The sequence below is a fragment of the Protomyctophum bolini genome (assembly GCF_963924005.1).
Source record: "Protomyctophum bolini genome assembly, chromosome: 24".
In the NCBI taxonomy this organism is placed as follows: Eukaryota; Metazoa; Chordata; class Actinopteri; order Myctophiformes; family Myctophidae; genus Protomyctophum; species Protomyctophum bolini.
Window position 1 is genome coordinate 24,638,720 of NC_137885.1, and position 144,179 is coordinate 24,782,898.

The 144,179-nt window shown below is 44.2% G+C and overlaps 4 protein-coding genes across 5 annotated transcripts in view; 2 read left to right on the forward strand and 2 right to left on the reverse strand.

Moving 5' to 3' along the window:
• arhgap1 (Rho GTPase activating protein 1) overlaps positions 1 to 7 on the reverse strand; it is a 23,714-nt gene extending 23,707 nt beyond the window's left edge. The window contains exon 1 of the mRNA XM_080758070.1: positions 1 to 7. This exon is cut by the window's left edge and continues 87 nt beyond it. The gene's annotated coding sequence lies outside the window, so the exon portion shown is untranslated.
• Positions 8 to 9,302: 9,295 nt separating this feature from the next.
• ptgfrnb (prostaglandin F2 receptor inhibitor b) lies at positions 9,303 to 86,604 on the forward strand. Of its 2 annotated transcripts, none has more exons than XM_080758787.1 (17): positions 9,303 to 9,627; positions 22,983 to 23,095; positions 23,986 to 24,241; positions 41,265 to 41,419; positions 41,788 to 42,058; positions 45,182 to 45,413; positions 46,263 to 46,477; positions 63,976 to 64,122; positions 64,351 to 64,511; positions 64,716 to 64,836; positions 65,750 to 65,972; positions 66,111 to 66,307; positions 67,620 to 67,727; positions 82,484 to 82,670; positions 82,856 to 82,974; positions 83,170 to 83,220; positions 83,378 to 86,604. In XM_080758787.1, exons 1-17 carry the CDS (start codon positions 9,558 to 9,560, stop codon positions 83,488 to 83,490), a joined length of 2,739 nt encoding a protein of 912 aa, XP_080614913.1. In that variant the 5' UTR covers positions 9,303 to 9,557; the 3' UTR covers positions 83,491 to 86,604. The 2 variants fall into 2 exon arrangements, with proteins under 2 accessions (XP_080614913.1, XP_080614914.1); XM_080758788.1 differs by having other exon boundaries at positions 9,304 to 9,627; positions 66,117 to 66,307.
• A 9,063-nt stretch (positions 86,605 to 95,667) lies between these two features.
• Positions 95,668 to 97,338, reverse strand: LOC308311448 (E3 ubiquitin-protein ligase TRIM21-like; the record flags this gene model as incomplete). The annotated part of the gene is made up of 1 exon (XM_080758136.1): positions 95,668 to 97,338. One exon carries the CDS (start codon positions 97,336 to 97,338, stop codon positions 95,668 to 95,670), a length of 1,671 nt encoding a protein of 556 aa, XP_080614262.1.
• Positions 97,339 to 101,925: 4,587 nt separating this feature from the next.
• On the forward strand, positions 101,926 to 118,614 carry retreg2 (reticulophagy regulator family member 2). The gene is made up of 9 exons (XM_080758069.1): positions 101,926 to 102,424; positions 105,475 to 105,578; positions 108,172 to 108,208; positions 108,489 to 108,615; positions 109,549 to 109,633; positions 112,091 to 112,228; positions 114,602 to 114,714; positions 116,002 to 116,128; positions 116,500 to 118,614. The coding sequence occupies exons 1-9, from the start codon at positions 101,967 to 101,969 to the stop codon at positions 117,636 to 117,638; spliced, it is 2,328 nt and encodes a 775-aa protein (XP_080614195.1). The 5' UTR covers positions 101,926 to 101,966; the 3' UTR covers positions 117,639 to 118,614.
• Positions 118,615 to 144,179: the final 25,565 nt, after the last annotated feature.

Here is a 144,179-nt window from a genome sequence, read left to right on the forward strand (position 1 = left end):
AGCGGGTTGCCAGATTGCGTGACGGAAACAAGCAAACGAAAACAATGCTCAAAAGAATTAAAGCCACTCCACAAGATTTTTGCATGTAAATCAAATCTAATGTTCATATTTGAAAATAGCAGCTCTACAAGCAGATCTACGATCTGCTATTTTCCAAAACATATTTGGAAAAACATTTTTCCCGTCTTCACTTTTCGAAAAGCGTGGATATCTCGCCCCACAGCGTACATTAAGCGTTCTGTACTGTCCGAAAAAACAAGCCTAGAGTCGCTTATAATAAGCCGACATGGCAACACTGCTGTTGACAGGAGGGGCAGTGTTGCCAGATTGTGTGAAAACAAGCCCCAAAAAAGAGAGAGTACCCGGAACCTGGTGTTGCCATGTCCGCTTCTTATAAGCAATTTTGGTTTGTTTTTCTTTCAAATTGCTTATTTGTTCATTTGTTCAAAGAGAACACAGACCTGTTTATATATCTTCTAAATGTCTGTAAACATTGTGACAACTGTTCTCATTCAGTTGTCTATATGTGCCCAAAGTGGAAAGGGGTCCTTGAGGGTGTTCCAGGGGGTCCCCAGCTAAATGATAGTTTGGAACCAAATGGACCCTTATGGGTCTGAAACTCACATACACACATGGGTCTGTCACATACACACGAATGGAACCATTCGTACACTCTCAGAGTTAAATTAGCATTGATTTTACAATATAAATTGGGGGTCCCAGAGATAGAAATGCCATTAAATGGGGGTCCGTAGACTAATGCATGTCATACTGGGGGTCCTTGAAATTCAACTGGTTGAGAATCACTGAGCCCTAAAAATCTTCTCTCTGTGTATTATGTGTGTGTGTGTGTGTGTGTGTGTGTGTGTGTGTGTGTGTGTGTGTGTGTGTGTGTGTGTGTGCGTGTGCGTGTGCGTGTGCGTGTGCGTGTGCGTGTGCGTGTGCGTGTGTGTGTGTGTGTGTGTGTGTGTGTGTGTGTGTGTGTGTGTGTGTGTGTGTGTGTGTGTGTGTGTGTGTGTGTGTGTGTGTGTGTGTGTGTGTGTGTGTGTGTATGTGACATTGAGTATGATGAGTTCGCAGCATACGTAGCTGTTCCACTGTCACTGCAGTCACACCATAGCCTAAAGAAATCGTAGGTAGCAGACGTCTCCGCTCTACTCTGCGGAAAGTGGGCGGTCCCGAGAGGGGACGCACCCGGAAGCCTATTCAATGGCATGTAGTCTTCTATTTCTTGGTTGGTGAAGTGGGCGTGAGAGTGACAAGTGAGTGAGTGACAAGATGTTGACAGACAAAGGCGCATTCTAGTGTAGGCTATATGCTGCTGCGTTGCTACAAGGCTGTGAAGTTATGACTCTCTAGTAGACTGGTTAACGTACGTGCCTTTGGAATTGGCAACCCGGGTTCGCCTCCCTGCCGAGGCTCGAGGCTACAATGGTTTTGTTTTCCGACGACTTGCGCGACGGCCAGTTTACATCTGATGCTCTCCGGAGTCAGATGTAAGCTGCCGACAAGCATAAAAATGAAGTGTGTCACCCGGCGGTGAGAAGGAGAAGGATATTTTTTATTTATTGATTTAAATATTTATTAACAGTTTGCAGAATTACAATACATTTCAAGCACAAACTCAATACAAATACTGTTAACTGTGAGTGAACGACCCAATTAAGCATTACACTTGTTTACAACAGGGTCCACATGGTTCAATTCATCAAAACATTTATAAATAGACACTTCTATATAGTTAAAGAACAGAACAGGAATTCATCATAAAACAGTGTTCCCTGACCGGGGATCGAACCCGGGCCGCCGCGGTGAGAGCGCAGAATCCTAACCACTACACCACGAAGAATAAGTTTATTGATGATGAGAAGGGCTGTGGAGGGTGAAGTGAACACGCTATTTTATAAATATAAAGTTATTTTCAATGTCATCATGGATCAGGGTTACAGTAAATGACAATGTAATTCAGCCAGGGGTGCCATGGATGAAAAGATTACAGGGGTGATCTGAAGCAAACATGAGAACCACTGCTTTACATTTCTTCAGACGATTTTTCAATGTTTTGTTAACAATTTGGAGTGGACAGAATGTTACTTCGAGGTGCCCACTGCCCAGGGGGCGTTTGACTCCGTGAAAGAAGAAAACTACAAGTGAATACCCGCCCAGTGGATGGGCTGCGGCTGCATCTGTTCCATTGGCTAGTGCCTATCTCACTGCCGGGTGACACGCGCTTGTCGGCAGCTGTCTCTGCCGCAGAGGAGAGCGTCAGCTGTCGGCTGGCCGTTGCGCGCAAGTCGTCGGCGGACTGGAGCTTTTTCTCCATCCACCAGCTGTCTAAAAACCGCCGAGACGTCTGCGCCTACGATTTCTTTAGGCTCATGTCTGGCTGCAGCCTGTGTCACGCTATACCATGGCTCTCCCTAGTGGCCGTTTATGGTACGTGCACCGTGCATGGAACTTAGTGTAAATCAGGCATAACTGATTGTTGGTATTTAACTGTTTACACAATGTTTAAATAAAGGTAATTTGCTTCGTGGCGTGTTGTGAGCTTGTAGGTATTTTCACTACTTCTTAAACGTTTTCATTGATTTGTTCATTATTGTTTTGCACCACTGCTTCTCAAAGTGCGGTCCAGGGACCCCCAGGGGTCCTTGGGGGGGTTCCAGGGGTCCCCAAATGCAGCATATCACAATCGTTTGAAGCACACGACTAGACACCAGCGCGCAACAGGCTGTTTTCATGTTTAAAATGTCGTTCATGTGTAGCAGAGCCAGAGTGGCTCAGGGCCTCTGCCTGATGGCCTCAGAATTCTAATATCTCCCTTTGGTCTAGTGGTTAAGATGTTGGGCTTTCACGTGGGACACCCCAGTTCAAATCCCAGGTGTTACATTGGTGCTGTGAACCTGATTGTGTTTCCCCGTGGGAGGAGGTCAAAAGGGCATGAGTGTAGCAGAGTGGATCAGAGCCTCTGCCTCAGTGTTTTTCTTTTTTTGGTCGACCAAAACTAACACGATAAATGTTCGTCGACTACCTTTTTTCACTGACGAAAACTTACATTCACAAAACTAAATGGAAACTAAATGAAAACTAAGCCATGATGACTAAAACTAAGACTAAATATATTGACAATTTCGCCAACAAATTAACAACTATAGACTAAAATGTTAGAAAGGGACTAGTGGACAAGAGATCCAGCTAGTATAAGTCAATTTACAATTGGTTGAATGCTGAAAATAACAGATCTACAAGCTCACAATGCGCTGCGACGCGTTGTGAGCTTGTAGATCGGCTATTTTCAGCAGGTGTAAAACCAGTCATTACGACGGCATCAAGGCCCGCCAAAATACATTTTAGTCGACTAAATCTACAGTTGAATTAGTCGACTAAAATCGCATGACACAGACGAAAACTAAAATTGCTGCCAAAAACAACACTGCTCAGCCTGATAGCCTCAGAAGTTTAATGTTTCCCTCATCTGCATGGTATATCCCTTTGGTCTAATGGTTAAGATGTTGGACTTTCATGTGGGTGGTCAGAGTTCGAGACCTGGGTGTTACACACATGGATTCAGAATCATGAAAACCCCCTAGTTTGACATGTCACATAATTTTATAGAAACCCCTATAAAAAAATAGTGACAGCCGGTCAGCAAGTGGATTCATGAATGTGTGTATAGAGACAACATTTTAGGCCAATAAAGAAGACAGATTCATAGACTATAAGAAGAGTCTGTTCCTCGACTGATGAATATATTAATAAAGCTTCAGAGATTAAATCTAAATGTACCCAAAGAGGTGGTTATGATTTGTAGTGTGTGGAGAAGGCCTTTACATTGGCCCCAAACAAACCCCGCTCTGAAAATGGTGCATTTATATATAGCACCTTTATCCAAGGCGCTTTACATAGATTGAAAATTATACATTCACGGATTCACACACCGATGCCGGAGGAAACCATGCAAGGCACCAACCTGCACATTGGGAGCAATTAGTCTTTCTCAAGGACACTTCAACACTAACTCTGGGGGAGCTTTAATGCGTGTTTCAATCCGTCCCTTGTATTTTCGATATTTGTGATATGTTGGTAATCAAAGACATTCTATTTTTATATTTAGCATTTTCCAATAAAGATTATATATAAAAAAAAATTGTCTCCAAATGTACCAAATGATCACTCAAATTTGTACCTCTTTTAAAAGAAAAGAGAGGAAGGTATTTAGACTTGAGAATGTGCCAATGTTTCTTGAAGATAGATTGGATCTTATGCGAGTTGGCAGAATAAGTGGTGACACATGTAACAGAGAATTTCTTCTCTTTTTTTGTTTGTTGCTTTTGTTTGTAATAGTTCAACTGGGGCGGCAGTGGCTCAGGGATAGAGTGACCAGATGGCAACCGCAAGGTTTCCAGTTCAAACCCTGCTCCCCCAGAGTTAGTGTTGAAGTGTCCTTGAGAAAGACTAATTGCTCCCAATGTGCAGGTTGGTGCCTTGCATGGTTTCCTCCGGCATCGGTGTGTGAATCTGTGAATGTATAATTTTCAATCTATGTAAAGCGCCTTGGATAAAGGTGCTATATATAAATGCACCATTTGGCATTTTCAGAGCGGGGTTTGTTTGGGGCCAATGTAAAGGCCTTCTCCACACACTACAAATCATAACCACCTCTTTGGGTACATTTAGATTTAATCTCTGAAGCTTTATTAATATATTCATCAGTCGAGGAACAGACTCTTCTTATAGTCTATGAATCTGTCTTCTTTATTGGCCTAAAATGTTGTCTCTATACACACATTCATGAATCCACTTGCTGACCGGCTGTCACAATTTTTTTATAGGGGTTTCTATAAAAGTATGTGACATGTCAAACTAGGGGGTTTTCATGATTCTGAATCCATGTGTGTAACACCCAGGTCTCGAACTCTGATCACCCACATGAAAGTCCAACATCTTAACCACTAGACCAAAGGGATATACCATGCAGATGAGGGAAACATTAAACTTCTGAGGCTATCAGGCTGAGCAGTGTTGTTTTTGGCAGCAATTTTAGTTTTCGTCATATAGTCTGTGTCATGCGATTTTAGTCGACTAATTCAACTGTAGATTTAGTCGACTAAAATGTATTTTGGCAGGCCTTGATGCCGTCGTAATGACTGGTTTTAAACTTGCTGAAAATAGCCGATCTACAAGCTCACAACGCGTCGCAGCGCATTGTGAGCTTGTAGATCTGTTGTTTTCAGCATTCAACCAATTGTAAATTGACTTATACTAGCTGGATCTCTTGTCCACTAGTCCCTTCCTAACATTTTAGTCTATAGTTGTTAATTTGTTGGCGAAATTGTCAATATATTTAGTCTTAGTTTTAGTCATCATGGCTTAGTTTTAATTTAGTTTCCATTTAGTTTTGTGAATGTAAGTTTTCGTCAGTGAAAAAAGGTAGTCGACGAACATTTATCGTGTTAGTTTTAGTCAACAAAAAAAAAACACTGAGGCGGAGGCTCTGATCCACTCTGCTACACTCATGCCCTTTTGACCTCCTCCCACGGGGAAACACAATCAGGTTCACGGCACCAATGTAACACCCGGGATTCGAACTGGGGTGTCCCACGTGAAAGCCCAACATCTTAACCACTAGACCAAAGGGAGATATTAGACTTCTGAGGCCATCAGGCAGAGGCCCTGAGCCACTCTGGCTTGCTACACATGAACGACATTTTAAACATGAAAACAGCCTGTTGCGCGCTGGTGTCTAGTCGTGTGCTTCAAACGATTGTGATATGCTGCATTTGGGGACCCCTGGAACCCCCCCAAGGACCCCTGGGGGTCCCTGGACCGCACTTTGAGAAGCAGTGGTGCAAAACAATAATGAACAAATCAATGAAACGTTTAAGAAGTAGTGAAAATAGTAGACCTACAAGCTCACAACACGCCACGAAGCAAATTACCTTTATTTAAACAATGTAAATACCAACAATCAGTTATGCCTGATTTACACTAAATTCCATGCACGGTGCACGTACCATAAACGGCCACTAGGGAGAGCCATGGTATAGCGTGACACAGTGGAACAGCTATGCTGCTATCTCATCATACTCAATATCACATACACACACGCACACGTGTGTGTGCGTGTGTGTGTGTGTGTGTGTGTGTGTGTGTGTGTGTGTGTGTGTGTGTGTGTGTGTGTGTGTGTGTGTGTGTGTGTGTGTGTGTGTGTGTGTGAACTCCGGGCACAAACACAAACAGAGCCACGAGATAGAAAACCCATTGGACTAAACCAAATTATAAAACAGCAAAGGGAAAACTATCTGACACATTGGAAAGAAGCAACACAAAAGCAGAGTAAACTAGAATGCTATCTGGCCCTAAACAGAGAATACACAGTGGCAGAATACCTGAGCACCGTATCCCGAGAGAAGACAGACTATGCACCCACTGCACACTAAACGAAGTGGAAACCGAGCTACACTTCCTAACCATCTGTCCATTGTACCAAGACATCAGAGACACATACTTCCCACAGATTACAACCACACACGGAGATTTTGAAAACATGACCAATGACAAAAAACTCCCATATCTGCTGGGCGAAGTACAACAATGTGCAAACACAGCAGCAAGATTTGTGAGTTGCTGTGATAGGAGAAGGATATCAAATGGAACACAACCACCCTAAAGACTAATCATTGTGTATATTCCTGCACTATACCTGCATCGAGTTATCTTGGTACACAGAAGTTGATCTACTGAAGATTCTGACCTTCAAAGTACATAATTTTTGTTTTGAGTGTATTGCTGTATTGTTGTTTTGTTCTTTCTGCTTTGGCAATGTAAACGTATGTTTTCTCATGCCAATAAAGCCCTTTGAATTGAATTGAATTGAATTGTGTGTGTATATATATATTTTTTCCCTTTCTCTTCTTTTCCCTCTGTGTGTTAAGCGCATGTGCAGCAGCTTGGTTGGACCATGTAATGTATAACCTTATTCTGACCAGTGTTTGGGTCTATTCTGTATACGCCACTTGTGCAGATCCAAATAAAAGAATTAAAATGTGTGTGTGTGAGACAGTGTGTGTGTGTGTGTGTGTGTGTGTGTGTGTGTGTGTGTGTGTGTGTGTGTGTGTGTGTGTGTGTGTGTGTGTGTGTGTGTGTGTGGCAACTCAAGGCCTGTGGAGTCACAAGGGTCACAAACCCTGACCTTCTGGCTTCTGCCAATCATTCTTCAGTCCTTCTGACTCCTCCCCATTCTGGACGAGAGGGAGAGAGGGAGAGAGGCTGGGCAACTTTGACAACAGAGAGGGCCACTATAGTTCCACACTCACTCCAGAGAGCCACATATTGCATACTATATTTGATTTGAAATCCTGAATTATTATAATTTTTTACTACCGGTATATTTTTTTAATTGAAATCTTGAAAAGTAACATTCATTTTAATTTCAAATGCATTTAGTTATAGTTATGTTAACTTTATGAACTAAATACAAATACATTGGACATAAAAAAGACAATAACAAAATAATACTAGTCATTAAGTTACATATAAAGACTATTTATTATATATAGAGTTATAGACTGATGTTTGCATGTTTGGAATTGTAACAGCTGAAATCAATACTATATCAGTATTCTGATATTAACCTGAGGGCCGCACTATAAGTGAAGGTGGGGGCCCCCGGGCTGCATGGGGGCTGTATGGGGGCTGCATGTGGCCCCCGGGCTGCATGGGGGCCGCATGTGGCCCCCGGGCCACCATAGTTGCCCATATATGAAACTGACTGACTGACTGACCAGGGACGAGTTAAGGCTCATACATAGTCTGGATTTTCGGTGGTGGGGTGACCACCGAACTACAACATGACGTCACGAGCCGCGGTGGAGAGCAAACCACCGCCACCGCTCCAGCCCTTCTCTCTGTTTTTACTCACCACCGCTCAACGTTATTTCAGCTCCGGTGGTCAGCTCACCACCGGAGCGGTGGTCAGCTCACCACCGGAGCGGTGGTCACCTCACCACCGGAGCGGTGGTCACCTCACCACCGAAAATCCAGACTATGAATAGGCCTTTAGGGTCACTATAGGTCACATTTCGGGTGAATAACTCCCAACGGCCCATGATGTGCACCACCTGTTTTGAATGTGCACATCATGCAGGAGGCAGCAGGAGGTTGCTTTACTGAAAACGAGCGCTTCCAAACTCTGATACTAATAGGAAATAATCATCTGCAAGGAATTTCTTGACAGGAAGTAGGCCTATAGCTCATAAAATGTCTACGGTGGATTTTTATGAAACAAACACTTTACAGATTGAAAGAGGATAATTCAAGCTTTCCGTATACAGCTGCAATGTTGGTGAGTTCGACGTTGTTTAATATAATTAGAGAGGACTTTTCTGTTTGGGTGAATTAAATGGGCTGTCTATGGGAAGTGTCACCTTGCTGGCTTAGATGGCTGCGGTCTGAATATGGAGAATGGCCCACATTAATCAACGCCTGTGTACACCCACATTTGGCGTTGATAAATTAGGTCCTAATTGTGTGTGTTGTTTTAACTGGCCGTCCGTAAATAAGCCAACCTTAGATCTTGACTCAGCCCACCTCAAATTCTTGGAGACTGACTTTCGAGTGAACTTTGGACCCTGCCCAGGGGCTGTGTAAATGGAACACACACACACACACACGCACGCACGCACACACACACACACACACACACACACACACACACACACACACACACACACACACTCTACAACAGTGGTGACCCCCCCAAATCGTATTTGAACTGGGACCCCCCCCCCCCCCCCCAGCAAATAAAATAAATACATTTGAATTTGAACTATATTGGTGACTGGTTCTCAATACCATGGGGGGGGGGGGGTAGAGAATCGACTCCCTGCTTGAAGGGGAACACCCCCCCCCCCACCACACACACACACACACACACACACACACACACACCTTCTCCAAACCTTAAACTAACTTCCGGGCAGGCAGCAGGCTGGCATTCCTCTCTCTCTCTCTCTCTCTCAGTGTCTCTCTCTCTCTCTCTCTCTCTCTCTCTCAGTGTCTCTCTCTCTCTCTCAGTGTCTCTCTCTCTCTCTCTCTCTCTCTCTCTCTCTCTGTCTCAGTAACCTCGCCTCACCAGGCTTTCCACCACGGCACTCTCTCAGTGTAAACGGATCGAGGCTCACACCAGATCTAAGCCACCTCGGTTAATTTTCTTCACAGAAGAACCACGTAGTGGGCTACTACACGCACACACGTGCACGCCACATAGGCTACACACACGTCGATTAACGCCGGGTCGCCGGCCGGGTGCACGCCACGCACGGATTGAAGGGGGGACACCGTGTGTGTGTGTGTGGAAAAGATTGTCCGACACACACACCACACCACGGAGACTGTGAGAGAAAGAGAGAGAGAGAGAGAGAGGACTTCAGTGACTCTACACACACCTCTCTCTATCATAAAAACGGGGTGCTGCCGGTGGAGCAGACGGAGAGGGTTTGCTCTCAGGGAGGATTGGGTTTATTCTACAGAATAAAGAGTGTTTTCTCTTGGATGTAATGAAGCTAAACATCAACATGGATCACATCCTGAACACCAACACACTGCTGCTGCTCCTCGCCACCGTCGGTAAGTCTTTCTCTCAACGCTGTTTGTTGGACTCATTCATGGTGTTTTAGGCGGAATGAATGTCGCGCCGAAAAGCAGCCAGATGTGATCAGATATCTGTGTGTTTAGATTTAGACTCTCGTTTAGGTGTATTTGTTATGGCAGAATCGATAAATAAATGATTACATTTACACGAGAGTCTAAATATAATATAGGCTGTATTAGTGGATAGTGTAAGCATTTGAGGTTGTGTGTCTGTGTCTGTATGACTGACTGACTGGCGTTACATACATTTGACTTGATCAAATCAATCTAATAATAATGGCAGCTGTCTGTCTGTCTGTCTGTCTGTCTGTCTGTGATCCAATCAAGACAGGTCTGCTGCCGATATGATCACTGTGTATCCACCTATCTGGATACTATGTATCATTCCACCTAGTACATCATGGATACTATGTATCATTCCACCTAGTACATCATGGATACTATGTATCATCCCACCTAGTACATCATGGATACTATGTATCATTCCACCTAGTACATCATGGATACTATGTATCATTCCACCTAGTACATCATGGATACTATGTATCATCCCACCTAGTACATCATGGATACTATGTATCATTCCACCTAGTACATCATGGATACTATGTATCATTCCACCTAGTACATCATGGATACTATGTATCATTCCACCTAGTACATCATGGATACTATGTATCATTCCACCTAGTACATCATGGATACTATGTATCATTCCACCTAGTACATCATGGATACTATGTATCATTCCACCTAGTACATCATGGATACTATGTAGCATTCATTCCACACATGTAGCCTGTGTGCGCCAGACAGTACAGTGTCTCCCTGGCTCTGCCATACTGTAGACACTGTGTCAGACAGTGGATAGATTATCGATATAATGTAGGCTACAGTATTCTGTGAGTGAGTATGTGTCCACATAGAATGTGGCTACTATGTAGCCCATGATGTGAGAGACACTCTAGCCGGCGTGTGTGTATACTATGTAGGTCTATATATATGAGAGAGAGAGTGTTGGTTCTGGTCTGTTAGGTATTCTACTGAACTGGTTTCTGGGTTTTTTTTTCACACGGGGATCAATGAGTGTATAGGACACTGCATGGTTTCATGTCTAGGACCCCCACAATGATACTCATTAGCCCTGTGGACCCCCATTTGAAAAGATATGCCAGGGACCCCCACAAGAGAAGATCTGTGCGGCTCTAGCAGTGACCTGCATTAGGCTACGGGCCCCCCATGTAATGGCATTTCTATCTCTGGGACCCCATTTGGTTCCATTTGTACACTCTCTGAGTTACAAACCCATAAGGGTCCATTTGGTTCCTAACTATCATTTAGCTGGGTACCCTCCTGGAACTCCCTCAAGGACCCCCTGGGGGTCCCCGGACCCCACTTTGGGAACCACTGGTTGTAGGAGACGAGGCTGTAACACTGCTTTCTGACCGACGCGGTTCATTTGTTTATTTCCAGAGACAAACTGTTGGTAATAAATAAACTACAGTATGTTGGTACCAGAGCCCTAGATATATAGACAAGAGTTACGCAAACTGCGTTCACTTACATAGACTTCTAAGAATGGGGACAACCAACTGGGACAAGTCCTGGACCGGAGGTAGGCATAAATGCACTGGACTCAGGGCAACAGCCCAGCTTTAATGATCTTAAATCCCTTTATTTTACATTGTTTTGTAGTAATAGTACAACACGAACATTAAAGAGACTTTAGTTGTTACTGTACAAAAACAGTTGTCGTGTTGCACACATGCCTAAAATGGCTCTTATTTGTGTCGCCCCTGGTTGAAAACAATTTATTTCCAACTCCAGCTTGTTTCTCTCCATCCAGGCTGCATGAACAGCGCTCGAGCTCTCGGTTTCTTCCCCCTCAATGTCCTAACTCTTCTGTTAGATGGCTCTGGTTGGTTCTAGTGTGCTGTGAGTGACGTAACTCTTCTGTTAGATGGCTCTGGTTGGTTCTAGTGTGCTGTGAGTGACGTAACTCTTCTGTTAGATGGCTCTGGTTGGTTCTAGTGTGCTGTGAGTGACGTAACTCTTCTGTTAGATGGCTCTGGTTGGTTCTAGTGTGCTGTGAGTGACGTAACTCTTCTGTTAGATGGCTCTGGTTGGTTCTAGTGTGCTGTGAGTGACGTAACTCTTCTGTTAGATGGCTCTGGTTGGTTCTAGTGTGCTGTGAGTGACGGAGGCTGACTGAATGAATTTGATGAAAATGAGTTTGTCGTACAGTTAGCTGAGTTTCACAGTGACGCCCAACACTGTAGCTAACTTCCTGTACGCTACCTTGCCCAGGTGACTGTGTGTGTGTGTGTGTGTGTGTGTGTGTGTGTGTGTGTGTGTGTGTGTGTGTGTGTGTGTGTGTGTGTGTGTGTGTGTGTGTGTGTGTGTGTGTGCAGCCGTGCACGCGTGAGAGCGCGAGCACGTGTGTGTCACTGAGTCATAAAGGAAGAAGGGCAGGCTACAACAGATGGACAATCATGAGAGTCATTCAGAGGAAATGCTAAAGAAGTGCGTGATGGTGGGGGTGTGTGTGTGTGTGTGTTGGGGGGGGGGGGAGTTGGGGCGGGGTTGATGGAAGTGATATGATAGTGTCAAACTAGCCAGGGGGTCGTAGATGGGGTCAGAGTTTAATTTGGAGCTATTGTTCTCTCACTGACTAGAACAGAGAATGCATGAGTAGAGCCCTGTGACTGTTCTGCTGTTCACATCACAGCTTTCTCTGTCTCTGGCTTTTATGTAGAACACTGGTTTTCAGCCCCTTTTCACATCAAGGTCCGTTGTTTATGTATTGGGCATTTGAGCCACGGACCACCGTTTGATGACATTTAGCCTCTCAGACCCATTTGAGCCACGGACCACCGTTTGATGACATTTAGCCTCTCAGACCCATTTGAGCCACGGACCACCATTTGATGACATTTAGCCTCTCAGACCCATCTGAGCCACGGACCACCATTTGATGACATTTAGCCTCTCAGACCCATTTGAGCCACGGACCACCATTTGATGACATTTACGAGCTTGTAGGTCTGCTATTTTTGAAAAATCTTTCAGAAAATTGTCATGATTTAAAAGTTGTTTTTTATTCCGACGTCAGGCCTAAATGGGTTAATGACATTTAGCCTCCCAGACCCATTTGAGCCACGGACCACCATTTGATGACATTTAGCCTCTCCCAAAACTAAAGAATATTTAATAGGATTTTCTCCACATCTCCATGCTGTATTGATGTTGGTACCATTAGGAGAGAAAACAGGCAAACGTTGATCAACAATTCTTCTACATTCTCTAATTGTGTAGAGTTCTTGTAAATGAAGTAATATATGTCCTTATTTAAGAAGGGTCCACTAACCAACTCTCCATCGACCACTGGTTGAAAACCACCGCTTGTATAGCTAAATGTGTCCTTGGGGGTCCTCATCATGACAAAATGCTTGGGGACCGCTGCTGAGTTGCCCTGCATTGCTTCTCCATATGGCAGGGGTCCTCGAGGGCCTCCCCTCCCCTCCCCCCCCCCCCCCCCCCCGGCTAAATAAGTTGATAAGCAGTTAACCAAACGGACCCCCCGAGGCCTGCAACAGTTCCATCATTGCAATCTGTTTTGGGTGTCGTTGTTATCATCGTTAGACTTCGAGACATTTTCCTTTTTTATGATGATTTGTATTTATCCTGGTATTTATTGCCAGTTATATGAATTGTATATTGTCTTGGTTATATAATTATTCTATGAGTTAAATTATGGTCAAACATCTGCATTACTTAATTTACAAGAAGTCTACACACAATTAGAGAATGTAGAATAATTGTTATTTTGATCAACGTCTGCCTGTTGTCTCTCCTAATGGTACCAACATCATGTTGTCTCTCCTACTGGTACCAACATCATGTTATCTCTCCTAATGGTACCAACATCATGTTGTCTCTCCTAATGGTACCAACATCATGTTGTCTCTCCTAATGGTACGAACATCATGTTGTCTCTCCTAATGGTACCAACATCATGTTGTCTCTCCTACTGGTACCAACATCATGTTGTCTCTCCTAATGGTACGAACATCATGTTGTCTCTCCTACTGGTACCAACATCATGTTGTCTCTCCTACTGGTACCAACATCATGTTGTCTCTCCTACTGGTACCAACATCATGTTGTCTCTCCTACTGGTACGAACATCATGTTGTCTCTCCTAATGGTACTAACATCATGTTGTCTCTCCTACTGGTACCAACATCATCTTGTCTCTCCTAATGGTACCAACATCATGTTGTCTCTCCTACTGGTACCAACAGCATGTTGTCTCTCCTAATGGTACCAACATCATGTTGTCTCTCCTAATGGTACCAACACCATGTTGTCTCTCCTAATGGTACCAACATCATGTTGTCTCTCCTAATGGTACCAACATCATGTTGTCTCTCCTAATGGTACCAACACCATGTTGTCTCTCCTAATGGTACCAACATCATGTTGTCTCTCCTAATGGTACCAACATCATGTTGTCTCTCCTAATGGTACCAACATCATGTTGTCTCTCCTAATGGTACCAACATCATGTTATCTCTCCTAATGGTACCAACATCATGTTGTCTCTCCTAATGGTACCAACATCATGTTGTCTCTCCTAATGGTACCAACATCATGTTGTCTCTCCTAATGGTACCAACATCATGTTGTCTCTCCTAATGGTACCAACATCATGTTATCTCTCCTAATGGTACCAACATCATGTTGTCTCTCCTACTGGTACCAACATCATGTTGTCTCTCCTACTGGTACCAACATCATGTTGTCTCTCCTACTGGTACCAACATCATGTTGTCTCTCCTACTGGTACCAACATCATGTTATCTCTCCTAATGGTACCAACATCATGTTGTCTCTCCTACTGGTACCAACATCATGTTGTCTCTCCTACTGGTACCAACATCATGTTGTCTCTCCTACTGGTACCAACATCATGTTGTCTCTCCTAATGGTACCAACATCATGTTGTCTCTCCTACTGGTACCAACATCATGTTGTCTCTCCTACTGGTACCAACATCATGTTATCTCTCCTACTGGTACCAACATCATGTTGTCTCTCCTAATGGTACCAACATCATGTTGTCTCTCCTACTGGTACCAACATCATGTTGTCTCTCCTAATGGTACCAACATCATGTTGTCTCTCCTACTGGTACCAACATCATGTTGTCTATCCTACTGGTACCAACATCATGTTGTCTCTCCTACTGGTACCAACATCATGTTGTCTCTCCTAATGGTACCAACATCATGTTGTCTCTCCTACTGGTACCAACATCATGTTGTCTCTCCTAATGGTACCAACATCATGTTATCTCTCCTACTGGTACCAACATCATGTTGTCTCTCCTAATGGTACCAACATCATGTTGTCTCTCCTACTGGTACCAACATCATGTTGTCTCTCCTACTGGTACCAACATCATGTTGTCTCTCCTACTGGTACCAACATCAACACAGCATGGAATTGTTGGACAAAATCTTACCCCCAACAACATATTCTTCAGTTTATATAACATTAACAATTTACACTTTAGGCCTTTGAATTGGCCGTCGTCTCGCGTCCGTGCCGCCACATACTGTTAGCCGCTTGCAGATCGGGCTATTTTCGACAACACGCGACAATCGGGGCATTAGCGCGGAATGGACTAATGAGCGTATAGAGGCGTGGTGTGGAGTGGAGCCACACTTTAGTTCCAACCGGACAAACCCATGATGTAGCATGAGCTGATCTGCGCTGACACACTGACTCCTATTAGCCCATTCTGACCTGAGATCAGATTCTTAGAACTGGCCACCCCGTAAAATCTGAATCACTGGACTCAGGGCAACAGCCCAGCTTTAATGACCTTAAATCCCTTTAATTTTAGATCGTTCTTTTAGTAATAGTACAGCATAAACATTACAGAGACTTTAGTTGTCACTGTGCAATACTTTAAAACAGTTGTCATGTTGCACACATTGCCTAAAATAGCTGATATTTGCACGTTGAAAACGATGCATTTCCAATTCCAGCTTGATCTCCATCCAGGCTGCATGAACAGCGCTCGAGCGCTTGGTTTTCTGCCCCCTCAATGTTGTAACTCTCTCAACTATATGGCTCTGAGCCTGCCTACGCACGCACGCACGCACGCACGCGACAGCTGTGACTTTCCACTTGACTTCCACTCCGGATTTGAACACTGTTTCCTGTGTGGCGTGCTGGCATGTTTTTTTTACACCACTGAGCTAGTAGAGCCACCCTGCTTGCTTCAGTTGCTTGCTTGCTCAGGGGAGAAATGTAATCTTGACCGTGAGGTGAAATTCTGTGTCAGATCATGTGTCTAGCTGATGATGACCTTTGACACCGTCGGAATGTCTCGAGACCCCATACAACCTCCCTGATTGTATAAGCCAGCTGTTCCCAAACTTCATCGTCAAGGACCCCCAAATTGACACTAATTAGACCCACCGTTACAAAATCTACCCCCATTAGGTCCCCAAGGACCCCCATTAGAGAAGATTTTTACGGCTCTAGCAGTGACTCTCAACCATTTAAATTTCAAGGACCCCCAGTTTGACCTGCATTAGGCTACGGTCCCCCATTTCTATCTCTGGGACCCCCAATGTATATATTGTAAAATCAAGGTTAGTTTAACTCTCAGAGTTACAGAACCCTAAGGGATCTCCTGGAACTCCCTCAAGGACCCCTGGGGGTCCACAGACCCCACTTTGGGAACCACTGATATGAGTTATACCAGTAAGACGCCTGAGGGCGAGAAGCGAGCATCCGCCTGGGTGACATCAGACTGCTGGGGCTCAGATCAACATATGGAATGAATTCTGTACTGGCCAAATATGGAGCGTGTCTTGAGTGTACAGGGTTTGATGAGGTCAGATCAACATATGGAATGTTAGAACAGGTCAGCTCAATATGGAGATCTAAGGGTGGCAGCGGGGGCGTTGTGTTGAGTCTACAGGGTTTGATGAGGTCAGATGAGGTACTATAAACATGGAATGAATTCTGTATTGGCCAGGATAGAAGCAAAGATTTGAGTTGAAAACGTTCGCTCTGAAAGAATATGTTTGTGCCGCATTTTCGTGATTTTTCAAAAATAGCAGACCTACAAGCCCGTAGCGTGGCACTCGGTGTGTGAGAGTTTTAGACACAAACACAAAAGTAGACTTAGTTACTGCACACTAACGAAACTAAAACGTTGGCTTTGGACAGATGAATCTGTTCTTTGATGGAGGAGGAGGCATTCTTCTTGTGTGCAGAACACCACACAGCAGTAGCAGTATAGCCTACTGGAGCCATAGCCTACTGCGGTAAGCGTGCATGCTTACCGTATACGTGCAGGTATAAACGGTTAAAGCTGTTGTTATGCAAAGTAGCATTTGAATTGGGCACGGTACTTGACACGGTGTGGGAATGGGGGGAGCGCAAACCGCCAGGAAACCTAGACTGGTGCGTCTTGGAACGTCTGGTGAGTGAGTGGTGATCGAGGTGGGGGTTCGAGCGTGCATGCACACACGTGCACTGTTCCGTACCTGCAGCACGTGCACGTCACAATTGTACCACACCGTGGTACTGTGTTCTACGAGCATGACACCACTGCTCACACGTATCGTGATAAAAGTGTGTGTGTGTGTGTGTGTGTGTGTGTGTGTGTGTGTGTGTGTGTGTGTGGTCTTAAATTAGTATACTATACTGATGATCACATGACCGACGACCATATAGAGTGAACATGTTGTCAACATGTCTTCCTGTTTGAACACTGGAATCTCTCTCTCTCTCTCTGTCTTGGTCTCTGTCTCTGTCTCTGTCTCTGTCTCTGTCTCTCTCTCTCTGTCTCTCTCTCTCTCTCTCTCTCTCTCTCTCTCTCTCTCTCTCTCTCTCTCTCTCTCTCTCTCTGTCTGTTTAAACAACGTGTCTACAGCTCTCCTAAACAACTGTTTTTAGGATTTTAGGATTATTATTATTATTTTTAGCCCATAATCAACGTCTCTCAGGCACGCAGGCACGCACACACGCATGCACGCACACACGCATGCACGCGCACACACACACACACACACACACACACCCACACACTGTCGCTCACAAAGCACCAACATCACACAATTTGGCACGTAGTGAGTTTATTCCTGGGTTATCTTATGTTGTGTAACAAGCACACACACACATGCACGCACGCACACACACACACACACACACACACACACACACACACACACACACACAATAGGCATTTATCAGACGCTCTTAATCCAGAGCGATTTTTACAGTAATCAAGTACAACACATACATCAAATACATCGAAATATTCATCAAGAATCATACGTAAACAGAGAGACTAACATCCGTCTAACAGTAAAATATCTGTACGAAATGCAATTGCTATCTAAATTAAACGCCGATCTACAAGCTCACAATCTCTCGATGCATGACGCTGTCATGTATGTATGGGCTGTCAATCAGATAGGACTTTTCTCCAGTGTTGGCAAAATATTACTTTAACACTAATATACTATTACTTAAACAAAGAAATAAAGTTACACTACTTATTACTCCCTGAGAAAAGTAACTAGTTATTACTTTACTTATTACTTTTTTCTCTCGCCCCCAGTAATTGCATATTATTTTGTCCCCAAAAGTCTTACTTTGCATTTTCAACATTAGCAGTCCCCCCTCCCCTATTCTGCAGTGTTTATTTAACTCTAAAAAGTCTACTGTATAGTGTACACATGATGATGGATCCATTTGTACACATACCGGTAGATTAGAAGTATATTTCTTCGACGTGGAATATAGCTTGCACAACTTGCAGCGGACAATAATGTTCATCTCGTCTTGATCGCGGACATATACTCAAAATAATGCGAATACTTCCAAGTATTGAATGTTATAACTCTTTGTTGTGCCGGTGTTTCTGTCTCCTCCACCTCCTCCATGCTTAGTTTGTTTACGTCTCTTCTCTCTAACAGTGCAGTCTAACGAGTTACACACACTAGTTTAGGTTGTTGTTCCGTGTTCCGGACGGTTTAAGGCCCTCCCTTCTGCATCCGATACTTCACACATACTGTACGCACCGACGAGTGTGCATCGTTTCCGTATCCGCTCTAGAGTCTAGATCTAGAACAACTTGACCCCTATCCAGTCTACCATTATAAATAAACACTCAAACCCACAGTTCCATCAAGGCTCGTGAAAATAGTAATAATATTGCTTTTGGAAAAAAGTAAATGTAATATTATTACTCAAATATGTAACTAGTTAAGTTACATATTACTGGAAAAAAGTAATAATAAGTTACTTGCCAACACTGCTTTTCTGATTGGACGTATGGGGCTGTCAATCAGATAGGACTTTTCTCATTGGACGTAACTATGGACTGTCAATCAAGGACAGGAAGTGGGTTTTTTTTCCTCGGTACTACAGTAGGCGTTCCCGCATAACTTCCGGGTATGATGATGATGTCATGCCCTCTAGACTAGATACAAAGTGTGGGAAAAATGCGTCTACATTGAACGGCCCCTGAAGAACCAACCAATAACACGTCAGCCTTTGTGTGATGTCGACCCTGAAGAACCAATAACACGTCAGCCTTTTGTGTGATGTCGACCCTGAAGAACCAATAACATGTCGGCCTTTGTGCGAGGTTAAATTGTGCGGGTTGCCATGTTGTTGGAATACACACATTACCAGACCGTCAAATATTTGCTGTAGTCAGCCTTGGCTGCGACCGGGCATGCATGGAGTGTCTCCCCTCCTTAGGTATGCAGCCTGCGGCTGTGTGTGTGTGTGTGTGTGTGTGTGTGTGTGTGTAGGGGGGGGGGGGGGGTGTAATGGCTAGCTAGAAGTCTGCAGACGATAGCCCCCATGGTGAGGTGGGGGAGGGGTGGGGGTGGTATGTGCCTCAGTCACACAGGAGGAAAACAGTGTTTTAGTGGAGGCCCTGTATGTAGTCGGGGGGGGGGGGGTTTAATACAGTCTGGGAATACATTTCTTACCAAGAAATGTATTCACCAATGTGTTTGTAAAGGTTTCTACTAACATATCCCACATTTGTTTCTATTCAACCACCCTAGGGGAATGTTTGACAGCTGCTGAAAGTTGGGGTACCATCAACAACCAATATAAGGCTAAATGTTCTAAATTTCATTATGCTTATTATGCATGTGACATGTCAAGCTAGGGGGGTTTTCATCATTCTGAATCCATTCCAAGCATTAGTTTTGCACGAAAAACACTCCTTGGGCTAAAAACGGCCATAGCCGTCATCACAAATGTGATTAAGTCAGTATATTTGGGCAATTGGCTATGGTCAAACTAGTGGTCAAACTAGGGGGATTTCATGATTCTGAATCCATTCCAAACATTAGTTTTGCACGAAAAACACTCCTTGTCCTTGGGCTTAAAAAGGCCATAGCCGTCATCACAAATGTGATGAGGTCGGCACATTTGGGCACATTTGGGCAAGTGTCTATGGCCGTTTTTATAGTCCAAGGAGTGTCTTCCGTGCAAAACTAATGCTTGGAATGGATTCAGAATGATGAAAACCACCTAGTTTGACACGTCACATAAAGCTACTTAAAGCTTAATGAAATTTTGAAATTTTTGCCTTCTATTGGTTGTTGATGGTACCCCAACTTTCAGCAGCTGTCAAAAATTCCCCTAGGGTGGTTGAATAGAAACCAATGTGGGATATGTTAGTAGACACCTTTACAAACACATTGGTGAAGAACATTCTTGGTAAGAAATGTATTCCCAGATTATTATACTGATAATATTCCCTGACGAAAGCCCCAGCGATGCTTTTTAGTAATACTTTTATTATTATTATTATTATTATTACAAGTCATCAGCTCAGCGTTGCATGTCTGATTATTATTATTATAAGCTTCTTTTTTGTTTTGGCCTTGGCTTGTTTGCATGGGTTGTGTTTTTTGGGGGCTTGTTTATGAAGTTTAGTTGCTTACAAAACACAGCAACAGCTAGGCAACTACTATTTTTGACAAGAAAACTACACCATGTTCGCTTAGAATAAGCATAAATGGCAAGTGTGTGTGTGTGTGTGTGTGTGTGTGTGTGGCTGTGAGCCAAAGGACAAAGTTATGGCCCCTAATTTCATTTTTTGAACGAGAATCCCCACATTCTCGCCAAAGCATGCATGCCATGCACACACCGAGACATGTTGCAACGTGCGTGTGTGTGTGTGTGTGTGTGTGTGTGTGTGTCAGCCATTCCTCTCTGCTCGTCGTAACAGGCCCAACAGAGACGTGCTGTCAGAGTGTGTGTGCGTGTGCGTGCGTGTGCAGTAGAGACATGCTGACAGATGTAACTAATTTCTTTACTAGTTACAATAAATTATTAAAAAATCACTAGTTACAGGGGCCGCAGTGGCACAGTCGGTAGTGCTGTCGCCTCACAGCTAGAAGGTCCTGGGTTCGATTCCCGCTGGGGACGCTGTGGGCGCTAGGGGTGTGCTCTCTTCTCCGCGTCATCAGTGCCCTAGGTACCCTCACATGTTCTCCCCGTGTCCCCTAGGGTAGGTACCCTCACATGTTCTCCCCGTGTCAAAAAAACATGCAGTAATCCTAGTCTCTATACTACCTCCCCCTGGCCAGGGGAAAGGAACTGGTCGGAATAATGTGTTCCTTCCACGCGCTACGTCCAACCAGGGAAACTCCCCCCTGTCAGGTGTAAAGGAGCAGCTTGGACTCCTCATGCATAGAAGAAAGCATGAGGTCAGTCCGCTGTCCCCCCAGGTTGGCAGAGGAGGTGTAGCGCCCAGGATTACATTAGATAATTGACACTGGGTGAAAAGATGGGTTGCACAATCGTGGGATAACAACAGAAAAAAAAGAACTATTGTTCTGTGACACAGAAAGAGAAAGTGCTTTGTTAAGCTGCTTTAATAGATTGGCATGGCTCTTTATCGCTGTGGACAATCCTTTCTGTCCTCCAAACACAATTTGCATTTTACCTTTTTAGCCTCCATTATCGACACAACTTCAGAATAATGTTTTGTGTTTCCAAGATGAATGCTGTCGCTGTCATCTGCATTTTGCCATTGTTACCGGTATGCCTGGTGAGCGGGCTGCACACTGTGTGTGTGTGTGTGTGTGTGTGTGTGTGTGTGTGTGTGTGTGTGTGTGTGTGTGTGTGTGTGTGTGTGTGTGTGTGTGTGTGTGTGTGTGTGTGTGTCCAATTGTCTCTTATTATCCTGGAATCTTGCCCTACGACATTAACCAATCATCACTTTTGCTGAAGTTAGTGTGAGAGCAGACCCCCAGGCTGTTAGATGACAGATAGGAGTGAATCTATTCTACGTCCGAGCATGAGTAATCTAGTAAGAGAGTGGTGACACTAGCGTTGACTCCCATTGTAACAATGGAATGTGGAAGTGCTCATTCTATCTCACTGGGATAGTTCCAGCCATAGGAGCAATGTCTGGAACTATAGCCCAATAGGCACCCCGCTTTGCGGCGAGATCAAAGCGTGTCGCTACTCTCCTACTCTACACTCTGGTCCGAGCATGATTCTGATTGGCCTACCGACACCGCCCCGCCTGCCTCTGATTGGCCTACCAACACTGCCCCGCCTGCCTCTGATTGGCCTACCGACACTGCCCCGCCTGCCTCTGATTGGCCTACCGACACTGCCCGTCTTGCCCCCATGGTCTCGCCAGATTGTCCTGAGAATGACAGCTGGTCACGTGTGACAGGCTGCAGCCGAGTTGTAACGAACTTGTAACTTTTATTTTTGTAGAAGAGGCATACTAATATTGTTCATGCCTTTGTTTGCTCTGATTGAATAATTGATTGAACACGACGATTTAGATGACGTTTGTAGACGTCTGACGTCCTCGGGTCTAAATGGGTTAAAGTACGGTAGGTAAGTAAAGTAAATGTACTCGGTTAGTTTCCTACCTGTGGTCACCTCCCTGGACGGTGCTGCTGTGTGCGCTGACCAGAGCTTTATGATGAATGGTGTGGACCACCGGGTCAAAGACACGCCGTCTGAGTCTTTATGTGGGCTAAAGTTAAAAAAAGAACAACTATTCTATTCTCCAAACTGTGGTATGTGAGAGAGAAAGGTGCAACGTGCGCGCGTGCCTGCGTGCGTGTGTGCGTGCGTGCGTGCGTCCGTGCGTGCGTGCGTGTGTGCGTGTGTTTTGTGTCGGCCATTCCTGAGAGAAACGGCCCTTATGGTCCTTGCAGGCTGGACGCGTTTTTTTGGAAAACCGACGGAATTCTTTCAGTTGAGTTTAAACTCTGTCTCTCTCTCTCTCTCTGTGTCTCCAGGTGTCTCTCTCTCCAGGGTGGTCAAGGTGTCTCCTGGTCCTCTGATCAGGGTTCAGGGTCAGTCCGTGTCCATCCGCTGTGACGTCAGCGAGTACGAGGGTCCCCGAGAACAGGTACAGTATGAGTAGTACAGTACAGCAGGGGTAGGCAACCTTAGGCACCAGTGCCAACATTGGCACAAAGGAGGGTGATCACTGGCACACTGGCAAGTGTGTGAGAGTATTTTTGGTTGTAAATAAACTATTTAAAAAAATGAGTCAAATCCCTCACATTTGTGTGTAAATGACATCCTGCATTCCACATTCATTAAAACGGAACTCTGTTATTGCCCCGAGTATAATGATCATTATAACAACGTGAAAGAAAATATTTAAAAAGAAGGAAAAACTGGACAGACCTAATATTAGACCTGAAAGACTTACTGACCCGGTGATATTGTAATTGAGGTGTTGTGGGTTGATTGTTCTGTGAATAGGATGGGGAGGGGGAGGGAGGGGGTTCTCTGTGTGTGTGTGTGTGTGTGTGTGTGTGTGTGTGTGTACGTGCGCGCACACGAGTATGCATGTGAGAGTGAATGTTTTGAGTTCAATTTTTATACACTGTATAATGACTATGCTCTGTGTTTTGTTCAAAAAACTAATAAAAATTGAATGAGAAAAAAAAAATAGAAGGAAAAACTTTATATTTGTGGACAAGCAAAACATGTCGGACTTTTTGACGTGGTGTCATTAAAATTAATTAATGTTGATATGGCACACTGACGATCTAGAAAATACAAACATGGCACTTCATTAAAAAAGGTTGCAGACCCCTGCAGTACAGTACAGACCACTATGTAATGCAGGGGTCGGCAATAGGCGGCCCGCGGCCCGAAACCGGCCCCTCAGAAATGATTTCTAGCCTGTGAGATTATTTTATGAATCATGTTTTTTATATTATATTATATTATCTCTCTCTCTCTCTCTCTCTCTTTCTCTCTCTCTCTCCCTCCCCCGCCACGCAGGACTTTGATTGGACCATGAAGAGGGAGGGCCAGTCGTCGCTGAACGTCATCTCGACGTTCGACAGCCGCTTCGCCGACGCGTCGCTGCGCGGCCGCGTGGACGCCGGCCTCATCGCCTACGAGCGGCTCGCCGACAACGCCGTGGAGCTGAGGATACGAGAGGTCACGACCTCCGACGGGGGCGTGTACCAGTGCAAGACGCCGAGCACCGACTCTGTGATCAGAGGGAACTACGAGGCCGACGCGCTGCTCACCGGTACAACATACTGTTACTATAAGAGGCTAATACTGGTGTAATCTCTAACTGGACCCTCGACTGGTAGTGTGTGGTTCTGAGTCTGACAGACTGGTAGTGTGTGGTTCTGAGTCTGACAGACTGGTAGTGTGTGGTTCTGACAGACTGGTAGTGTGTGGTTCTGAGTCTGACAGACTGGTAGTGTGTGGTTCTGAGTCTGACAGACTGGTAGTGTGTGGTTCTGACAGACTGGTAGTGTGTGGTTCTGAGTCTGACAGACTGGTAGTGTGTGGTTCTGAGTCTGACAGACTGGTAGTGTGTGGTTCTGACAGACTGGTAGTGTGTGGTTCTGACAGACTGGTAGTGTGTGGTTCTGACAGACTGGTAGTGTGTGGTTCTGACAGACTGGTAGTGTGTGGTTCTGACAGACTGGTAGTGTGTGCAGGCTGGGTGTGTGTGTGGTTCTGACAGACTGGTAGTGTGTTGTTCTGACAGACTGGTAGTGTGTGCAGGCTGGGTGGTGTGTGGTTCTGACAGACTGGTAGTGTGTTGTTCTGACAGACTGGTAGTGTGTGCAGGCTGGGTGGTGTGTGGTTCTGACAGACTGGTATAGTGTGTGCAGGCTGGGTGTGTGTGTGTGTGTGTGTGTGTGTGTGTGTGTGGTTCTGACAGACTGGTAGTGTGTGCAGGCTGGGTGGTGTGTGGTTCTGACAGACTGGTAGTGTGTGCAGGCTGGGTGTGTGTGTGGTTCTGACAGACTGGTAGTGTGTTGTTCTGACAGACTGGTAGTGTGTGCAGGCTGGGTGGTGTGTGGTTCTGACAGACTGGTAGTGTGTGCAGGCTGGGTGGTGTGTGGTTCTGACAGACTGGTAGTGTGTGCAGGCTTGGTGGTGTGACACGAGACAGTATCACGCTAAAGGTTCACAAACAAACAGGGGACATACTGTATATAGTGCTGGATCATAATGACGTGACAACAAGATATGAGACGTAGAAACGTAACATGATAATGACTACTGCAGCAAGGCTGACCTTACTAGCGCTGAGATGTCTCTCGTAGCCTATCTATAAAGTATGCTACAGTACAGGCAGTACACAACACACATCAAGTACACTAAATGGTGCATTTAGTGTACTTGCCTTTATCCAAGGCGCTTTACATAGATTGTGCATTACATTCACCCATTCACACACGCATTGTGAAATGAAAGAGAAGAGATGAATAATGTTACACAGCTCTGCCAGTAACAACAAATACAGAACATTGAGGACAGACACATACCATTTGTAAGCACAGTAACCCACTACCTAGTAAGCTACATATTAATATCATGTGACCTGACCTCCCACTCACGCACTCACGCGCACACACACACACACACACACACACACATGGCCATCTAGATGGCAGATGTCATGTAGGTAGGTGTGTTTGGCTCGTGTCAAGTTGGGCCACCGCGTCATAGAGCTATGCATAGTAGATCATCCACCGGATTTCCTCCCATCCACTTGCTGTGTGTGTGTGTGTGTGTGTGTGTGTGTGTGTGTGTGTGTGTGTGTGTGTGTGTGTGTGTGTGTGTGTGTGTGTGTGTGTGTGTGTGTGTGTGTGTGTGTGTGTGTGTGTGTGTGTGTGTGTGTGTGTGTGTGTGTGTGTGTGTGTGTGTGTGTGTGTGTGTGTGTGTGTGTGTGTGTGTGTGTGTGTGTGTGTGTGTGTGTGTGTGTGTGTGTGTGTGTGTGTGTGTGTGTGTGTGTGTGTGTGTGTGTGTGTGTGTGTGTGTGTGTGTGTGTGTGTGTGTGTGTGTGTGTGTGTGTGTGTTTGTGAGAAAATATTTAGCATTTTTTCAGTTCATTTTTCAAATGGAGACAGTACGACACTACAGTGAGTCTCGTATGATTCACAGAGCTTTACGACGCACACAACCAGCGCGCACACACACACACACACACACACACACAGTTGAAACAGGTGACATGTTGTCATTGTGATGACTCATTATGCAGAACTCATGGCTCCTTAATGAGAGATCTCAGAGCCAGCTGTGTGTGATCTGATGTTGACGTGTGTGTGTGTGTGTGTGTGTGTGTGTGTGTGTGTGTGTGTGTGTGCACGCACGCGCACGCACGGATGAGCAAACACACACGAGAGGATTTGTGTACATTTCTGTCAACATTCTTGTAAAAGAGTGTACAAATGGAATCAAATGGTTCCATTTGTACACTCAGAGTTACAGACCCATTAATTAATCGATAATTCATAATTCAATCAATTAATTAATTGCATTAAGAGTCATGTGCACAGAGAGAATGTTTGAGGTTGTGTGTATGCATGTGTTTGAGACAGATTTTACACGCGTGTGAACTAGTGTGAACAACAACACATTGCATTATGCAGCGTGTGTGTGTGTGTGTGTGTGTACATTGTGTGTGTACACACTGTGTGTGTGTTTGATCGAGAAATACATTTCTTTACTGGTGATTTCCAGTTCAGACATGCTGCAGTAGCTTCGATGAGCGCACACACACACACACACACACACACACACACACACACACACAGACAAGCACACACACACACACACACACACACACACAGACACAGACAAGCACACACGCCTTCGTCGCCCCAGATGTTTGGCGCTATGTCGTCACTCGTAAAAGATTTAAAAACTTCACTCACGGCCCGCTTTGCATAATGTATATATTTTCATATTGATTTGCATAATGTATATATTTTCATCTCCTCTGTGACAGAATCTGGAGATAATGATACAGTATGTAAGCTACAGATGCTCAGAGATTCCACAGAGATTCCTCAGTTAAAAATAGCGGATCTACAAGCTCTTAACGTGCCACCGAGTGCCGCTCTATGAGCTTGTAGGTCTGCTATTTTTTTTAAATCGTGAAAATGTGCCTCAAATCTTTGAATATATATTATTACAGTGAGCATTTTAACTAAAATCTTTGCTTCTGGGGGGAAATATTGAGCACCACTGATACATGATTTAGAAGACATTCTTTAAATCTCGATGTCCTAAATGGCTTAATGCTGCTATTAGCAATAAGTACATACAATACAATAACATTTTAATTACTTTTTATTAATTTTTTTGTATTCAGACAGCCAGTAAAACGCTCCCAAAAAACGTAGTCTCTGTGACACCTCTAGGGGCCACAATCTGCATTCAAAGATGTTCCTAGAAGCTTTGTCATTGGTCGGGAAAAAAAAGAACCCGGTCACAATGACTAACCAATCAAGAAGTAGACGTCGACCAATGACGAAGCTTCTAGGAAATCTTTGAATGCAGATTGCGGCCCCTTCTTTTGGGAGTGTTTTACCCATTACTGGCTGTCTGAATACCAGGAATAAATAAAAAGAAAGGTCATTCAAATTTTGACATATTATTGCTTATAGCTGCTTTAATTTTCCCGGCCTTAATTTGGAGGCTGCCTTTTTGTGAGCTTGTAGATCTGCTATTTTCAGAGCACAACCCAGTTCTCCTGGATCTCTTCTCCACTAGTCCCTCCTTGACATTTAGTTCTACTGGATCTCTTCTACCACTAGTCCCTCCCTGACATTTAGTTCTACTGGATCTCTTCTCCACTAGTCCCTCCCTGAACATTTAGTTCTATACTGGATCTCTTCTCCACTAGTCCCTCCCTGAACATTTAGTTCTACTGGATCTCTTCTCCACTAGTCCCTCCCTGACATTTAGTTCTACTGGATCTCTTCTCCACTAGTCCTTCCCCCTGACATTTAGTTCTATACTGGATCTCTTCTCCACTAGTCCCTCCCTGAACATTTAGTTCTACTGGATCTCTTCTCCACTAGTCCCTCCCTGAACATTTAGTTCTACTGGATCTCTTCTCCACTAGTCCCTCCCTGACATATAGTTCTACTGGATCTCTTCTCCACTAGTCCCTCCCTGACATTTAGTTCTACTGGATCTCTTCTCCACTAGTCCCTCCCTGACATTTTATTAGCTCGTTTTTAAATTGCTGACGGATTTTAGTCTTACTTTTAGCCATCATTATGTCAGAAAACGGCAGTCGATAGACATTTTCCGTCATAGTTTTAGTGGATAAAATCAACAGTGTCAGTGGACTGGGACTAATCAGCCATGCTGATGGAAGCCTGTGATTTGTAAATGAAACCTCACGGTACACAATGTTGGTCCTTGTGCGCCGCAAACAGGATTAGAGACGCCATTAATGTCGCTCCTTGTCGTATACAAGATTAGACAAGCCTTTTGGCCAGGCTAATCGGCCCAACCAACCACTCACAGGCAAAGAATTCGATAAGAGACACACATTTAAGATTGTGACGTCGCGAAGCGTAGATGATTAATTATTGATACTCTGAGGAGTGGAATGTGTGTTTTAATGACGTCTCTCTGAGAGAGAGAGAGAGAGAGAGAGAGAGACAGACACACACACACACACACACACACACACACACACACACACACACACACACAGAGAGACACAGAGAGAGAGAGAGATGTTTGTATTCATATCACTGATTAACTACGGTATGGGGTATGAGAGAGAGAGAGAGGCAATGCAGCGTAGTTCCACTTTTGCTTTTCTTTGGCAATGTCAACGTATGTTTTCTCGTGGCCAATAAAGATCCTTTGAATTGAATTTAACGAGGGTGGATTAAATGGCAGATCTACAAGCTCCCAGTGCATGGGGATGAGACCCCGCCGCAAGCTTGTAATTCGGCTGTGGTTTGTACTGTATGTTATGTGAGCAAGTGTGTTTGTGTGTGTACGTGTGGTAGTGTGTTTGGGGACACGCCTCTCTACGTGCGGTAGTGTGTTTGGGGACACGCCTCTTTACGTGAGCCTCGGGACCCCCCGAGGCTACGAGATTTGCTCCTCTCACCAAACGTCAAGTCTTAACCCGTTCTTGACGGGAACCGTTTTTGGTGTGTGTGTGTGTGTGTGTGTGTGTGTGTGTGTGTGTGTGTGCTGGTTGTGTGCGTCGTAAAGCTCTGTGAATCATACGAGACTCACTGTAGTGTCGTACTGTGTGTCTCCATTTGAAAAATGAACTGATGCATTAGGTCATGCTTCAGCTGCTGAAAAAATAGCAGATCTACAAGCTTGTAGCACGGCACTGAGTGCAACGCTATGAGCTTGTAGATCTGCTATATATATATTTTTTTTATCTTGAAAATTTGGCATAAATCTTTGAATATATATTCTTTCAGAGCGAACGTTTTTTAACTCAAATCTTTGCTTCCGGGGTTCCCCGGAACAACGTATTTTCAGATGGGGGTCGGCGGCCAAATACATATCCTTTTTTGGGGTCCTTGACATAAAATAGTTTGAGAACGACTGACACGACTGGTTTTTCAGAAAACTGTCAGGATTTAGGATACTTTTTGTCTCAAACGGGTTAATGACTTTAATCACTACACGTTCCCCGCAACGTCTCGTTGTCACCGCAGACGTCCCGTCGTCGGAGCCAAAACGTAACCGAAGGAGACAGTTGATAGTTCCTCTTGTCGTCTCACCGCAGACGCCATGAGCCCACAGGCCAGGGTTTTTGTTTTCTCAACCAGTCACCAGGCTGTGAAACTATAGCTACAGGTGAGGTCTGCTGGCTGGCAGAGCCTGGAGGACCAGGCGCCTTTTTGTGGCGGTTCTGGACAACCGTGGGTCCGAACGACTCGACACCGGTCGGTCACTGCACTCCCTGTGGGGGTGTGGAACGCATGGGTTGAATTTGAAGTCGGTGGAGCGAACGGTTCTCGAGTTACATGCATTACAGACATACGTACACACAGAGTGGTGCATTTATTGATCTATAGATAGTGGGGGTGGGGCAGCGCTCTAGTTTATATAATAGTGTAAGTGTATACTGTATATATATATACTTGGACTATACTAATTAATAGAATACACTATACTATACTATACTACACTACACAATAAGTCTATGATGAATCTAAAATGTCTGTCTGTCTCTACATAAATGTACGCATTACGTCTTTTTATGTAGCCTATATACAAATGAGACCAAAGGTAGTTTGTGTGTGTGTGTGTGTGTGTGCACGCATGTGTGTGTGCGTGTGTATGTGTGTGTGTGTGTGCGCGAGCCACACATTTCTTTGCCGGCAAGGCTTTGTGAGGCCACTCCTTTGGGGTTTGAGACACACACAAACACGTGGGTACGTGCGTACGTGCACACACACAAACATTACGCATTAGTGTGTTTGTTTTTCATTTATCTTCTCCTCAAAAGGAAATGACCTTGACACGAAAACACTCGTACACACACACACACACACACACACACACGCAAACGCAAACGCAAATGCACGTGTGTGCGCGCGCACAGACACACACTTATAGCACCACACGTGTCTCTTTCTCTCTCCCGGTCGTTGCTTTATTCTCTCTGCTCAGACACGCCCCCAACATGACGTACACACACACACACACACGCCCAACATACCTTTCACTGTCTGGCTGCACACCTGAATATCACATGACACACACACACACACACACACACACACACACACACACACACACACACACAGGAATTCGTATAGGCCTACTTGTGAGGAGGACATGAAAATGTGCTGACTGCAGTATTTTATAAATGCCATTTTTTGGCCTCTTTTATTTTTCACCAGAATTAAAACATCGACTGTATTTTATGTCTCACGTTTCCAGACAGTCGTCTGTCATAATGTTCAAATGCTTCCATCATACAGTCTGGAGCAACGGAAGCTCTGATCACGAGTAAAATATAAATGCTTCCGTCATACAGTCTGGAGCAACGGAAGCTCTGATCACGAGTAAAATATAACTGCTTCCGTCGTACAGTCTGGAGCAACGGAAGCTCTGATCTTGAGTAAAATATAAATGCTTCCCTCGTACAGTCTGGAGCAACGGAAGCTCTGATCATGAGTAAAATATTACTGCTTCCGTCGTACAGTCTGGAGCAACGGAAGCTCTGATCATGAGTAAAATAGAAATGCTTCCATCATACAGTCTGGAGCAACGGAAGCTCTGATCACGAGTAAAATATAAATGCTTCCGTCGTACAGTCTGGAGCAACGGAAGCTCTGATCATGAGTAAAATATAGCATTCAGGAGGTGTAGTTCCAGACTCTATATAGCATTCAGGAGGTGTAGTTCCAGACTCTATAGAGCATTCAGGAGGTGTAGTTCCAGACTCTATAGAGCATTCAGGAGGTGTAGTTCCAGACTCTATAGAGCATTCAGGAGGTGTAGTTCCAGACTCTATAGAGCATTCAGGAGGTGTAGTTCCAGACTCTATAGAGCATTCAGGAGGTGTAGTTCCAGACTCTATAGAGCATTCAGGAGGTGTAGTTCCAGACTCTATAGAGCATTCAGGAGGTGTAATTCCAGACTCTATAGAGCATTCAGGAGGTGTAGTTCCAGACTCTAGAGAGCATTCAGGAGGTGTAGTTCCAGACTCTATAGAGCATTCAGGAGGTGTAGTTCCAGACTCTATAGAGCATTCAGGAGGTGTAGTTCCAGACTCTATAGAGCATTCAGGAGGTGTAGTTCCAGACTCTATAGAGCATTCAGGAGGTGTAGTTCCAGACTCTATAGAGCATTCAGGAGGTGTAGTTCCAGACTCTATAGAGCATTCAGGAGGTGTAGTTCCAGACACTATATAACATTCAGGAGGTGTAGTTCCAGACTCTATATAGCATTCAGGAGGTGTAGTTCCAGACTCTATCAGCATTGGCAGATTGTGGAATAGTTTTCGGGGCTATGCGAGACTAGACATGCATCAATGAGGCATCATTTAAATTGTTTTTTATTATCGCGAGAACGATGACTTCCATTTTCACATTGCCAACTTGTCGGGGACAGAAAGCCTGTAGTTTCTATTGGCTTGGATTCCCCGACATCGATGATGTCACTGGGTGTGTCACACATCAGGTGTTGTAAGTGAGTAAGAGTTATGAGTAAGTACAGTCGGCTGATATCATCATCATTCACATGATTGACAGCCTGCTCCACTCTCACTGTTTAACACGCACGCACGGCCGCACGCTGGTCTAACAGGTTGGGTTACTTGGCAGGCTGAGTTGTGCACACTCTGAAGTCATTGGTGTTTACGTAAGCCTGGTGCGGTGCACAGATGAACCTCTCAATGGTCTCACACACCTAGATCTGCTATTTTTCAATAGCTAAAGTATAACGTAATGCGTCCAGAATGGGTGACTGGTTTACACTCATCTGCTGTTGTGTGTGCGTGCGTGCGTGTGTGACTTTGCGTGTGAGCATGCGTGTGAGCGTGCGTGCACTAGCTATTGCTGATTCTATTCCTGATGATATTAATTTAGAGCTCATCTGTCACTTTGTCACAGCTGTTACTGATTATTAGCCCCAGGTTAAATGTAGGGCAACAGATAAGGATTAAGATAAGGGACAACTTTATTTCATTAGGATAAAGACAACCTTCATTCATTAAGCAATTTGTTTATTTTTTCTTTCTAGAAGCTTCAACATAGAGTGGTTCGAAAAGAGATTGGAATGGATTAAGATTTGATACGTGGATTCACAAAAGAAAATACCCACACTTGATTATTGGATTAATTGAAGGGTAATCGATAGAATAGTTGATTTTATTGGATTAATCTGAAGGGTAATCGATATAATAGTTGATTTTATTGGATTACTCTGAAGGGTAATCTATAGAATAGTTGATTTTATTGGATTAATCTGAAGGGTAATCGATAGAATAGTTGATTTTATTGGATTAATCTGAAGGGTAATCGATAGAATAGTTGCTAAAATCAATTCATTGTGGCATCCAGAATAAAAGCCTTGTCCAGATCAGAGTATGTCAAAGGTCACGGTGCTATTAGTTAAATGGTGAAATTTAACTAATAAATGGTCCCAAACTCTTCTCCCTTCTGGCTCCAAAACTATGGAATGAACTTCCCATTACTGTCAGAACTACAAACTCACTCCCAATCTAAACTATTGAATGGACTTCCCATTGCAGTCAGAACTACAGACTCACTCCCAATCTAAACTATTGAATGGACTTCCCATTGCAGTCAGAACTACAAACTCACTCCCAATCTAAACTATTGAATGGACTTCCCATTGCAGTCAGAACTACAGACTCACTCCCAATCTAAACTATTGAATGGACTTCCCATTGCAGTCAGAACTACAGACTCACTCCAAATCTAAACTATTGAATGGACTTCCCATTGCCGTCAGAACTACAGACTGACTCCCAATCTTCCGCCGTAGTCTGAAAACCCACCTCTTCAGACTCCATCATGGCCCGTAGCACTTGCCCTAGCCTCGGCGACCTTGGCGTATGGAAAGGCTCAACTTAGAGCATGTTATGTAGACATAGCACTATATAGTATATATGCATACTAGTTTCATTTTATAGATGTTCCACTGTTACGTTCTTAGCTTTCGTATGATTCATGATAACTATTCTTTATGATGTATTGCCATGCTTTTTGTTCTTGCTTAATTTAAATTGCTCTGGATTAAGAGCGTCTGATGAATGCCTGAATTGTAAGTAAATGTTAAATGGTAGACATTCAATATACCTTACCATAGATTGTGCATTACATTCACCCATTCACACACACATTCAATATACCTTAACATAGACTGTGCATTACATTCACACACACATTCAATATACCTTAACATAGACTGTGCATTACATTCACACACACATTCAATATACCTTAACATGGACTGTGCATTACATTCACACACACATTCAATATACCTTAACATGGACTGTGCATTACATTCACACACACATTCAATATACCTTAACATAGACTGTGTGTAGTGGCTATTTGTCAACAACAATAAAGTTCCAAAGGCCACTGAGGCACCGGGTATAGTGGATCTTACGCAGGGATAAATGAGTCGATGTCGAAACAGCTCTTGCAGGTTGGTGATATTTTATTGTTTTTCCTTCATAGACGGGTATGGCAAACATGATGGAAATAACTGCTTTGACCCTGTCACCCTGGTAAAAACTTGTGCACCTTCCCAGTGCCAAACTGAAATCTGGCTGAGTGCCTGTCTGATGACAGTTAAATCAATTCACCTGTGTACACCCAATTGCCCAATACCTTCAAAATAAAAGCCTTTAACTGGAACACAAATAAACTGAAATAATAATGCATACAATAATTCTACCAAACAAATCCAACAAATAAATGTGAAATACAAGATAGTGAATATAGCTCCAACATTCCGGCCCCTAATTGGGAAAAGTGTAGGCTACACGTCACAATTACACTAATTTCGTAAAGGAGCTATTCAACTTCTCCATCTTGTACTCTGTGGCCACTGAAAGAGAAACAGACAGAAAGACAGCATAGAAAGAACAAAGAATAATTGTCCATGGCTCTACACTGTGGCCTCCAACATCAGAGGGATCTTTGCTGCAGGTCTATTTAGGATGTGTGCACACAGTGGAGTGTCTTTTAGAGTTGTATTCCTTAAACTTTACTTTCCTCTTCTGGCCTTGGGGATGCTGTACAGGTTCTATGAAGGGCGCATCAATGCACTTGTCTTCCAGATGTTCCACAGAAACCCTATTATTTGTGACAACAGAGCAGCCAGTCTTCACTGCGTTGTCTCCACTACGAAGAGGTCCATTAATTACCCAGCCGACTCTTGTTCGGACTGCATAGGGTCCTTGACCTTGACTGTTGATCAGCTCCACGGGTTCAATCACTTTTGCTGCATTTGATCCAATGAGCAAATCAACATCTGCATCCACGTCATGAAGTTTTATTTTCCTCAAGTAGGACCATTTTTCAACATCCTCTTGCCGTGGAATGTTCACCCTCGACACTGGCATAGTCTGTTGAGTTAAAACGTTAGGCAGTTCAATGAAATAATTTGTGTCCATGCCAGACACTTTCAAGTCAGACAATAAGGTGGTGCTCACAATCTTCTTTTGACCCATTGTCTGCAATAAAATGCTGGCTGGCCTGCCACTTAGGCCGAGTTTCTCTGCCAGGTGAACAGTGCAAAAGGTACTGGAACTCCCAGGATCTAAAAGTGCATGTGTGTGCACAACTTTGTTATTCGTCTGACTTTTCACCTGAACTGCTACAATGGAGAAAACTGAACTGTCCTCATCACCGGCCCCAATGTGACCACATGTCTCAGGCTGTTCAGGTGTTACACTCAGTGGAGGGCTCACAGTTTCATTGAAGGATGTACCTATACCCTTCTGCTCAATGTGCAGGACAGAGGGATGCTTCTGGTGACACACGCTGCAATCCAAACGACTCCAACATGTGGAGCTTATGTGCCCAACCTTTAAGCAACCAAAACAAATTCCATTTTCCTTTATGAAACTTATCTTGTCCCGATGCATATTTGACTTAAACTGTGAGCATGTATTCAATGAATGAGTGTTTTGTTGGCAAAATAAACAACATTTGAGGTTGCTTTCAACAGAAGGGAACTTTTTATCCATGTAAATATTTGCTTCCTTCACTGTTGTGACACTAGTGGCAAAAGTGCTTTCCCGTTTCCTTTGTCTTGAGTCACTTACAGTGGAGGTTTTACTACATCTGGTAGGTTGCAAATCTTGGATATTTCCAAAAATTGGATCAGAGGCTATTTTGACCTCTCTCTCAACAAAGTTCACAAGGTCACTGAACACTGCTCTGCAACCTCTTTTCTCCTGACAATCACATGCAACCTCTCTCCATTTTTCTCTTAACTTGTAAGGAAGTTTCATCACAATGTTTCTGAGATTGAATGGTGTGTCTAACTCCATGCGCATGATTTGATATGTTAAATGACAACATTCTCGGAGGAAAAGAGAATATGATTGCAGAGCTTTGACATCCTCTGTTTTAATGAGAGGCCAGTTGTGAATTTTGTCCATGTATGCACAAGTAATTTTGTACTCATTGCCAAAATGTTCATCAAGAAGGGATTTGGCCATTTGGTATCCTTGTGCAGGTGGTAGCTGCTGACAACTCTTTACCAATTCCTTTGGCTCACCCATGGTGTACTGCTCCAAATAATGTAGTCGATCACTGGAGTTGTCAGTTTTTGCCTCGACACAACTTTCAAAGGCTCTAATAAAGGAATGAAATTCAAGAGGGTCACCCTCAAACACAGTTATCTCTCTCCTTGGCAGAGAGGATGCTAAAGTTTGCTGAACCAATAATGCAGTGATTTCATTCTGCCTTTGCATGATCTTCACAATATTATTCTCTGTGCTATTGTTGCATGACATATTCAAAGAGGAATCACCTCCAGTCTGTAGAACCACTTGTGTTTGTGCTCCAGCTGTTGCTGGTCTGAGGTCAGTCTGTGTTACAGTCACCTGTTTAGGTCTGACGGTCTGTGACGTTTCTTTAGGCCTGGCAGACACAGACAGGGCCTCAGGTGTAGATTCACTCAACTTGTAGTTTTTGTCATTTCCCTGTAGGACAAATTGACCAGTTTGTGGATTAAGTTGGCTTATCCTCTGAGCCTGGCCCTGGTTCCTTTCCAGATATGAGTTCATTCCATCCGCTCTTTTGGATCCACATCTTGAATTGAGTTCCAGAACATTGATTTTAGCATTGGTTGCAGCTAGCTCAGTCTCTAGAGCAAACTGTTCCTTTTCCTTTCTTAATTCCTCCTCCTTTGCTTCCAACTGATGTTTCCTTTTTAACGCATGAATGCGCTCCAAGAGTTCTGCTTTATCAGCCTCTGCCTTTATCCTTGCATATGAGGTGAATGAAGCTTTGGATACACGAGAGTGTGTTCTGGTTTGATTATCCTTTGGACATGAAATGTTTGACACGCTGTCCTCTGGCCTGATATCATCAGAAACCACACTATGAGCCTCATTCTGAGTCTCAACATTGTCTTTTAAATGTATCTGTGACATTGTGTCTTTTTCTCAACACACTATATTGTCTGGTTTACTGTAGTCTGAACTTCACACAACCTTTAAGATCGGAGATTTATGAATGAATGTTTCTAATTGCACAATCAAACATGCATCAAAATCCAACTCACGATCTGCTCTGCGGTAGTGAAACAACAAACTCAGCCACTCCAATAGTTAAGCTTTTTTCCAATAAAGCCGACTGAGTGTATACTATTTTCACATACCAATGTTTCTGGGTAGTTTTGTGCGACAATGTCCATTAAGTCGCTGCTCCTCCATTCTCTGACGTGTCTTTAAAATCCAGTGCAAAATCCAAACAATAAAATGTCCACTTCAATAAGGGCAAGTTTTTACTTTATGTAGTGGCTATTTGTCAACAACAATAAAGTTCCAAAGGCCACTGAGGCACCGGGTATAGTGGATCTTACGCAGGGATAAATGAGTCGATGTCGAAACAGCTCTTGCAGGTTGGTGATATTTTATTGTTTTTCCTTCATAGACGGGTATGGCAAACATGATGGAAATAACTGCTTTGACCCTGTCACCCTGGTAAAAACTTGTGCACCTTCCCAGTGCCAAACTGAAATCTGGCTGAGTGCCTGTCTGATGACAGTTAAATCAATTCACCTGTGTACACCCAATTGCCCAATACCTTCAAAATAAAAGCCTTTAACTGGAACACAAATAAACTGAAATAATAATGCATACAATAATTCTACCAAACAAATCCAACAAATAAATGTGAAATACAAGATAGTGAATATAGCTCCAACACTGTGCATTACATTCACACACACATTCAATATACCTTAACATAGACTGTGCATTACATTCACACACACATTCAATATACCTTAACATAGACTGTGCATTACATTCACACACACATTCAATATACCTTAACATAGACTGTGCATTACATTCACACACACATTCACACACTGATGCCGGAGGAAACCATGCAAGGCACCAACCTGCACATCGGGAGCAATTAGGGGTTCAGGGTCTTGCTCAAGGACACTTCGACACTGACTCTGGGGGAGTCCACAGGGATCGAACCGGGGACCTCACAGTTTTCCCATACCGGCCACTCTACCCCTGAGCCACCGTCGCCCCAGTTCTCTCTGTGTGTGTGTGCGACTGTGTTTGTGTGTGTGCGTGCGTGCGTGCGCGCGTTTGTGTGTGTGTGTGTGTGTGTGTGTGTGCGTGTGCGTGTGCGTGTGTGTGTGTGTGTGTGTGTGTGTGTGTGTGTGTGTGTGTGTGTGCGTGCGTGTATTTCCACCATTCTTCACAAGAACAGCCTGGGTGTAAAACGCTGCACGCGGCAAGAAGACCTTTTCATATCGGCTGCTTCTTCTCACAGGAGAGAGAGTTATTCTGGCACTGGGAGAGAGAGAGGGGGAAGGGGGGGGGGGGGGATGGGGGGGGGGGGGGGGGAGGCGACCTAGATGGTGATGATGATGGTGATGATGATGATGATGAGAGATTCACTCTAGGGTACGGGGAACAATTCTCTCGCCTTTAATTGGTTCATAAAAATGACACTGCTTCATATCGGGGAGAAAAATTATTGTACAATTTACAATATATAGGCATTTATCACTTATCATCAGACACCAGAGCCATTTACAGTAGGCCTAAGTATAGAACGACACATGGTAATACGAAAATCTTACAAATCGTAAATTGTACAAATGTGACGTTTCTGACCGAGGCTAAATCATTGGGGGAAAAAAAGGTATCTTCGTTTTTCATGTCATGTGAAAGCAGGGGATCATAGCTTCAAATTGACATACTGGTTGTTCAGTTCGACCCACCAGTTTTGGAGATGTGGCTTATAGAGTGATGTCTTGCAGAGAAACAGCGAGTTGAGAAAACAGGCTTGAAAGGTTCACTTCTGTGGTCTCTAACATTACACCTACATAGCTACATGTTTAAGCATTTATTTCATATTTACATGTCTTCTGTGGTCTCTAACATTACACCTAGCTACATGTTTAAGCATTTATTTCATATTTACATGTCTTCTGTGGTCTCTAACATTACACCTAGCTACATGTTTAAGCATTTATTTAATATTTAAATGTCTTCTGTGGTCTCTAACATTACACCTAGCTACATGTTTAAGCATTTATTTAATATTTAAATGTCTTCTGTGGACATTACACCTAGCTACATGTTTAGCTATGTTATTTACTATTTACATGTCGATTTCATCTCTGACATGTATTTATGTGAAGAGTCTGTTTTTCTCTCCCCTGAACAGTTATTCTTGCCGCCATGACTGTCTCTGTATGAAAAATAATAATAATGTATCAAACTAGAATTTCGCCGGCCTTCGGCCGGCGAATCCTAGTTACATTGCAGCGCAATATGGGAAGAAGGAAATTGCCGGAGTTGACAGACTCCACTTCATGTTTCAGCTGTGTTTTTAAACTCAGTAGTGTGCCCTGCACATGTAGTAACGGATGGGTTATAAATTATTATAATAACAGAAAGTGTTTTTTATTTCTCATAAATACGCAAACATGGTAAAACAACTACAGTCACAGAGAGCAGTGCCAAGGTAGCTGCTGCCTGCTAACGATGCAAACAACAGCCTTGCCTGTCGTGTGTGTGTGTGTGTGTGTGTGTGTGTGTGGGGGGGGGGATAGCACTAATTTTCGACATTTTACTGTGTCATAAATATTTACATCTGTAGCCTATATTGTGATTACATTTGACCGTACATTTGACTCTTGTGTTATATTCTTGTGAAATATTCAGTAAAGTATTGTGGTGAAATATTCACCCCAAGTTGATAAGATATGCAGAGAATATAATACCAAGAAGCCCCAGTTTGAAATGCATTAGGCCACAGACCCCCATTTGATACCATTTGCTCTCTGGGAAAATCAGGGTCCATTTGGTTCCATTTGTATGCTCTTGGAGTATGATGACTGTGCTAACAGTATTATCATAAAATATGTCTCAGTTTGAAGATTCAAAAAAACATATTTCATATGTGTGAGCTTGTGAAGTAGAACGTTCAACCTAGAGACAGTGTTGCCAAGTCTGATCATTATAAGCTACTTTGGACTTGTTTATCTATTGGTAGTCCTTGACATGGAAATGTTTGAAACAACATTAGACAACAAAGTTTGACAGTCAACACTATAATTGATTATTTTAAGACTAATTTCCGGACCATTTCTGATTTACCTACTTTGAACTGGCCTATTAACATTTTTATAGACCTGGTTGCTTGTTTCACTCTCACATTCACGATATGTGGCAACCCTGGTCCCTGGTTTGTTTTGGTTTGCGTGTGGATGTTTTTTTGTGTTGCTTTAGCATCTTTAGCACAGTAGCTATCAGAGGCTGCAGCAGCTGCCTGCTGCTGTCATGAAAACGCAAGTTTCTGTCCCAGAAGCTGACGTTAGGTCTGCGCACACTGTATGTTGCTATGGCAACCTGTCATCAAATGCTGCTAACGTTGTGGTCAGCACTGTTAGCATGTGTGCTATCAGGCAAAAGCTGAGATAGATATAAAACTACTGGCCAAAATGTCATACAAAACACAAAACCTAAAATCGGAATGTTATTGTGGCCTACAGACCATCATGATTTGCTTGCTGGACCTATAATTAATTTATTTGCATTAAATTGCCAGTCGCCCATATAAATAAAAAGCAAGATGGCTGCCGATTGGAGCTGAGAGACGGAGAAAATAGTGACGTGTGAGCCGGGGGAGTATTTGTTAAAATCATGCTTTTATGTGGACACGCCCACCAGTTCATTAAGTATGCCTGGTTTGCCTGGTGGGTGGTGATGGGTGATGATCCACCTGAACTGAAGCCGCACCCACAGATGTGGTTGTATGGTAAAGGCGGAGGGGTTAGGGGAGGGGCTGATAGTGTGATGTCACTATATTACTGTTTATTTCATTGGCCCGTTTGACTGTCAAGGGTTCAGCCTCCAGGAAGAAACCCTATAATTACAAAGTAAATGCACCATTGCACATACAATCGACTCTGGGGTGTCTAATGAAGTACTGTCACTTAAAAAAAAAGATTGAACCTCACCAAAACTCGCGCCTATTCGTATGTGTTCACCTTACCACCCTAACACCCCCCCCCCTCTCTCTCTCTCTCTCTCTCTCCAGTCATTCCTGACACGTTGGCCGTCTCGCCCCAAGCCCCGCCTCCCGTGGTCCCGGAAGGAAGTGACATCACGCTGTCGTGCAACGTGACACGACAGCTGGCCCATCCCACCTACCTGTCAATCACGTGGTCGCTGAAGAAGGGCACCGCCCCTCAGGTACTGAACAACCAATGACATTCATTTTACCACTATTTACAATTTACAATGTAGGCATTTATCAGACGCTCTTAATCCATTCTGGGCGGGATCCCCTTTTGGTGTTTTAAGCATTACGTTATACTTTAGCTGTTGAAAAATAGCAGATCTCCACTAGTCCCTCCCTGACATTTAGTTCTACTGTATCCACTAGACCCTCCTTAACCCATTTAGTTCTACTGGATCTCTTCTCCACTAGTCCCATTATTTACGACAATTATGCCAATTTGCGATCGTCTGAAATAAAAGCCAGGATTAGTTATAGATTTAGAGATCATGTAATATTAACTGTCATCCCTCCCCCCCCCCCCTCCCCTCCCCCAATGCAGGAAGATATCCTGACCTTCGGGCCCCAGGGGGGCGTGGCCCTGGGCCCCCGCTACGCGCGGCGCTACGGGGAGGGCTCCCTGCGCCTGGTGCCCGGGGGGCGGGGTGGCAGCGGGGGCGGGGCATTCAGCCTTGTGGTGGGCGGGGCGACCCAGGCCGACCAGGGCACGTACGCGTGCACGGGCCGCGAGTGGACGCACGAGGACGGCGGCCAATGGCGGAGCATCGTGGAGAGGAGGCGGGACATGGGTGCCGTGGTGGTCACGCCCACTGGTAAGACGCACCTTATATTAAGACACACCCACTATTAAGACACACCCACTATTGAGACACGCCCACTATTAAGACACGCCCACTGGTAAGGAAGACACAGGTTAGTTTGGAAGCGCTCGTTTTCAGTAAAGCAACGCCCTGCTGCCTCCTGCATTATGTGTGCAAATTGAAAACATGTGGTAACGCAGGGCAGTTGAGTGATATCTAACGAGCACTTCCATCTCTTGACACTGGAATTTCATGATAGAAAGTAGCTCATAACATGTCTACGGTGGATTTTTATAACACTTCCCACTCTGGCAATGGGAAGTTCATTCCATAGTTTTGGAGCCAGAAGGGAGAAGAGTTTGGGACGTGTGGAGTTGTTATCCTGGCGGTTTTTAGTGAAGGTACCTCCAGCTTCCCTTTGGTTGCTTTGAATGCCAGCATCAGAGTTTTGTATTCTGTGCGGGCAGCGACCGGGAGCCAATGGAGGGAGCGGAGAAGGGGGGAGACGTGTGAGAATTTCGGCTGGTTGAAGACCAAGTGATCTGCGGCATTTTGGATCAGTTGGAGTCGGAGAGGCTTACTGTAACTGTTCATGCCTGTACGGAGGGAGTTAACAATATGACTGATGTGTGGATGAGGAGCTGGGCTGACTCCTGGGTGAGGAAGGGTCTAATTAACCCATTTTGACCTGCGATCACATTCTAAAAAATGTCTTCCAATCAGATTGCTTCCTCGAAACGACCTGTTGTATAATCCTTCATATGATATAAATACTACTACTACTACTCCTAACTAGTACTAATAATACTGGATATGAGTGATGTGTGGATAAAGATCTGGGCTGACTCCTCCTCCAAAAGGCCTCGGTAGACACTGAGACTCTCAGAGTTAAATAACCCCCCCCTTAGCCCCCCCCCCCCCCCCCCCCCCCCTTGACCTTCACTCTCTCAGACTAGGGGCCCCCCTACACAAACACACACACACACACACACACACACACACACACCATTATGTGGTCACAATATCATGGGATCTATCTGGGCTAACTGGCCTGTTAGAGACCGTCCCAAACACTCAGCAGAGGTTTATAATGAAAACACACGCACACGCGAGCGTGCACGTGTGCACACACACACACACACACACACACACACACACACACACACACACCGACCGTCTGGTCGCCCAGGGTGATCATATTGACTTAAAGGACTACAGCAAAGAGGATGAGACGAACACAAACAGAGTCTGTTTAATTTTGTCCTCTGTGAGACACCGTAGAGACAGACAGACAGACAGACAGACAGACAGACAGACAGACAGACAGACAGACAGACGGGCAGGCAGACAGACAGACAGAGCCCTTCCATATATGTTATTGGATTCTTAACTTTTAACGTCTGTCTGTCTGTCTGTCTGTCTGTCTGTCTGTCTGTCTGTCTGTCTGTCTGTCTGTCTGTCCGTCCCTCAGGCGTGTGTGTTGCACCCCTCTGATTTTAATATCTAGGTTTTATTGGCTTTCTTTTGATCCTTTAATACTATTCTGGGGTCTGGGGGGAGGGGGGGGGGGGTTGGGGAGGGTCCCCACTGTGTGGGAATAGTCTACATGCCCTTGGTTCTCAACGTGGGGTTCGGGGACCCCCAGGGTCCTCATAATGCTGTTGGTCTCCTCTGCTCACACACACTTCAACCGTAGTCTCTAGTCTGCAGTTCTCTGGCTATTCAAAGATAGCAGATCTACAAGCTCATGGCACGTCACACTGAATATATAGATCTACAAGCTCATCATGGCACGTCACACTGAATATATAGATCTACAAGCTCATGGCACGTCACACTGAATATATAGATCTACAAGCTCACGGCACGTCACACTGAATATATAGATCTACAAGCTCACGGCACGTCACACTGAATATATAGATCTACAAGCTCACGGCACGTCACACTGAATATATAGATCTACAAGCTAACGGCACGTCACACTGAATATATAGATCTACAAGCTCACGGAACGTCACACTGAATATATAGATCTACAAGCTCACGGCACGTCACACTGAATATATAGATCTACAAGCTCACGGCACGTCACACTGAATATATAGATCTACAAGCTCACGTCACGTCACACTGAATATATAGATCTACAAGCTCACTGCACGTCACACTGAATATATAGATCTACAAGCTCACGTCACACTGAATATATAGATCTACAAGCTCACGGCACGTCACACTGAATATATAGATCTACAAGCTCACGTCACACTGAATATATAGATCTACAAGCTCACGTCACACTGAATATATAGATCTACAAGCTCACGTCACACTGAATATATAGATCTACAAGCTCACGGCACGTCACACTGAATATATAGATCTACAAGCTCACGGCGCGTCACACTGAATATATTTTTTAAAGCCAGAATTTTTAACTCAAATCTTTGCCTCTGGGGGTCCCTGGCTCAAGATATTTTCAGATGGGGGTCCCTGGCTCAAGATATTTTCAGATGGGGGTCCCTGGCTCAAGATATTTTCAGATGGGGGTCCCTGGCTCAAGATATTTTCAGATGGGGCTCCCTGGCTCAAGATATTTTCAGATGGGGGTCCCTGGCTCAAGATATTTTCAGATGGGGGTCCCTGGCTCAAGATATTTTCAGATGGGGCTCCCTGGCTCAAGATATTTTCAGATGGGGGTCCCTGGCTCAAGATATTTTCAGATGGGGCTCCCTTGCATAAGATATTTTCAGATGGGGGTCCCTGGCTCAAGATATTTTCAGATGGGGCTCCCTTGCATAAGATATTTTCAGATGGGGGTCCACAGCTAAATGCATATCAATTTGGGTGGTCCTTGACATAAGACGGTTTGAGAATAAAGCAGATCTACAAGCTCACAAAAACTGATGTCTTGGTACAGTGGACAGTATGTGTCTCTGATGCCTTGGTACAGTGGACAGTATGTGTCTCTGATGCCTTGGTACAGTGGACAGTATTTGTCTCTGATGCCTTGGTACAGTGGACAGTATGTGTCTCTGATGTCTTGGTACAGTGAACAGTATGTGTCTCTGATGTCTTAGTTGGTACAGTGGACAGACGGTATGTGTCTCTGATGTCTCTCTCTCTCTCCAGGACAGTCCCTGAGCGTCCTGGCGTCTTCGTCCTCTCCCTCCGTGCTGTCTCCCGGGGACACGCTGTCCCTGCTGTGCTCTGTGGACGGTCTGGACCCCCCCGTGGTGTCCCCCCCTCCTCCCCCCCCCGCGGGGGTGGACGGGGGTCCCTCCGTGTCCCTGGAGGTGTCCTGGCTGCTGGACGGACGTCACGTGATCACCATGGACCGCGAGGGGGTCGTCCTGTCCAATGGGTCAGTGTCTCTCAACCGTTTCCGTCCTAAGGACGGCTCCACACGTCCTAGGGAACCCAATCGACGCGTACATAGGACGTGTGTACACGTCATAGCACGTCCTCAATGACATCAGGCGAGGGGAGAATATTCTGAATTCTTTCTATTTTTCCAGTCGGACACTCGGCCACCGTAGAGCGAAGCCTACGGTCATATTAGCATATCGTTCACGTAGCTGTTAGCGCGGGAGAAAGAATGCCTCGTCTCTCCTAATCCAGGGCGCTCTCCGTGGTTTTTGATCTGATGGACATACTACGCGCTTCATTTCTGACTTCAACATGCCTCTCGTTCAAAATATGAATGCTTTGGAGCTTCTAGCGATATAATAGACTCGAGAACCAAGTAAAGCTAACAAAATATTTCTCTGGTTGTCTTCCGGATAACAACTATAACCTATCTCAAACCCTCACCCTAAACCTAACCTCCGACAGGGCAGCACACCTAAACCTAGCCTTAACCCATGTCTAACCAATGACTAGTTTAAACTAAGTATGCACCCCGGGGCGCTGGCCATGTGCCATTGTTGCGCGCGTGCTCGTTTCGTGCACGCACCCGCGACTCTCCACGCAGCACGAGTCTTGCCCTCCATCCAGACTTTTTGCCGCATTTCCACTCTTGTAGGTCTGCTATTTTTCAATAGCTAAAGTATAACATAATGCTCAGTCAGAACACCAAAAGGGGTTCCCGCCCAGAATGGGCTAAAAAATGACTGAAACTAGATTCACAGCGAAACATTGACAGATGACTAAAACTAAATGACATTTCATTCAAAAGACTGAAACTATAAATGGTTCCGTTCTGGTCCAACAGGTCCTCCTCCCTGGGCGACGGAGGGGGCGTGTCCCTGGAGAGGACGGGCGCCACGGACTTCCGCCTGGCGGTGCGCGACGTGTCGGAGGATTCGGACGCGGGCTCGTACGCGTGTCGCGTGCGGGCCTTCGTGGAGCGAGGCCGCGGCGCGGGGCGATGGTACATGGCCGCCGAGAAGAGCTCGCAGGGCCTGGAGGTCAAGGTCGCACGCCAAGGTGAGTTCTTATTGGTCTGCCAACAGCTAGCTATCTGTCAGCATTACACTGTTAAACATTGAAGTTCTGAGAAAGTTCCCTTTTGTATGACTTTTTCTAAATATTCGATTCAAATTATCTCTTGTTTTCTTTTTTTCCATCTGAAACGTTTTGTAAAGATGATTTTAGGCATACTTATACCTACTATACCTGATCTTTTTTGCCCAAATGACCGCAAGCAGTGGAGTTCACACCTCCCTCCCGGCTGGAGACGGGCATTGTTCAAGCTAATGGCTCATTTGCATTCCAACTACTTCCACATGTAGGCAAACTACTCACAACATGTGTAGACTAAATGTTGTTTTAGCGGTTATATGCGGTTTGCAGAAATAACAATGTCTGACTTTATTTTTGTGTTGACTGACTGGCGTATTGTTTCCCCCAAGCGCATAAAATACAGTAGCTCAATAGATATAAATAAATGTGACTATACACGCCATCTTTATAGCATATAATTATGTAAGGTGGTGATGATAAAAATACATAAATTATCCTGACGGTTCGGAGGGCACGCTAAAACCGGCATTATAGCCTGCTGCTGCTGTGGATTGGATTATAAATATCGCTGCCAAACGTTGGCATAATGACGTTTATTGCATCGTGACTACGAGCTGTGCATGGTCGGTTTGACCCGACCGACATTTCCTTTCCTTGGAGAGAGAATGCTTGCCGATAAAATAAAAATGACAGTGTTTGAAATCATTCCAACCCGATAGACCTCCTGAACCTCTAAATGTTTTGTCAGTCAAAAGACTGACAAAAACAGTTCTGTCCGTCCTTCTTTGTAAACTTTTCTGCACGCGACCAGTGGAACTGATTTGGCTCTCTTTTTGTCTCTCTCTCCCTCTCTCACGGAGGCATGTAAATGTTCATGACGGTAACTGACGGTGAGGTATGCATTTTAGATTACGCTGTAGCACTATTTGTGGCAGTGATGCGTCACATGACTTGATCTATCCGATGGAGGTATATGAACCGTGCTGATAAAAACCTTCTGCTGCTGAGATGCAGACCTCTGGAGCTGGCCCAATCAATCAAATAATATTAATTACATCGATGCGCCCTTGCCCCTTACCTATACACGTGTAGCCTATAAAGTTTCCCCCTCTATATAAAAATCACAATATATAACTCTAATGTCGTATGACGTCTGACTGCATGGCTCTGGCTGTTACAATAACATGTGGTATTTTATTGGCTCAATACAAAGTCGGACAGTGTTTTATCCGCTCCCAAACTGTGTTGGACGCACCCGACCCCCTGTTACCTCCTGACCGAGCTGACACACCCCCAGCGCCCAGTATTGTATTTGTTATTTGGTCTAAAGGGATTTATATAATCCGTTAATCACACAATCAAAGACCAAATAATGTGCAGGCAGTTGGCGTTAATTACCTCGCGCTGCGCAAGGGTATTCAATATAGCGCTCACACCGTCACTATAATTATAGTTTGGTAAACTGAAATGAAAAAGAAAAAATAAGTCGAGTTGTCTGTCCTGTCGAGTTGAAACGGCTGCCTTGAATTAGTTGGAATGTGACATTTAGAAGACAATGGCAAGTCGTCAACCCCCCGCCGCGGGTGGGAGAGGTGTGAAGAGCATTAGAAGAGATGCAGGGAGAGAGTGGCCAATGGGATTGCACGAAAAACACGGTCATTTTGACTGTTAGCCGTCAGAGTAGTAGGTGAGTTGAGTTCAGACATGCTAGTGTTAAAAAAAATGTGAGTTTCAAGAATTCCAAAGTCAGGGTTTTTTTGTTTGTTTTTTATTTGGTTGTAGATCTATAGATCCAGTCATACATTCATTCGTTTTATTTGTTCTCGGAATTTCACTGAGTAATTAAACCCATTTGCAGTGTCAGGGCAGTATAATCTATTACACTATCTGTATAGTATTGTAGATAACAGCAGTAAATGAATGTATTCTTGTCTATAGTATCGTCGTAGATTTATAGATCCAGTCGCTGTAAGATAACAATAATAAATGTTCTATAGGAATCAGTCGTTGTAGATGACAGTATTAAATGGATGTGTTGGTGTCTATGTGACTCCGTCCACTCACTGGTCCGTTATACTGGTTAACATTACTGTCACTTGACCTACATTGAGTTAGTGGACTCAGGCTACTGACCACTAGCGCTGCACCGTTCTGTCCTTAGTGGACTCAGGATACTGACCACTACCGCTGCACCGTTCTGTCCTTAGTGGACTCAGGATACTGACCACTACCACTGCACCGTTCTGTCCTTAGTGGACTCGGTCTACTGACCACTACCGCTGCACCGTTCTGTCCTTAGTGGACTCGGTCTACTGACCACTAGCGCTGCACCGTTCTGTCCTTAGTGGACTCAGGATACTGACCACTAGCGCTGCACCGTTCTGTCCTTAGTGGACTCAGGATACCGACCACTAGCACTGCACCGTTCTGTCCTTAGTGGACTCAGGATACCGACCACTAGCACTGCACCGTTCTGTCCTTAGTGGACTCAGGATACCGACCACTAGCACTGCACCGTTCTGTCCTTAGTGGACTCAGGATACTGACCACTAGCGCTGCACCATTCTGTCCTTAGTGGACTCAGGATACTGACCACTAGCGCTGCACCATTCTGTCCTTAGTGGACTCAGGATACTGACCACTAGTGCTGCACCATTCTGTCCTTAGTGGACTCAGGATACTGACCACTAGCGCTGCACCATTCTGTCCTTAGTGGACTCGGTCTACCGACCACTAGCGTGTGCACGAAACGAGCACGCGCGCAACAAATTCACGGGACCGCGCTGCACGTAAATACGCTTGCGTTGTCGCACACCGCGACTGCTCACCAGCGCTCCGCGGCAAAAACGCAGGTCTCGTAAATTGTAAATTGAACTATAGGCGTGTTATATCGCTTCACGTTTTAACGGCCCTTTAGTCTGTGAATATTGTGCATCCAGCATGATATATACAGTATGATATACAGTATGCAGTCCAACAGTGGCTTCAAGGGACGCATGCATACGTGCATGCATCCCTGAGAGAGAGAGAGTGAGTGAGTGAGAGAGAGACTATAGTCTTAAATGAGTATACAGCCAGCGCTGGATGATCACATGACCGTAGTAGCGTGAACATGTTGTCAACATGTCTTCCTGTTTGAACACTGGAATCTCTCTCTCTCTCTCTCTCTCTCTCTCTCTCTTCTCCTGTGCTATAAATAAAGTGTGGCCGTGTCTTAGCGAGAGGGGGAAGATAAATGATCAAAGATCCTTAAATGCTTCGACATCGTGTTGTCTCTGAGCTGAAGTATATCACAACGTTGTGTTGATCAGTGAGAGTCCAGTGAAGTGTTGGAAGGAAGGAAGCTGTCTCTGAGCTCTGTCTAAATGCCACATGGTGTCTGTGACAGGCCCGTCCGTATAGCAGGCTGGGAGAAACGTGCCGCGCGCGCTGCAGAAAACAAAGTGTTCCTTTCACTCTGTTCGGTGTGTGTGTGTGTGTGTGTGTGTGTGTTGTGAGAGACTGGCGTGGTAAATTTTTTGCACCTGTCTTTGTCTGTTAACTTAAATCCAGTTGTGGAGAGTACCTAGAAGTACTACATAGTACCTAGAAGTACTGTACTACATAGTACCTAGAAGTACTACATAGTACCTAGAAGTACTACATAGTACCTAGAAGTAAGTACTACAATTACATAGTACCTAGAATAATCTGTCTTGTAAGAGCCACCCATCGACTAATCTAATAGACGGCAACCTTCCCTGTGTTTCTTCACTGGTCCGATCCAGAAGAACACAGTTTGCCGAGCAGACCAGAAATAGAAAACTGTCTTTCCCTCTGATGTATAAGACATTACTCTATGATGTCTCACTCATAACACGCATGGAAATGGAAATTAAATTATACAAAACAACAAATTGCCGTTACATGATTTCTATTTATGGAGCGAAGGCTCCGCAAATAGATCTGAGATTCTCTCCCCGTCAGCCTTTCATGATGCTCCCGCTGTCCGTGCGTGCGCGTGCGTGCGGGCGTGCGTGCGTGCGTGTGTGTGTGCGTGCGTGCATGTCAGATGTCTCCACCAGTATTCTAGAATATGATTATGATATTTTCCTGAAAGAAAAACAAATCTTTTATGAAAATATATATATTTTTTAAGTTACTAGAACAGTGTCCGTCGGGGGGGGTGATCAGGTGTGCTCAATTGGCTAATAAAGGGCGAGGTCGCTCGTCATTGTGATGTCAGAGCGTCATTGTGATGTCAGAGCGTCATTGTGATGTCAGAACATGTCCGTTGGGCACGATGCAAGTTGGAAATGCATGTTCTGTCTGTGTCCCTTTTATGCCCATATATGGAGTCTATGCATACATTGACGCATTTAAACCGCCATTGCAGGCAAAGAGGACATTTTGAATTATAATTATTATAATTGTAATTAATTATATAGTCGACACAAACAGACAACACTTCTGTCCAATAGGCATTAGGCAAGGAGCTCGATAACCGATACCCGAACAAATCAAGCTTATCGAGTACCCGTTATCGATAAGCTTTGGGCTTATCGAGTACCCGTTATCGATAAGCTTTGGGCCGCTTATCGAGTGCGCGTTATCGATAAACTTTGGGGTTATCGAGTACCCGTTATCGATAAGCTTTGGGTTATCGAGTACGCGTTATCGATAAGCTTTGGGTTATCGAGTACCCGGTATCGATAAGCTTTGGGCTTATCGAGTATGCGTTATCGATAAACTTTGGGTTATCGAGTACGCGTTATCGATAAGCTTTGGGTTATCGAGTACCCGGTATCGATAAGCTTTGGGCTTATCGAGTACGCGTTATCGATAAACTTTGGGGTTATCGAGTACCCGGCATCAATACGCTTTGGAGAGAGGGAGAGAGAGAGAGGGAGAGAGAAAAGGAAGTGGTGTCAAACACACTTGACACCAATCAATTACTGTCACAGTGGGTGGGCTGTGTGTGTGTGTGTGTGTGTGGCACGTGCGTTGTGCATGTTACAGTGTGTGCAGCTGTGATGCAACGTAACCACCTGACAGCATGGGGGGGGGGGGGTGTCAACATACAGCTGTAAATCAGGTCTATTTCACTAAGACTAGACTGTTGTGATTAAAACAGATTTACAAATACTTTAATATTTACTGTGCAAATCAGAGGTGTGTGTGTGTGTATGTGCGAGAGAAACTGCGCAAAAACATACGCTTGATTTACGAAGACGAGAGCGAGGCTTTACAACCATACCATCAATCACTGAAGTCATCTGAGAGAGAGACACCCATCTAACACAGAGATAGAGAGAGAGAGAGAGAGAGAGAGAGACATCTAACACAGAGAGAGAGAGAGAGAGAGAGGATTATTTGTGAATCATGCACCAGAGGAGGGCCTCAGGGTTGTGTGTGTGTGTGTGTGTGTGTGTGTGTGTGTGTGCCAGCCATCTGTTGGGGACCCCCTGGCGTTGCTCCAACCCACCCTAACTCCTTCAGCAGAGAGAGAGAGAGAGAGAGCGAGCAGTGACATGGGTTTATGTTTGACATGTGCATCAACAACTCCAGCTCTGTCTTATAAGTGTTATGTGCCTGCCATATATATGTAATATATATATATATATATATATATATATATATATATAATATATATATATATATGTTGGTTAGACACTAACAGTCATATATATGGGTGGGTGACGTGACATGGTGTCCCTGGCTGTCCTCAGTGTCACTCATGTATAAATAAAACATATATTTGTCAAAAACCTTCTGAATATTGTGCAGGACATTATGCTCCATGTGAACATACTCAAGATTAAAACATTTCATTCCTCATTTCTTCAGAATTTTCAACCAAACACAGCAAAAATCATATGGTGCGACTGTCCCGGCCTTGTTTCTCAAAGTAGGAACTTAAATAAAACTAAGGAAAAAAATGCTAAAATTATTTTACAAATTCCATAAATATAATATAGATGTCTATTTGTGAGCCTAATCTTTTCAAAGTCCAAGCATAATGTTTTCAGTCATTTCTGATCAAAAAGATTTTGTCCCCCAAACCAAAATCATATTGTGTGACACCATTTTGGGACATTTCAACAGGCAATTGTTTGGACACCCATTGGGATAGAGAGGTACTTCTTAAGTAAGGCTGTTCAGCACTTGCATTACAATAGCATGACAGGTGTCTGTGGTGAATTATCATTTTAACCTTTTCATGAAATACGATCTTGTTGGAACGCTGACCAATGCGACTCTTCCAAGTGTCTGTGGGTGTGACACCTTTTTCATTAAAAAAGCTAAAGGTATTATATTTTTTGGTCATAATTACATGTAAATCTATGTTGCTTTGTTATAGCTAGCATGTTGTTAGCATGCTAATGTGTAGCTAGTAGCCTCAATGTTATGTTAAGTGCAGAAAACGTAATATGGTGTGACACTTTATCATAATGGTGTGACTGTTTTCCTGTCACGCCATATGAGTTTTTTGTCACACCATATGGTACAAACTGTATTTTCCTACAGATATAACAATAAATAACAAAGTCCCATGCTTCTTTTGTCCATTTAAACATTTGTTTTAAACATTTTCACCTAAAATCTGCAACTATCCACAATAAATTGTGTTTAATTTCGTTTTATTCAGTCATTGCCATGTTATTCAATGTTAAAGCAATTTTCCTGTTGCTGTTTTTCCTGAGTAATTGTTAAATCAATCTGTAAAGTTCAGTACTCACTAATAAGTAGGTTAAAACACAGTTTGCTTTGAAAAATGAAGATATGATCATACGGTGTGACACTAAATCATTTGGTGTGACGGTCCAAATAGTGAAAAAATCATACCTTTATTAATGATGAAACCATTAATGTTCATGGATTACATAGCAAATAGTCTAAGGAAGAGTCACAAATATTTGTGTAATTTTAGAGAAAGTTTTGTCACAATAAATACAAAATATATTGAAAGACCGATAACATGGGCCTCGCATTGAGTGTTGATTACGGAAATAATATACAGATTTAATACATTTTCACAAAACTATAGTGGATTACAGGTTAGTTATGATAAAGGACTTTGATAAAGTGAGCAACTTAAGAAAGGTGTACTCCATTTTCATTTTATAAACAATTATTGTCATGTCACACCATATGACGATTTTAGGCACAAGTACAACAACATGCTGAATAAACTCTGATTCCAATAAAATATCTAAAAACAAAATATGTTTCCATAAAGATGAGAGTGAGTAGAACAAAAGTAAATCATTTTTATTCCTGTTATTTAAAGGTTTTAAAAAAACACATTTTTTGGGGTGTCACGTCACTGACCCATATGTTGGTTAGACAGTAACAGTCATATATATGTTGGTTAGACATTCTAACAGTCATATATATGTTGGTTAGACATTCTAACAGTCATATATATGTTGGTTAGACACTAACAGTCATATATATGTTGGTTAGACAGTAGACACTAACAGTTATATGTTGGTTAGACATTCTAACAGTCATATATATGTTGGTTAGACATTCTAACAGTCATATACATATATGTTGGTTAGACATTCTAACAGTCATATATATGTTGGTTAGACATTCTAACAGTCATGTCATGTCGTCAAGGCAGTCATAATCAACGTTTATGTAGTGATTTGATCATTGATGAACGAATCATAAACATATGGATGAAGGCTTGCCGCTTGCATGTGTGCTGGTATGTGTTGGCGACGCACGCCGCGGTCCCGTCCTCCCGACCCCCGAAAATGATCTCGCTTTTATCTGAACTGTCAAAACTGTCAAAACCTGTCTAAGCACTTATTTAAATGGTGAATGATTAAGCCCCTTACGCCTATAGCCTGCTAGTACTTACTACAAATAGGCAAGCTGTATGCTTGTCATTGTCACTTGGAAATAAAGGCGTGCAGTCCATTTATGCCTTTTTTTAAATAATATCATAATCACATATGCCGCATCACCGCATGCGCTCCAAAATCATCTCACAAGTGCGCTTGCATAACAAGGCCAGTAAAGCACTGTTTTATTAAGCACAAACTAATACATTGTAAACATGTTATATTGTTTTTAATTGCGCGATTTTAATTACTTGTAAAGTTGGAAATCTCTCCCTTTTTATTTACATACACATACCGTTTTATATTAACATTTTAGGAGTGAAAACATACGTTTAGATGCCTGTGACAGCGTGTCAGCAGTTCACACAATGCTGCTCCGCATGTGTAAGCCAGGAAAAAGCGTACTTCACAACTAACCTGTGGCAGGTTAAAACTAACCCGTGGCAGGTTAAAACTAACCCGTGCCTCCCGACATGCGTGGCATGTTAAAAATACACCCAGGGTCCGCTGGGTGTCCAGTTATAATCCTCCCACCGGCCCCGTGTCCATCCTGTCTGGGCTGTTCACTACAACTCCCATGGTGCATAGCGAGGTCAGCCATATGGTCCGTATAGCATGCGTGCAGAGTAGACTGACTCATAGTTTCTGAAGGAGAGGTGATGCTATTTTTAAAGACGGCGAAACCAGGAACAATGTCAATGCCATGGAGAGCACGGCTTAAAAAAAAATAACAGGATGTAAGGAAGGTTGTAGTGTATGTTTCTTTTTTACATTCAAGGACTTTACCGTAGTGACATCATCAGTCACTGATGTAAACATCTGAGCAAAACGCTGGCAGCGTTCTCAGAGAATCACAGACTGATGGAGTGACATTATGGTGTCGAGACTGTATCTTTGCATCTTCATGTCGCTGGCTTCCATTGACAATGAATGGTAGACTGTATCTTTGCATCTTCATGTCGCTGGCTTCCATTGACAATGAATGGTAGACTGTATCTTTGCATCTTCATGTCGCTGGCTTCCATTGACAATGAATGGTAGACTGTATCTTTGCATCTTCATGCCGCTGGCTTCCATTGACAATGAATGGTAGACTGTATCTTTGCATCTGGCTGTGTGAACGCAGTAATAGGACATTCTCAGAGATGTTAATCCCATGATCGGAGATGAGGAGATAGGAGATGAGGAGTTGAGTTAACATTTAGATAGATAATGCCAAGCACATCCTCTGGACACATGCACGCTCGCACGCACACCCACCAAGGACGTCGTGTTAGTGAAGGTAAATGTCATTCATGTTTCCAACTGTAAGTAGAGTTGTGTGTGTGTGTGTGTGTGTGTGTGTGTGTGTGTGCGTGCGTGCGCGTGCGCGAGCGTGTGCGTGCGCGAGCGTGTGTGAGTAACAGTAACGGAGAAACTAGGTCTGCTGTAGGCTCTTGAGACCAACTTGGTGTGCACACCCACACACACACCCACTTCAAAAGCTGTGTGTGTGTGTAGTGGCTTCTACATTGGCCTGGGGCTATACATTCCTACAGAGTACGACCACTCACACGCACACGCGCGCACACACACACACACACACACACACACACACACACACACACACACACACACACACACACAGGATGAGAGACAGTCCTGTAAACGTCTCCAAGCGCCTCATTTCCTCTACGCTGTGCCTCACTATGTGGCATTGTATGGCACACAGCGTGTGTGTGTGTGTGTGTGTGTGTGTGTGTGTGTGTGTGTGTGTGTGTGTGTGTGTGAGTGCCGGTTCCATTGATGCGAGGCCTTGAGTGTGCCCTCTCTCCCACGATGCATTGCTGCGGGCGCCGACTGTGTCGGAAAGCGCCAAGCGCAGCGCAGAGGACTCGTTTTAGAAAGTCTTGTGTGAACGCACACACACACACACACACACACACACACAGAGTGGGTGTTATTCCTACATAAATGTATGTGTGTGGGCGTGGATAAAAATAGTGTAGAAATGTTATAACCTTAACTACGAGAAAAGCTAATGCCATTTCACGTCACGCTTGCATACTTTTCATTTGACGTTTTGAGCTGACTTCTGGTCTGGCTCTTTGACATAAGAGTTGAACGGATTAATTTATCAGAAGTCTACACAATTAGAGAATGTAGAATAATTGTTATTGTGATCAACGTTTCCCTGTTATCTCTCCTAATGGTACCAACATCATGTTGTCTCTCCTAATGGTACCAACATCATGTTGTCTCTCCTAATGGTACCAACATCATGTTGTCTCTCCTAATGGTACCAACATCATGTTGTCTCTCCTAATGGTACCAACATCATGTTATCTCTCCTAATGGTACCAACATCATGTTGTCTCTCCTAACGGTACCAACATCATGTTGTCTCTCCTAATGGTACCAAGATCATGTTGTCTCTCCTAATGGTACCAAGATCATGTTGTCTCTCCTAATGGTACCATCATCATGTTATCTCTCCTAATGGTACCAACATCATGTTGTCTCTCCTAATGGTACCAACATCATGTTGTCTCTCCTAATGGTACCAACATCATGTTGTCTCTCCTAATGGTACCAACATCATGTTGTCTCTCCTAATGGTACCAACATCATGTTGTCTCTCCTAATGGTACCAACATCATGTTGTCTCTCCTAATGGTACCAACATCATGTTGTCTCTCCTAATGGTACCAACATCATGTTGTCTCTCCTAATGGTACCAACATCATGTTGTCTCTCCTAATGGTACCAACATCATGTTGTCTCTCCTAATGGTACCAACATCATGTTATCTCTCCTAATGGTACCAACATCATGTTGTCTCTCCTAATGGTACCAACATCATGTTATCTCTCCTAATGGTACCAAGATCATGTTGTCTCTCCTAATGGTACCAACATCATGTTGTCTCTCCTAATGGTACCAACATCATGTTGTCTCTCCTAATGGTACCAACATCATGTTGTCTCTCCTAATGGTACCAACATCAACACAGCATGGAATTGTTGGACAAATTATTATCCAACGACAACAAAATTATTCTTTAGTTTTGGGTCTGAGAGGCTAAATGTCATCAAATTTCAGAATGGTTCACTGCTGTTGTAATCACAGCCACACCCCTTCACTGATGTCTGTCTGTCTGTCTGTCTGTCTGTCTGTGTCTCTCTCTATCTCTCTCTCTCTATCTGTCTCTCTCTCTGTCTCATGGAGAGAGAGAGAGAGAGATCGAAGTGTTGACAGTTTGGGGGGAGCATGGCCTGTGGATTCCCCAACAGACACACACACACACACACACACACACACACACACACACACACACACACACGCCTGCACGCTCCGGCGAAACCAGAGCCTCTCAAACGCCTTTGGCTGTTTTTGGCAGAACACAACATTCTCTCTCTCTCTCTCTCTATCTCTCTCTCTCTCTCTCTCTCTCTCTCGAACACCTGTTTTGCTGTTGAAACGATCAGAAGTTCCCTGTTGAAATCGCTTCCAACACTGCGCTTCAGGGAGTGTGTGTGTGTGTGTGTGTGTGTGTGTGTCCTCGCGGAGGAGTGACTGACAAGCGTGTCACGGCCAAACACTCCCCCCCCCCCCGGAGGAACCACAGGTGCATTCAGACCTCAGGTTCCTCTTTTGTTGCTGTAGGTCTCAGGGGGAATGTTTATACCGTTACACCCTCCACCCAAAACTATACAGAGAGAGAGAGAGAGAGAGATATATGGGGGAGGGTGGAGTGAGTGAAAGGGAGAGAGAGTGAAAACAAAACGTGTTGGAACAGCTGAAGAACTCGAACAGAATGACCTGATGAGGTATGGAGATAACGAGAGAGACACAGAGAGAGAGATAGAGAGAGAGAGAGAGAGAGAGAGACAGACACAGACACATAGAGACACACAGAGAGAGAGAGAGAGAGAGAGAAGGACATTTGTAACCAGGAAAGGGGCAGAGACACTATACAGACAGAGGGCGAGAGACACCAAGAGAGATGCAGAGAGAGACAGAGAGATGTGGAAGTACTTTGTACTGTTGCTACATAAAGTATACTCTCTGATACCAACAACACGTTTAAGTACTTTTACTACTAAGTACATTTAGAGTTCTGGTATTCATGTTGTATGCAATTCAATTGAACTTGTATTCAGTTACTTAAGTAACTGAATACAGTTACAGAGTATATTTCTACATTGCAGTATTGACTTTTACTTAAGTAAAAATATAAAATGATGCGAGTACTTTTTCCACCACTGCTGACAAGACAACGATCTACGAATCGTGTGTGCGTGCGTGTCCGTGTGCGTGTGCGTGTGCGTGTGTGTGTGTGTGTGTGTGTGTGTGTGTGTGTGTGTGTGACTGGCGTGGTAGATTTTTTGCACCTGTCTTTGTCTGTTAACTTAAATCCAGTTGTGGAGAGTACCTAGAAGTACTACATAGTACCTAGAAGTACTGTACTACATAGTACCTAGAAGTACTGTACTACATAGTACCTAGAAGTACTACATAGTACCTAGAAGTAAGTACTACAAGTAAGTACCTAGAATAATCTGTCTTGGAAGAGCCACCCATCGACTAATCTAATATACGGCAATATGTGTGTGTGTGTGTGTGGGTGTGTGTGTGTGTGTGTTGAGGGGGGGTTTAGAATAGGGACAAAAGTCGTCGAGGGAGAGAACAGGCGAAAAGGGAGTGTGTGTGTGTGTGTGTGCATGTGCACGTGTGTGAAAAGGGACTGTGTGTTATTTTGTACAAAAGGACGACCACAAGGTCACCCGAGGACATTGTGAGAGGATTTGGGGCATCGGGGGGGAGGGGGGGGGGGGGGGGCAATCTGAGATGAGGGTCAATTCCAGAAAGTGTCTTAACCCATCGACTGCCAACCGTTGGTTGTTTCAGTCTTATTTTCAGTCTTATTTTAAAGTCTGTGCCTTATTTTAGTCAAGGGGCAAGAAATTACCCCTACGGACCATTCAGGGCGCGGGAACCCCTTTTGGTGGGAACCCCATAATGATATACTTTAGCTAGTGAAAGGTGCCGAGCTATACGAGCTTGTAGATCTGCTTGTAGATCTTTGCTTCTGGGTGAGGGGGGGGGGGGGGGGGGGGAGGGGTCCCTGGAACAACATGTTTTCAGATGGGGGTCCGTGGCCAAATACATGTTATTCTGGGGGTTCCTTGACATGAACTAGTTTGAGCACCGCTGACATAGAAACATAGGTTTGTTTCATAAAACTTTTGGGATTTAGAAAGACATTTCTTTTTTTAACCCATTCTGACCGGGCACCCATTTTGGTGTTGGCATCATGTTATGCTTTAGCTATTGAAAAATAGCAGATCTACAAGCTCATATCGCGCCACCGAGTGGCGCGATACGAGCTTGTAGGTCTGCTATAAGAACGACTTGACATTTTTAGAATCTGATCTCAGGTCAGAACGGGTTGATCAGACCAGTGTGTGTCCAGTGGAAACCTCGTATGAATCTGATCTCAGGTCAGAATGGGTTAAAGAATCGGCCTCAGGTCTAAATGGATTAACCTGAGGACGATTCTACAAATGTCAATCGTTCTCAAAATATTTCATGTCAAGGACCCCCAGAATTATATGTATTTTGTCCACCGACCCCCATCTGAAAATATGTTGTTCCAGGGACCCTCCAGAAGCAAAGGTTTGAGTTCAAAACATTCGCTCTGAAAGAAATATGTATTCAAAGATTTGCGCCACATTTTCACGATTAGTTTTTTTTTGAGCTGATCTACAAGCTCATAGCACGGCACTCTGTGCTTGTAGATCTGCTATTTTCCAACAGCTAAAGTATAACGTAATGCTTAATTAGATTAGATACCGAGAACCCAGGAAGAATAGCCACGCTCTTGCAAGTGCAAATGGGGATCCATAATAAAGTAAAGAGATGAAAGCGTGTTAACTATTTCAATATCAGAATCACAATCAACTTTTACTGTCGCGTCAATATTAAAAAAAAGAAAAAGGTTTTGGCTGTGAACAAATCGTGAAAGATGACGACGTCCAGATGAGAGGAATGAACGAACGCTGTGCCCAAAATAGGAACGATAGAAAGTTGTCTATGAAGTCATCCTGTCTGTCTGTCTGTCTGTCTGTCTGTCTGTCTGTCTGTCTGTCTGTCTGTCTGTCTGTTCATTCTCAGGGACAGGGTGGCACCTTATGCACTCACTTTACCATAGAAGGTAACAGAGAGAGAGAGAGGCAGAGAGAGAGACAGAGAGAGAGAGAGAGAGAGAGAGGCTTTGTTCTATTTTTAAACCTAGAGAGAGAGAGTGGTAGAGAGACAAATATACAGAGAGAGAGAGAAAGTGGTAGAGAGACAGACACAGAGAGAGAGAGAGAGAGAGAGAGAGAGAGAGACAGACACAGACACACAGAGAGAGAGAGAGAGCTCGTAAGGTAAGCGAGTGGGGAGAGAAAGTGGTGTCAAAGAGATGATGGTGATTATAGATGATGATAGAGAGAGAGAGAGAGAGAGAGTCCAGAGCTAATTGGCAGAGAAGCCAGTTTCAAAAGGAAACGAGGCACATGCTCATCAAATCACTCATCAAAGTGTGTGTGTGTGTGTGTGTGTGTGTGTGTGTGTGTGTGTGTGTGTGTGTGTGTGTGTGTGTGTGTAGCAGGAGGGTGTCATGTCATTTGGACGTCATGGAGCCTGAATCAGGCACTGTCACCATCTGCCGTGGAGCACACACACAAATACATGCCTCCTAGCTTGTGTGTGTGTGTGTGCGCGCGTGTGCTCGTGTGTGTGTGTGTGTGTACTGTTAAGTGAAGCGCAAAAGGCCAATCTGGGTGGGTTACCAAGAGCACCAGCCACCCACCCACGCACGCGTGCACACACACACACACACACACACACACACACACACACACACACACACACACACACGTGCACACACATGCAGTACAGCAAAACTGCACTTCTCAGACATTTCCATGTTGATGACACAGGTCCGCAAAATTACATTTACCATATTTCTTGATCGCCTCTTGTCTTGATTGTTTATATATGACGTCATGGACCGCTATGCTCCATAACAGGCTTGATAAGCCCAAAGCTTATCGATACCGGGTACTCTATAAGCCCAAAGCTTATTGATACTGGGTACTCGATAAGCCCAAAGTTTATTGATACCGGGTACTCGATAAGCCCAAAGCTTATCGATACCGGGTACTCGATAAGCCCAAAGTTTATTGATACCGGGTACTCTATAAGCCCAAAGCTTATCGATACCGGGTACTCGATAAGCCCAAAGCTTATTGATACTGGCTACTCGATAAACCCACAGCTCAGAAGACATCAGAGACAAATACTTCCCACAGATTACACACACCCGACGTGAGTTTGAAACTATGACCAACTAGAACTGCACTCTGCCGAGTGCATACTTGCTTGTTGCACACTAGTAGGCCATAAATGGCCTACTAGTGCGCAAGCAGAGCGCGCAAGTACTTTCGACCGCTGGAAAGTATCACATCTCAGTATCTCTGTGAAGGAACGTTTGAAATGTATAATCATTACGTGACTAGCTAGTTGTAATTTGATTAGCAGTATACTGTGGTTACTTGGTTCCAAAAAGTGAAGCCAAGTTTTTTTCAACCGTAGGTTTGTGCCTGGTTTGCTGGGACCAGTTACAACATTACGTCATCGTTGTGAACTGTGACCAGAGTACATGGTGTGTATATGACGTAATGTTGTAACTTGTAACTTGTAACTAGTCCCAGCAAACCAGGCACAGACTGTATGTAGTTGTTCTAGTTACAACTACATACAGAGTATGTAGTTGTAATTTGATTAGCAGTATACTGTGGTTACTTGGTTCCAAAAAGTGAAGACAAGTTTTCTTCAACGGTAAATCTGTGCCTGGTTTGCTGGGACTAGTTACAACATTACGTCATCCTTGAGAGAGTACATGGTGTGTATATGACGTAATGTTGTAACTTGTAACTTGTAACTAGTCCCAGCAAACCAGGCACAGACTGTATGTAGTTGTTCTAGTTACAACTACATACAGAGTATGTAGTTGTAATTTGATTAGCAGTATACTGTGGTTACTTGGTTCCAAAAAGTGAAGACAAGTTTTCTTCAACGGTAAATCTGTGCCTGGTTTGCTGGGACTAGTTACAACATTACGTCATCCTTGAGAGAGTATATGGTGTGTATATGACGTAATGTTGTAACTTGTAACTTGTAACTTTACGTCATATACACACCATGTACTCTCTCAAGGATGACGTAATGTTGTAACTAGTCCCAGCAAACCAGGCACAGATTTACCGTTGAAGAAAACTTGGCTTCACTTCGAAGAGACCAAGCGAAACGATTACTTGCGCGCTCTGCTTGCGCAAGTAATGACAACAAACTCCCATACTGTACCTATTGGGAGAAATGCAGCAATGTGCAAAACAAACACAGCAATGTGCAAAACAAACACAGCAGCCAGATGTGTGAACTGTTGTGACAAAAGAAGGTTAGCCGATGGAATGATCTACTGCACATCTTTGGTGATCTTTAAACACATTGTATAGTATTTAAATAGTCTTGAGGAAATATGCTGCTGCTATTTGTCCCAAAAGAAATAGCTATAAAGCTGTTATAACATGAATGCAATGTGACATACCTCTGTTTACAAAATGCTGTATACCACATCCAACTGTTTAAACTTGATATACATTGTATATATACATTTTCAACAGTTTTTATTGAATTGTGACACTTGTAATGTAAACGTTTGTTTTCTCATGCCAATAAAGCTGATTTATTGGCATGAGGGTACTCTATAAGCTTGTTCTGGGTTTGTTCGGTACAAGGTCTTCTGCATCGCCACGCTATGCTACGCACGACTGAGTATAAATCACCATTATTCCTGGAGTGTGGCACTTGGCACATGCTGCATGAGTCCCTCGCCCAGTGCGCCCACACACACACACACACACGCGCGTGCACACATGCACTCACACGCACGCACGCACACACACACACACACACACACACACACACACGTGTACACGCACACACACACACACACACACACACACACACACACACACACACACTCACGGCTGGTAAAAGACTAAATTACACGTAATTCACACTGTATCAAGTCTTTGACTTCCGTTGGCAGGATTTATTTAGCGTTAACATGCTAAAACACACACAAGCGCGCGCACGCACGCACACACAAACACGTGTACACACACACAAGCACTCGCTCGCACACACACACACACACACACACACACAGGATTTATTTAGCGACATGCTAAAAGGAGAGCTGTGACGCCATTCTGTGACAAACCTTAATTGCTTGATGTTAAAGTGAGCTAGATGTGATTAATCCTTTAAACCGCTCATTTCAGATATATAGCAACTTTTTTCAGTTTTTTACTTTTAGAAAACTCAATGGCAACAACAATAGCAGATCTACAAGCTCGAAGTGAGCTTGTAGATCTGCTATTTTTGAACGTTGAAAGTGAAAATGGGGGATTGGGGCGGGGGTCAAATCCTTGAAAGGACATCTCATTGGCTCAACCCAATCAACCCCCCCCCACCTGTCTCTCCTGGCTGTGGGCTAATCAACGCTCTCTCTCTGTCCCGTCCCCTCTGTAGATCCTGCGTTCTCATTGGCGGTGGCATCGGTGTCGAGTCCCACGGCAACAGCTGATCCCACGGAACTGGCGTGCCATGTGACCAACATTACCCATCTGCCCCGGGGCGCCAGGCTGGGCGTGGCCTGGGAACACACCTCACTTCCAGGTAAGTGGGTGGAAAATAAGTACTCACATTTTTACTTAACATGAAGCCCGCCGAAACCGTAAATAGGCTTTAGTCTGGCCGCCCGCCGATCCCGTAACCTACGTGATAAAGGTCTTTATTATTTAATCCATGTTTTGATCAGATCGAGTCGATAGCGGTCTCCCGTTAGCATGCTAGTGTCGAGTATGACACTGGTCTCTCTCTCTCTGTCTCTCTCTCTCTCTCCAGGGGGCGGAGACCCTCAGAGCCCTCCTAATCCCATTGGCTCCCTGGACGCCAATGGCAACTTGGTGCCGGGAGCGCTGTACTCTGATAGGCTGAAGAGCGGCGTGATGTCACTGAGCAGGGTGGAGCCAAACACCTTCAAACTGCGCTTCCTCCAAACGCAGGTAGGTCATGTGACCAAAACGTTTGTCTGAAGTCTGATGTCTGTTTGAAGCTTAACTATTTTATTGCGGCTAGCTGTTAGCATAAATCCCAGTTCCACCATCAGCGTTGCGCCCGTGCTAATGTTAGCACCCATGCTATGGATTGTGTTAATGAAGATGTACAATGGTATTCTGGGCACCTGTGTGTGTGTGTGCGTGCTCTAGGAGGTGGACATGGGTCAGTACGTGTGCACGGTGAGCTCCTGGAGTGTCAACAAGCTGGGAGACCTGGTGAGGACTGCCCAGTTCCATAGCTCCGCCCACACGGTGCGCTGGGAGCCCCAACGTAAGTCTATGCAATCACGCACGCACACACACACACAGAGCGCGCATGCGCGAACATCCCAGTACATATCATATCGCTGTTAAAATGAAGGCCTGTCGTTACACCCCTAATTATGCATCATGCAGAGCAGCATTATCCTCCACTTCAAATCAGCTCAAGTTTGCTGTGTGTGTGCGTGCGTGTGTGCGTGCGTGTGTGTACGTGTGTGTGCGTGCGTGTGTTTGTGTGTGTGTCCAGAGGGGATTCCCATTCAGTGACCAAACAGGAAGAGAGAACCACTTCACAACCTCCGATAGTTTAAAGCTTCCCACTTCCCACTAGCCAAGGACTACACGCACACACGCACGCACGCACTCACGCACTCACACACACACACACACACAGAATAATAGAGACACTGTTACATCATCAGGCAGTTGACTAGACTGAGGGCAAACGGTTCAGATGTGTGAGATAGAGAGAGAGAGAGAGAGAGAGAGAGAGAGAGAGAGAGAGTGTGTGTGGGGGGGTAGGGGGGTGGTGGGGGGGGGGTCATAAAGTCTCAGAACAATGACTTCCATTTATACTCAAACTATGACTTTCTGCTGTCACTCATCTGTGAACCAACGATGACCCAGCTGTCTGCGTCCGTCAGACAGACAGACAGACAGACAGACAGGCATACTGATCAGATATAGATGTATTGATTATTGTATTGATCCACAGGTCCCAGCCTGAGCGTATAGAGGCTATAGTATCAGATACTAATCAGATGTATTGATTATTGATTGACAGGTCTATAGTATCGGATACTAATCAGATGTATTGATTATTGATTGACAGGTCTATAGTATCAGATTCTAATCAGATGTATGGATTATGTATTGATTGACAGGTCCCAGTCTGATCAGATGTATTGATTATTGATTGACAGGTCCCAGCCTCAGCGTGGAGGCCAAGCGTCTGCGCGAGGCCTCTGTGGGCGGGGCCACCTTCGAGATGAGCTGCAAGGTGAGCGCGGCGCACCTGGCCGAGGGGGCGGGGCTCTCCGTGCTCGTCCAATCACAGGAAGGCCTGGAGGGCATGGCCCGCACCACCGTGAGCCTCAGTCCCGACAACGTCCTGCAGCTAGGGGGCGACGTTGACCCCAACCGCAGGTACACACACACACACGGGCACGCAGTCACGCACAGTCACACACACACACGCACATACACACGGAGACACGCATGCACGCACACATACACACTCGCACAACAGTGTGTAAATCCGGTTCCATGTTTTGCCTCTTCCAGAGACAGTGTGGTTCTGAGTAAGTCCGGTCCCATGGAGTTCCGGTTCCGGCTGTCGGGGGTGCAGCTCTCGGACCGTGGGTTCTACTGGTGTGATGTCACCGCCTGGACCAAACAGACCAATCAGAGCCCAGGACAGACCTGGACCAAAGCCGCCAGCGCCCCGTCGAACAAGATCCAGATCAACTTCCAGGAGACCGGTATGTTCTGTTAGCCAATCAGAGAGGGGGAGAGAGAGACCAGTACGATCTGTTAGCCAATCAGAGGGAGAGAGAGAGAGAGACCAGTACAATCTGTCAGCCAATCAGAGGAAGAGAGAGAAGGAACGGTATGTTCTGTTAGCCAATCAGAGAGAGAGAGAGACCAGTACGATATGTTAGCCAATCAGAGGGAGGGGGGGGGGGGGGGGGGGAGACCAGTATGATGTGTTAGCCAATCAGAGGTGGGAGGGGGGGGGAAGAGACCGGTACGATCTGTCAACCAATCAGAGGGGGAGAGAGAGACCGGTACGACCTGTCAGCCAATCAGAGAGACAGAGAGAGAGACCAGTACAATCTGTTATCCAATCAGAGGGGGGGGGGGGGGGGACCGGTACGTTCTGCCAACCAATCAGAGGGGGAGAGAGAGACCGGTACGACCTTTCAGCCAATCAGAGAGAGAGGGGGAGGGAGGGGGGGATAAGTGATTTAAAAAAGATGCATTCACTTGGTAATATAATAAGTAATCATTTTACGCTATCAAGAGTTAAATTATTGTTAAACATCTGCATCCCTTAATTTACAAGAAGTCTACACAATTAGAGAACGGTGGTCCGTGTCTCAAATGGGTCTGAGAGGCTAAATGTCATCAAACGGTGGTTCCGTGGCTCAAATGGGTCTGAGAGGCTAAATGTCATCAAACGGTGGTCCGTGTCTCAAATGGGTCTGAGAGGCTAAATGTCATCAAACGGTGGTTCCGTGGCTCAAATGGGTCTGAGAGGCTAAATGTCATCAAATGGTGGTCCGTGTCTCAAATGGGTCTGAGAGGCTAAATGTCATCACATGGTGGTTCCGTGTCTCAAATGGGCCTGAGAGGCTAAATGTCATCAAACGGTGGTCCGTGGCTCAGATGGGCCTGAGAGGCTAAATGTCATCAAACGGTGGTCCGTGGCTCAGATGGGTCTGAGAGGCTAAATGTCATCAAACGGTGGTCCGTGGCTCAAATGGGTCTGAGAGGCTAAATGTCATCAAACGGTGGTCCGTGTCTCAGATGCTGAATAAATAAGTAATGGACCTTGATGTGAAAAGGGTTGAAAACAACAGTTTTCGATCTATATAATAGCACTCTATATAGTTATTAATCAGATGGATGAATCATCGCATGGATGAGCGATTATATGAATAATTTACACGTGACATTAACACAGTAGTAGCACTGTCACTATGACTTACCGTGTGTGTGTGTGTGTGTGTGCGTGTGTGTGTGCGTGTGTGCTCGTGTGTGTGTGTGTGCGCGTGTACGCGTGTGTTTTAGGCCCCTCCTTCTCCCTCAGCGTCCAATCAGATACGACCACGGTGTTTCCGTGGGAAACGGCCAAGATGGAGTGTTCGCTCAGTGTGTCTGGATCCACACCTAAGACTGGTACGCACGCACACACACACGCACGCACACACACACGCATGCACTCGCGCACACATACACACACACACACACACACAGTCAAAGGTGTGGCCTCTGGTTTATGTGGTTGGGACTGGAGCCAAGGCTTGAGCTCCTCAGGTGTCTCACACACACACACACACACACACATGGAGGCGGTGCACCCGGTTAACTAGAAGGATATAGGTTAACAGTTATTCATTGTTGAGTACTACTCAAGTTGTTAATAATTAGTGTGTGTGTGTGTGTGTGTGTGTGTGTGTGTGTGTGTGTGTGTGTGTGCTGTACACGTGGTTGTAGTCTCTCTCTCGCTCTCTCTCGCCCTCAGTTCTTATTGTTTCGACACAAAGACAGGACAGTGCAATTATTGAATAGGTTGAGCAACGCTCTTCCTGTGTGTGTGTGTGTGTGTGTGTGTGTGTGTGTGTGTGTGTGTGTGTGTGTGTGCGTGCGCGACAGACATCATACGCCTCATAAAAACAAGCCTCAACAGGAGAGAATTTTTCCGACATCCCTTAAGAATGGAGTGCACGCGCACACACACGTGCACACACACACACAACTGATTTCATCATTTCAATATGGTTGCTGTCGGTACAGAGACCTTACGTCAATATTTTAACATTTTTCGCTTTTTTTGGCCGTAGTGATGTGGACACAAACAACATGGTTCTGTGTGATAGAGGGGTAAAAAATGAACGAAAGTTGCACTATATGGTAGAAATAGGTCAACAATACAATGACTGTTTTGTGAATAAATTAACTTCTTATGCGTGGCCCCCCCTGTGCCCAGAAACTGTTTGGCCACCGACCACCATCTGAAAATATGTTGTTCCAGGGACCCCCCCCCCCCCCCCAGAAGCAAAGATTTGAGATAAAAATGTTTGCTGTGAAAGCATTATATTCAAAGCAGACCTACAAGCACCGAGTGCAGCGCTACGAGCTTGTAGATCTGCTATTTTTTTCAATAGCTAAAGTATAACATAATGCTTAAAACACCAAAAGGGTGAATGGGTTAATGACGCAGCTAAAGACAGTCTGGACGGAGGGGAGATACTGAATAACGTCACAACACGGAGGCAAAGCTAAGAACCGGTTGGTCAATATAATATTTGTGATGCTGGATCACATTATGACATTATGACACACAAGGGTGTGTCTGATCTCGTCCCATCGGAGATCTGTGACTATTAATTGAATCCGTCCAAACACGCCCTTAGCAGAGATTGAGTTTTAACAAGCAGCGATGACGTGTGTGTGTGTGTGTGTGTGTGTGTGTGTGTGTGTGTGTGTGCGTGCGTGCATGTGTGCGTGTGTGTGTGCGTGCGTGTGTGCGTGCGCGTACTTGCGGTTAGCCTCTTGACCTTGTTGTTGTTGTGGTGTGCAGTCCGTTATCTAAACGTGCCGATGCGTGTGCACACACACACACACACACACACCCAGCTCATTACCGCTGGAATGACTGGCATCTCAGGAAGAATGTGTGTGCGTGTCTCTGACTGTCTGTGCGTGCGAGAAAGCGTGCACGCATTCGGCCTCGCGCTGTGATGTAATCATTTGTGTTTTGCTCCCCCCCCCCCCCCTCTCCTTGCTTTTGAAGTGCTTGTCAGAACAACGTGTGTGTGTGTGTGTCCGCGTGCGTGCGTGTCTGAGAAGTTACATTCCCATGGGAGAAAAAAATGTTTTGTTCGTTATCATTTCACACACATGCAAATGCGCGCACGCACACACACACACACACACACACACACACATGCAAGCACACACACACGTTGCTGTTTTTAGCCCTTCCATAGAAATGTCCGTCTTGGACGTATTTCTGCGTAAACGGATAAAAACAGAAAACAAAAGGGTGTTTGTTCGTCGGGACTCAGTCAACACGGGGTTAATTTTAGACGCCCAGAGTTGACAGGAAGTCGCCCGATGCATGGGAACCTGGACTGAGATTTAATTTTTTTTCCCCTTCTTTTTTGTGAGCTGTTATTTTTTCTTATTACATGGCTTGGTTGAATGCTTGATTCCGATTGGTCAATCGCTGAATTCAGCGGTGAGTTATGTCTTGATAACAGACCGCTCCGCTGTATAACAGACCTCTGCCTAATCAGACCCTCTGAGCACCAGCTGCGCGCCGCTTGATTTACTGCTGTCTCCAACATGACGGCCATGTAAACGCACACACACACTACTAGTGACACACAATGTCATTTACAGCTAAACATTGCTCTCAAAAATGTTTTTTGAAAACATTTGAGCGAGAAATAGACGAAGCCGTAAACCCGAAAATGGATTCTATTTCATCAACTCACTTCCTTGTTTTCCGACAGTGCTCCAGCCCTGCCGCTGGGCGAAACTTATGGAATATGTGTTTTGGGTCAATGTATTAATTTATGTTGGGCAGCCAGGTAATAAGCGGGATAATATCTGGCTAGGTGGTCACTGTCGGGAGTTTAACCACCGAGGCTGGAGGCTGTTGCTAGTCATGGCTGCCAGTTCTTATTGGCTGTTGCTAGCTAGCTGTTGCTGGCTGTCCAGTTCAAACCTGATGTTGTGTGGGAGTCCAGACTGCTCCAGACCGTACTGAATAACTGCCAGCTTGCATAATGTCTTGAGGCTAGGACTGAGGTCAAAGACATACAGATCACCTGGTCTGTTGTCTGCTCCAAAGAGGAAGACTCGATCTCCCACCCGACGACGGCACATGTCCTTAATCCCGTGTGGGCCTTTCCCCTTGGGCTCAACCTCCTTCCAGGAGAAGGTCTCTGGACTGAACTTCCACAGATCATGGAAGTCCTGGTTTCTGACACAGCCTCCAAATATGTGCAGCTCTCCATTGTAGGTGAAGGCTGAATGATCCCTGTATTCTGGACCAAGCAGTGCAGAAAGTTCCTCCACACAGTTGTTGGTCTCTGTGTCAAACACTCTGGTGTTGTTACACCCCCCCAGAATACGAACATCTTTGTCCCGATGATGGTGGCAGAGTGACCTGCTGCAGCAGGCAGCCTAGTTCCTCTGGTGTTAATCACAGACCAGACCATGGTGCTGGTGTCCAACTTGTAGATGTCATTGTGTGCGGCCGTCTGGGTGATTCCTCCATGGATAAACATGGCCTTCCTCAAGACGCAGGCCGTGTGGTACTCCCTCCCCTCCGGGACGGTCCCAGTTCTTCCTGTATTCTCCTTCCAGATGTATCGTCCACTGAAGCATTTCACACATCAGCTCCACCGTCAATGAGTGTTGACAACTAGTTTACAGATGAACTGGATAGGATGAAGGCAGCTCGGTGTCCTCGCTGGAGGTGACTTAACTGATGTTTGTTGCATCGGACCAGCATTTTTAAAGGACAATTGCACGGTTGTGATGTCATTGAATTATTTTGTCATATTGTCACTGAATCTGATTGGCCATTTGGCCAATACAAACTATGTCAGTACTATGAGGTCAATCATCCACATTTGGGCATTTCTTTTCCACTGGACCATTCTCGCATGTCCCAGGAATGGCTGGACCAAAGGAGAAGCTCCCGGGTCCATTGTATATTTAGTTGAGGGGTGCCACGCCCCTCCTATACACAGGTTTAATGTTTGCTCTGTAGTTACAATTTACAATTTAGGCATTTAGCAGACGCTCTTAATCCAGAGCGATTTACATTAAGCAAGAACAAAAAAGGGGATACATCACATAAAAAACATTTATCATGAAACATGCGTAAGCTAAGAAAGTAACAGTGGAATATCTATAATGAAACTATACATATAAGCTATACATCTATACTACTATGCTATACATATGTACTATGACGTGCTATGACTACATACAATGCACTTATGCTGTCTACATAACATGCTATAAGTCTGTATCAAATGCTATCTAAATCTACAGAATTGCTATCTAAGGGGGTGGGGTAAGTGCTATGGGCCATGATGGAGTCTGAAAAGGTGGGTTTTCAGACTACGGCGGAAGATTGGGAGTGATGCTGCAGTTCTGACTGCAATGGGAAGTGCATTCCACAGTTTTGGAGCCAGAAGGGAGAAGAGTTTGGGACGTGTGGAGCGTTGTCCCGGCGTTTTTAGTGAGGGTACTTCCAGCTTCCCTGCGTTGGCTGATCTGAGTGAGCGGGAGGGTTTGTAGTTCAATGTTTGTTTTGTAAACACCATTGACAATGAAGGGAAAATGTACCTTCATAATGTGCCCCATTACGTCATATTGTCTCTTTATTGTTAATGGAGTTTAATGTTTGTGTTTGCACCGTTTGTTTTACATCACCTAATCAACATGAGTTAGACTTTAATATATTGGCACCCCTCACTTCACACAGGTGTGATTTTTTTATGAATATTTTTGAGGTGCGCTAGGCCCTCCTATATTCAGTTATTAGTGTAGATTTATAGGGCGCTAGCCGCTCCTATATTCAGCTATAGTGTAGATTTATAGGGTGCTAGCCCCTCCTATATTCAGCTATAGTGTAGATTTATAGGGCGCTAGCCCCTCCTATATTCAGCTATAGTGTAGATTTATAGGGCGCTAGCCCCTCCTATATTCAGCTATAGTGTAGATTTATAGGGTGCTAGCCCCTCCTATATTCAGCTATTAGTGTAGATTTATAGGGTGCTAGCCCCTCCTATATTCAGCTATAGTGTAGATTTTCATCTCACACAAACATTAAATTCCCATTGACAATGAATGGAGAACTTACGTCATATGTGTATAATATTGTACGATGATAAGAGCTCCCCTCACTTCAGGTGTGATTTATTTGTACTTTTAGTGTAAGTGGCCCTTTTCCTCTCCTCTCCTCTCCTCAGTACCAAATTACCCAGCTGTCTTTGCAGGGCCGTTAATTAGTCCATCTTATGCTCCATTAGTCAGAGAGAGAGAGAGAGAGAGAGAAAGAGAGACACAGAGAGAGAGGGGGAGGGGGGGGGGGGCTCAATAGATGGAGCAGTGGGAGTGAATAGAGAAGCAATAAAGAGAGTGAATTGAGAGAGAGTGAAGTAGGGACAGAATGCATAGACTCATCTATATGAGAGAGAGAGAGAGAGACACAGAGAGAGAGACACACACACAGAGAGAGAGACACACACACACACACACACACACACACACACACACACACACACACACACACACAGAGAGAGACACACACACAGAGAGAGACACACACACACACACACACACACAGAGAGAGAGAGAGAGACACACACACACACACACACACACAGAGAGAGAGAGAGACACAGAACGTTTTTTAACTCTAATCTTTGCTTCTGGGGGGGTCCCTGGAACAACATATTTTCAGATGGTGGCTAATTGCATATAGTTTTTGGGGTCCTGAACATGAGAAACTTTAAGAACCACTGACACAGAAACATGAGGTTTTTAAGAAAACCTTAGTAGAATCGCCCTGGAGTCTAAATGGGTTAATGTGACCATATGAGGTTCTAAAGTAACATAATGTAATTCAGCGTTTGAGAATCTTTTCTCTCTTTTGTGTCGGGAGTGTTTAGTGTGCCTCGGAAACAACATGCTTTATGAGGCGGAGAGAACACACACACACACACACACACACACACACACACACACACACACACACACACACACACACACACACACACATACTCGTATAACTTACCTTCTTAGGACCACACTTTTTTTTCAGGTTATTGCTTACCTCGTTAGGACCACACTTTCTAGACATAGTAGAAACATATAAACTACACTCCTGAATGTGGAAAAAAATCTATTTTAATACAATCACATCAGATTTAAAGAAGGGCAAACTATAAATTACCACATTTTTACCCTACTTGTTAGGACCGTCTCCAAACAAAAGAAAGCTAAAACCTTTTGGTCAGTAACTTCACTGCATTGGCTCTTATGAGTTTAATCATCTATATGCACTGGGGAGGCACTCAGGGGCACACTGGGGAGACACTCAGGGGACACTGGGGAGACACTCAGGGGACACTGGGGAGGTACTGGGGAGGTACTGGGGAGCCACTGGGCAGACACTGGGGTGGCACTGGGGGAGGTACTGGACATTTCATATCACACACACACCATGATTCAATAGCCCCCCTTCTTTTCTTTTTTTTCTTCCTTTTTTTTGGGCAGCTTGGCATGGCACGATTTATTTCAAGCATGGCGCAGCGCCATGCCAACAACATTGTGCAGTAAACCCTGCTTTAATACACGACAGGTGAGGTGATATACCTCATCTCTAGTGAGTGGCCCAGCCCTTCCTATATTTTTCTGTATGTGGCCCTCAGTGAAAAAAGTTTGGGCACCCCTGATATAGAATACTTGCCATATCTGACACATTTAGATGAAACATGTGATAAGGAATTTATGGTACATGGGTATAATATCTACAGGAGAGACAGAAATATTCATGGTGGGGGTGTGGCTTTTTATATTTTTTTATATTTTAAGTCCACTTGCCTAATATTAAACCTATATTGCTGTGTTGCTGTTACAGACTACCGGATTCCAATTCTCAGTAGTAGTCAGCAGTGTATGTGAGATGGTGCTTTTGTTCTTGCTTAATGTAAATCGCTCTGGATTAAGAGCGTCTGCTAAATGCCTAAATTGTAAATTGATGGTGGACAGAGCATCAGACAGTAATAGGGAATTGTATATACCTGCAGATATGAATATGAACTGGTTCTCTCCAACATGCTCACTTAAGAAAACCCTCCATGCTATTGCAGATACATACAATTTAACACAGTTAGCAAACAAGCCAACAAGAACACAAATAATAAATGGCATCTCCTCCACCTGTATTGATCATATCTTTACAAATGCAGCTGATCTATGCTCAAAGGTGATTTCTGTTGAATTTGGATGCACTGACCACAACATAGTAGCTTTTACGAGAAAGGCAAAAATCCACAAATATGGAAGGAAGCTAAAGCTGACTTTCAACACGCCTATAGAGATGGGCTTTCTACATGTACAGCACTGACACAGTTAATAGATGACTGTCTAATGAATGTGGATTCTAAGAGACTAGTGGGGTCTGTACTGTTAGATTTTAGTGCCGCGTTTGACATTATTGATCACAATCTATTGCTTGACAAACTTTCATGTTATGGTTTTACCTTATCTGCACTAAGGTGGATAAAAAGCTATTCATCCAGCAGATCACAGAGAGTATACTATAATGGGAGTCTCTCAGATACTAAACATATTCACTGTGGAATTCCACAAGGAAGTTGCTTAGGTCACTATATTTACAAATGACATGCCACTGGTCGGGGCCAATATAGCCATGTATTCTGACGACACTACTTTGTATATGTCTGCCACTAATGTGGAAGATCTGTCTGTAGCTCTTAACAAGGAACTACAGAACATATCAGAGTGGGTGGTGAACAATAGGATGGTCCTGGACATCTCAAAGACTAAATCCATTGTATTTGGATCACAGCATATGCTCAAGTCAAAACCCAAATTGAATCTGAATCTGAGCAATCTAGCAGTTGAGCAGGTAGATGAAACAAAACTTATTGGGGTTATATTAGACAGTCATCTAACATGGTCTACTCGTATTCAAAACATAACTAAGAAATGGGAGGGGGTTTGTCCATGATTAGGAGATGAGTTTTTAACTCCAACATCTGCTGTCCAGGTCATCCAGGCACTAGTGATATCCCACCTTGACTATTGTCCAGTTGTGTGGTCCTAAAAAGTACCTGCGTAAATTACAAATAGCCCAGAATAAGGTAGCTCGCCTTGCCCTGAACTGCAATACTAGATCTAGTACACTGTTAAATCATCAGACGCTGTCATGGCTGTTGGTGGAGCAGAGATTAGCTGCCAGTCTGGCTGGATTTTTTAGGAACATTTGTTCAAATAAAAAAACAAAATGCTTATATAAAAATATTCATTATACCAGTGATAGACATGTACATAATACCAGACATGTTGCAATGGGTCGATTTACAGTGCCTAAGCCAAGAACTGATGCAGTGAAGAATACAGTCATGTACAGGGCAATGACTTTCTGGAACGCTCTACCAGTATGCATCACAGAAATTAAGGGTAAAAGGCATTTTACCCTGTCAATATACCAGTTAATGTAATCTAGAGTGAATGCACTAACCGTGGTTGTTATGCTTTAATGTATTTATTTTGTGATATCTGTAATGTTGTTTTTATTTAAATTTGTGTATGTATATTATTCTGTGAGGACCCCAGGAAGAATAGCTGTTGCCAGGTGTAACAGCTAATGGGGATCCTAAATAAACTAAACTAAACCTAGGAGTAAAACCATTAATGCAGAAATGAGAAATCAATGCCTCAAATGGCAGTAGTTTTGCAGTGGTGGAAAATGTAACTCTTTTTTTAATGAATACAATAACATTTTGTCCAATCTGTATGGTAGAGTATGTTAATACAATATACTGTAACTTATACAATTGGGCTGGTTGTATTTTGTCTCCCTGCTCTTCTGTTGAGACATTTAGATCGTGTCAAAGGTCATGTCTCACCTAGACACAGGATTTGACTCGAATTTGGACCTTATGGTCAAGATTAAATTTATCCCCCGAGCAAGCAGTTCGGCTCGATTAGCTCAATGCTAAAGTTTTCAGCACGCAGGAAAGCGGGTTCAAATCCAGGGTAGAAGAGGAAAGTTACATACTAATGCTGCTTTAAGTATATAATAACTTCAATCAACTTTTGATTCATTAATTAATTTGATTAATTCATTAAATAACATTAATAAATTAAGATTAATTTGTATTATTGCTCTTGTATTGCTATTGGAGACACTGGGGGGACACTGGGGGACACTGGGCAGGCACTGGGGAGTCGCTGGGCAGGCACTGGGGAGGCACTCAGGGGCACACTGGGGAGGCACTGGGGAGACACTGGGGAGGCACTCAGGGGCACACTGGGGAGACACTGGGGAGGCACTGGGGAGACACTGGGGAGGCCCTCAGGGGGACACTGGTGAGGAACTGGGGGGACACTGGGGAGGCACTGGGAAGGCACTGTGGGGACACTGGGGAGGCACTGGGGAGTCACTGGGGGGACACTGGGGAGGCACTGGGAAGGCACTGAGGGGACACTGGGGAGGCACTGGGGAGGCACTGGGAAGGCACTGAGGGGAAACTGGGGAGGCACTGGGGAGACACTGGGGAGGCACTGGGGAGTCCCTGGGGGGACACTGGGGAGGCACTGGGAAGGCACTGAGGGGACACTGGGGAGGCACTGGGGAGGCACTCAGGGAGGCACTGGGGGGACACTAGGAGGCACTGGGGAGACACTGGGGAGGCACTCAGGGAGGCACTGGGGGGACACTAGGAGGCACTGGGGAGACACTGGGGAGGCACTCAGGGGGATACTGGGGAGGCACTCGGGGGGACACTGGGGAGACACTGGGGAGGCACTGGGCAGACACTGGGGAGGCACTGGGGAGGCACTGGGGAGACATTGGGGAGACATTGGGGAGACACTGGGGAGGCACTGGGCAGACACTGGGGAGGCACTGGGCAGACACTGCAGGGCAGACACTGGGGTGGCACTTGGGGAGGCACTGGGGAGGTACTGGACATTTCATATCACACACACCCCATGATTCACTAGCCCCCTTAAAAAAAAAAAAAAAGGTTCTTCTTAGGACCGAGTGTGTGTGTGTGATGTGTTACCCTCCCCCATGGGTCTTCTTAGGACCAGCAACCAGTTCCTCCCAAAAGCCATTTACAAATTTCTACTGAGACAGCTATTGAAATTTAAATATATTTTCAAATGGTTATTGGCGCTCCATAAATAATGGATATCTCGGCCGTCTCTGGTCCGTTTTTGACGGGGGGCATCTCGTTGCGACCGGGCCGCCCTCGGGGACTCTGCCCCGTGGGTCTCGTGCCCGGGCGGGGGTCCGCGGGGGTCCGCGGGGGTCCCCAGCGTATCTCAGCCGCCTCTGGTCCGTTTTGGACAGGGGGCATCTCGTTGCGACCGGGCCGCCCTCGGGGACTCGGCCCAGTGGGTCTCGTGCCCGGGTGGGGGTCCGCGGGGGTCCGCGGGGGTCCCCAGCGTATCTCAGCCGTCTCCGGTCCGTTTTGGCTGGGGGGCATCTCGTTGCGACCGGGCCGCCCTCGGGGACTCGGCCCCGTGGGTCTCGTGCCCGGGTGGGGGTCCGCGGGGGTCCCCGGCGTATCTCAGCCGTCTCTGGTCCGTTTCGGACAGGGGGAATCTCGTTGCGACCAGGCCACCCTCAGGGACTCGGCCCTGTGGGTAAACAATCACCACCCCTCACACTGACTGTTGAGCTGCAGTGAACCATTTGATTGGCCAATGGATATGTATCTTACTATGTATTACTTGGCTATTGTTCACAATTGCATCGAATAAAAAAAATTAAATAAAAAAAGCTGGCGGAGTGATACACTAAGACAGTAAGGTTCCACTTCATTCATTTAGTGGCAGGAAACACATTTCTCTGTGTCAATGAGTGAGTAAAATAAATAAACAAGTCTGCATTCCTCAACACAACGACGTTATTATGGTTGACTATAAAGGATCACATTATATGCTACCCCTGAAAGAACGTATCAAAAGGTAGGAATGTGATTTTTGGAAGCTACTTGGCTCCAGCCAAACAGTGCTAATTATTTAGCAACAGGGGCCTGTGACAGATCACAGGACACCAGTCTGAGTGTCATGTACCTATACAGTATATTATACAGGAGAATTGATAACCTTGCATTTACCTGCATTTGTTATATGTTGCTATTGTAGGAATGAGGAGGGCCTATTTGTGCACTCTGAGTTACATATGCAGTGTGAGGTTTTAAAGTTAAAGCTATACGTTTTAATGAAGTTATCCCATCCTCTTTCCTGGTTCCATAGATCCTGCACTATGATTTTTGCACGAGATGTGAAAGGAGTCATACAGCCCAGAGGATCATAATGGCTTGACACTATTTTTTTTAAATGTTCCTCATTGTAGGCTGATGGTAAATAATGTACTTGTTCTTATAACTCAGTATGTCAGTAGAGCAGTTCCGTTCGAGGCCTAATGTTAGCTCCTTGGGGTCTCCTCCATTCTCTGATAGCCACGGTTCACTTTTAGGATCTGGTGAGAGATGGTTTATTGCAGCTGTGTCATTGCTAGCTCATTATCTGATGTCAAACCCACCATCAGCAAGTAGGGGTCTCATTTTTGTCAATTAGGGACTTGGCTTTGTGAGATGAAGGGGAATTTTAAAGGCAATTATCAACATAAGAACTATGGACAGAGTTAAGGATATCCTCATTACAACATGTTTTTGCCATTAGGGCCCTCTAAGCACAGCAACATTCCCACCAGAACATGGATAAGGGAAAAAATCATCCAAGGCCTTAACATTACTAATGCGAATAATAGGGGAATTCAATAATGTGACAATTTCACTCTGAAATAGCAGCCTTGGCAGGCCATATCGTTCTTGAAGTGCTCAGAGAGCAGTGGAATATGGATAAAAATAAGTGTGTAATATGCATATGTACATCATGTGTCTCCCTTTTCCCTTTTCCAAAAAAGTCTGTGCGATCCTGGGGGTAAGGTGGGGGGGTTAAGAAGCGGACTGGGTTGCTTAGCAACCACAGAACCGCCACTATCGGAGGAAGAGACAAAAAATGTTGCCAGTAGGCAAACCATGCGGGTACATAAACAATCACATAAGGACAATTTGTGTTCTAAAAATAAAAAAACATTTACTCCTGTAAGTTATTGTGATTTCGTATGTACATGCTCAGATAAATAATGTAATGTCTCCTCCCCTGAAAAGCTTTTAAAAGACAAATTAAATAAAAAGTTGGTCACAAGCAGTGGAATATGGTCTTGCATGCTGAATCTGGCCAATTTGAGTGTTGAAGATGGTCTCTAGTAGGATCTGATATTTATATTGTTCAGTAAGTTGGGGGTGAATATCTAGGAGGTTATCTAGAGCCATTTTCAGTAGGACAAATTCACTCTCTCGAACACTTTTGAACACAGGAAGTGATGACCTGGGTATCCCATTTGCAGAGGCTATGAACAGATCCAGAATGCATCAAAGCAACACAAACCAATTTGACATGGAATCCAATAAGTCTGTATATGTACTATTTGTGCATGACTTATTCATGTAGGAGCATATAGGGCAGCAGCATACTGTATTTGTATAAAAACAATGTGTTTGTATTTTGTGTACATTTTGCCTTTTAAGCGTCGTCCATTTGAAGTCATCTGTTCTGCTGAGCAGTAAAAAAACATTTAAACGGAGTGTAACATATTGCTGCTGTCGGGCAGAAACCTTGTATGCCCATATCATATATGCCATGCCAAGCTGCCAAAAAAGGGTGATATGAAATGTCCAGTACCTCCCCAGTGCCTCCCCAAGTGCCACCCCAGTGTCTGCCCTGCAGTGTCTGCCCAGTGGCTCCCCAGTGTCCCCCTGAGTGCCTCCCCAGTGTCCCCCTGAGTTCCTCCCAGTGTCTCCCCAGTGCCTCCCCAATGTCTCCCCAGTGGCTGCAGTTTCTCCCCAGTGTCTCCCCAGTGCCTCCCTAGTGTCTCCCCAGTGTCCCCCTGAGTGTCCCCTGAGTGCCTCCCCAGTGCCTCCCCAGTGTCTCCCCAATGGCTGCAGTTTCTCCCCAGTGCCTCCCCAGTGTCTCCCCAGTGCCTCCCCAGTGACTCCCTGAGTGCCTAAGCTCTTTTTACTCATAAAGGTCCTAAGTAGGTAGCAAATACGAGAACACAAACACACACACACACACACACCTGTAATTACATGGGTTGGTCAGAGGGGGGCGATCTCAAATGTAAAAATGACAACTTTTTAGGACCATCCCAATTTCAACACCAGGCATGCTAAAATGGCACCCTGTATCTGTTGCAGTGGTAATCCTTATAAGGACCATGATTTTGGTCCTAACTTGTCCAACGGTCCTAATATGGAAGCTCCTTTTAGGACTTTTGGTCCTAAGTAGGTAAGTTATACGAGAACACACACACACACACACACACACACACACACACCAGCAGTTTCATTAGGAACGCTGCTGGTGTTCTCTTCTTAACTCTGTTTCTTTGTGTGTGTGTGGATGTGGGTGTGTGTGTGTGTGTGTGTGTGTGTGTGTGTGTGTGCGCGCGTGTGTGTGTGCGTGCCCATGTGTTGGAGGAACTGTCCTCCAGGGATTCATGTAGAGAAATCCAATCAGATTGCTTAATTTCCACAGACTTCTATGTTACTGTTATTACCTTCTACGCACATGCGCACACACACATGCATGCACACACATGCATGCACACACATGCACGCATACACACACACACACACACACACACACACACACACACAACTTCCTAAAACAATGAGTGTGCTAAAGAGTGTACTTTTTAAAACCATCAAGAACTGAGGATGGATTTTACAGATCGTCTCCTAGACCAGATTCACGTTTAGAGGTTTAACACGTTCCCAAATGGTAAATATGGTGTGTTTATATGTGACCATGACATTCGCCATCGCGCAAAAGTTAATAGCACAGGCAGACTCTTCACATACTAGAACAAATATGAAATAAATGCTTAAACATGTAGCTAGGTGTAATGTTAGAGAACAGAAGACATGTACAGTAAATATGAAATTAATGCTTAAACACGTAGCTAGGTGTAATGTTAGAGACCACAGAAGACATGTAAATATGAAATAAATGCTTAAACATGTAGCTAGGTGTAATGTTAGAGACCACAGAAGACATGTAAATATGAAATAAATGCTTAAACATGTAGCTAGGTGTAATGTTAGAGTCCACAGAAGTGAACCTTTCAAGCCTGTTTTCTCAACTCACTGTTTCTCTGCAAGACATTACTCTATAAGCCATATCTCCAAAACTGGTGGGTCAAACTGAACAACCAATATGTCAATTTGAACCTATGATTCCCTGCTTTCAATAAAAAAAAATCCAATGTCAGTCAAATTTGGCCACATATGTTTATATAGCGCTTTTATCCAAAGAGCTTTACACAGATTGTGCATTACATTCACACACTGATGGCGGAGGAAACCATGCAAGGCACCAACCTGCACATCGGGAGCAATTTGTGTGTGTGTGTGTGTGTGTGTGTGTGTGTGTGTGTGTGTGTGTGTGTGTGTGTGTGTGTGTGTGTGTGTGTGTGTGTGTGTGTGTGTGTGTGTGTGTGTGTGTGTGTGTGTGTGTGTGTGTGTGTGTGTGTGTGCTCGCTGCTAATAGTCGTTCTCTCTCTGACAGTATAATGAGTAGCAGTCAGAGCATCTCTCTCTCTCTCTCTGTTAATCGTGCAATTCCCGTCCGTTAGTTAATCACCCCACTCCTCCATATATGGTCATGCCTCGTGACATCACGTGACGTCATCAGGGATGGAGGTCCCTGATGTCATCGATGTTGGCCAGCAACTCTACATCTGACCTCAAACCCTTGGATCTCCATATGTGGAACTGACCTGTTCTGACATTCCATGTGTTGATCTGACCTCATCAAACCCTGTACGCTCAAGACACGCTCCATATATGGCCAGTACAGAATTCATTCCATATGTTGATCTGACCCCGCCCCCATTCCAAAGTGCCAGCTTTAGTCCGACTCCCGAGAGTTCTTTCAGAATGGCGTCGTCGAGGCCGACCCGAGATCGGATTAGATTAGACCCAACCCAGCCAGGCAGACGTAAGCGTTGATCCTACACCAACATAATGATCACATGTAACCTCCCCCCCTCTCTCTCTCCCCACCTCCAGACCAGCTGGCCTATGAGGTGCGTTGGCTGTTCAGCGCACTGCGAGGCGGGCTCGCTCAGACCCCATTGGTCAGCGTGGACCGTTGGGGCGTGGTCAGGAAGGAGGGACGCAACTCGTCCAGCGACCTCTCTGTGGAGCGCCGCGACGCACACACGTACACTCTGAACATCCACGGGACGCAGGACAGGTGTGTGTGTGTGTGTGTGTGTGTGTGTGAGAGTGCGTGTGCGTGTGCGTGTGTGTGTGTGTGTGTGTGTGTGTGTGTGTGTGTGTGTGAGTGCCCACGTGTGTGTGTGTGTGCGTGCCCACGTGTGTGTGTGTGTGTGTGTGAGCTCGTAGATCATCTTGTGTTGTCGTCTCTTGTTCCCATAGCGACAGCGGGGAGTACCACTGCGTAGCGACACCGTGGTACCTCTCGTCTTCGACCGGAGCCTGGACGCAGGCCGGAGAGCTGTCCTCCACGCCCGTGTTCCTGACCGTCCGATTCGCTGGTCAGTACTGTGCGTGTGTGTGTGTGTGTGTGTGTGTGTGTGTGTGTGTGTGTACCAAATTTGAAATGATTTGTTTGGCTGAGCACTGCAGAATGTGATGATGTATGACAATAAGAGCGCCACTCACTTCACACACAAGTGTGATTTTTTTTTTTACAGTATGCTAATATCTCTCTCTCTCTCTCTCTCTCTCAGTATGGGAGTCTCTCAAGCTTCCTCTGCTCTATGGGACGTGTGCGTCGCTAGGTAACCATCACATTGTTTATCTGATAATTGTGACTCTTTTTGATATGGACACAGTCATGGTGATTGTGTAATAATGCACAATCTATGTAGAGCGCCTTGGATAAAGGCAATATATAAATGATGCACCATTTAACGTGTGTGTGTGTGTGTGTCTCAGGCGTGGGTCTCTTCTCTCTCATCCTGGGCGTGGCCTGCGCTCACTGCTGCTGTCGCAACACCACTCACACGCCGCGCTCCCGGAACAAGCTGATGGACCTGGAGATGGACTGACACACAGCCCCGCCTCCTCCCCACCCCGCCCCCGCAGGGGGGGCGGCGCGCACGCACGGCGGGAGCACGCTCACCAGACACACACAGCACACGCACACACGCCACAACAACAACGACGATGCCACTCATCATCATCATCACCACCACCGCGACGCGTCGCGACAGGACGATTTCTGGGAGTCCAGAAAGACCTTCCCGGCCAACGGCCGATGGGAGTAGGGAGGGGTGGAGCCCCGCCCTGCCAGAACTGAGGGGGTGGGACTTATAACACATTGGAGAAAGAGATATGAAGAGACACTTGGAACTTTGTCGCTGTTGGATTTTATAAACTCTTCCTGAGTTCCTCTCGGGGGTCTGCAGCGATCTCTGACCCCTCCCTCCCAGGCTCCCACCCCCCCAAAAAAACACTCTTCTATGCCAAGAATGAGGTCGCAGTCACACATTGGAAAACACGTGTTTCGTCTGTGTTCGATGGTCGCCTCAATGCATTTCCAATGGGAGTCACATGGCTTGAGGCATCATACACACATATCAAGCGAACATTCTGTGTTCGGTCTGTGTTTCATGGCCGCCTCAATGCTTTTCCATTGAAACATGAAACACAGACAGAACACAGAATGTCCGTCTGATAAGTGTGTATGAGGCCTGACCAAACATCTGTGTTTGATGGGGGGGGGGGGGAGAACACAGCCATCAAACACAGATGTTTGGTCAAACCATGTGACTTCCATGTGACATGCATTGACGCAGACAGAGCACAGAACAGGTGTTTGGGATGTGTGACGTCCACAGCCTGACGTGACTTCCCTCCTCCTGCCGACGACGAACAGGAAGTGACACGTTGAGATCGTTACATTCAGATCGCAGCGTCCGGAAGATCCGATTATTTTAGCGGACGGCGTCACGTCACGTCAACGCCTCCCTGAAGAAACGTGAGCACCGCTAGCCCTGCTCCTCCTGGACATTACGAGGATGTGAATACTAGAGTATGTTTAGTGAGAGTGTATTTACTGAGAGTATATTATTAAGGACGCGTCGTGTCGCTAATAGAAGTGACCAGCCAGAGGACTTATACCACTAATGTACTATATGAGCCGTAGCTCATACAGCAATGAAATCATACTCGTATCCACGAATCTGGAGTCTGACTCCAGACTTTGTTATTTTCAGTTTCCACAGCCGCAGTAACTCTGAGAGCGCACAGGTTACACGGGGGTCCATTTGGTCCCACCTCAAGGAACCCTGGGGGTCCCTGGGACCGCCCGGACCGTCGGACGCAGGTCCATCCTGCCAACGGACTCGTCCAATGACGTTGCACGAGAGCGAAGTGAAAAGTGGGCGTTTCTTTTCGCCGGAGCAAAGAGCTCTCAAACACGGCGTGACACCCGGAGGCAAGATGGCCGACAAGTCGACGCCGAGTGAGTTTCCATCGGGAGTCGTGGGAGGGCTCGGCCGACATGCTTCGGTCATGTGTCACGGTCATGTGTCACGGTCTTGTGACGTCCTAAAAAGACCCCCCCCCCCCCCCCCCCCGGACATTTACAAATGGACGACGTGTTTGGAAACGTTGAACAATTTGATCTTTGATCTTTGACCACTTCAATAAACCCTCTCTATGCTTTGTGACGCGACGGGTATAGCGGAAAAACAGACGGACCTGCGATGTCGCGGCGACGTCGCTTAGCTTAGCGTCGGCCAATAGAACGTCGCGACCGTGCACAATAGGGACGCTAAGGGTTCATGTGGTTACCGTGGGAACCTTGATCAGCCTCAACAGGTGGTGACGTCGTCAAGCACTGCTCGTTTACTTTTCCTCCTTTTCAAAAGTGTATTCCCGCTATATATGCCCTTTTTTGGCCGAGTCTAGTGTGAGTGCGTGCGTGCGTGCGTGTGTGTGTGTGTGTGTGTGTGTGTGTGTGTGTGTGTGTGTGTGTGTGTGTGAGTGTGTGTGCACGTGTGTGTGTAAAACATATAACATTGCACGTCAGGTCTTCCTGCTAGCAAAAGAGATACAAAAGTATTTGTGTGTGTGTGTGTGTGTGTGTGTGTGTGTGTGCGTGCGTGTGCGTGAGGTTGGATGACGGATGTGTCATCAATGAGTGACATTTTCTTTCCAGTGGTTTTCAACCTGTAAATGGTTAATGTTCCGGGGAAACCAAATGGACCCTCATTAGAGCTTCAACTATTGAGAACAATAAAATGAAACCAAGTGGTCCCTTAACTTTTACAGGTCTATTTGCTTTCATTTTATGTTCTTAAGAGTTACCTTCTCGTTAAACATCTGCATTCTGCATCTACACAATTAGGAGAATGTATAGAAGAATTGTTATTGTGATCAACGTCTGCCTGTTATCTCTCCTAATGGTACCAACATCAATACAGCATGGAATTGTTGGAACGACAATTTTAATGTTTTTCTTTGGGGGTTGAGAGGCTAAAGGTCATCAAATGGTGGTCCGTGGCTCAAATGCCGAATAAATAAATATCGGGCCTTGACGTGAAAAGGGTTGAAAACCACTGAATGGTGAGAGAGAGAGTTGTGCACAAAGGCCCCGGTGAGGTGATCCTACTGCAGCTAACCGTAACCGTGTCAAAATCATACCGATTTATTCTGTTCATGACTTCTTTTCTATTGCTCAGTTTCAAATAATATTGCATTTTCTTCTTTTTTTTTAAACAATATTGGCGTGCAGACGGACGCCGGACATGAATGAGTAAAAACTCTCCAAATGATTAAAAGAGTTAGTGTGGAATCTGCATGAGAGCCAAACCATTTCCAACTGTGTTCTCCTCCCACCGGGCGGCCATCTTGGCTCCCACACCGGGCGGCCATCTTGGCTCCCACACCGGGCGGCCATCTTGACTCCCACAGGGCTGCCATCTTGGCTCCCACCGGGCGGCCATCTTTTCCCCCTGCTCCTTAACCACTTCAAGCCTCTACGTACTGTAACTCGTGCAATAATTTATAAAAAAATACTGAGTCGATTGATCGGTCTAGACCCGAGGCCGGTTCTACAAATGTCTTCTAAATCCTGACGGTTTTCTGAAAACCCATGTTTCTATGTCTGTGTTTCTCAAACATTTTCATGTGAAGGAGCCCCAAAAATATATGTATTTGGCCGCCGACCCCCATCTGAGAATATGTTGTTCCAGTGACCAACAAAATAGCAGACCTACAAGCTCGTAGCGCGCTACGAACTTGTAGGTCTGCTATAAGTTGTGAAAATGTCCTTGACATGAAATAGTTTGAGAACAACTGACATAGAAACACAGGGTTTTTCAGAAAACTCAGGATTTAGAAGACATTTGTAGAATCGTCCTCAGGTCTAAATGGGCTAAATTAAACCTTAAAACCTTAAAAGGGTTTAAGTGGTTAAAGGAAGGAGGGATGATAATATAAGATAAGGCCTGAGGTAATGAACGCACACTGTGAGCAATATACAGTTTTTATTTTTATTTTGTAAAAATGAGTGTCGGCCCTAAATGACGATGATGCAGCAATTAATGCAATGACTTGACACTTTGAACACTGCGTGCGTGTGCGCGTGTTTACATCTTAGTCTGGTGCTTAACACCACACATGCACTGTGCACACGCATACACGCACGCACAAACACGCGCATGCACACACATACAGCAGTCAAGTCAGTGCACTGACACGCATCCTCAATGTCCGTTTTTAGTTTTTTGTAATTTCATTATTATTGTGATTTCAGATTTTATGATGTTTTTAAATAAATAGATTTGTAAGATGTGTCCATGTTGTTTCCTTCTGTGAGACACACCCCGCCGCCTTTCTATTGGCTAATGCATTCAGGGCACAGCCCCTATATACAGTGATTCTATTGGCTAATGCATTCAGGGCACAGCCCTACATACAGTGATTATATTGGCTAATGCATTCAGGGCACAGCCCTACATACAGTGATTATATTGGCTAATGCATGCAGGGCACAGCCCTACATACATACAGTGATTATATTGGCTAATGCATGCAGGGCATAGCCCTACATACATACAGTGATTATATTGGCTAATGCATGCAGGGCACAGCCCTACATACATACAGTGATTATATTGGCTAATGCATGCAGGGCATAGCCCTACTGCTGTACAGAGCTAGGTTAATTAAAAGTGGATAGGAAGGCGAAGACTGTACGGTGGACTCCATGTTGCTATATTCTTTCCTTCCAGGCAGCAACATGGCCGTCCACCGTACGGTCTTCTTTCCTTCCAGGGAGCAACATGGAGTCCACCGTACAGGCTTCTTTCCTTCCAGGGAGCAACATGGAGTCCACCGTACAGGCTTCTTTCCTTCCAGGGAGCAACATGAAGTCCACCGTACGGTCTTCTTTCCTTCCAGGGAGCAACATGAAGTCCACCGTACGGTCTTCTTTCCTTCCAGGGAGCAACATGGAGTCCACCTTCCTGTCCTCTTGTAACAGTGTTGTGTATTTTCACACAACTAACTGAACTATAGAAAAATTATGTTCTCTATTGAAAACCTTGTCATCAACGCATCAGATAGAAATGAAGAAAGGCAGGCAGAGAGAGATTTCCTCGAGTACCATTTATTATTTATTATTTATTATAGTGTGATGTACCATTTATTATTTATTATAGTGTGATGTACCATTTATTATATATTATGTATTATAGTGTGATGTACCATTTATTGAAACCAAGACAGAGACAGAGAGCTTTGCCGTGGACCCTGAGCCTGGAGCCAGTTAAGACTGAACTATTTCATCGACAACATGACAAGATATACTTTTGACATTAAACAGTTGAACAATAGGGTGGAGGTAGAAAGTTTACATACAACGTGAAAAGAAACATTGTGTTGCTCAGAAACATCCCAGAAGGTTCCTTGGGACAATAGAATGCTACATTTCTCCCACACCTCACAGAGCCTCAAACACTACCCCCTGCAGGGTCTCCTTCTCACCCATGATGATCAAATAAGCACAGAAATGTAGTTTGACCAAAATGTAGCCTAATTGAACATTTGACATAGCCTAGTTATTATGAATATTATGAAGTATGGATACCACAATAGTCCTCGGTACAGAGGAGGTACAGTCAGTATGTCTCCTCTGTACTGTACAGATAATAATTGTGCCCAAAACGTCCTTCACAGTTCGATATTGTTCCATAATGCCTTCTGTCAAACATCCTCTATAGTCTCCACTGAAAGGCTTCAATAATGCCTTGATTCAAAAGCTGGAAATAGGCCATATTTAAGCTGGAAACATGAAGGCCAGATGTGGTGGTGCCCTGGGTGGACCCGAGCCCTGGGTGGACCCGAGCCCTGGGTGGACCCGAGCCCTGGGTGGACCCGAGCCCTGGGTGGACCCGAGCCCTGGGTGGACCCGAGCCCTGGGTGGACCCGAGCCCTGCATGGGCTCTACGTTTGGACCATCCCGAGGCCCCGATACTGACACCAATACTTTGGTACTTTTCCTAAATCTACTACTAATCTATTTCTGCATTGCCGTATTATATATGTGACTTTTGCTGAATTAAGGCGAGCACTGAATTATGAATTTGTGAATCTAATTATTCTTCTTCAAATGGAAGGGGCGTGTCTTTGCAGTGTTTTCACTGCTTGGACCAATCAGCTGGCTACAGAGCAGCAGGGGGGGGCGGGGTTTGCCTGGAGCTGTGGTGGGATCCATAATAATGGCCCCGCCCCCAATCAGCTCACACACACACACACACACACACACACACACACACACACACTGTTTGGTGTTTGTTAGTTTGGAAGTAAACAAAGTCTAATAAACAACTCAACATGTAACTTTAGTCGACATGGACGTGGAGTGGAGTCGTCTGTGTTTACGAGGGCGGTGGAAAAAACAGCTTCTAAAACAAGACTTAATCTCCATGCTACCAAACAGGTGAGATTCTACAGGTGTGTTGGCTAACCATAGCTAATTAGCTGCTTAGCATGAAGGAATTGATGGACCTGTTTGGGCTAATTTGACTTTGATATTCCTGTGAGAAGTTTGTGAAGCAACAACTATAGTCAGGATGAAGCTGTGTGTTGTGATGTTGAGTTGTTTTATTGAGCTCTGTTTGTTTGTTTGATTGATTGATTGTGATGCTGAGACAGGCTGTATAGGCGTGGACTAATTTACCCATTTAGACCTGAGACCAGATTCTAAAAGAAATCTTCCAAATCCAGTTTTCTGAAAACCCTATGTTTCTATATCAGTGGTTCTCAAACTGTTTCATGTCAAGGAGCCCCAGAATTATATGTAATTGGCCGCCGACCCCCATCTGAAGATATGTGTTGTTCCTGGGACCCCCCCCCCCCCCCCCCCCCCAGGAGCAAAGATTTGAGTAAAAAACGTTCGCTCTGAAAGAAGTAATGTATTTTATTTCTTTATTTATTTGACAGGGACAAAGCTCATTAATCAACATGTCAGTTTTCACCTCATTGTAAATGGGCCAGAGTTAGCCGAAGCTAAATTTCATCTGTAGTCCTTGGGTAGGCTCTTAAAATGATAAAAGAAACACCATGCGTTGATGCCATGTGTGCATATGTGCAAGCACCCAACACCATGTCCATACAAAAACACAATACAATACAGTACAATACAGGAACAGATCAACATGGTACAGGGGACCGGCGGTGATAAATACTAAATAGTGCTGATAGTTACTCAAGATTACAGATTTGAGTTGTTTTTAGCCACCCCTCCTTTTCAGGTTGAATTTGAAGGTCAGATAGTTGGAGGTCTCTCTTAATTCTGTAGGGAGACTGTTCCAGTGATGGGAGGCTCTAACAGAGAAGACTGTTTTACCAAACACACTAGGTCTGATTGGCACTTCACATGAAAGTCCCCTCTGGTAGTTGCCCTTGTTGCTCTGTCACCACTGTCCCTTCGATCTATGAACTGGTTCAGTGGTGGAGGTGCAAGTCCACTTAAGATCTTAAAAATGATGTACATGTAAATGTAGTACAGTACGTTACTAGTCTGAAAAAGTAACTAATTACTTTACTAGTTACTAAATTATGAAAGTAACTATAGTTACTAGTTACTTTACTTTACTTTATAAAAAAATAAAGGTTTTAAAAATATATAATCTCCAATTCAGACACATTGTTTTCAAGGAAAGAATATGTCACTGGTCCAGTTGTGGTGTGTTTTAAGCTCTACTCTTAACACTTATGCCAACAGTACAATATCCAAAAATCACAGACAATATCCAGTCTAATGATATGGATATAATACTGATGCCCTGCCCATGCAGGGTTCTTTTGGATTATACATTACGCAATGTGGGTAACTACTAACTCACCCATTGAACACACAGTAACTATAATGGCGTTACTAAATGGGAAAATGTAAAGTTACAGCAAAAAGTAGTTTCGTTATGTAAAGTGCTTAATGTAAGGGAGTTAGTTCCAACACTGCGAGTAGTACAGTACAGCTCGGTACAGTATGAACACTAACAGTACTGTAGCTACCTCACACACTGTGCATTTGCTGCCATACTACCTGGATGCATGCTGACAACATAATGACCTTCATATTCAACATCTTTGCCTGTATACGGCCTTTACTCTGTGCCAGGGACGTTGTTAGAGTCCTGTAATGGGGCACTTTTGGACAAAAATAGCCGATCTACAGTACAAGGTCTAGATCGGCTCCATCTGGTGAAAATGTCTCAAAACATGCCACAAAAAAAATCACAAATAATCCTGCTAAGTGCTGCTAAATTTTCACCAATACAACGGCCACAAAATTGCCAAAAACACCCAACAAAATGAGCACACTGCGTCACTGGGGTTCTGAGTGGCCCCCAAGCCCTCAGAGTGGCTGAGCAACGTTGAAGCTGTCTCTCTACTGGTCAAAAGTGGTACTGCAGTTATCCACGAAATCACAAAAGATCCACAAAGAAGAGAAAAAATCCACAAAAACTAAAAACAACCTCACTGACTATATGCACCTCATCACCTCATGGTACCACAGCAACGTAAAGGGTTAAAACAGGGGGGGGGGGTGGTCTACAAGATACACCACAGATACGTAACTGCTTCACACAGACCCCCATGTACCTGTCTCACTGCTTCACACAGACACCCATGTACCTGTCTCACTGCTTCAGTACCTGTCTAACTACTCCAATGGTCCTGGTCTATATAACACTACACCTCAAAGGCCTGACAAGCTCCCTGGGCTGCCCCCTGGTGTCCTGTTCAAGACAGTACAGGCAGCCTGTAGTAGGGTTCAATGCTGTGCTCTAAAGCCTTGATGATGAAAGTGTGGTCTTTATTGCTGGTTGAATGCTCTGTATTGCTGGTTGAATGCTCTGTATTGCTGGTTGAATCAATGCTCTGTCTGTATTGCTGATTGAATGCTCTGTAATATTGCTGGTTGAATGCTCTGTATTGCTGGGTGAATGCTCTGTACTGCTGGGTGGTTTGGTCGGTTTTGTGTTGCTGGGTGCTTGGTTTGTTGCTGAGCCATTTTGGGTCTTTGTATCAGGCACAAAAGATCTTGCATCGGCACTGAGTGTGTGACCTTTTCTTTGTTCTCTCTCTCCACATATGAATTCATGCCATTAGACCGTCTTGAAGACCACAGAGGTCCAAACGTTAGTCGTTTTGTATACTAGCACCTCATGAAAAGGCTTAACCCATTTTGGGCTGGAACCCCTTTTGGTGTTTTAAGCATTATGTTATGCTTTAGCAGATCTGCAAGCTCATAGCGCGTCGCGCTATGAGCTTGCATGTAGGTCTGCTATTTTTGAAAAATCTTGAACATGTGGCGTAAATCTTTGAAGAATATATATTCTTTCACAGCGAACGTTTTTAACTCAAATCTTTGCTTCTGAGCGGTTCCTGTAACTACATATTTTCAGATGGGGGTCAGAGGCCAATTACATATCATTTTTGAGGTCCTTGACATTAAATATTGAGCACCACTGATATAGAAACATGTATTTCAAAAACTGTCAGGATTAAAAAAAATTACGTCAGTCCTAAAAGGCTTAAACTGTCCGTGTTGCTCCAGTGTCCTCTCTCTCCTCCTTCTGCAACAGTGGATTTAGCGTCGGAGCTCGGCCTGTCAGACCCCCGCCCCCTCCCCTCCCCCTAGCTGCTCCAAACATTAGACACAGTGTCACTTGGGCTTACGTCATCTTGTTTTCAACTTTTTGTACAGCGTGTGATGATGACCCATGAGGAGTCTCACTTTCATTCATGCTGTTGTGATGTTACATTTGTGGAAGCCTCATGTACAGACTATACAGAGTGTGTTGCACTTTGGTGACTCCATTTCAGTGAGCCGTTTAGTTTGCATCCTCCATGAAGCCATTATTGCATTCGAGTACCATTCGTTATGGTCCTCCTCCTGGCATTGAGGGAATCAGGGTTTGGTGTAATTGAGTGATTGTTCATGAACCATCTTCATTAGAGCTTCCAGTTGAGGCATTTTAATCCCTTTTGCATGAGAACTGTCATTGAATTTGACATTTCTTTCATTCTGTGAACCATTGCTTTGCGTTCCCTTTTGTAAAGTTACATTTTTATTTGCCAGTGCTTTTGCAGTGAGTTTGATTTCCCCTTTTTATTTTTTGTTGCTCATCCATTTTTGAACCGTCGACATTTGAAAGTGACTTTGAACCATTCATTTTGTTTCCATTTTTCACGGCAGCGCTCGGCGGCGCAACAACACCGTTTAACTCCACACTGTCCGTCCCACCATCATAGATCTGATGTGGCTGAGCCTTTCTATCAGTGTTGTTTTTGGCAGCAAATTTGTATTTTAGTTTTAGTCGGTCTTTTGAATAGTTTACATTATAGTTTTAGTCACATTTTTAGTCACCTGGAATGGTTTAGTGTCTAGTTTTAGTCGACCAAATATCATCTTTTTTGTGGCGGTTCTGGAACCGCCACAAAAAAACGCCACAAAAAAAATTCACATTTCTGAAATGCATTTTACTGGTCAAAAAAAGAAAACCAGGCGGAATGGGATTACCTAACTTCAAACTCTTATTACTGGGCGTGTAATTTACGTGCCCTCTCATTTTGTCTCCAAGATCATTTGCCTACATGGGCATTTATTGAAGGTCAATGTTGTCCCCCAACATCGTTGTCAGCTTTAATCTTTTCCCCAGTGGCCTCAAGATATGCTAAGTTGCCAAAGAATTCCATAGTCTCGCATTCTCTCAAAATGTGGCTCTCAATACGAAGGCATTTCGGTTGGCACCCGGGTTCTGTGCGCGCACCACTGGTCGCTAACCATGCTTTTTTACCGTCCCTCTCTGACTCATTATTTAAAGTGTGGCATAGAAATGGTATTAACTCCTTCAAAGATCTTTATATTGATGGGTTATTTCCGACCTTTGAACAAATACGACGCAAATTCAATTTACCCCAATCACATTTCTTTAGATTTCTACAGATATGATATTTTTTAACACAACACACTGCTTCATTTCCAAACATACCTCCCAACTCATTAATGGAATCTATATTTCTACCTGACCCATTGCTCAAAGGAGGTGTTTCTATTATTTATAATTCTCTCTCATGTTTAGATAATAATGCCTCGAATGCCTTGAATGAGTATTCAAAAACTGCTTGGGAAAACGACTTAGGAATATCTATCATTGACGAGCAATGGTCTACATCTCAAAAGTTTGTGCACTCTTCTTCAGTATGTGCCAGGCACGGTCTTATACAGTTTAAAATATTACACAGGTTACATTTGTCAAAGGAAAAACTCAACAGAATGTATCTAAATGTGAATTCAGCCTGCGACATGTGGCCAGTCGCCGGACACTCTAGCTCATATGTTCTGGCATTGCACTAAACTAAACTAAGATCATATTGGCAAAGTATATTTAAAACACTGTCAGACATTGTTGGAAGACCTTTTGACCCGGATCCACTGACAGCAATTATGGGAGTCATGGGGCCCGCGGGTCAAACTGTCTACTTTACAATATAACATGGTAAAATATGTGACTCTACTGGCTCGCAGACTGATACTGTTGAATTGGAAACAAGCACAGGTTCCGACTCACACTTCACTTATGAGAGATGTTATGCACTACTTACAATTGGAAAAGTTTGAATTGAGAGGGAGTGATTCTACCAGACATGGCAACCCTTCATTGAATATGTCAATAGGTGCACGCTAACCCCTCTTAGATAGCACAATAGAAAATTGGAAAGGAAAAAAAGGAACAGTGTTTTTTCTTTATTTTATTTTTTCTTATTTAAAAAAGTGTCTGTAATTCACTTAATTTACAACATGTTGGAAGTTTGAGAGCAAGAGTGTCTGTCCTGTTTGGTTTGTCTGTTCACTGGCATTCTGGCATTAAAATGATCTGCACAGGGGCATTCATGGGGGTTAATCTGGCCCTGGTAGCACCGTTCTGACTTTTTATTTCTATGTCCTTTAGGTTGGAGCTGCATTCTACCTGTGGGGAGGTGTGTCCTGGCGATTACCTGGCTGGTCCCCATCTCGCAATCACCTGGCTGGCTACAATGAACCTATCCCACACCGGCGGCGTCAGGCGTGCGTTCACGCTCCCGCTTCACAGACGGTGTGTGTTGGGCTATATACCTGGCTGTGACGGCATGCAGTGCTCAGTGATGGATCCTCTTCGGCCAGTGCACACCGCTGTGCTTTTGTACTAGGTCAGTTGTATTCTAAGACTTAAGAACATATTCCGCTCCTCTACTAGCCTGCTCCTAATTGTTGGTCTCCTTCCTCAGTGCCTGCCTGCCAGCCTGACCACCTCTGACCTCTCCATGCAGATCCAACCGAAGACCTAAGTATATTTTTGGCTTTGGAAACTGGGACTTTTGTTTTGCACTTGAGTTAATTTTTTCCTTGAACATTTGGAAGAACTTCTGTGTTTTGGAGTGAGGATTTAAAAAGGGCCCCCCTTTTATGCCGTTATATTGGCCTATACCCCACCCCAGAGGCAGTAACAAACACATTATTTGTATTTGACCCACATAGTAAACAAATGGGTAAGAGAATTTGTGTATTTCAATGTTTTTACCTTTTTTCTGCAATGCATGCAGAATGAAAACAAAGCAATGCTGGATGGCGGACATCACGTCTTTTATTCCACTAGAATCACCTCTCCACCTGTTACTGCTTTACACATCATTACAAATGTGGTACACACAAACACACAAAGCTATAGCGTAGGGCCCTGAAACAAAGAAGAATAATAATCTGAATGATTGACAGGAGAGATGATCAGAGGAGCAGAGTTGTTACCACCATCATTAACCAAGGGACTGAAGAATGAATATAGTTTCTCAGTGAAAGAGCAGCCAGTGAAAGAGTAGAGGTGGACTCTGGTCTCCACATCATAAAAGGAGACCAGACCCTCCTCATAATCCACAAACACTCCCAGTGTCTGGACCTTCTCTCTTACAGGGAGGACGACAGGAGGGCTTGCGTTAGCCATGTACTGATTTCCATTCCTCAACCATATAGTCCAGAAACTATTGCTGGGGCTCAGTGAGATTTGTCCTTTCCTGTTGATGGACTCTCTGGCCACTCCTAGATCCCACTCAGTCTTCCCTCCAACCTGAACCTCGTAGTAAAACCTTCCTGAGCAGAAGCCTTGTTTTCCTAAGACATTGATACATTTAGAGAATCTCTCTTTGTTGTTTGGGAGATTCTTCTTTACGTCTCCATGACTCACTTGTTTCCCATCCTCAGACAGGATGAGGTCACATTGTGCTGTGTCAGGGTCCAGAGTCACATCCACAGCATATTGTTGGATCCTCCTCAGCTCAGCATCGCACAGCTTCTCCATCTCTTCACCAAGGGTCTTCTCCAGCTGAGCCACAGCTGTCCTCACGGTCCCCACGTATGAAGACTGATGGACATTGACCTTTGTCCAGTCCTTGGTGGGTGGAGGGGTGTTGGATGTGACGTTCTGGAGGAGTTGGAGGTGGTCTTCAGTGTGGGAGAGCTTCTTCAGCTCAGAGCTTCTCTTCTGCAACTGAGTGATTTCCTGTTGCAGCTCATTGATGAAGCCTTCAGCCCGTTTCTCTGTTGCCGTCTGCTTCTCTTCAATTACATCAATGAGCTCAGCCTGGCTTCTCTCAATACATCTCACCAGAGCAGTGAAGACCTGCACACTGCCTGCTATCTCTCTGTCTGCATCTTGCTTGCTGAGCTCCACTGTGTGTTTGACCTCCTGAATCTTCAGTCTTCTCTCCCCGATCATCTTCTGAACTTGAGACTCTGTCTTTGTCAGTTCAGCCTTCTGTCCATCGTATTCCTCTTTCAGAGACACAATGCGATGTGACTTGTGCTCTAACTGAGTGCAGAACTGACAAACACACATGCGGTCGGTCTTACAGAACAGCTCCAGAGGTCTGTCATGTTTCTTACACATGACGTCCTCCAGGTTTTTCACAGGGTCGATTAGTTTGTGTCGTTTTAATGCTGTGATTCTCAGGTGAGGCTCCAGGTGAGTCTCACAGTAGGAGATCTGACAGACCAAGCAGGTCTTCAGAGCTTTGATCTTGGTCTCAGTACAGATGTCACAGGACACTTCATCTGGTTTAGCAGGTTCTTGCTTTGCGTTGGACGTTATTTTGCGCTCCTTTGACTTCCTGAACTGATCAGCCATCTCTGCGAGAACTTTATTAACGGAGCATTCTGGTCTCCTATAGAAGGTTTTGTTACATAGTGGACACTTGCACACCTCAGTGCTGTCCCAGTGCTGTGTGATGCAGGCTTTGCAGTAGTTGTGTCCACACGGGGTGGTGATCGGATCAGTGAACACGTCCAGACAGATGGAACACAGGAACTGCTCTTCAGAATGGAGGCTGCTGGCGGACGCCATTTCTGCACCATGAGAATAAAAGTGAAAACATGTTGTTTTAATTATACTCCTCCATTTATACCTACACATTTGAATTATAACAACATGTACTTCCCTAAGGGGAGGGGAGGGGAGGAGAGGAGAGGAGAGGGGAACAACATGTTTGTTTTTAGTTCAATGTTTGTTTTGAAAAAACGCCATTGACAATGAAGGGAACATTTACGTCGTCTTGTCCCTAACACAAACATTCTTGACATGAAAAAGGTTGAGCACCACTCAAAATACCTCCTCATCTCATCATATCAATACGTATATTTATTTTATTTTAAAATGGCAGCAAGATTACTCTTTGTAGCACACTTTGGAGGCAATAGCAGTAAAATTACTCTTTGTACCGTTACTTCCGAGGTGTCATTCTGAATCACTCGCATATCATATGTCATGTCCTCTGCCCAAAGTTTCGTCAGGTGGAAGTTTAAGCCAAGGTTATTGTATTTAGAAGCATGTAGACACACTGTAGACTCGATCTCACTGGAATGCTTACTTCAGACAATTAGAACAACTGTGGAATTTCAGTACTGAAAACCCATAAATCTTAACAATATACTGTACTCACCAGGCTTAAGTCTTGTGTGTTAATGAGCAGAATGCTGTTGATGTGAGGTAATACTGATCTCTGCTGTCTCTCTGTGTGGGAATATTCCACCTTTGATCCTCGTAAAGTATTCGGTATACACTATCTCCATAGTCATGTGATCAACACAGATCTGCACAATTTCCCATCTTCCACCGTGGACGCCATCTTGAAAACGATGCCTTTCTGGTTGTTTGTTTTTCTTAAAGTTTTAGTATGTTATTTAGCACACCCAATAGTACCAGTAAGACGCGCAAACGCGGGAAACGAACGCAGCTGAGACCCTGCAGATCATGTCTGTCTGTCTGTGTGTCTGTCCCGCTGTTACTGTATATGTGGACCTGGCCCCTTTTGTGCCCATATATGGAGCTGAGTGGACCAGGCCCCTTTTGTGCCCATATATGGAGCTGAGTGATTGCTGATGCAACACACTCCATATTTGGATAGCGGGACAGACAGACAGACACACAGACAGACAGACATGATCTGCTAGGTCTCATAGTAAGTGCTCACTGCGTTCGCAATCACTGCGTTCGCAAACAGAATCCATTGAAAAATCTCTTCTCAATTATTTTGGTTTTCAACCATACCTAATGGTGTCTAATATTTCTGTGTAAACAGACCGCTGTGTAAACATACCTAACACCACGCCAAAATTAAAAAAATAGTCACCAAAAGTATATTTCCAAGTCGTCCCCAGCTATTTTACATTTTGACATTACCCCATTTCACATTTATTTCTTTCTTGCATTTCCATTCATTTCTCTCTTTTTTTCTTTACCCAGGGAAGTAGCTGAGCACATGTGCTCATTTTCAGCAACGCCCTGCAAATACACACACACACACACACACACACACACACATTAAAACCTTGACGCATGCTGCGATTGTCCGGTGTCACCACCAGATAGCGGCAAATCCTACATTTAGCCTATATTGCACACTAAGCTGTAAAATGTGAATAATGTACATTATTCTTTGGTGATGTGAGAGGAGTTTAATAATAATAATAATAAAATGGTAAATTATCATTGTATAAACAAAGTATATACAGTTGGAGGTACAGCATTGTGTAAACATAAAGTATATACAGTTGGAGGAGGTACAGCATTGTGTAAACAAAGTATACAGTTGGAGGAGGTACAGCATTGTGTAAACAAAGTATACAGTTGGAGGAGGTACAGCAAACATAGAGTATATACAGTTGGAGGAGGTATAGCATTGTGTAAACATAAAGTATATACAGTTGGAGGTATAAGCATTGTGTAAACCAAGGGTAGGCAACCTTTGGCACCGGTGCCAACATTGGCACTAAGGAGGGTGATCACTGGCACACTGGCATAAGTGTGAGAGAGAGGACTTTTGGTTTAAAATAAACTATTTAGTCAAATAAGTCCCTCACATTTGTATTTACAGTAAATTACATCCTGCACATACTGTAATTATACATTCATTAAAACTCTGAACTCTGACTGGGGAGGGAGTCTGGGAGATACGTGGGTCAATGCTCTGAGACTAATGATCATTATAGCAATGTGAAAGAAAATATTAAAAATAAGGATATTTCCGTGGACAATCAAAATGTGTTGGAAATGTTGATGTGGTGTCATTCAAATTAATGTTGACATGGCACACTGACTATCCAGAAAATAAAAACATGGCACTTAATTCCAAAAAGGTGGCAGACCCCTGGTGTAAACAAAGTATATAGATACAGCATTGTGTAAACATAAAGTATATAAAGTTGTAGGTACAGCATTGTGTAAACATAGCGTATATACAGTTGGAGGTACAGTAGGCCTACAGCATTGTGTAAACATAAAGTAGGCCTATATGTTGGAGCTACAACATTGTGTAAACATAAAGTAGGCTATATACCGTTGGAGAGTACTGCATTGTGTAAACATAAAGTATATACAGTTGGGAGGTACAGCATTGTGTAAACATAAAGTATATGGAGGAATGTACAGATCTACTTTAGTCCTATTTAGGGTGGTTCGTGGTTGTATTCCATTGGCTATAATAACCTTATTATATCTCATCTCTGCTCTGGCGTCGCCCCGGACAACCAGCCAGCCAATCACAGCCACGACCGACCGACCGTCACTCCTCCGGGCTATGGGGCGCAATTTGTACCTTTAATCCGTGACGTGACGTACCCATCCCATCCCCCGTGATATCCTCCAGTGTTGCCATGTCTGTTTATTATAAGCTACTTTAGGTGACTTCTTTTCCCTTATTTTCGTAAAGTTGCTTGTGACTGTAAATGGTACAGTAGTTTTGATTGATTGATTGAAATATTTATTAACAGTTTGCAGAATTACAGTACATTTCAAGCACAAACTCAATACAAAGACTGGTAACTGTGAGTGGACGACCCAATTAAGCATTACACTTGTTTACAACAGGGTCCACCATGTTCAATTCATCAAAACATTTAGAGACGTGCAAATAGACACTTCTATATAGTTACAGAACAGAACAGGAATTCATCATAAAGGAAGCAAAAAGGGAAAAGAAAAATATACAGTGAGGGGAAAAGGGGGGGGGGGGGGGGAATTCAGATTTTACGGGGGCCAGTTTCGTATTGCAGCCGTCCGTAGGTGCCCTTTGTTGCTTGTTTGCGGTGTAGTTGTTTATGTGAGCTTGTTTCTAAAGTGTAGTTGTTTATTTGGTCTTGTTTCTAAAGTGTAGTTGTTTATTAAGTGTAGGCTACTTGTTTATTTTAAACCTAAGATTCTTACACATTGACCTGAGTGAGGATGTTGCGAGACCCTAAACCACGATGACCTCGGGATACATCACTGAGGATACGTCCCAGGTGCATCCATGCAATGTTTTTAAGTTCTTAGTTGTTCTATTTATATATATAGTGACTCATAATAGACTATGTGACAACCATGGGTATAGTCTGGTGACCACCCGAGAGATGGTTGGCAGCCGGAATGTAGACGGCACCCGGGTGAGCAGTGCAGAGAGTGCCGCGCTACGAGCTTGTAGATCTGCTATTTTTCAACAGCTAAAGTATAACATAATGCTAGAAACACCAAAAGGTTTTTTTTTTCACAATGTCCACCCTCCTTTGCTGCTGATGTAACATTGACAGTATATATTTGACTGTATATCGATGTTACAATGAAGGTTATTTAAAAAAGATATGTTTAAATCAGAAAATTGAGTTACTGCCCAACACTGCTGTGGATATACGTCCCAGGTGCATCCATCCATGTGATTGATTGATTGAAATATTTATTAACAGTTTGTAGAATTACAGTACATTTTAAGCACAAACTCAATACAGAGACTGTTAACTGTGAGTGGACGACCCAATTAAGCATTACACTTGTTTACAACAGGGTCCACATTGTTCAATTCATCAAAACATTTAGAGACATACAAATAGACACTTCTATGTAGTTAAAGAACAGAACAGGAATTCATCATGTAGGAAGCAAAAAGGGAAAGGATACATATACAGTGAGGGGGAAAAGGGGGGGGGGCGGTGGGGGAATTCAGATTTTACAGAGGCCAGTTTCGAATTGCAGCCATCCGTAGGTGCCCTTTGAGAGCGGTTTTGAAGGAGTCAAGGGATTCACATGTCTTAATGACTGTTGGTAGGGCGTTTAGAATTTAGTCCCTTGTTTGTGCCGATGTGTTTTAGTTCTGTCCCATCTGAAAACATATTATGCCAGGGACCCCTGGGCCGGCCCATACAAGATTTGTATGGGTGACATCGCACCGCGTTGTGAGCTTGTAGAGCTGCTACTTTCAAATAGCCTTTAAGATGTATATATCTGTATAAAAGGTAATCTTTTGGGCTTAATTGTTTTCATGGACCCCTAGCTGCTTATTTCTCTCACACGACGTGGCAACCCTCCCTGACGCACGCTTACGTCACAGAAACACAACAACAAACAGAGCGAAGCGAGAGAGAGAGAGAGAGAGAGAGAGAAAGAGGTGGAGGTGTGGGGGGGCAAAAAGAAGAAGATAGAAGAAAACAACCAAAACAAAAACAATGGCGAGCGAAGGAGGAGGAGGAGGCGTGGAGTCCCTGCTGGTGGTCCGCGGATCCCCGGGTACTGGAGGAGGAGGAGGAGGAGGTGGTGGTGGCGGCAGCGGGGAGACGGAGACTCCTCTGCGGGCCGACAGGGCCGGAGAGGCCGGGGGAGCAGAGAGGCTGCCTGTCCCCGGCTGCGGAGGAGGTGGTAGCGGGGAGACGCACTCTCCTCTGCGGGCTGACAGGGCCGGAGAGGCCGGGGGAGCAGCAGAGAGGCTGCAGGATGACCGGGAGGCCGCCCTGGAGGAGCAGCAGGCCGGGCTGGAGGGCGAGCTGCGGCTGGAGGCGCTCCGCCAGAAGCTCCAGGGCTGGCTGCGGCCCTACGGCGGCCTGCTGATGGCTCTGCAGCGGCTGTTGGTGTGGGAGAGACCGCTGTACAGCCTCACCGTGGCCCTGACGCTGAACACCCTGTTCTGGTAAATATTATACATTATATATACACTGATACAGACCGCTGTCCAGCCTCACCGTGGCCCTGACTCTGAACACCCTGTTCTGGTAAATATATATTGTACAGCCTCACTGTGGCCCTGACGGCTGACACTGAACACACTGTTCTGGTAAATACAAAATACTGCATTATACACTAATACACTGAACACACTGTTCTGTTAAATACAAAATGCTACATTATACACTAATACACTGAACACACTGTTCTGGTAAATACTACATTATATATCCTAATACACTGAATACACCGTTCTGGTAAATACTACATTATACTAATACACTGAATACATTGTTTTGATAAATATATAATATGATACATATGCTCTGTCAGTGGTTTTAGGGCCCATTCAATATTTATTCAGCATTTGAGCCACGGACCACCATTTGATGACGTTTAGCATCTCAGACCCAAAGCTAAAGAATATTTTGACTAGTGATTTCCTCCTGGGAGATCCCGAGGCGTTCCAAGGCCAGTGAGGCGATGTAATCCCTCCATCTGCGCCTTGGTCTGCCCCGGGGTCTCCTCCCAGTGGGAAGTGCAACGAGGACGGCCGAGAGGCATCCTAACCAGATGACCCGAACCACCTAAGCTGGCTCCTTTCCAGGCGAAGAAGCAGCGGCTCTACTCTGAGTCTCCCTCGCGTGACTGAAGATGCCAGCCACCCGTCGGAGAAAACTAATTTCGTCCGCTTGTATTCGCAACCTTATTCTTTTGGTCATGACCCACACTTCATGACAAAAAAGGTGACAGTAGGAAGAAAGATTGTAGTCGGAGAGCTTTGCCTTCTGGCTCAACTCTTTTCATATAGGGCGCTAGCCTCTCCTATATTCAGCTATTAGTGTAGATTCATAGCTTGGCTAATAAGGGACCTTCTTGAGGATGACATCGATGTACGATGATCATTGCGCCCCACCCTACCTGACTAATGTTGATCTATTCACTGTGTTGTAGCTGAAAGCTGCTCATGTCAAACATGTCACCCATGTTTATTTTTACTGCGGCTGAGCAGAGCTGAATGCTGGCCTGATGTGAACCATGACATTCTGGCTGACTGGTTCTCTCTTCAACCATGTAACAACATTATTATTGTCGATAGTATTACCTTAGTGCTTCCTTGTGTGTGTGTGCGTGTGTGTGCGTGCACATGCATGCGAGTGTGGCCGTGCACGTGTGTGTCGATTCGAATCCACTCTTAACCCATTCTGAACCCATCCCTTTTGGTGTTTTAAGCATTATGTTATACTTTAGCTATTGAAAAATAGCAGATCTACAAGCTCAGAGCTTCAAACAAATCTTTGAATATATATATTCTATCACAGTGAACGTTTTAACTCAAATCGTTGCTTCTGGGGATGGGGGTCCCTGGAACAACATATTTTCAGATGGGGGTCGGCGGCCATATAGAGATCATTCTGGGACCCCCAGGTTTGACATGCATTAGGCTACGGACCCCCATTTAATGGCATTTCTACTTCTGGGACCCCCACTTTATATTGTAAAATCAATGTCAACTCCGAGAGTGTGGGTCCGTTTGGTTCCATTTGTACACTCCATTTGGACCCATAAGGATCCATTTGGTTCCAAACCATCATTTAGCGGGGGGGACCCCCTGGAACTCCCTCAAGATCCCCTGGGGGTCCCCGGTCCCCACTTTGGGTACCACTGCTTTACAGATCAAGTATCGTGCACAAGGATATATTTCACTTGCTTTAAATGGGGAGTATTTTAAGCATCGATGGCCTTTTCGAGGTCTAAATGGGTTAAGTAAGTGGTTCCCAAAGTGGGGTCCGCGGACCCCCAGGGGTCCTTGAGGGAGTTCCAGGGGGTCCCTGAACCAAATGGACCCTTATGGGTCTGTAACTCTGAGAGTGTACAAATCGTTTTAACTTTGATTTTACAATATAAGTTGGGGTCTCGGAGATAGAAATGCCATTAAATGGGGGACCATATAGCCTAAATGCATGTCAAACTGGGGGTCCTTGAAATGAAACGGGTTGAGAATCCCTGCTAGAGCCGTAAAGATCTTCTCTGATTGGGGTCCCTGCAGGCATGTTTTCTAATGGGGGGTCCGCGGGCTGATTAGTGTCAATTTGGGGGTCCTTGACATGAAAAAGTTTGGGAACCACTGGGTTAACCCATTTAGACCCGGGAACGATTCTACAAATGTCTTCTAAATCCTGACAGTTTTCAGAAAAACCCTATGTTTCTATGGCCGCCGACCCCCATCTGAAAATATGTTGTTCTAGTAGGGACCCCCCCCCCAGAATAGAAGCAAAGGTTTGAGTTAAAAAAACATTGGCTCTGAAAGAATATATATTCAAAGAATTGCACTACATTTTCCCGATTTTTCAAAAATCTTACAAGCTCGTAGCGAGTGCCGCGCCATGAGCTTGCAGATCTGCTATTTTTCAATAGCTAAAGTATAACGTTACGCTAGAAACACCAAAAGGGGTTCCCGTTCAGAATGGGTTAAGTAATGCAGATGTTCAACAATATGTGTTTGTACAGTATGTATTCAACAGACTGGTTTCGTCCTCTGTTCTCCACTGGGACTCATGCTGTATTATAAAGTATTATATTATACAGTATTTTATGATGCATTAACCCATTCTGTACGGGAACCCCTTTTGGTGTTCTAAGCATTATGTTATACTTTAGCTATGGAAAAATAGCAGATCTACAAGCTCGTAGCGCTACGAGCTTGTAGGTCTGCTATTTTCTTTTAATCGTTAAAATGTGGCGCACATCTTTGAATATATATTCTTTCACAGCAAACATTTTTTAACACAAATCGTTGCTTGTGGGGTGGGGGGGGGGGGCGTCCCTGGAACAACATATTTTGAGACGGGCGTCCCTGGAACAACATATTTTGAGACGGGGGACAGGGGCCAATTACATAATATCTTTGTGGGTCCTTGACATGGAAATGTTTGAGAACCACTGACACTGAAGACATTTGTAGAATGGTCGTCAGGCCTAAATGTATTCATGTGTGTATTGTATGTGTTACAGGCTGGTGTCCTCCATGTCGCTGCGACCTCTCTTCCTGATCAGTTTGTCTCTACTGGGCCTGATGCTGTTGGAGAGATGGAAGCACAAGCTGGTCCTCATCAGCCGTGAGTTACATTAGTACTGCATTAGTAGTACACTAGTAGGTACTGTATGTGTGTAGTAGTAGTAGTCTCTTTTTTTAAAAATATATATATATATATTTTTTTTATCCCACGATTTTGTAACCCATTTTTCACCCCTGTGTCAATCATCTAATGTGATCCTGGGCTCTACACACCCTCCACCAACCTAGTCCCCATATATGGGGGACAAGGGGAGAGCAACGGACTTGAACTCATGCTGCCTTCATGCCTGAGTGTCCAAGTTGCTCTTTTACACCTGACAGGGGGGAGTTTCCCTGGTTGGACGTAGCGCGTGGAAGGAACACGTTATTCCAACCAGTTCCTTTCCCCTCCATCAGGCTGGCCAGGGGTAGGCAGTTTAGTGACCAGGATGTTTTTTGTGAGGGTACCTACCCTAGGGGACACGGGGAGAACATGCAAACTCCACACAGAAAGGCCCTTTCACCAACCCCGCCCTCGGGGACTAGTAGTAGTCTCTATGTGACTCTTCCATGGTATCAACTAGGGATGTCCCGAATCCCGATAAATTTTTTTCGTTTCCGATCCCGATGCTACAATTTCTGTGTTTACCGATACCAGTGTAGTGATCTCATGTTGTGTTTATAGCTATATATCTCGTGTTGTGTTTATAGCAGACTCTTCACTCAAATGTGCACTTGCAGTTCGGGGCAACTCCAAAGCAAACTCCACATGCCCCAACATTTTTATTTACCTGCCATATAGTGTCGAGTCTGTCGACCCCTTCCTTACCCCTGTGTCGGATCGGTGGTCAGACTGGCATATTCGCCGATAGTCGATACCGATATGAAAAATAAAGGCCGATATTGAACTATTGAATTTGAGGCGCTATATGTGACTCTTGTATGCAGTGTTTATTTCGTCGACTAAAACTAAGACAACTTTTTTTCGTCGACTACCACTGACGAAAACTAAATGGAAACTAAATGAAAACTAAGCTATGATGACTAAAACTAAGACTCAATATATTGGCAATTTCGTCAACAGATCAAAACTAGACTAAAATGTTAGGAAGGGACTAGTGGACAAGAGATCCAGTATAAGTCATTGGTTGCATGCAGCACGACGTGTTGTGAGCTTGTAGATCGGCTATTTTCAGCAAGTGAAATAACAGTCATTATGACGGCATCAAGGCCCGCCAAAACACATTTTGTTCGACTAATCAACTGTAGATTTAGTCGACTAAAACTAGACTAATTAAAACATTCCAGGTGACTAAAACTAAATGAAAACTATTCGAGAGACTATGACTAAAACTAAAATCTAAATTTGCTGCCAAAAATAACACTGATTGTACGGTATCAGAAGATTAGTACGGCCTCGGGTGTACAGTTTGTGCTGAAAACCAGTTTATTCTCTAGTTTGAGTTAATTTAACTTGAATCATCTGACATTCACATTAATTATTATTCAGGTGTGTTTTCGTTTAGCCGTTGGCTGTAATAAGTTAATAACATGTTTTGTTAGGTCTTTAATCTCATAATAATGTCTTAATCTCCTCTTGGATAAAAAAAGGCCAGCCGAATATGTTTGGTAAAGTTTAGCAAGAGTCATGAGTTCACAGTACTTCTGGCTTTAGCTAGCTGGTGACTGAGTGACTGTGTGACTGTGTGACTGAGCGTGCGTGCGTGTGTGCATGTGGTGCATGTAGGTCACTGGTTCCCAATGTTTTTCATGTCAAGGACCCCCAAATTGACACTAATTAGCAACGCAGACCCCCATTTGAAAACACATACCAGGGACCCCCATAAGAGAAGAATGTTACGGCTCTAGCATTGATTCTCAACCTGTTTAATTTCAAGGACCCCCAGTTTGACATGCATTAGTTTACGGATCCCCATTTAATGGCATTTCTATCGCTGGGACCCCCAGAGATATGTTTGATACATGATTTGAACCACTGATGTAAGGTTATATGTTTGATACGTGATTTGAACCACTGATGTAAGGTTATATGTTTGATACGTGATTTGAACCACTGATGTAAGGTTATGTGTTTGATACGTGATTTGAACCACTGATGTAAGGTTATATATGTTTGATACGTGATTTGAACCACTGATGTAAGGTTATATGTTTGATACGTGATTTGAACCACTGATGTAAGGTTATATGTTTGATACGTGATTTGAACCACTGATGTAAGGTTATGTTTGATACGTGATTTGAACCACTGATGTAAGGTTATATATGTTTGATACGTGATTTGAACCACTGATGTAAGGTTATGTGTTTGATACGTGATTTGAACCACTGATGTAAGGTTATATATGTTTGATACGTGATTTGAACCACTGATGTAAGGTTACATGTTTGATACGTGATTTGAACCACTGATGTAAGGTTATGTGTTTGATACGTGATTTGAACCACTGATGTAAGGTTACATGTTTGATACGTGATTTGAACCACTGATGTAAGGTTATATGTTTGATACGTGATTTGAACCACTGATGTAAGGTTATGTTTGATACGTGATTTGAACCACTGATGTAAGGTTACATATGTTTGATACGTGATTTGACAACAATTGTATGTTTTTATTCTCTCCACTGCAGCCCTCCCCGAGGATCCCGAGCCCAGCCAAGTACAGAGGTATATATACGTCTCTATGTATAGATCTAATGTTCTAATGTCTGTTCAACTCCTGCTGTCACGTCATGATTACAACCACAATCACATCATCACAGATTGTGATTAATAATCATAGTCACGTTAAATGTGTTCTCCTGTCAGGTCATCATCATCATGCATGCTTGTGTTCTTAGCATGCATTCTCCTTCTCCTGTCACACCATGATTAAATGGTGTTCTTGTGTGTGTGTGTGTGTGTGTGTGTGTGTGTGTGTGTGTGTGTGTGCGCGCGCGCCCCTCAGGGACCCCGCCCATCCCCCCGGTCTCCTCAGCATTCCTGACCTCTCTCTCCACCTGGCCGACAGTTACCTGACCTGCTGCCTCTTCCTGCAGGAGGCGCTACAGTACAAGAGACAACACCACGGCAAGGTAGAGAGAGCATACTTTACATAAAGTAACCAGAGAGAGAGAGACCAGATCACCCTTAATACTGTACTGGAGAGAGAGGGCCACTGTGTCTCCACACTCACTCCAGAGGGCTTCTATAGTTCCACACTCACTCCAGATGGCCTCTATAGTTCCACACTCACTCCAGAGGGCCACTATAGTTCCACACTCGCTCCAGAGGGCCACTATAGTTCCACACTCACTCCAGAGGGCCACTATAGTTCCACACTCACTCCAGAGGGCTTCTATAGTTCCACACTCACTCCAGAGGGCTTCTATAGTTCCACACTCACTCCATGGGCTTCTATAGTTCCACACTCACTCCAGAGGGCTTCTATAGTTCCACACTCGCTCCAGAGGGCTTCTATAGTTCCACACTCGCTCCAGAGGGCCACTATAGTTCCACACTCACTCCAGAGGGCCACTATAGTTCCACACTCACTCCAGAGGGCCACTATAGTTCCACACTCACTCCAGAGGGCCACTATAGTTCCACACTCACTCCAGAGGGCCACTATCCATCCATTCATCCATCCATCTTCAACCTCTTATCCTTAGTTGGGTTGCGGGGGCAACAGCTCCACCAGTGTGCTCCAGACTTCCCTCTCCTCCAGAGAAACATGACTTCCTCCTAGGGAATCCGAGACGTTCCAAGGCCAGTGAGTCCATGTGTTTCCTCCAACTGCGCCTTGGTCTGCTCCGGGGTCTCCTCCCAGTGGGACGTGCCTCAAGGACCTCCCTAGGGAGACGCCCGAGAGGCATCCTAACTAGTTCCCCCGAACCACTTAAGCTGGCTCCTCTCCAGGCGAAGAAGCAGCGACTCTACTCCGGGCCACTATAGTTCAACTATATTTGTAAATTGCATGTGGTTAAAGTTGCAGTAACACCTCTCTCTCTCTCTCTCTCTGTCTCTAGTTCTGCATCATGGTGTTCAGTGGCTGTGCAGTGCTAGCTGTGGTTGGACACTATGTGCCAGGAATCATGATCTCCTACATCATGGGTGAGTGTCTGTCTGTCTGTCTCTCTCTCTCGCTCTCTCTCTCTCTCTCTCTGTCTCTGTCTCTGTCTCTCTCTCTCTCTCTCTCTCTCTCTCTCTGTCTCTCTCTCAGATGGGGCTCTACTCTGCAGACAAATCCATTTGGGGGGATTTTTCCTTGACATGAAAATGTTTGAGAACTGTTTTAAACAACAATACACCAAGCCCAGAATAAGCAACTACACTTTAGAAACAAACAAGACCCGCAACTAACCTATAATGTACAATTACACTTTACAGAAGAAAAAAAAACAAGCCCAGAATTAGCAACTACACTTTAGAAACAAGACCTGCAAAAAAGAACAAGCCCAAAGTGGCTTATAACAAGAAACTGCATTCCCACGCCAGTGATCTTGTTACCTGTAAAGGGCGTGGCAGCTCACCTGACAGTGACGCTACACGCCTTGTGTCTGTTATGAGTTTGACCTTTTAACCCATTTAGTACTCCGATCAGATTCTATAAAATCCTGACAGTTTTCTGAAAATACGTATGTTTCTATGTCAGTGGTTTCTCAAACCATTTCATGTCAAGGAGCCCAGAAATTATATGTATTTGTCCGCCAACCCCCATCTGAAAATATCTTGTTCCAGGGACCCCCCCCCCCCCCCCCCAGAAGCAAAGATATGAGTTAAAAACGTTTGCCAGTGTGAATGAATATATATTCAATGATTTGCACACGTTTTCACAATTTTTCATAAATGCCAGATCTACAAGCCTTTCAACGGCTAAAGTTTAAAACAACACCTTGACTACAGAACCAGAGGTACTCTAGGTAATTCATTGTAGAACACATCTAAACAAGTTCGTAGATCTGATATTTTTGAAAAATCGTGAAAATGTTCCTCAAATTGTGCCTCTAAAAAGAGATTATTTTTAAACTCTCATCTTTGATTCTGAGGGGGTTCCTGGAACAACATATTTTCAGATGGGGGTCGGTGGCCAAATACAGATAATGTTTGGGGTCCTGGTTGAAGTGGTTAAAAGTTTAAGGTGACACAGATGCGTCCTCGGGGGCTAAAGGGCGTGTTGGTGAGTCACCAGCTGGCAGCTCACCTGTGTTTTAACCCATTCTGACCGGGCACCCATTTTGGTGTTGGCATCATGTTATGCTTTAGCTATTGAAAAATAGCAGATCTACAAGCTCATATCGCGCCACCGAGTGGCGCGATACGAGCTTGTAGGTCTGCTATTTTTGAAAAATTCGAAGAACGACTGACATTTTTAGAATCTGATCTCAGGTCAGAATGGGTTAATCAGACCAGTGTGTGTCCCGTGGAAACCTCGTATGAATCTGATCTCAGGTCAGAATGGGTTAATTGTTACCATTCTGGACGGGAACCCTTTTTGGTGTTTTATGCATTATGTTATACTTCAGTTATTGAAAAATAGCAGATCTACAAGCTCATAGCGCGGCACCGAGTGGCGCGCTACGAGCTTGTAGGTCTGCTATTTTTGAAGAATCGTGAAAATATGGCGCACATCTTTTGAATATATATTATTTCAGAGTGAACGTTTTTTATTCAAATCTTTGCTTCTTGGGGGATCCCTAGAAATTCATATTTTCAGATGGGGGTCGGCGGCCAATTACATATAATTTTGGGGGTCCTTGACATGAACATGTTTGAGAACGTCTGACATAGAAACATAGGGTTTTTCAGAAAACTGTCATTTGGCATTTGTAGAATTGTCCTCGGGTCTAAATGGGTGTGGTGAGTCACCTGGCAGTGACTGCATCGCTATGGTAACCGCCTGCTATAATTGGTTGTTTCTCGCGTATTAATTGGCTTGGAGAACGCGTCCGTCCGTCCGTCCGTCCGTCAGCCAGACAGACGGACATTAAAGCTGTTGGAACATGTGGATAAAATCACTTGGTGTTGGATTTCTGTCTGTTAAATTAACCAACTAAGCAAAAAGTTGATCAAAATTCCAATTCTCAAATTGTGTAGACTTCTTATAAATGAAGTAATGTTTAACCATAATTTAATCTGGACAGTGTAAAATGTCCTATTTGATAGGACGGAGACCGCTCGGAGTGTTAATGTCTTGTCAAATGTGAGCGCAAATAAACATGGTGTGTGTGTGTGTGTGTGTGTGTGTGTGTGTGTGTGTGTAAACAAACACAAACAAATCCACAATGTTTATCAACAAACACAAAACACAAAATATTTGTAAACAAATCCACAACGTTTGTAAACAAACCCAAAATGTCTAAACAAATCTGAAATGTTTGCGAACAAACCAATTATTTTGTGTAAACAAACATCTAATGTTTGTTAAACAAACCCACAATGTTTGTAAACAAATCCAAATTTTTTGTTTGTGCATCTACATACTGTTTGTGTTCGTGATTTTCTCGTTAAGTGTGTGTGTGTGTGTGTGTGTGTGTGTGTGTGTGCGTGTGCGTGTGCGTGTGTGCGCAGCCCTCAGCGTGTTACTGTGGCCCTTGGTGGTGTACCATGAGCTGATCCAGAGGATGTACACGGGTCTGGAACCCATCCTGATGAAACTGGACTACAGCATGAAGGGAGGAGCGGCCGGACGCCGGCACGACAAGAGGAGTAAGTTACCTAGTTATTAGTTAACTACCTACCTACCTACCTACCTACCTGACCGACTAGATAACTAACTACACAGCACATGTAGTTCCAGGGATTTGTTTTGTCACCTCAATAGAGCGTCGCAGGCCCAGGAAATGAATCCCAATGCATTTTTCCTCATAGACATTTCAAAACTTATTTATTTAAAGACCATATAAGCCAACTCTTGTCGTGAGAATTCATGACAACAAACACAATATTCTGGACCAAATTACAAAGAAGAAAAAAATGTGTAACCTGCCGTTTTCTTCTTCTTTCTAATTATTTGTTCAGCCCGAAAAATTGTGTTTGTTGTTGTGATGATTTGTCACGACAAGAGTTGGCTTTGTCCGCGGCGTAAACGTCTTTAAATAAATACTTTCTAAAAGTCTATGAGGAAAATGAACGGGGAAGTATTTTCCGGGTCTCTCGAGGGGGCGGAGCTGCGGCGCTCTATACTCAGTCTGGAAAGGCTCCTATCTCCAAGGTAGGCGTGACATGTAAACAGGTGGTGATCTGATTGGTCTGTGGTGTGGGTTGGGAAGAAAAAAAATAAACAGTTCGACGTATCAATGTGCAGCTACTTCTGTTGTCCTGCGACGTCCCCTTAGTGTTATTATTATTCAAGTATTTTTATTGAAGTTTTTTTTTAACATAAGACAGGACGATACAGGACAGATACAGGACAAACCAACAACACCAGTACTCAACATTCATGTAAAAATATATAAATGTCTGAAATACAATGTAAAACAGAACCCTCCAAATTGTACATTTATGACATCAACCATAACTGAAATAAAGTATATAGCAAAATACATAAAATAAAATAAAAACAAAACAAAAAGAAAGAGAGGGGGGGGATGGCCAATGGTTATGTAGAAAATACTACCGCAAAGTAGGTTAGGAACGGTTGCCAAACTCTGGTATATTTCTGAGTGGAGCCCCTGATCGTATATTTAAGTTCTTCGAGCTTGAGATTTGACATAACGTCCTCCACCCAACGTTTGTGAGATGGCGGCGCTGCTTTTTTCCAATTAAATAGTATCAGGCGTCTGGCAAGTAAGGAGGAGAACGCTATAGCTTCAGCCTGTTGAGTTGGTATTTGTATTCCCTCTGGAGGTGCACCAAACAGCGCCGTTATTGGATTGGGATCTATGGTTGAGTTACAAATATACGAGAAGGTATTATAACAAAATACATACATAAATGGATGCACCTGGGACGTATCCTCAGTGATGTATCCCAAGGTCATCAGGGTTTCGGGTCTCGCAACATTATACCCCTCACTCAGGTGACCCAGCCGGGAGTGATCAAGTCCCAACTTACGTCCCAGTAGCTACCCTCGATAAGTCCCATTAGGGAAAAACCAGGGCCACACAATCCGTTCCTCCTGAACTACTCTGCCGGGACTGGGAGGTACCATTCTGGCACATGGAAGGATTAGGCTCTGTGGGTTGACACCTGTCCGGGCCCCTCCTACGTCTCACCAGGTCCACTCCTGCTCTCACCAGGTCAGGCCCTGTGCGTTGCACCAGACTCCCAGCACCAGGCACTTCATTCAGGAATGGTGGATTCTCAAGCCGCAACGGTTCCGCAGGCTCCACCTTGCCCTTGGTGGTGCCGCAGGCTCCGCTTGAGGCTTGCGTGGCCCTCCTAAAGGCCTCACCGTGGGTTTGTTGGGCTTCTTCCTCACGGAAGACACAGGCTGGGGCGCCAACCCATACTGCTCCCGGGTGCCGTCTAATTATCTCTGTCCAAAATGTAGTCAATCTGGGACACGACCAAAACATGTGACTAAGCGTAGCAGACTCCTGACCACACCTGGCACAGGCTGGATCTGAGTCTGGATAGAACGTGGCTAGTCTGCTAGGGGAAAAATGTAGTCTATGTAAAACCTTAAATTGTAACAAACCATGTCTAATACATATTGAGGATGAGTGTACCAGTGCGACTGCCATCTGCCAGGTAGAATCTGGTAAGTCCATACCCAACTCCTCCTCCCATGCCCCCTTCACACGTTCAAGTGACGGGGAAGCCACCCTCTGAATGCAGTCATATAGCCTAGAAATTATGCCCCAGTCAACCGGATCCCAACTCCAACACTCGTCTACCCAAGTACTCGGTGGAGTTACGTCCCCTTAGTGTTCACTAAACTCACCCCACACAGCTACTGCTGTTGTCCTGCAACGTCCCCTTATCATTCACTAAACTCACCCCACACAGCTACTGCTGTTGTCCTGCGACGTCCCCTTATCATTCACTAAACACACTGTGTGTGTGTGTGTGTGTGTGTGTGTGTGTGTGTGTGTGTGTGTGTGTGTGTGTGTGTGTGTGTGTGTGTGTGTCTGGCAGTAATAGCTCTTCTCAGGGAGGTGAAGAAGGAACTGGAGTCATCTGGCGATGAGCCTCGAGTAGAGACTGAGAGCGACAGTGAAGAAGAGGAACTGTCCTGTTTCGCTCCCACGGTGAGTTACACACGCTGACACGCCACCGCAATTACTGTGTGCGTGTGCGTGTGACATGAGGTTAGCGGTGCTCCCACCATGTGACAATGTGGTCTTAATGTCGTTAGACTGAAGCGCTGTAGCGTAGCAGAACATATCACATCAGTTCACACAGAACCTACTGTAACAGCCATGCATGTAGAACACACACACACACACACACACACACACACACACACACACACACACAGTTCAGTGTGTGTGTGTGTGTGTGTTCACAGTGTAACACATGGAACCAAATGGACCCTTACAGGTCTGTAACTCTTGAGAGTGTACACATGGAGTGAATCCAAATGGACCTGCGAGGGTTCTATTTGTGCACTAGATCTAGATTGTGAATAATAATTGCGTATTCAAACATCCATCACCAGGTGACTGTTTCATCGTTAAAATGGAGTTCGAATTTACAGTGCGTTTGTATAGGAAGGGGGCGGGGCAGCTAAGATGAATATCAAATATCTAAATGTTTACAAAACGCCTGAGATATCTTCTCTATAAATGCACCACGTCTCTGTACGTCTGTCTGTCTATTTGTCTGTCTGTCTGTCTGTAATCCACGTAACTCGAGAGCCCACCCACCTTCAAATTCGACACACGTTCCACCCCACCACAGGGGGTGCAGTGCCCGGTGTCCAGTTGGTCGGACCCACGGTTATCCAGAACCGCCACAAAAAGACCTCTCCACAAGCTCTCGACATGCAGGGCCCTTGCCCAGGGCCCCTGCCCAGAGCCCCTGCCCAGGGCCCATATATGGAGCTGGCCTGTTCTGACATCATCCTGACGTCTGCATGGACTCCATATTTGGTCATGCCTGAGAAAGAACTCCATATATAGGCATAAAAGGGACACAGACATAACATCTGGGTGGGGCATGTATTTCCAACTTGCATCGTTCCAAGTAGGCCAGTGCCCAACGGGCACCGCTGGCTGTAGAGGCCAGCATAGAGCTATAAAGGATAGAGACCGAACCGGAGCGCTAGCCCCGCCCCCAAGCTATTCCTTTCAGTGGAAGTCGCTCAGTGGCGTTTTGAAGCACCCGGAAGACTTCCGGAAGTACAATTATAACTCAATGGCCTGAGTGAGCGGGAGCTCAGCTCCGGATCCGGGTCTGAGCGCACGTGACGTCTTTACCAGTAGGTAGTGGCATCGTCAACGTTGGATAATAGCCTTAATGGGGGCTTGGTAGAGGCTCCCTTTATTTATTGGAAAAGTGACTGTATAGTCTTGTCATGATGATGTCGTCACCAGGTGGATGCTAAGCTAACGGCGCTAGCCATGGCCATCACAGACTCTGAGCTGTCGGACGAGGAGGCGTCCATCTTGGAGAGCGGAGGCTTCTCCGTGTCCCGGGCAACGACCCCTAACCTGTCTGAAGGTAATGATGCTACTTGATGAGACTAAGGGTGGATTCATACCCCCCCCCCCCCAAACCTCAAATGACGTCAAATTGTAGGCTCTACAGAGCCGAACTGACTTTTGTTCTGCTCTAAAATAGGAGTATGAATTGCGCCTAATATGTACGTGATATTAGTTTGGAACTTCAGACTAATATTTACTAGGGCTGTCAAATTAACTGAGTTAACTGAGGTAATTAATTTGTTTAAAAGGTGTGGGAACCAGTGCTCTATAAACTTTTTTTCTCGGATGTGGACGTGCAGTGTTTATAGTAGTTTGTGTAGACTACACAAACTACTATGAATGTATGTAGTGTATAACGTGTGTTTTTTGTCTCCTCCCCCTGGTCAGATCTGGACGTGCAGAGTGTCCACAGTGAGCCGGACGAATCCTGTCTGACCTCCGACCTTCTGACCTCTGACCTGACCGAGTTCCTCCCGGCCATCCAGGAGGTTCCCTCCGTGGAACACAGCCTGTTCCACGTCCCCCCGCGTGGCCCCCAAGGGCCTCCCCAGGTCCAGGGGCCTCACCAGGGGCCCCTGCAGGCTTCAGATGGGGAGCGTCCCCTCAGCCTGCTGCAGCAGCTCGCCTCTCCGCTCCACTTCGTCAACACGCACTTCAACGGACACGCGGCGGGAGGCGACGGCGGGTTAGGGGGCGGGGCTACCGCAGCGCTGCTCCTGGGGGCCGTGGGGGTGCAGGAGGAGGAGGGGGAGAGATTAGGAGCCTCCTCCTCCCCACCCGACGACGTCGTCCCGCAGCACCACCGCTCCTTGGAGGCGCTCAGCGAGGATATCGTGAGCACGGTCATCTCCGCGGTGGTGCAGAACACTCTGTCGGCCCTGACACGTTCCGGCTCGGAGGACCACCTCCCTCTGCTGCATTCCGGCTTGGAGGACCAGCCCGCCGTGGAGACCCTCTCCTCCCTGGAACACTACCTCCCCACGGAGACGACACCGGAGGAGACCGCCGCCGCCTGTCGTTCCACTACCTTCACCACCGACACGCCCCCCGGAGATGTGGAAGACGAGCCGGAACCAGCGATCGTTTCCTCCTCTCTGGACCACTTCCTCCCCGGCGCGACCACGGAGACCCTGCGTTTCGGCTCGAAGGACCACTTCCTTCCCAGCGAGACCACAGAGACCCTGCGTTCCGGCTCAAAGGACCCGTTCCTCCCCAGCGAGACGGCGCCCGGCGAGCGGGAGACGAGCGTCGCCGGCGCTCTGCCCACGGAGGAGGATGACAGCGCGGCTGATCAGCGCGCCGCTACGACCTTCACCAAAACACCCGGCGGGGACGAGCCGGGACAGACGGCCGTCGTTGCCGCGACGACCGTTGAGGAAGAGGACTTTGAGCTCCTGGACCAAAGCGAACTGGACGAGGAGGCAGGGCGGAGCCTAGTCGGCTCCGATGTGGGAGGGACCGCCACCTCGGGAGCTACGGACACGCCCCCGTCTCTCCCCCTGCACCAACCAGAGGAGTCCTCCTAGCTTCTACCCTGTTTTGCCCCCGCCCCCCTAACCCAGGAACAACCTCCCCCCCTATTCCCCCACCGATCCAAAAACCCATTGTTTTAGTCTGAATCTGTACATTACAAGTACATTTATATACATAGCTACTGAAATAGATACATACATACCTACTGATATACTATCTAGATACATGTTTATATGCATACCTACTGATATATACATGTACATAATACCCACTGCTACGCCAGCCAAGCCGCCAGAACCGCAGCTCAGCGTGACGCAAGTCGGCCGATCGGAGCGCTAACATTAGCGCTAACTAGGGATGCACCGAAAGGGAAACTCTTGGCCGAAAACCGAATAGCTGAATATGATTACTGTTATATATATCTTTTACCAGTTGTTTTATGGCCATACCTTTGTTGCCATAAGTACAGGCATGTGCACGCGGCGTGCTTGAAGCCACGTTTCCGTCCCAACAAAACGGTAGATTTAGGTACCCTTGCTTCTTTGCCTATTTGAATTTGGCTCTAAAAAAAAATCAATCAAACCGAATTCCGAATATAGGAAACGGTTGGCGGAAAGCCCGAATAGCCGAATATGATTGACCCATTTTGGGCGGGGAACGAACCCCTTTTGGTGTTAGCTATTGAAAAATAGCAGATCTACAAGCTCATAGCGCGCCACCGAGTGGCGCGCTACGAGCTTGTAGGTCTGGTATTTTTTGAAAATTTGAAGAACCACTGAGATCTGATCTCAGGTCAAAATGGGTTAATATTATATATATTTGTTCTTCCTTTTTTTTTTACAGTTTTTGTAGGTAGGCCTACAAAAAGTGACATGACATTGCAGGCATGGCCGTACCTAAAGCTACTGTACCTGACTGGCAAAAATGGCAAAACTTCAATACTACTACTCACGATGTGCTTGTAGCCGCATTTTGATCACGTCATCACAACAAAAACGTAGGTAACCCCGTGTTTTGACTCTTCTCTGTGATATATTTTCTGCCAATTCAGGGCTGAAACCGAATAGGCCCGAAAATGCATTTTTTAGCCATTTTCGGACGAGTAGGATATTTTCTGCGGACGAATATTCGGTGCACCACTAGCGCTTAATGTTAAAACCACTTATAATATTTGTGCTCACGTTGCGAGTCGAAAACGGCGAAAACAAGACGACCGACGCTTTGGCCCCGTTGCTGTGAGCTCTGTGAGCACACTGGACGTTTTATCAGAATGTTCGCTTGTTTTGTTTTATTTTATTTATCTTTTTATTTGGCAGAATGTTGGGTCTATTACTATGACATGCCCCAGAATAGGGACGCTACCAGGGGGGGGTTCATGTGGTTACAAAACCCCCGAAGACAGTTTGATTGTTGTCGGCCGGCCGTACCTCTGTCGCGTCAAGGTTTTTGCACACATTTTCACGGTTTTTCAAAAAAAATAGCAAGCTCGTAGATCTGCTATTTCTTCCCACGGCTAAAGTTTAAAACGGTGGTCAAAGTGGTTTAAAGATATAAGGTGACACAGACGCGTGCGTCCTCACAGGGTCTCAACATGCTGTTTTCACTGACTTACAGGAGGTCTGTTGTTCAGATGGAGAAGGATCCAGAGAAGGATTTTAAATCTATAAATATGTAATATAAATTATTTAATTTGACGGTCAGAGTGGGGAGGGGGGGCGGGGGCATGCATTTTATGGTTAAAGCCCTGGAGCCTGATTTTATTTACGAAATTGTGTGTGTATATATATATATATATATATATATATATATACACACACATATATATATGTATATACCGGTGTGTATATATACATAGTATATATACCCAGCGGTATTAGTGGTGCAAGATATAATCGGTAACATATGGAAATCGGCCGTATCGGTATCAGATCGGTCTAAAATATAATCGTGATTATTTAATATTGATGAGACAATAGTAATACTGAAGTAATACGTCAACGGCTCCGTTTGCTTTTGTTTTGTGTATTTCTATAATGTTTGAAGACAGCGTTTAACCCATTTTGACCTGAGATCAGATTCTAAAAATGTCTAAATCCTGACAGTTTTCTGAAAAGCTATGTTTCTATGTCAGTCGTTCTTCGATTTAAAAAAATAGCAGACCTACAAGCTCGTAGCGCGGCACTCGGTGCTGTGCTATGAGCTTGTAGATCTGCTATTTTTAAATAGCTAAAGCATAACATAATGCTTAAAACACCAAAAAGGGTTCCGCCCAAAATGGATTAATCCGTACAATATCAGAATCGGTAAGAATCGGCAGGACATCTGTCATAATTGTCTGGAACTACACCTCCTGAATGCTCTATAGAGTCTGAAACTACACCTCCTGAATGCTCTATAGAGTCTGGAACTACACCTCCTGAATGCTCTATAGAGTCTGGAACTACACCTCCTGAATGCTCTATAGAGTCTGGAACTACACCTCCTGAATGCTCTATAGAGTCTGGAACTACACCTCCTGAATGCTCTATAGAGTCTGGAACTACACCTCCTGAATGCTCTATAGAGTCTGGAACTACACCTCCTGAATGCTCTATAGTGTCTGGAACTACACCCCCTGAAATCTGAGTAATCTGTTTGTCATTTCCGTTCATATAAATATATTTTAAAATATATTTAGAGCTTATTTTTTTATTTCCTTTTCTGCTAAGCAACAAACTATATATGATTGGATGATTTCTATTCATATTAGGATAAATTTGCGCGACTGTAAAGACGAAACTGAAGTGGGGAGGAGGCTCCACTTCCGCTTTATATTTGACTGATGATCAGAGCTTCCATTGCTCCAGACTGTACGACGGAAGCGTTTATATTTTACTCAAGATCAGAGCTTCCGTTGCTCCAGACTGTAGGACGGAAGCGTTTATATTTGACTCGTGATCAGAACTTCAGTTGCTCCAGATAGACTGTACGACGGAAGCATTTATATTTTACTCGTGATCAGAACTTCAGTTGCTCCAGATAGACTGTACGACGGAAGCATTTATATTTTACTCGTGATCAGAACTTCAGTTGCTCCAGATAGACTGTACGACGGAAGCATTTATATTTTACTCGTGATCAGAACTTCAGTTGCTCCAGATAGACTGTACGACGGAAGCATTTATATTTTACTCGTGATCAGAACTTCAGTTGCTCCAGATAGACTGTACGACGGAAGCATAAGTACTTTGCGAGAGGCAACCGTCTGGCATCGCGAGACTAGCCTAGGCCTAACCCATGAGACTAGCCTAGGCCTAACCCATGCCATCCGTTGCGCACGTACAGTATACTGTACATACACCACGGTTTAAATCTTTCAGAAGTCAAACCATTAGAAACAAAATAATAATATTTTATTACTGGGAAGAAACAAATAACGTCTTTGAAAAGGGAGAATTCCTTGAGGACACGTTATGCATTTCACCCGATTAAAAAAAACAACATAAAAATACAACACAAACTGTAGCTGTACGCTTAGGCTTATGGTTAGTAGTACAGTAGTGGTACTGTACGCTTGGCTGTATGAAGACGCTGGCTTTTGCATTGGTGTCCGGGCTGGCTGACGGGCCTTCAAATAAATTAAATACTAAACTAAACATCGCTATTGTTTCTAACTTTCGATTTCGTTTTTTTTATGATCGATGAAAAATAAATTCTATAATGCCTCCCGAGTAATCGATCGATTTAGTAGATTATTATACTAAATCTATTGGCATTTTGTTTGTGTTGATTCGTAGATATTATTATTTGGGGATAATGTCCCAGCCCTGACTGACGTTACTGCTCAGGATCTGAATCTCCGGGCTGGGCTGTACCCATGTCCCTGTATGGCCCATATATGGGCTGTACCCATGTCCCTGTATGGCCCATATATGGGCTGTACCCATGTCCCTGTATGGCCCATATATGGGCTGTAACCATGTCCAACATCCTCCGTCCACCATGTTGTGTTTGTACGATCGACTAACCATTTCGTCATAGTGCACTGTGTGTGTGTGTGTGTGTGTGTGTGTGTGTACTACTAACTACTACTACTACTACTACTACCCATAGTACACTGTGTGTGTACTATACTAACCTTGCCTTTTCTCTAGAGTCACATTTATGCTAAGTTGTGCGACAACGGCATCCCTAAACGGCACATCTACGAGGTCCTGAGCTTGTAGACAAGCTGTTTTTCTGCTCCCTGGCATATATTTGCAAATGGGGGTCCACGGGCTAAGTAGTGTCAATTTGGTGGTCCTTAATAATACATTTTGGGAACCACTGGCATGCTGTACGTCTGTGTGGCTCCTTGTGTACAAAGACCCTCTAAACGGAAGGTTTTTTTATATTCTGCATGTACAAAACGGCACTCGTCCTCCTGGTGTGAACTGTGTACAGCAGTGTTGATTTTGTCAGCGCATTTAGATTGAAGTCATGGTCTGTGGAATAAAACGTTTAGTTTTAGTCACGTTTTAGTCATCTGAAATATTTTTGTGTTTAGTTTTAAATCTACAGTTGGGGTTTTTTTTGTCGACAAAATTGCATTTTTGCGGGCCACGATGGTGTTGTGATGGCAGAATGTAATACTTTTGGTCACGTGCTGAAAATAGCCGGTCTACAAACGCACGGCGCGCTGCGACGCGTTGTGTGCTTGTAGATCGGCTATTTTCAGAGTGCAACACCCGAGTGCAACCAAACATAAAATGATCTCTTGTCTACTAGTCCCTCGCTAACATTTTAATAGTCTAGCGAAATTGTCAATACATTTAGTCATGATAGCTTCGTTTTTATTTAGTTTTCTTCAGGGAAAAAGAGTAGTCGACGGACATTTTTCGTCATAGTCTTAGTCGACGAAATCAACACTGTTGTCCAGATGACGACACTCATCCTCTGGTATAAACTGTACAGTTATTGGTAACAAACTTGCAACCAGAGACTTTAAGGTCAAGTTGAGCCTGTCGGAGAAACGTGTAACTTGTCGTATAATACAGTGGTTCTCAACCTTTTCAGGCCCCCCAACACCCCCAAAAACAATCCTATTTGAACTGGGGACCCCCCACATTAATCCTATTTGAAGTGGGGACCCCCCAACAATAATCCTATTTGAACTGGGGACCCCCCAACAATAATCCTATTTGAACTGGGGACCCCCCAACAATAATCCTATTTGAACTGGGGACCCCCCAACAATAATCCTATTTGAACTGGGGACCCCCCACATTAATCCTATTTGAACTGGGGACCCCCAACAATAATCCTATTTGAACTGGGGACCCCCCACATTAATCCTATTTGAACTGGGGACCCCCCACATTAATCCTATTTGAACTGGGGACCCCCCAACAATAATCCTATTTGAACTGGGGACCCCCCAACAATAATCCTATTTGAACTGGGGACCCCCCACATTAATCCTATTTGAACTGGGGACACCCAAACAATAATCCTATTTGAACAGGGGTCTTTTTCTTTGGTTTCTTTTTGGGTATCAAAAAGGTCTTAAAGGTCTTAACCACTGGTTTAATATGAGTGTTTTTAACAGCATTTTTATTTAAAAACAATAAAATAAAAAAAAGCAACTCCTCCCTGATGTAAATTAATACAGGAAGTGGTGACGTCACATTTAAAGAAGGATGTCGACAGACTAGTTTGTGTAATTACAGACAGACAGACACGTGTTTGTTTTATGCTTATAAAGTATCGCTTCTTGAACTATACAGAAACAAGGCACTTAATGACAACTGTACAATTAAAAAAGGAAAGAAAAAAGAAAAGAAATCTATTTTCTAATTTCTCCTATTTTCCCGATGAAGCATTCAATCTTTTACATTGTATGTAAATGTCAACAACAACCAGGGACACGTTTAATTAAATAAATAAAACCTGAATGCATTTATTCTATTAATTTAATAAGTGGTGGAAGCAGAGCTGTGCAATAAAGAAAATAACAACCTGAAACTGATGTTGTCGTCTGTCTGTCTGTCTGTCTGTCTGTGAGTGTGATGTGAGTCTGTCTGTCTAGATGTTTTCTATCGTTCATACTTAATTTAAAAGACCAATGTTTTAAGAGAAAATAAGGTTGTGTTGTGTTTGTAAATTTGATTTGATGGTGAAAATTAGCAAATTCCCTGCATATCCCTCTATGGTGAAAATTAGATTTTCCAGTGAATTCAGAGTGATTTCGAAAAACTCGCGGGCGTTCTGTATTGACTATTTTAACCGTGACGTACCCGGAAGAGCCACTTCCGGATCTTACTCAAAGGAAGCTCCACGTCGACAAGAAAATCGTGGCAAAAAACTCGCGGGCGTGGCCTCACACCGGAAGGAAGGGACGCCCCCCTCAAATACGGAAGAGACGCGTGTAGGGGGGTTTCGTCAGTGTTTGTTTGAGAAGTGCCACGCCATGTCCGTCGTCGTCGTGTCCGTAGCAGCCTAGCAGGTAAACAATGAAATGTTATTTAATACTTAAGTTGTTGTTGTTCAAACATGTTATCACTTATGATGTTACTTGTTGTGATGTTTATATATTATGTTCGTACTACGGTGTAAAACCGTGTTCCAGTAGCTGAATTGTTACTCTCGGCGGTTAGTAGACAAAAGTGCCAGGGTTCAAGTCCCCATCGAGGACTGAGAGTTTGCCTTCTTCAAACAATTGTTTTAGCAAAAGGAAAGGAAACTTTCGAGATCTCTGAACGCTAATCCAGTTATTTTTTAACCCTCAAAGTTTGAGGGAAAACAAATAACTGGATTAGCTTTTGAGGCTCAAACCCATCCTCAATGTGTTGGGTGAGGTTGAGCTCTGTCTAGCACAGGAGCAGCTGGGACGGAAACCAGCTTGGTCTTTAGTCAGCTTGGTATCTATGAGTGACAACGAGGCGTTGGGAGTATCAGCCTCTCATAGAGCTTGTAGGTGATGCAGAGGAGGGAAATGGGTCGGTAGCTCTTTGGGGAGGATGGGTCTTTGCCAGGTTTGGGGATTGCAACCACTTTGGCCTTTTTCCAGACAGACGGGATGGTTTTCTGTGCCATGCATGTGTTCAGCATCCACACCAGCCAGGTCTTTGCGTTAGGTCCCAGGTGCTGTATCATTTCTGCCAGTATGTCATCAATCCCTGCTGCTTTTCCGGGTTTCAACTTTCCCATTGCAGTTTCGAGTTCTTCTAGGTCGAATGGTTTGGTTTGAGGGCTGGCTGATTGTGGTTGGTCTGATACCACTGTGCGATGGTATTCTCCTGTGGGTCGGCGGCGGTGTTGGTTTACGACTGTTGGCCACCAGTTGTGATGCAACAGAGTTTGCTGTGACCGTTTGAACTATGGGTGGTGTTTTTTGTCATGTTGGTGTTCTCTATATCTTTTCGTCCTGGGCATGACGTTAAACTGTTCGGTTCCTCATATGGAAGCTGCATAGTTGGGTTTGTGTATGTCTTTCTTTTTCTGTCTTTCTTTCTTAGGACGGAGATCAAGGTAGTCGCCGTTGAAAGGCTCAACACAAGCCGATGCCCCTAGAGATCCATCACAAAGCTTCCATCAGTGAGCCCAGCAAGCCAGCTAGCCAGCAAGCCCGCCCAGTCAGCTAACGCAGCCAGCCAGCTCCGCCAGTCAGCCAGTGTAGAAAGTCAGGCTGCAAAGTCAGAGCATATCAGCCCTTGCAGTCAGCCATTGCAGCCATACCAGCCTTGCTCAGTCAGCTCAGCCAGGCCTCACTCGAGGCCTGGCTCTCTGTCTGCCTGGCCCGGTCTGCCCCGCCCTGCCTTGCAGCAATAGAACCAGCCTATCTGGCGAGCCAGCCAGCTCAGAATGCGAGCTTAGCAAGCCAGTGCAGCAACAAGCCCAGACTAGGTTACTGCAGCCTTACTGTGCAGCCACAGCCACTCAGCCCAGACCAGCAGGAGCAAGCCAGGCTCCAACCCTTGCAGCGCAGCCTTAGGCCGGATAGTCCCCCTGCCTGCACTTTGTTGCTTTCCTGTGTGATGAATTTTGTAGTGGTCTGCTATCTTGCACAGTTTATTTTTGTTTTTTTTTTGTGGGGGAAAAAAATTAGTTCTGTAGTGGAGGAATTTATTCAGGCTCCATCTATTGGGGTGCTGGACAAATGCACAAAAGAGCAGCTGTTTAAGATAGCAGACCACTACAAAATTGAGATCCCTGCCAAACGGTCAAAGGATAAAAATCTTTCTGATGGACGACTTGGTGGCAAAGCAAGTGTTACCGGAGGAGGAGGAGGTCCCATCGGAGGAGGACATCGAAACTGAAACAAATGCACAAGATGGTAAAACATTTTCATTTTCTTCTAGGCATTTAAGCTTTGAACAACAAAAGGAGGACCACAGTCTGATACTGTTGTTAGGAGCTGACCAGTACAACCACAGTGCGTTGTGAAATAAGTGAAATACTGAAACATTTAATTTGTAATGCTTTAATATTGGTTTTAAGTCACTGAAACATTTCATTTGTAACGGTTTAAATGTTGGTTTTAAATTACTGAAACATTTCATTTAAAACCATTTCAATAATTGGTTTCAAATTACTGAAACATTTCATTTGAAACTATTTTAAATATTGCTTTTAAATCAGAGAAGAGGGGTCCCCATTGGGACAGGCTTCAAGCTCACTCTTGAGCAGGGATGAAATTAAAAAGCTATTTATGAACTCTTAACGATACCGAAGTCGGTAGCGCTGTCTCCTCACAGCTATAGACGGTCCTGGCTTCGTTTTCCGCTGGGGGCGTGTTCTCTCCTCTGTGTCATCAGTGCCCATTCCCGTTGGCAAAAATGGCCTTTCTGTGTGGAGTTCATGTTCTCCCCGTGTCCCCCTAGAGTAGGTACCCTCACAAAAAAACATGCAGTAATCCTGGTCTCCTATATACTGCCTCCCCCTGGCCAGCCGGGGCGCCTGACGGAGGGGAAAAGGAACTGGTTGGACTACTCGCGCATAGAAGGAAGCATGAGGTGAGTCCGTCGCCCTCCCCAGGTTAGCAGAGGGAGTGCAGAAACACAGGATTACATTAGATAATTGACACTGGGTGAAAAGAATGGGTTGCACAATCGTGAGAGGAAAAAATGTAAACAAATGGAGAGTGCTTTTAACTCATCATCACCACAAGGACTGGAGTCATCACCTGTTGTTCCATCTCATCAGCACCACTGGTTTTATTTCAACATTCACTGTTTGTCTCTCGTCTGTCTTTCACCATTACAGTGCGTTTTAACCCATTCTGACCTGAGATCAGATTCTAAAAATGTTCTTCTACATCCTGACAGTTTTCTGAAAAAGCTATGTTTCTATATGTCAGTCGTTCTTCGATAATAAAAAAAAATTGCAGACCTACAAGCTCGTAGCGCGCCACTCGGTGGCGCGCTACGAGCTTGTAGATCTGCTATTTTTCAATAGCTAAAGCATAACACAATGCTAACACCAAAAGGGGTTCCCGCCCCAAAATGGGTTAAAACACACTGTTACACCCTGTACCCCCTGTTACACCCTGGTTTCCTGTTTATGCACCCTGGGTTCCTGTTTCAAGTCGCTGTTTGCTGCAGTGGTTCTCAAAGTGCGGTCCTGGGACCCCCAGGGGGTCTTGAGGGGGTTCCAGGGCGTCAAAGTGCACTCCTGGGACCCCCAGCGGGTTGGTTATAAAAGTGCACCTTGAAGCTTTGAATTCTTAAAGATATTTTTGTTTTTGTTGCATAATTGTCTTATCCGAATGTCATTAAACATTTAAAAAAGGGCTGTGTAATTGAACAGTAAGTAGTTATTTGGCTGAACTATTTCCCCAACCCTAAACAGCTGTTTGAAAATATCCTACAAGCTCAAGTAGAGGGTCCCTACCTTAGAGTATCTAAGGTCCCTACTAGCATTAGGTTTTGCACAAAAAACACCCCTTGGGCTAAATTAGGCCATATCCACTTGACCAAATGGGCTGACCTTTTTTTTTTTAGCAAAACTAATGCTTGGAATGGATTCAGAATCATGAAAACCCCCTAGTTTCATATGTCACATGCTACTGAAAGAATGATGAAATTTTGACTTTTTTTCTTTATATAGGATGTTATGGGTATGGTCACATATTATGCTAATAACTCAATTTCCCCCGGGAGTTGAATTTCAAACTTTTAGTACATACGTTATTAGACACCTTTAGAAACACATTGGTGAAGACATTTCTTGGTAACGATTTAGTTCCCAGATTGGTCAAATACCTGATAAAATGCCCTTACTATTAGCAGAAATGGAATCAAAAAGAGAATGAGAGAGAGAGAGAGAGAGTTGGTTCGGGGGCTTTCAGAAGGTGTGGTTCCACGCTGTAGACCTGGAAGATTGTTGAAGAATGATTTGGTAAGTACAGTACACGCACACACTGGCCCCTATTCCACCGGGGTTGAACCGGTTCGGTTCTTTCTTCCCGCTAGTAAATATTGAACCAGTTCAGAGTGTTTCCACTGAAAATGAGTTGGTTTCCGAACCATAAACGTTCGTTCCCAATGTGAACCACAAAACGGCGGTTCAGCTTTGTAATTGCACGCAGCGCTTTGTGAACCGAGACGATATAAGTGGGTGTGTCAGGTTGGAACTTGTCAGTAGGTTGGAATATCGAATCGAACAAATCTCAAATCGAACAAATCTCAAATCGAACAAATCTCTATAATAAGAAATGAGAAATAATAAGAAATGAGAAATTAAAAAAAATAATAGGAAAGAAAAAAATTGCAAAAATAGGAAACAAAATAAGAAAAAAATAATCTAATTTCTTATTATTTACAAACTGCTATTTTTGAAAAGCCGAAGAACGAAACATGGCTTTCACACAATTTGGTATACTTTACACTCCCTTATCTGCACTAAACTCTATTGTCAATTACACATCACAATGTTCGGTTGTCGCACACACTTCTCATGTAAAACCTCAAAGCATCTGTGTGGAGTTTGCATGTTCTCCCCGTGTCCCCTATAGGGTAGGTACCCTCATAAAAAACATGCAGTAATCCTGGTCTCTAAACTGCCTCCCCCTGGCCAGCCGGGGCGCCTGATGGAGGGGAAAGGAACTGGTTGGACTAACGTGTTCCTTCCACGCGCTACGACGTCCAACCAGGGAAACTCCCCCCTATCAGGTGCAACTTGAACACGCATGAAGGAAGCATGAGTTGAAGTCCACATGTCCCCCATATATGGGGACTAGGTTGGCGGAGGGTGTGTAGAGCCCAGGGTCACATTAGATAATTGACACCTGTAAGGGGTGAAAAATGGGTTACAAAATCGTGGGATAAAAATAAAATAAAAACCTCAAAGCATCAACGTACAGCACACAAATATTCATGGAGGAGCGTCATGAACCACTCAAGGCGTTTTTTTCTTCCAATAACAATTAAATTAAAAAAATAGAATATAGAACGGCATAATATTTGCGTGCGGTTTTATGTTTCACTGTGAAAAAAGTAGACCTATACACGAGTCATTTTTAATCAAAGGAGAAATGGATCATTCTCCAGATCGAGTCATTGTCATTCATACGCTGTGTTCCATTTCTAGGATTGTGTTTTCAGTTTTACACTTCAGCGTGCTGTAAATGCTGTGTACTGTATGTATACTCAATGAATGGTATGTGTGTCATTTGAAAATATGGCTGTGTACGAAATGAAAACGGAAATGGAAAATGAAAGTTCCATTTTGGGAACAGTTAAGAGATTTGATGGCAAAGAGTCACCATGCAAAATCGGTGTCAGGGTTTATCATTTTGTGTGTGAGGCTTTCAGTTTTGTGTGTGCCGTTTTGAGAAAGCTGTTATTATTTTGAAAAACGTGTGTTAACAATCGTGAAAATCTAATGACTTCTTCACTCACTGTGTGTGTTTGTTTGCGTGCGTACACGTGTGTGTGTGTGTGTGTGTGTGTGTGTGTGTGTGTGTGTGCGCGCGCATGTGTGTGGTTGCCATAGGAACGATTTCAGGTGAAGAACCCTCCCCACACTTACATCCAGAAGCTCAGAGGTTTCCTGGATCCCGCCGTCACACCCAAGGTACCCTGGGAAATAAATACTGTACATAAGGAAAGAAAGGTACTATGTTTACCCTGCAGGGTAACTGGACTAAGGAAAGGAAAGGTACTATGTTTACCCTGCAGGGTAACTGGACTAAGGAAAGGAAAGGTACTATGTTTTAATACCCAGGGTAACTGGACTAAGGAAAGGAAAGGTACTATGTTTACCCAGGGTAACTGGACTAAGGAAAGGAAAGGTACTATGTTTACCCAGGGTAACTGGACTAAGGAAAGGAAAGGTACTATGTGCAGGGTAACTGGACTAAGGAAAGGAAAGGTACTATGTTTACCCAGGGTAACTGGACTAAGCTCAATAACTTGTTTACAGCCAGGCCCTGCTCATAGAACATTTCATGGTAGGGGTTCAATGCCTTGTCCAAGCGCACTTCAGCGGTGGTAATTATAACGTGCCGTTCCGGGGATACGAACTAGCGACATTCCGAAATCAAGACCGCTCCGCAAACCGTTCGTCCACCGCTGCCTCAAACATAGATAGATAGTTATATAACATAGATAGTTGATTAATATGAAAGTGACTGTTACTATACCGGGCCATGGAGTGGTTCTATATTATATAATTAGTATTATTATAATAAACTAATAATAATAATAAACTTTATTTGTATAGCACCTTTCATATATAAATGTAGCTCAAAGTGCTTCACAGGGCAAAAATAGAATACAATAAAACATAAGTAGTTAAAATGATAAAACAATGGCAAAGAACAAAATTGAATATAAGAACATAAAATAAATAAAAACAAATAAAAACAAATAAAAACAAATAAAATAATAATAAAAACACCACATGCAGCAAATCAGTCAGGGCAGGGTAGGAACGTGCAAATTAAAACTCAATTAAAAGCAATGTTGTAAAAGTGGGTCTTGAGCTGAGCTTTAAAAATGTCTACAGAGGCTGCCTGACGAAGGTACAGTGGGAGCTTGTTCCATGCCGACGGCCCGTAGAAGCAAAAAGCTGTGGCGTCAAGCACTGAGAATAACACAAAACACGTGTTGTAGATAATCTGTTTAATCTGCCAGCTCGCAACAAAGTATAACTCTGCTTCTAAACCTTAATGTGGAACGTGTCATACTAATAATGTGGCATCGAGTTTGGCCACTAGGTGGTGCCATTGCCATTGTAATATATTTCTCAGGCGTTTACGCAGCATCAGCAGTGGAGGTTGGCAGCACATTGTACTAAATTGGAAGAAAATTAAAATTACAACCATTTGTTCAAAAGTTAAAAAATTAAAAATAAGAAGATTGATGACATGTGTGTCATCAATCTGTGTGTCATGCTGAGTGGGAACTGGTGGATTAGAAAATCCAATAATGTCTGTTTCTGTCTGTCTGTGTCCCATTTAAGGAGAGCTCTCTATCTTTATATCCACGTATGGAGATACTTGATGTCATCACTATGTCGTCATAGGAGGCTACTCATTTTATCAGCCTCTCCCCTGTCGTCCTATATAAACCTACTCCTATTGCACTTTGGACTTCTATTCTAGACAAATTAAAAGGGGGGAGGAGAGGAGGGCGCGTGTCAGATTAAAATAAAAATCTAATATTCATACATTGAATAAAACACTGTCTGGCGTGCACACAAATGCGAGAATCGATGTCAAAAAGTGTTTTAATGTTACTTTGCCATAATTTTCATTGAGAGAACAAAATATTATATGTAGAAGATTAGAACGGTTGCTTTGACAAAACGAACATACATAGAAGTCCTAGTGATGTAACTGTTCCACACCACATACTGTATATACAGTACATAGCTGGTGTCTCGGTGATGGTGCCCGTAACATTTTAAGGAGTTATTTGTTGAATGAAAGTGAAACCTTTGGACTTTCAAGAAAGAGTTGAACTGAACAGAGGAGGCAGCCCTGGCAACGTTCGAGGGGAAAACAAAGCACGTAATGGAAATGATCAGGAAATGACTTTTCAGGGGAGTGTCTTTCAGACAGAAGAAGACGTCTACAGACAGACAGTCACGGATCAAATGAAATGATCATACAGTTCAAAGTATATACGTGTTCAAAGTTGTGCATAATGTAGGCCTACTTATTTACAATGTGTAATGTACATTTACGATGATTATTATGAGCCTAATTATTACGCACATCCACTAACTATAAACGCCAGGTTCTGCAGCCCAGGTAAATAATAGAAGAGAGAATAAGGTCCGCTGGACACTGGACTTGATGCTCCAAACTCAATCATTTATTTTCTCCCCACAGTGGACGTGCACGTTTCTTCATCAGACAGACTGTAGCTGTCCCAGTTATGGGTATGCTGTAATATTTAATTTAGCTTATTTTTCTGAAAATGCATATTGTAAATTGTATATATATTTTTTTGGGCAACAAAGTCCTATATTTTGGTATTTGTATGGTGTATGTATTGTATGGTGAGATAGTGCCATCTACTGTGCTCTGTATTTGTGCTCTGTCTGTTTCATGGGCAGGTTGAATTAGGCTCACCTACTGTAAGCAGCTAATCACCTCATTTCAATCACCTGTTGGGTTTGGGCACGTTTGGGCAGAACAAACAGAGCAGAGGTGAAGAGAGGAGCTCTTTCATGTTAGAGAGTCTCCACAAAAGACACGAAAGACAATAATATAAAAAAGAACAACAACTTAACTGAACTCCTAAAAGTCTGTGAAGGCAGAAGGCGCATACGGTATGTTCCAAGTTGTTTAGTTTTGTGTCTGTAAAAGTTATATTGTCATTCTATCGTGTATTTGTTTGTGAGAATATGGACAATTCATGGACATTTAAAAAGACAGCATGGCTGACTGACGAGGGCATTCATCATAATTTCATGTGGTAATAATTAATTGTGGTTAAAACATATTATCTGATTTCTTTGCAGTTTTTCCACGTCGCTTGGTTCAAATAAAAACCCCTCGTGATATCAGTTGGGACGTCGTCCTATTCCTGCACCAGATGAAGATGGTTTAGGAGCAGTTACACAGACGTCTGTCTGATGAAGAAACCTCATGTCCACTGAGGTGAGGAAATACATGATTGAGTCCAGTGGACCTTATTCTCTTTTCTTGCTCCAACATAGCTCATAATAGGTCGCTATGAAATGGTACATTTTTGTCCGTCAGGCAGTCGGTGTATCACTCAAATTCCCCATACCTGGGGAAAGCCCCTATATATGGTGCCCTGCAGACTCGTGACATCACATGACGTCACATATATATGTCGGAACCTGTTCTGACATTCCATATCTTGATCCTTCCCCATCCAACCAACCTCTTCGATGTCTCCCTTTTCACTGATACCTGTCCATTTAAACTCTAGACGGGGCCTGTTGACTGATATCTGTCCATTTAAACTCTATAGACGGGCCTGTTGACTGATACCTGTCCATTTAAACTCTATAGACGGGCCTGTTGACTGATACCTGTCCATTTAAACTCTAGACGGGCCTGTTGACTGATACCTGTCCATTTAAACTCTAGACGGGCCTGCCGCAAACTAGAGTTCTCAACAGGCCTGAAAATGAATGCCCGGCCCTACCTGGGCCCTCATGAAACCCTGTACACTCAAGGCACTGCCCCCGCTGCCACCCTTAGATCTCCATATGTAACAGTATTATATAATTACACAAAATATGATACAAATAAGTGCTTCTACCTGACTTAATTCTCCATGGTTCATGTGTATAGGAATACATAGTGCATTAGAGGTCACAGCCCCTATTTCTCCCCCTTTTGCCCCCTGTATAAATAAATGTCCTGCCGTACCTCCACCTCTTCCTTCTGTACTTCCGTCTTGGAACCAGGTGGGTGTCTTTGTTGACTTCTCTGTATAACATAAGAAGAATTGTACTTGCAAATTGATTTATACAGGGTTTGTTTAACTCTGTTTAGAGAGGAGTCTATGCACTACTGAGAACTAACGTGGAGACGTGTCTGTCGTCGTTCTTTGTCAGGTATCTAACGTTTTATTATTTGTTGTGTTACTGTCGCTCTGGCTTCTGTACTTCCGTCTTGGAACGAGAGAGGAGTCTATGCACTACTGAGAGCTAACGTGGAGACGTGTCTGTTGTTACACTTTGTCAGAATAAAACGTGGTTTCCAAAGAGAGTTCTGGGTCCGTCTGTCCATTCAACACAACGCAGAGAGAGACAGATTACACCGGTTACACATATATGGAGCTGACCTGTTCTGACATTCCATATGTAGATCTGACCACATCAAACGCTGTACACTCAAGACACGCTCCATATATGGAGCCAGTACAGAATTCATTCCATAATGTTGCGACATGCCTGCCTAACGGGGCACAGGTGTGTATGTGTGTGTGAGTGAGTGAGACGCAACATGGCCTGTTGTAGCGCCACCATGAGGCTGATTTGAAAACTGTCCGTGGATATGCACGGACAGTTTTTTTAGTTTTTTTTTCTTCGTTTTTTTTCTCCCAGTTTGATTCTCTCTCTGGGCGTAGAGTAGAGTATAGTAGAGTGGCTGTGGTCATGCGCGTCTATCATGCGCTGTTTTGACTGGCTGTTTGATTGCAAACTGTATATGCACGGCTTATGAAACTGTGTGTGTGTGTGTGTGTGTGTGTGTCCTTGCAGTGGTCGGTGCGTCTATCATGCGCTGTATATTGACTGGCTGTTTGATTGCAAACTGTATATGCACGGCTTATGAAACTGCGGGTGCTATACCCCCATAGGCAGCTGGCTGGCTTTGCGTTGGTGCATCTATCCAAATGGTAACTGTCTGCATTAATAGGCCTACTGTACTATTGTCAGAGTTGCTTGCTACACTACTAACTGCATCGATCACAGGTGTGTGTGTGTGTGTGTGTGTCGATTATTTTAAATGTTAAATAATTTATAGTTTTCCGTTTTTTCTTTCATTCTTGGAGAGTATCTGGAGCAGGGGTGGGCAACTTTGACGATGGAGAGGGCCACTATATTTCCACACTCACTCCCTAGGACCATACTGTACCTGGGCCCTCATGAAAGCCTGTACACTCAAGGCACTGCCCCCGCTGCCACCCTTAGATCTCCATATGTAACAGTATTATATAATTACACAAAATATGATACAAATAAATAAGTGCTTCTACCTGACTTAATTCTCCATGGTTCATGTGTATAGGAATACATAGTGCATTAGAGGTCACAGCCCCTTTAAGTCTCCCACCTTTGCCCCCTGTATAAATGTCCTGCCACACCTCCACCTCTTCCTTCTGTACTTCCGTCTTGGAACGAGGTGGGTGTCTTTGTTGACTTCTCTGTATAACATAAGAAGAATTGTACTTGCAAATTGATTTATACAGTGTTTGTTTAACTCTGTTTAGAGAGGAGTCTATGCACTACTGAGAACTAACGTGGAGACGTGTCTGTCGTCGTTCTTTGTCAGGTATGTAACGTTTTATTATTTGTTGTGTTACTGTCGCTCTGGCTTCTGTACTTCCGTCTTGGAACGAGAGAGGAGTCTATGCACTACTGAGAGCTAACGTGGAGACGTGTCTGTTGTTATTCTTTGTCAGAATAAAACGTGGTTTCCAAAGAGAGTTCTGGGTCCGTCTGTCCATTCAACACAACGCAGAGAGAGACAGACTTCTCAGACAGGGTTTCTATCAGCTGGGCTTGATGAGGAGATGACCCCAAAGTGTGTGTAGTTCCACAGGAAGTAGATTATAGCACGTCGCAGCCCAGGAAGCCACCAGTCACACGCCCATGCCAGACCATATAGGGAAATGAAACACAGCCCATTACACTGCCATTGGATAGCGCTGAACACAACCAACCCGGTCTCATTACTACATCAGCACAATTTGCATAAACGTCACTGTTGTTGTCGTTTTTCACCAGAACTGTAAGAAGAAGCAACAAGGAAGACGTCAACATGTGGAGCTGCCTACCCCGCAGACGCAGACGAAAGGTAGGTTTATTTACAAAGCAGACTAACTGAAGACCAGAGCTGAGTTGTTTAAATGTATTAAAGGTAGGTTTATTTACAAAGCAGACTAACTGAAGACCAGAGCTGAGTTGTTTAAATGTATTAAAGGTAGGTTTATTTACAAAGCAGACTAACTGAAGACCAGAGCTGCGTTGTTTAAATGTATTGCAAACATTCACTGTTAGTATAAGACTAGCTTCTTTCCAGACCCCCCTAGCGACTGAATTAGTGAAAAGCTTCTGGCGAGAAATCTAGCTACTTTTTCTGGTGAATTGGGGACAAATCGTGTTCATCATAACCTTTATTTAAACTCGGAGTACAATTGAGGGGCAAGCCCTCATTTTCAATGTAGCCGAAATACAAAGCATAAAATACAAAAAACAAACTCAACAACATACAATACAGCAATATCAAAATATGAAATGTAAAACAGAAAGTGTCCAAAGCTAGAATAAATATAATAAATAGATCATGAGACTCAATTAAAACAATTACATTGCTGAGTAAAAGTGCTAGAAATAATTTCCCTGAATTGACCTAGGGAAGGCAGTGATCTGATTTTTAAGGATTTTTGGAGTTTGTTCCAATCAAAAGGAGCACTGACAGAAAAAGCTGCTTTGCCATGTTCAGTTTTTGCAAAAGGAGCCTTGAGGGTCAGGAAGTCACCCGAGCGGGTCTGATACGGACTTGGGTTCTGATCCAACATAGAACAAATGTAAGAGGGGAGCATTCCTGAGATGGCTTTGAAAATGAAAATATACCAGTGCATGTCCCGCCTTTTGGACAGAGAGGACAAGCCTGCGTTCCTATAGAGTGTACAGTGATGGGTACCATAGCTGTCACCAGTGACCCACCTTAGGGCAGAATGATAAACCGTATCAAGGTGCTTTAAAGTGGATGGTGCAGCAATCCTATAAATAATATCTCCATAATCAAGAACCGAGAGAAATGTGGCTTCAATGATTGTTTTTTTACAGGATGTCGGAAAGCATGCTTTGTTCCTATAGAAAAAAACCATTTTTTTGTCTCAGTTTGGTGACCAGATTTTCAATGTGGAATTTAAAAGACAATTTCTCATCCAGCCAGATGCCAAGGTACTTGTATTCAGATACTGTCAATTGAAGAGCCATTGGAAGATAGTAAAAAAACGTTTTCTGGTCTAGTGGTTCTAGCCCTGGTGAAAAGCATGAAGTTAGTTTTGCTTGTATTTAGAACAAGCCTGAGCTCAAACAGGGCATCTTGGAGAGTATTAAATGCCAGCTGCAGCTTACTGGTGGCAAGCTGGGCTGTGTCAGCAACACAATATAAGACTGTGTCGTCCGCATAAAGGTGGGCGTGACAGTCATTTAAGGAAGAGATAATGTTGTTAATATATAATGTGAAGAGCAGAACAGGACCTAAGATTGAGCCCTGGGGGACCCCCATGGAGACTGGACGAAACTCAGATTGGGAGCTCCCGGACTTCACTGATTGATGTCTGCCATGTAAATAACTATAAAACCATTCTGAAGAAGTATTACTAAAACAAAATGTTGTGTAATTTTTGTAAGAGAATAGTGTGATGTACTGTGTCGAACGCTTTCGACAAATCCACAAAGAGGGCGGCACAATGCAATTTGTTGTCCAAAGCAATTAAAATGTTATTTGTAACTAAGGTGACAGCAGTTATAGTGCTATGGTTGGTTCTGAAGCCAGATTGATTTATATTTAAGATTGAAAAACGTGTGAGGAATGATTTGAGCTGTGAATTTATGAGGGATTCCAAAATGTTGGCAAGACAGGGCAGTTTAGAGATTGGTCTGTAATTATTTAAATTTTGCTTGTCACCACCTTTGTGTAGTGGGAGCACATGAGCTAGTTTCCAGATACGGGGAAAGCAATTGGTTGAAATAGAGAGATTGAAGATATGTGTAATGTGTGTTGCAATGAGAGGTGCTGCTGTTTTTAAAAAGAAAGGGTCTAAGTTATCCTCTCCAGTGGAGGTCTTGTGATTGACATTAAGCAGGGCTTCCAGAACAACAGATGTAGAGAGCGGCTGGATGGAAAACTGGTCTATTGAGCTATTTCTAGTATTGTGGTGATGAGTGGTAAGAGGGGGTGTGTTGTAGGTATTGTTAAATAAGTGACCAGCTTCTGCAAAGTGCAAATTAAAAGCAGAGCAAACTTCCACAGGGTCAGAGATTAAACTATTATTACTGTCGGTTACTTGAGGAGGTAGCATAGAAGAGGAGTTATTATTAAGGGAATTTACTGCTTTCCAGAATTCCACAGAGTTTCCCTGTGAACGTGTAATTAAATTTAGGTAGTAGTCCGATGTGGCCTTTCTAAGAGAGGATGTGCATTTATTTCTTATTAGACGAAAGCAGGCCCAATGAGCTGGGTCTCCAGATCGCCTAGCCAGAGCCCAGGCTCTGTTCCTTTCATTAAACAGAGCTGCTAAAGAAGGAGTAAACCAAGGGGTGATTTTATCCTTGATTCTCATTTTCTTTAACGGGGCATGTGCATCCACAATAGATATAGTTAGATATAGATATAGATAAAGTGCCAAATCAGCATCTGTAAAAGAGGAAGTTAAGAATAAGTCACTATTTAGAATGTCTAATACGAAAGCATCCTCATTAAAATGCTTAAAATTTCTCTTTATAACCACCTTGGATTTAGAACGTTGAACCCGGGCATCTCTTATGCATCCTACTGGGCAGTGATCAAAACCCAGCTCGAAAACCCCGCAAGAGGAGATTTTATCCGCTCTATTAGAAAAAATAAGGTCAATTAGGGTGGATTTAGAGCTATCAGATAAATTTGGCCTAGTGGTTTCCAGGACCAGTTGGGATAGGTTCAGATCGCTGGCAACCTCCTTGAGGTGTTCAGAAGCCACATCCACCCAGTTCTGGTTTAGGTCACCCAGGGCCAGAAGCTCCTCATCAGTGTGCTTGGAGAGCAAACTGTGTTGACAGGCGCCAGAGATAAAACCCTTCATTTTTCTTAATTTTCCTTCTCAGCCTCAAATCCGCTAAATTGGCAAAACTAAAAGTGGTCGGCGCGTCTGGCTCAGTGACTTCCTCGGCTCGGTTATGTGCACAGACCGCCACAGTGCTTCCTCCTTTCTTGCTCTGTCACCACAGTGCTTCCTTCCTCCTTTCTTGCTGGAAGCACTGGCAGCTCACTTTAGTCTGCTAGTAAAAAAAAAAGAACACACTCAAATGCATAAAGTATTAACCTTCTAATTCCTGTATGGATCGGAACAAAATAGCATTCTAAACGTTAGTTGAATTGAGGTATGTTTTTTTTAATTAGAATGGGCCGTTGAATTATGGTACAAACCAAAACTAAGAACATATCGTCTTATTAAAAATAATTATGGCCCTGATCCTTATGTTACACAAAATATATCCTAAAGTCAGAGATCTTTTTGTGCACAGCTGCATTCTGGAACCTTACCATTAGCTTTAGAAACGGGTAGATTCATTGGTACTCCTGAGGAGGACAGAGTCTGTCTAGTGTGTGATTTAAAAGAAATTGAAAATGAAATTCATTTTTTGTTTTACTGCCCATTATATGAAGAATTAAGACATGTATTATTTTGTAAAATGACAACCATCTGTGCTGACTTTTTCTGGTTGGAGGACTATGAAAAACTGGAATTTTGTTTTAGGAAAGGTATTTTTGCTTTGGCAGACTTTTTATGCAGGGCGTGGGAAAAAAGGCAGAATGTTTTGTTTGTGTAAAAAAGAAAAAAATGGAATATCAACAAAACAAATCTGTTTATTGTACACAATGCAATATTGAAGCAATGATATGGTGTGTCCTGTAAGTCCATGTGGGCTGGGCGCCTTTGGTGCATGACACAAAAATAAATAAATCTATCTATCTATCTAGAATGCGTTTAAACGTTCAGACCACAGCACAGAGAGTGCCTCAGTGTCGAAAAATGTTTTTCTGGGCTGGCTACATATTTTCCAGCCACTGTTAGCTTCCTAACTGACTATTTATTGTATGTATGATGTATTACCATGCCGTTGTTCTTGCTTACTGTAAATCGCTCTGGATTAAGAGCGTCTGATAAAGGCCTACATTGTAAATTGTAATGGCATTCAATGTTTGTGTTTACACAATGTTTGTGTTTACACAATGTTTGTGTTTACACAAACCCTCAAAGCTGGACACATAGGAGGGGACCCTCAAAGAAATAGAAAGGCCTCCTCAGTTGTTTGTGTGTCTCATCTAATCTGTTCTCTTCTATGTTCATCTCCAGCATAAAACCCCAGGCAGAGCTAAAGGTGAGCTGATAATGTCTTATGAACTGATTATTGTCTCTATGAATAGATGTCTTATAAACTGATTAATGTCTCTATGAATAGATGTTTTATAAACTGATTATTGACTCTATGAATAGATGTTTTATAAACTGATTATTGACTCTATGAATAGATGTTTTATAAACTGATTATTGACTCTATGAATAGATGTTTTATAAACTGATTATTGTCTCTATGAATAGATGTATTTTAAACTGATTTAGGTGGATCTAGATATAAAGGGCCCCTGGGCCACCAACATGCAAAGCCCCCCCCCCCTCCCCTCCCCGAAGCAGAGATGTTTTGTTTTTTTTGTTCTTTACACAGAGCACACCCATAATTATGACATAGAACTGCGACATTCACCTGCATTTCAGCAGTATTGACAGAAAAAAATAGAATACCAAAAAGACAAATACATTTGAAGAAAAAATAACAGTAATTGGTATATAATGGTATATAGGTAAGGCCTAACACTAGTAATACATACTTAAAGGACCATACAGTCCATGAGGGCCGGACAGGCCACAGGACGTACGACATTTTGGCCGATATCGACATCCGATATAATTCATTGCACTTATGGCCGATATAACCGATATTACCGATGTCGATATGATCTCATTCTGTATTGAAAAATTATAATAATTTTGTCCATTCTGAAAAATACATGTAACAGGGTGTCTGCACTGCAGGCTTAGGGAAGTCAGATTTAACTTTAAAACCTCTTATATATTAATAGTGTGAGCTTGTAGATCTGTTCAAGCTCTTACTTTGAACTTTTGTCTCTTCTGTAACAACAATAGTTGTGTCAGACCAGCATGGAGCTACAGCCGCTGACCCACCAATGTCAAGAGCAACGTCTACAGGAGCAGGAGCAGCTGAAGGTGAGCTGTCTGTGTGTGTGTGTGTGTGTGTTTTCGTAGCAAATTCGTAGCTTCAACGTTCGGATGAATACCATATCAATACGCATCACCTTTACACGCGTATTTCTCCTCTGTGAATGAGGACCAGTGAGTTCTGTCCATTGAGGTGGAGTTTACACAACATTTAGACTCAGTGGGCCAAATTCACAACGGCGTTTACGATGATAACATGACGTGAAGCTAGCGGAAAGGCATTTACGTGGATTTCCCACATTGATTTGGAATTCATGGAAATGGCCGTGAACTTGACGCTCACGTAGGTTGGTCGGAAACTCCGTCAAATCCTACGGGACGTCTTTAGGTGGCGGAGATATTTGCGGAAGCATACACATGCATATAGATTTATTCAGAAGGCTTTAGTCTTCATGCTGAATCAATACATTGTTCCCAAATCTCAGATAAAATATGTAGGCATGTGTCCCCAACATATTGGTCGATCAGCACAAAAGAAATGATAGCCTATATAATAAAAGCTGAGTGCACTTGTATGCCTAAATGCATGCATTTCCCATACAGAAACTGCCCCTGCAAGCCCGACACCTTTTTATTTATTTATTAGGATATTACTTTAGCATGCGCGATTGACAGCTTTCTACTCGCAGTGCAACGCGTTGTGAGCTTGTAGATCTTGTAGATCTTGTAGATATAGATTTGTTAAAAAACAAACTCACAATTATAATAAGAACATAGGCTTATGAACATAGAACATAATTATTGTCACATTGGAAAATGAATAGGGCTATATAGCCCTATATAAAAAATAGAAGACCACATTAGCCTAATGAATGGCATCAGCGTGTTTGAAAGTCGGCCAGTCATATCATAGTTTTAAGCCAGCTCACCTCCACTCGCGCTTCACAAACATGACGGACAGACTTTATAATAATGTATATTGATATTGATCACATGCATGGATGCCACACACAGAATAGTTTAACTCACTGGATAAACTCACTGGATTATAATTTCTTCAGACAAGAGGATCCCACTCCCAGGCCTATACGAGGTAGGCCTATAATTAATCACTTATGAGTTATGAATGTATAGGCTACTGTTCTTTATCGTGCAAACAGTGTCGAGGGCCCATGCCCCCCTCCTCTCTCTCTCTCTCTCTCTCTCTCTCTCTCTCTCTCTCTCTCTCTCTCTCTCTCTAGCTCTCTCTCAAAAGACGACTTTTGCATTGACATATAGGCTATCCGATATTTTAAATATCGGATATGTTTTACCTCTGCAAAGGTGTGAATGAGCACCTGCCTTGGTCCCGAACTTAATTAAATAAATTATAATTATATTGCTTCAGCGGAGCACGCACCGTTGTAAGCTTGGAAATCTTTTTTTTTCATTTGGTGTCCTTTGATGGATTGATGTCAGTTTGTACATATATAGTAGCCTACAGTGTTAATATACAATGGTGCAAAAACGACATAACATAAAAGCCCTAACTGTCCTGCTCCTACATGTGTAGAATTGTTAAATTAATAGAGTGCGGGCTATATTCATAGCAGTGACCGCGGCTTTGATTTCTTTACAGCAATCATTTTTATTGTAATTTGTGAAGCCGCTGCCCGCTATATAGTCTGCGGCTGCAAAGCCTTTTTTCTTTTTTTGACAGACCAAACTGCTGTCTGCTGAGTCATGATTCCCAAGCTTTAAATTATATACAACAGTGAACAAATGGATTTGTTCTGATCATGGACACATAGGCATATAGCTATTTAAAATGTCAACCATATACGGCGGGTAGCCTATATCCTCTTTGTCAGTGGCAGGTTCATTTCATGATGTCGTCATATTAAAATGATTCACGGGACATTTGTCACCAAACAATGATCTCATGATGAGATCAATGTAGTAGCCTACAGCCTACACAGCTACAGTAGCCTACAGCCTACAGCCTACACAGCTACAGTAGCCTACAGCCTACACAGCTACAGTAGCCCATATTATAATGAATTAAGGTGAGCTGGCTTAAAACTATGACTGTCCGAATTGCACGCGCTGATGCCATAATGTGGACTGCTGTCTGTCTGTCAGACCGGCATGTCTGTGAACCATAGAATGCATTGATTAGAGCTAAAAGCCAGTCGGGCCGGGCCGTGTTCTGTCCGGGCCGGGCTCACTGCGCCGTTATATTAATAACTCAAAGGAGCTCCATAACGAAACAAATTAAATAGGCCTACTGCAGACATTACTACACTAAACAACGTTGGATTCGTACAGTGCAGAATGCAGATAAGTGTATATGTTCTTATTATAATTGTGAGTTTGTTTTTTAACATGCAGCGCGAGTCCGCGAGAGCCGATCTACACGTTCACAACGCATTGCTGCCGAGAGTGAAGCGCAATCGTGCATGCTAGAAATATCCTAATAAATAAATAAAAAGGTGTCGGGCTCGGGGGCAGTTTCTGTATTGGACTCTAGGCAAACTTGCCTCTAGAATGCATATATAGGCATACACAAGTGATACTTGGCTTTCATATAGGCTATATCATTTTTTTATGTGCTGACCAATGTTGGGGACACATGCCTACATATTTTATCTGAGATTTGGGAACCTTTTATTGATTCAGCATGAAGACTAAAGCCTTCTACGCAAGCGTATGGCCTTTACACTACCATGAGAGCTGGCGTAGCTATGTGCAGAGTTCCCGACCAACCAACGTCACCGTCAAGTTCACGGAGATGGCCATGAATTCCCACGCAATGTGGGAATCCACGTAAATGCCTGTCCGCTCACGCTCCGCTCACGTAACGTCACGTTATGAGCGCACACGCCGTTGTGAATGAGGACCAGTGAGTTCTGTCCAATGAGGTGGAGTTTACACTCCTTCCAATGAGAAAAGGTTACATTTCTTCTTTGTTCAACAGCTGTGCCTCATCCAGAGAAGACCATGGCTTCCTCTCACGGAGATCCTCTACAGGTTGGTTTACTGGCAAATAGCAGCTCAAAATAAGGTTCATTAATACAATTAATTTGCATGTTGAAAATAATACCACCTGCTACTCATCCTATAGGGCTCTGTGGACATATTGGTGGCCAACAAGATGAAACTGATCAAGTGGCTCAGATCAGATCTCCTCATTCTACAGCATGCTCAGTGTGAGGGAATTATTGATGACAGAGTTTATAATAAACTGAAGCATACAGCGCAGCCAGAAGCTGTTTGTATTGAGCTTATTGATACAGTGATTAGTAGAGGAGAGGGAACTTCATCTCAGTTCCTTACACTTCTCAAAGATCCAGAGATTCTCGTCACGTATCCACAACTCAAGGAATGGAATCCTTCTGCTGCGCTGCCAGGTAAGAAAGTAAAGAAAAGGCGCTTAATTGTATTTGTTGTGCCAGGTGGATGTAACGTCTACTTTGACTGCATAATTCATTG

Coding starts and splice junctions, on each gene's coding strand:
- ptgfrnb (XM_080758787.1), top strand. CDS start 9,558: ATGAAGCTAAACATCAACATGGATCACATCCTGAACACCAACACACTG. Junction 23,096..23,985: donor ACGAGGGTCCCCGAGAACAG/GTACAGTATGAG, acceptor CCCGCCACGCAG/GACTTTGATTGGACCATGAA. Junction 82,671..82,855: donor ATCCACGGGACGCAGGACAG/GTGTGTGTGTGT, acceptor TTGTTCCCATAG/CGACAGCGGGGAGTACCACT.
- retreg2 (XM_080758069.1), top strand. CDS start 101,967: ATGGCGAGCGAAGGAGGAGGAGGAGGCGTGGAGTCCCTGCTGGTGGTC. Junction 108,616..109,548: donor AGAGACAACACCACGGCAAG/GTAGAGAGAGCA, acceptor CTCTGTCTCTAG/TTCTGCATCATGGTGTTCAG. Junction 116,129..116,499: donor GACCCCTAACCTGTCTGAAG/GTAATGATGCTA, acceptor CCCCCTGGTCAG/ATCTGGACGTGCAGAGTGTC.